This window comes from Engystomops pustulosus, chromosome 11, assembly GCF_040894005.1.
Source record: "Engystomops pustulosus chromosome 11, aEngPut4.maternal, whole genome shotgun sequence".
Taxonomy (NCBI): Eukaryota; Metazoa; Chordata; class Amphibia; order Anura; family Leptodactylidae; genus Engystomops; species Engystomops pustulosus.
In genome coordinates, this window is record NC_092421.1 from 11,657,881 (window position 1) to 11,802,059 (window position 144,179).

At 43.5% G+C, this 144,179-nt stretch overlaps 1 protein-coding gene across 1 annotated transcript; it reads right to left on the bottom strand.

Annotated features, from left to right (window-relative positions):
- Positions 1-55,686: 55,686 nt before the first annotated feature.
- Positions 55,687-95,077, bottom strand: CLCF1 (cardiotrophin like cytokine factor 1). The gene is made up of 3 exons (XM_072130413.1): positions 94,938-95,077; positions 91,613-91,776; positions 55,687-60,519 (listed from the first exon to the last, which is right to left on the bottom strand). Exons 1-3 carry the CDS (start codon positions 94,951-94,953, stop codon positions 60,028-60,030), a joined length of 672 nt encoding a protein of 223 aa, XP_071986514.1. The 5' UTR covers positions 94,954-95,077; the 3' UTR covers positions 55,687-60,027.
- Positions 95,078-144,179: the final 49,102 nt, after the last annotated feature.

The window sequence follows — 144,179 nt, forward strand, 5'->3', positions numbered from 1 at the left end:
CCCTCTCATATAGTGGCCTCCTGTCCTCCATCGCTCTCATATAGTGGCCTCCTGTCCTCCATCCCTCTCATATAGTGGCCTCCTGTCCTCCATCCCTCTCATATAGTGGCCTCCTGTCCTCCATCGCTCTCATATAGTGGCCTCATGTCCTCCATCCCTCTCATATAGTGGCCTCCTGTCCTCCATCCCTCTCATATAGTGGCCTCCTGTCCTCCATCCCTCTCATATAGTGGCCTCCTGTCCTCCATCGCTCTCATATAGTGGCCTCCTGTCCTCCATCCCTCTCATATAGTGGCCTCCTGTCCTCCTCCATCCCTTTCATATGGTGCCCCCCTGTCCTCTATCCCTCTCATATTGTGGCCTCCTATCCTCCATCCCTCTCATATAGTATCCTCCTATCCTCCATCCTCTCATATAGTGGCCTCCTGTCCTCCATCCCTCTCATATAGTGGCCTCCTGTCCTCCATCCCTCTCATATAGTGGCCTCATGTCCTCCATCCCTCTCATATAGTGGCCTCCTGTCCTCCATCCCTCTCATATAGTGGCCTCCTGTCCTCCATCCCTCTCATATAGTGGCCTCCTGTCCTCTATCCCTCTCATATAGTGTCCTCCTGTCCTCCATCCCTCTCATATAGTGGCCTCCTGTCCTCCATCCCTCTCATATAGTGGCCTCCTGTCCTCCATCCCTCTCATATAGTGACCCCTCCCCTCATATTGTGGCCCCCTGTCCTCGTGCTTCCTCCTCTCTCCTATCAATCTGAGATGATGGAGGAGGGGGCGTGGTCAGTCAGGGGAGGAGTTACCTCCCCACATATCTCTGCTGTAAAGGCAGTGAATGTGTGAAGGCAGTAGGAGCTGATCCGCCTCCTTGTCTCGGCTCTGCACCTCTAGTGCGTCGGGGGGACCAGGAGGCGGGAAAATGCGGGACTCCACGGGCCATTCTCCCAACCGCCTGGGATGGGGGGAAAACGCCCAGAAACCGTGACTTTCCCACCAAATCCAGGACAGTTGGGATCTATGTATTAGTAAGTAATCTTAGTTCTGGCATCTCCATACATCCCTAACCAGTGGCGTACCGACCGCGGTCGCAGCGGTCGCCATTGAGACCGGGCCCATCGGACGGGGGGGCCCGGACGACCATCTCAATGGCGACCGCGGTCGACACGCCACTGGCAGTCGGGCAGGGGCCTCCGTCCGTCCGGACAGGAAGCTCCTGCCCGTCACTGAATAGTGCTCGATGCGGCAGTAAGCGGCCGCTCGAGCACTATTACTGGAGCGATGTGGCCGGAAGACAACCCCGGCGCACATCGCTCCATGAACTGGGATGCGCGGCTGCGTGATGACGTCATCACGCTGCCGCGCACCCCTTCCTGCCCGCCCGCGGCAAGAAGATAGAAGACGTGGGACCCGCTGCCAGAGGTGAGTATAGGTTATTTTTTTAATGGGGCTTATTTTATAAAATCATTAATTTGATCTGATAACTCATTGGGGGGGGGGGGGGGGTTGCGCAAGAATATGTGGTAATTAATTGTGGGGGGGGGATATGTAATAATTAATTGTGGGGGGCAGAATATGTGGTAATTAATTGTGGGGGGGAAATATTTAATAATTAATTGTGGGGGGGCAGAATATGTAATAATTAATTGTGGGGGGGGGCAGAATATGTAATAATTAATTGTGTGGGGGGAGAGATTGTAATAATTAATTGTGGGGGGCAGAATATGTAATAATTCATGGGGGGGCAGAATATGTAATAATTCATTGTGTGGGGGGGAGAGATTGTAATAATTAATTTTTTTTGGGGGGGAGAGATTGTAATAATTAATTGTGGCGGAGGAGAATATGTAATAATTAATTGTGGGGGGGGATATGTAATAATTAATTGTGTGGGGGGGGGGGAGAATATGTAATAATTAATTGTGGGGGGGGGAGAATATGTAATAATTCATTGTGGGGGGTTATACTATTTAATAATTCATTTTGAGGGGTAGAATATGTAATAATTCATTGTGGGGGGGGCAGAATATGTAATAATTAATTGTAGGGGGGGAGAGAATATGTAATAATTAATTGTGGGGGGGGGCAGAATATTTAATAATTCATTGTGGGGGGGTTATAATATTTAATAATTCATTGTGGGGGGCAGAATATGTAATAATTCATTGTGTGGGGGGGAGAATATGTAATAATTGTAGGGGGGAAAGAATATGTAATTAATTGTGGGGGGGGAGAATATTTAATAATTCATTGTGGGGGGTAGAATATGTAATAAGTAATTGTGGGGGGGGATTGTAATAATTAATTGTGGGGGGGCAGAATATGTAATAATTCATTGTGTGGGGGCAGAATATGTAATAATTCATTGTGGGGGGGGGCAGAATATGTAATAATTAATTGTGTGGGGGGAGAGATTGTAATAATTAATTGTGGGGGGGGGGGCAGAATATGTAATAATTAATTGTGGGGGGGCAGAATATGTAATAAATAATTGTGGGGGGAGAGAATATGTAATAATTCATTGTGGGGGGGGGGGGGGACATGTAATAATTAATTGTGGGGGGGGGAGATTGTAATAATTCATTGTGTGGGGGGAGAGATTGTAATAATTAATTGTGGGGGGGGGGCAGAATATGTAATAATTCATTGTGGGGGGAGAGAATATGTAATAATTAATTGTGGGGGGGGGGCAGAATATGTAATTATTCATTGTGGGGGGGGGCAGAATATGTAATTATTCATTGTGGGGGGGGCAGAATATGTAATAATTAATTGTGGGGGGCAGAATATGTAATAATCACTGAAATATCGGTTAGCAGAAAGGGTTTTGAGGTTTTTTTTATTTAGGTATAGTTGGGGAGGGGCGGGGGGGCCCCATTAGGAATTTTGTTCCGGGGCCCAGTGGACTCTAGTTACGCCACTGTCCCTAACCACACCATGGCATATGGTTACATCATTGTGCTGCAAAGGTTAAGGCCATTAATGCTCTGCTAAGAATTCTAGGAACATGTAAGTTTTCCAGGAAGGTAAAAAAGAAAACTATGCGTCAAGTGCTCCCTAGAGAGAATTCCTAACTTTACTGTCAACTCTTTACTTTCATGTGGTACTTGTAGAGGCCACTGGGTGGTGATATTGTTTAAATAATCCCTGAGCTGTCAATGGAGTCTCATATTTATGTCTGTGTATCTGGATTTTAGTGCTGTGATGGAAAAGGGACGATCATATTGTAGTTTACAAAATCAGTTGTTATTGGGATATTTCACAGCTGAATGGTCTTAGATCGCTTTGCTGGTGATGCAGCCTGGTCTTCTGGCTTTGCCTCTTCTTCAGACTCTGAGCTCCACCAGCCACAATATCCTGGAATCTCTGCTAAGATTAAAGCTGTGCAGACCCACTATCTCAGTGATGGCAAACCTTTTAGACGCCGAGTGCCCAAAGTACAAACTAAACCCACATATTGTTCGCAAAGTGCCGACAAATTCGACAATCTAAGCAGTAACTTATTACTCCCTGCTCTGTTACATGTTTAAATTGTATAGGCACCTGAGGACACCAATACAGTAGAAATAAGGAGACGAAGTTTGGATTATCATGGTAGCTTCCTTCTAGGGTTCTGGGATGCCTGGGACTGCAGGAGGCCTTGAGTCCTGTCTGACGAACTCTGCGCTGGGGTGATGGTGCGGGTGCCCATAGGTGCACATAGAACCTGTGCCATAGGTTCGCCACCACTGCACTGGATAACCAAACTACAGCCTAGGGACCCCCTGTCCCTCTGGCCAAGGGGGGGCGGGGGTCTTCAATTTTCGCCTCAGGCAGCAAATAGGCTAGAATCGGCCCTGTCTGTACAATGTGCAGTGTAATGTGTGGTATGCAGGGGGCACCAGATTCCGGATTTTTTGGCGCCCGTTATGCATGAATCTGTCGCCCCCTGCAATGCTCCAACCTTTTTTTTTGTGCAGCCGTGCCACAAGACGTTCTCGTGCGACACAATAGTGCCATGTACACTTCTTAAATCCCTGTGCAAGCAGTTTGCACGGAAAAAAGTGTTCAAAGTCCGAAAGAAAACTGGTGCAAGGTCCTTAGTAAATGTGGGCCATTGTGTTCATTGTTGAGTGTAAAAAGAACATAGTAAAAAACTGGACTGGGAGCAGATTACAGCAGTTAACTTTATTACCCAATTGATGCCAATGGACTGCATTTTCCATTTCAGTTTTTTGTGATGGCCCGATTAAAGATAAAAGCTTCTATGGAGCGCTGTCACCTGAGGTTTCATCACTTACGATTGGTGCATAATGCAGCTGCAACACCCTCGCCGATGCAATGGCGAAGGAGTGCTTGCGAATAAGCCCCACAGCATGTCACCACATCACACAGGGGACATTTCAGTGGTTAATCCTGCCTGGCAAGGCAGAAGTTAATCTGTGTATGATGTAAGAGTCCATTATCCAATGATCTGTGTTACATCCTGTCCTCTGTAAGCTGATATGTAATTGGAGGAGCAGCCACCACCTGACCAGGGGAGTTACAAGACCCTGTCAGGAACCTTCCAGAAAGGGGCAGTCTCTCCCAGGAGGGAGAAGAGACCAGTTCCAGTCAGACCCTCTGGGTCTGCAGGGCACAAGATCAGAACAGCTAGAGACTAGTTTAGCCTAGCTCAGATGAGAAGAGAAGCAGACTGGGTTACCCCAGTCCAGACTCTATTCAGCCAGCATACCAGACCAGAGCAGGAAGAGCCTAGCCCCTGCCTCTGAAGAGTGGAGCTAATAGATTAGAGTTAGTGAGGAAAGGGGTATCATCCTACCTTCAAGGGTGATACCTGAAGCAATCCAGGATAAAGCTGAAGCTTCCTATTAGGACACAGCTACCTCCCAGCCTGCCCTCTGCATCCAGGCTGGCGATCTACCTCCTGAGGCTCCCTCCAAAAGCATCTCAGTACTCCACCATCTTGTTAAAGGCACGTTGCTGATGTTCCTGTCGGTTCCAATAAAGAACTGTAAGTGTTTCTGTTCAACCTCTGCCTCCGTCTGGTCCCTGCTACTCCGGCTGTCACCATCACGGGCACCCTGTCCACCACACAGAGACTCATACTCTAGACACCAAAGGGTTGCCCCAGGGAGATCCGCTATAGCAGCCTCTCCCTCATCATTTCTTGCCAACACCACCCTGCTGGAGACCTGCCAGGCTGTAGGACAGCCCTCCGGTTCCCCATACCAAGCACCGTGACACTAGCGTGCCTAGGCCGCAACCGCCAGCCACTCAGGTACTGCGGGCCCAGGCTGTCTCCAGGCCCCGAGAAAAGGCTAGGCCCCGGTGGTGGATGTTGCAAGTGGCGTCACGAACAGGATTGATACTTCTGTGCCTTATCACGGCATTAAAGACTTTCCTTTATTAAAGACTGTGCTGCCTAACCCTGCTACCATTTGGGTTTAGGCCCAAGTGATTGTGTGTTTCTGGATTACTGCTGCCACGTGCTGTCGAGCTCCGCTCCAGCACTCAAGAGGTTAAACCCTGCAAAGAACTTTGTCAGCTCTGCTACAACCGGCGCTGCCGCGCCTGAAGCATTTACCTCACGAAACTGTGGCGCAGCAAGTAATTCCAGCCCGCCAAAACCTTCACTGGCGGGAAACCCAGAGACATCGCTAAGCTCCGCCCCCTGCGCGTATGGCACGAATCCTGCCTCCGTGCGCTGTGGCGCAGCAGAAAATTCAGCCCGCCACAACTCCTGGCGGGAAAGACTCAAGCTCCGCCCTCTGGCGCGAAACTCTCTCGCGCTGCAACGCCAGTGAGAGCCCACGAGGTACCTCAGAGTCAGCGCAGCCGCCATCCAGCATCAGAGAGGTTAATCGGCCATCTTGGATTTCTCCATGTGCTGTCTCCAGTCCTGCCGACATGCCGCACAGCCTCCGAAATGAAGAACCAAGTGTTGCATGGCCTGCCCACGAGCCTTGGGCACCTTCCTTTGCTGCACCGCTTACTGCTGTCTCCCGTACGCAGTCTCCAATGGCAGATTCTCCACAGCGGCTGCCTCCTCCGATTCCGGACCTCCTGAGGACCACCGCGGATGTGAGTACCATGGCCCCCAGGGCCTATATTACAGTGACTGTCACTATATCTCCCTTAGCCCCGGCTGGGGGACAGCCCGGCCTCCCTGCAGAGGGTCAACATCTCCCCATAAGAGGCCCGGCTACAAAAGGGACTCTCTTAAAGGGGCCTGACCCCTTATCTAATGCTGCTGATCACCCTGCGGAGTATCCAGGACCACCTGCTAAGAGGCCCAGGCTGTCCGGTGAGAACGCCCTGCCAGCTACAGAGGTTAGCACCGCCAGTGCAACAGCGCCCCCAAGAGCTACAGGTCAGTCGAGGAACAACAAGCCTTCAACTGTCAGCAATGAAGAAGTTACAGCTCATGCGGTCATCATCATGCGCTCCACAGCGCCCCCAGCTACAGAAGGTCAGCCAGAGAAGTGCCTGCTTTCTTCCTTTGCTGAGATGCCTGCCGCCGCAGATGACCTCCCTGCTGTTCCAGCTCCAGCTTCTGGGTGCCCCATGTCAGCAGTTCCAGTTTCTACCACCAGATGTCTTCAGGTGACAGATCTCAACACTGCTTTCTTCACCCAGGCTGATGATGTCCATGCTGCAGTTCCTGCTCCCATGCCTGCAGCCATTGCTCTTGAGCAACAAGAAGATTAACCCTGAAGGGCTGAAAGCCTTCTTCAGGTAATGTGTACATATTGTATATTTATTTCCATTATACCCTATAGAGCCAGAAACTGTCCTGAGACTCTTACCCTTATTTATCTCAGTGAAGAGATTTTCCACTATTATGTGCTATGATAGCACCCTTTCCTCTGCCACAGCAGAGATTCCTACCAAAGGACTCTGTCCCTCTACACATAGAGGAGACCCTTTGCATCCTTTATTGCACTTTTCCCCACATCAAGGGCTGTGCCCAGAAGATGGACTTTGCCATTAAAGACCTTCTGTGAGACTTTTGCCAACTCTAGGGAAAAGTTGCTACTTTACTGACTTATTTTTATATTGCACTTAATGCCTTCCTTTTAGGTACGGACATTCTGCATGCACTTTTATGCCTTTTCCTTTTCAGGTAAAGTGACATTTTATCCTGCTACCCTGAGTAGCCTACCTCCTGTAACGTTTGTAACGTTCAAGATGTGTACCCATTGGGCTCCTAAGCCAATGTGAGTTAACCTGTTTGCACACTGTCAAGATATATGCCAGTAGTCTGCATTAACCCTTTCATAGGCTTTACAGGTTGTAGTGTGGCTGTGTCGGACCGTCTTTTTGTAAAACACTGACCGCTACCTTATCCCCCAAACCGAGGTTTGCACATGGGGGTAGTCCGTAAACTGCGGGTCCTTCGGGGACCAGGGGTGTTACAGAGCTAGCACCTGGATGCCACTCATACTATGGGTAAGGATGTCAGTCAGGAGGTACTCGTGTCGCATATGCTAATGCAATGCAGATATACACATTATAGATTTGTCGCCAGGGAAGAAGTGTTTACATAACAAATATACAGGCCTTGGTGCAAGGAGTGGATTACAGGACATGACACCACACCTTTCCTACTGTACAGTTCGGTTTAATGGCGTTAGCGACCAACTGTCTTACTTCGCATTTACATATATGTGTCTTAGTCCGACACCAACCCAGGTGCCTGTCTCCAGGACCATGGGCGGTTTGTCCCTACACCTCACATAGCCTGCACTTCCCCGAAGTGCCCGTATCCACCTCTGCGCCCCCAAACCATCTGTAGTCGAGCCGAGGGCGGCTCTTTCAATTGCCCCGGGGGTATGCAACACCCTCGCCGATGCACTGGCGAAGGAGTGCTTGCGAATAAGCCCCACAGCATGTCACCACATCACACAGGGGACATTTCAGTGGTTAATCCTGCCTGGCAAGGCAGAAGTTAAACTGTGTATGATGTAAGAGTCCATTATCCAATGATCTGTGTTACATCCTGTCCTCTGTAAGCTGAGATGTAATTGGAGGAGCAGCCACCACCTGACCAGGGGAGTTACAAGACCCTGTCAGGAACCTTCCAGAAAGGGGCAGTCTCTCCCAGGAGGGAGAAGAGACCAGTTCCAGTCAGACCCTCTGGGTCTGCAGGGCACAAGATCAGAACAGCTAGAGACTAGTTTAGCCTAGCTCAGATGAGAAGAGAAGCAGACTGGGTTACCCCAGTCCAGACTCTATTCAGCCAGCATACCAGACCAGAGCAGGAAGAGCCTAGCCCCTGCCTCTGAAGAGTGGAGCTAATAGATTAGAGTTAGTGAGGAAAGGGGTATCATCCTACCTTCAAGGGTGATACCTGAAGCACTCCAGGACAAGCTGAAGCTTCCTATTAGGACACAGCTACCTCCCAGCCTGCCCTCTGCATCCAGGCTGGCGATCTACCTCCTGGGGCTCCCTCCAAAAGCATCTCAGTACTCCACCATCTTGTTAAAGGCACGTTGCTGATGTTCCTGTCGGTTCCAATAAAGAACTGTAAGTGTTTCTGTTCAACCTCTGCCTCCGTCTGGTCCCTGCTACTCCGGCTGTCACCATCACGGGCACCCTGTCCACCACACAGAGACTCATACTCTAGACACCAAAGGGTTGCCCCAGGGAGATCCGCTATAGCAGCCTCTCCCTCATCATTTCTTGCCAACACCACCCTGCTGGAGACCTGCCAGGTTGTAGGACAGCCCTCCGGTTCCCCATACCAAGCACCGTGACACTAGCGTGCCTAGGCCGCAACCGCCTGCCACTCAGGTACTGCGGGCCCAGGCTGTCTCCAGGCCCCGAGAAAAGGCTAGGCCCCGGTGGTGGATGTTGCAAGTGGCGTCACGAACAGGATTGATACTTCTGTGCCTTATCACGGCATTAAAGACTTTCCTTTATTAAAGACTGTGCTGCCTAACCCTGCTGCCATTCGGGTTTAGGCCCAAGTGATTGTGTGTTTCTGGATTACTGCTGCCACGTGCTGTCGAGCTCCGCTCCAGCACTCAAGAGGTTAAACCCTGCAAAGAACTTTGTCAGCTCTGCTACAACCGGCGCTGCCGCGCCTTAAGCATTTACCTCACGAAACTGTGGCGCAGCAAGTAATTCCAGCCCGCCAAAACCTTCACTGGCGGGAAACCCAGAGACATCGCTAAGCTCCGCCCCCTGCGCGTATGGCACGAATCCTGCCTCCGCGCGCTGTGGCACAGCAGAAAATTCAGCCCGCCACAACTCCTGGCGGGAAAGACTCAAGCTCCGCCCTCTGGCGCGAAACTCTCCCGCGCTGCAACGCCAGTGAGAGCCCACGAGGTACCTCAGAGTCAGCGCAGCCGCCATCCAGCATCAGAGAGGTTAATCGGCCATCTGGATTTCTCCACGTGCTGTCTCCAGTCCTGCCGACATGCCGCACAGCCTCCGAAATGAAGAACCAAGTGTTGCATGGCCTGCCCACGAGCCTTGGGCACCTTCCTTTGCTGCACCGCTTACTGCTGTCTCCCGTACGCAGTCTCCAATGGCAGATTCTCCACAGCGGCTGCCTCCTCCGATTCCGGACCTCCTGAGGACCACCGCGGATGTGAGTACCATGGCCCCCAGGGCCTATATTACAGTGACTGTCACTATATCTCCCTTAGCCCCGGCTGGGGGACAGCCCGGCCTCCCTGCAGAGGGTCAACATCTCCCCATAAGAGGCCCGGCTACAAAAGGGACTCTCTTAAAGGGGCCTGACCCCTTATCTAATGCTGCTGATCGTCCTGCGGAGTATCCAGGACCACCTGCTAAGAGGCCCAGGCTGTCCGGTGAGAACGCCCTGCCAGCTACAGAGGTTACCACCGCCAGCGCAACAGCGCCCCCAAGAGCTACAGGTCAGTCGAGGAACAACAAGCCTTCAGCTGTCAGCAATGAAGAAGTTACAGCTCCTGCGGTCATCATCATGCGCTCCACAGCGCCCCCAGCTACAGAAGGTCAGCCAGAGAAGTGCCTGCTTTCTTCCTTTGCTGAGATGCCTGCCGCCGCAGATGACCTCCCAGCTGTTCCAGCTACAGCTTCTGGGTGCCCCATGTCAGCAGTTCCAGTTTCTACCACCAGATGTCTTCAGGTGACAGATCTCAACACTGCTTTCTTCACCCAGGCTGATGATGTCCATGCTGCAGTTCCTGCTCCCATGCCTGCAGCCATTGCTCTTGAGCAACAAGAAGATTAACCCTGAAGGGCTGAAAGCCTTCTTCAGGTAATGTGTACATATTGTATATTTATTTCCATTATACCCTATAGAGCCAGAAACTGTCCTGAGACTCTTACCCTTATTTATCTCAGTGAAGAGATTTTCCACTATTATGTGCTATGATAGCACCCTTTCCTCTGCCACAGCAGAGATTCCTACCAAAGGACTCTGTCCCTCTACACATAGAGGAGACCCTTTGCATCCTTTATTGCACTTTTCCCCACATCAAGGGCTGTGCCCAGAAGATGGACTTTGCCATTAAAGACCTTCTGTGAGACTTTTGCCAACTCTCGGGAAAAGTTGCTACTTTACTGACTTATTTTTATATTGCACTTAATGCCTTCCTTTTAGGTACGGACATTCTGCATGCACTTTTATGCCTTTTCCTTTTCAGGTAAAGAGACATTTTATCCTGCTACCCTGAGTAGCCTACCTCCTGTAACGTTTGTAACGTTCAAGATGTGTACCCATTGGGCTCCTAAGCCAATGTGAGTTAACCTGTTTGCACACTGTCAAGATATATGCCAGTAGTCTGCATTAACCCTTTCATAGGCTTTACAGGTTGTAGTGTGGCTGTGTCGGACCGTCTTTTTGTAAAACACTGACCGCTACCTTATCCCCCAAACCGAGGTTTGCACATGGGGGTAGTCCGTAAACTGCGGGTCCTTCGGGGACCGGGGGTGTTACAGAGCTAGCACCTGGATGCCACTCATACTATGGGTAAGGATGTCAGTCAGGAGGTACTCGTGTCGCATATGCTAATGCAATGCAGATATACACATTATATATTTGTCGCCAGGGAAGAAGTGTTTACATAACAAATATACAGGCCTTGGTGCAAGGAGTGGATTACAGGACATGACACCACACCTTTCCTACTGTACAGTTCGGTTTAATGGCGTTAGCGACCAACTGTCTTACTTCGCATTTACATATATGTGTCTTAGTCCGACACCAACCCAGGTGCCTGTCTCCAGGACCATGGGCGGTTTGTCCCTACACCTCACATAGCCTGCACTTCCCCGAAGTGCCCGTATCCACCTCTGCGCCCCCAAACCATCTGTAGTCGAGCCGAGGGCGGCTCTTTCAATTGCCCCGGGGGTATGCAACACCCTCGCCGATGCACTGGCGAAGGAGTGCTTGCGAATAAGCCCCACAGCATGTCACCACATCACACAGGGGACATTTCAGTGGTTAATCCTGCCTGGCAAGGCAGAAGTTAAACTGTGTATGATGTAAGAGTCCATTATCCAATGATCTGTGTTACATCCTGTCCTCTGTAAGCTGAGATGTAATTGGAGGAGCAGCCACCACCTGACCAGGGGAGTTACAAGACCCTGTCAGGAACCTTCCAGAAAGGGGCAGTCTCTCCCAGGAGGGAGAAGAGACCAGTTCCAGTCAGACCCTCTGGGTCTGCAGGGCACAAGATCAGAACAGCTAGAGACTAGTTTAGCCTAGCTCAGATGAGAAGAGAAGCAGACTGGGTTACCCCAGTCCAGACTCTATTCAGCCAGCATACCAGACCAGAGCAGGAAGAGCCTAGCCCCTGCCTCTGAAGAGTGGAGCTAATAGATTAGAGTTAGTGAGGAAAGGGGTATCATCCTACCTTCAAGGGTGATACCTGAAGCACTCCAGGACAAGCTGAAGCTTCCTATTAGGACACAGCTACCTCCCAGCCTGCCCTCTGCATCCAGGCTGGCGATCTACCTCCTGAGGCTCCCTCCAAAAGCATCTCAGTACTCCACCATCTTGTTAAAGGCACGTTGCTGATGTTCCTGTCGGTTCCAATAAAGAACTGTAAGTGTTTCTGTTCAACCTCTGCCTCCGTCTGGTCCCTGCTACTCCGGCTGTCACCATCACGGGCACCCTGTCCACCACACAGAGACTCATACTCTAGACACCAAAGGGTTGCCCCAGGGAGATCCGCTATAGCAGCCTCTCCCTCATCATTTCTTGCCAACACCACCCTGCTGGAGACCTGCCAGGCTGTAGGACAGCCCTCCGGTTCCCCATACCAAGCACCGTGACACTAGCGTGCCTAGGCCGCAACCGCCAGCCACTCAGGTACTGCGGGCCCAGGCTGTCTCCAGGCCCCGAGAAAAGGCTAGGCCCCGGTGGTGGATGTTGCAAGTGGCGTCACGAACAGGATTGATACTTCTGTGCCTTATCACGGTATTAAAGACTTTCCTTTATTAAAGACTGTGCTGCCTAACCCTGCTGCCATTCGGGTTTAGGCCCAAGTGATTGTGTGTTTCTGGATTACTGCTGCCACGTGCTGTCGAGCTCCGCTCCAGCACTCAAGAGGTTAAACCCTGCAAAGAACTTTGTCAGCTCTGCTACAACCGGCGCTGCCGCGCCTGAAGCATTTACCTCACGAAACTGTGGCGCAGCAAGTAATTCCAGCCCGCCAAAACCTTCACTGGCGGGAAACCCAGAGACATCGCTAAGCTCCGCCCCCTGCGCGTATGGCACGAATCCTGCCTCCGCGCGCTGTGGCGCAGCAGAAAATTCAGCCCGCCACAACTCCTGGCGGGAAAGACTCAAGCTCCGCCCTCTGGCGCGAAACTCTCCCGCGCTGCAACGCCAGTGAGAGCCCACGAGGTACCTCAGAGTCAGCGCAGCCGCCATCCAGCATCAGAGAGGTTAATCGGCCATCTTGGATTTCTCCACGCGCTGTCTCCAGTCCTGCCGACATGCCGCACAGCCTCCGAAATGAAGAACTAAGTGTTGCATGGCCTGCCCACGAGCCTTGGGCACCTTCCTTTGCTGCACCGCTTACTGCTGTCTCCCGTACGCAGTCTCCAATGGCAGATTCTCCACAGCGGCTGCCTCCTCCGATTCCGGACCTCCTGAGGACCACCGCGGATGTGAGTACCATGGCCCCCAGGGCCTATATTACAGTGACTGTCACTATATCTCCCTTAGCCCCGGCTGGGGGACAGCCCGGCCTCCCTGCAGAGGGTCAACATCTCCCCATAAGAGGCCCGGCTACAAAAGGGACTCTCTTAAAGGGGCCTGACCCCTTATCTAATGCTGCTGATCGTCCTGCGGAGTATCCAGGACCACCTGCTAAGAGGCCCAGGCTGTCCGGTGAGAACGCCCTGCCAGCTACAGAGGTTACCACCGCCAGCGCAACAGCGCCCCCAAGAGCTACAGGTCAGTCGAGGAACAACAATCCTTCAACTGTCAGCAATGAAGAAGTTACAGCTCATGCGGTCATCATCATGCGCTCCACAGCGCCCCCAGCTACAGAAGGTCAGCCAGAGAAGTGCCTGCTTTCTTCCTTTGCTGAGATGCCTGCCGCCGCAGATGACCTCCCTGCTGTTCCAGCTCCAGCTTCTGGGTGCCCCATGTCAGCAGTTCCAGTTTCTACCACCAGATGTCTTCAGGTGACAGATCTCAACACTGCTTTCTTCACCCAGGCTGATGATGTCCATGCTGCAGTTCCTGCTCCCATGCCTGCAGCCATTGCTCTTGAGCAACAAGAAGATTAACCCTGAAGGGCTGAAAGCCTTCTTCAGGTAATGTGTACATATTGTATATTTATTTCCATTATACCCTATAGAGCCAGAAACTGTCCTGAGACTCTTACCCTTATTTATCTCAGTGAAGAGATTTTCCACTATTATGTGCTATGATAGCACCCTTTCCTCTGCCACAGCAGAGATTCCTACCAAAGGACTCTGTCCCTCTACACATAGAGGAGACCCTTTGCATCCTTTATTGCACTTTTCCCCACATCAAGGGCTGTGCCCAGAAGATGGACTTTGCCATTAAAGACCTTCTGTGAGACTTTTGCCAACTCTAGGGAAAAGTTGCTACTTTACTGACTTATTTTTATATTGCACTTAATGCCTTCCTTTTAGGTACGGACATTCTGCATGCACTTTTATGCCTTTTCCTTTTCAGGTAAAGAGACATTTTATCCTGCTACCCTGAGTAGCCTACCTCCTGTAACGTTTGTAACGTTCAAGATGTGTACCCATTGGGCTCCTAAGCCAATGTGAGTTAACCTGTTTGCACACTGTCAAGATATATGCCAGTAGTCTGCATTAACCCTTTCATAGGCTTTACAGGTTGTAGTGTGGCTGTGTCGGACCGTCTTTTTGTAAAACACTGACCGCTACCTTATCCCCCAAACCGAGGTTTGCACATGGGGGTAGTCCGTAAACTGCGGGTCCTTCGGGGACCGGGGGTGTTACAGAGCTAGCACCTGGATGCCACTCATACTATGGGTAAGGATGTCAGTCAGGAGGTACTCGTGTCGCATATGCTAATGCAATGCAGATATACACATTATATATTTGTCGCCAGGGAAGAAGTGTTTACATAACAAATATACAGGCCTTGGTGCAAGGAGTGGATTACAGGACATGACACCACACCTTTCCTACTGTACAGTTCGGTTTAATGGCGTTAGCGACCAACTGTCTTACTTCGCATTTACATATATGTGTCCGACACCAACCCAGGTGCCTGTCTCCAGGACCATGGGCGGTTTGTCCCTACACCTCACATAGCCTGCACTTCCCCGAAGTGCCCGTATCCACCTCTGCGCCCCCAAACCATCTGTAGTCGAGCCGAGGGCGGCTCTTTCAATTGCCCCGGGGGTATGCAACACCCTCGCCGATGCACTGGCGAAGGAGTGCTTGCGAATAAGCCCCACAGCATGTCACCACATCACACAGGGGACATTTCAGTGGTTAATCCTGCCTGGCAAGGCAGAAGTTAATCTGTGTATGATGTAAGAGTCCATTATCCAATGATCTGTGTTACATCCTGTCCTCTGTAAGCTGAGATGTAATTGGAGGAGCAGCCACCACCTGACCAGGGGAGTTACAAGACCCTGTCAGGAACCTTCCAGAAAAGGGCAGTCTCTCCAAGGAGGGAGGAGAGACCAGTTCCAGTCAGACCCTCTGGGTCTGCAGGGCACAAGATCAGAACAGCTAGAGACTAGTTTAGCCTAGCTCAGATGAGAAGAGAAGCAGACTGGGTTACCCCAGTCCAGACTCTATTCAGCCAGCATACCAGACCAGAGCAGGAAGAGCCTAGCCCCTGCCTCTGAAGAGTGGAGCTAATAGATTAGAGTTAGTGAGGAAAGGGGTATCATCCTACCTTCAACGGTGATACCTGAAGCACTCCAGGACAAGCTGAAGCTTCCTATTAGGACACAGCTACCTCCCAGCCTGCCCTCTGCATCCAGGCTGGCGATCTACCTCCTGAGGCTCCCTCCAAAAGCATCTCAGTACTCCACCATCTTGTTAAAGGCACGTTGCTGATGTTCCTGTCGGTTCCAATAAAGAACTGTAAGTGTTTCTGTTCAACCTCTGCCTCCGTCTGGTCCCTGCTACTCCGGCTGTCACCATCACGGGCACCCTGTCCACCACACAGAGACTCATACTCTAGACACCAAAGGGTTGCCCCAGGGAGATCCGCTATAGCAGCCTCTCCCTCATCATTTCTTGCCAACACCACCCTGCTGGAGACCTGCCAGGCTGTAGGACAGCCCTCCGGTTCCCCATACCAAGCACCGTGACACTAGCGTGCCTAGGCCGCAACCGCCAGCCACTCAGGTACTGCGGGCCCAGGCTGTCTCCAGGCCCCGAGAAAAGGCTAGGCCCCGGTGGGGGATGTTGCACAGCTAACACCCGCTGTGCATGGAGCACACGTGGAGTACAGGTATGTCACATGTAGTTAAGGTGTTAAGGGAATGTGTGGTCTAGAATATGCAACGTTCACCCACTGTGGCCTGACTGCAGCATGGGGGGACCTGGATTCCCTGGTACTTCAGTGGCTGTCTTGTAGTGTGGTCTCATGTCAGGTTATTAAACTACTGTGAATATTAAGAAGATTAATGTATGTTTATGAATTTTGAAGTAAAGTGAAAAATTTTCTCTAAAGAGTTTCCTATGGTCTATGTTGTTGGATACTGTTCATGGATGCATTTTTGTGGGGAAGTGGAGATCCCCTATTCCTGGACCAACTTTTCATTTAATACCTCTACTTACCCTTATCCTTTTTTGTGCTCATGTCAGGTGATGTCACAGGTGGCTTGGTCCTGGAGAACAGGCAAGAAGAAGGGGAGGCCCCAATACCCTCCGAGTGTGTGTGTGGCAATAGACCCCAGGGCAAATGGAGACAAATCTTGAACAACATCAAGGTTGTAAACAATTATCCCTGCAGACACACACAAGTCGGGGGATTAGTTGGGCTGTGATTCCATTTTTGTGGAGGTCTTGAAATAGGAGCCAAGTTGGCTCTGCTGCCAGGACAGCAAGCAGTGAGCTCACTTATCAAAGATCATAGAGAAAAAGACCTGGTAATCCAGACAGAGAGACCCAACAAATCCAACTTTTGTATGGACCCATCTTGCAGAACATTTCAAATACAATGACAGCTTCTTAAACTTGGGGTTATTCATTTTAGATAAAAGACGACTTAGCAGATATCAAATTACAATGTACAAATACCTGAGCGGGCACTACAAGGCTTGGCCTGTGGCTAAAACGAGGGGGCATCCTTTACACCCATAAATAAGGAAAACACACCATTACAGGCGCATTGGCCCAGTGTAGGGGGGGGGGGAGGGGTGCAGGGGGGTGCCTCGACCCTGGACATTGGTCACAGGAGCAGTCGTGACAATATGCTGTATGTGTGTGTGTATGTTGTATATACTGGATGTGTGTGTGTATATATGCTGTATATATGTGTGTATCTTGTATATACTGGATGTGTGTGTACATATGCTGTATATCAGTATGTATGGTGTGTATATACTGGATGTGTGTGTATATATGCTGTATATATGTGTGTATCTTGTATATACTGGATGTATGTGTATATATGCTGTATATCAGTGTGTAATTTGAGTATATACTGGATGTGTGTATATATGCTGTATATATGTGTGTATGTTGTATATACTGGATGTGTGTGTTTATATGCTGTATATCAGTATGTATGGTGTGTATATACTGGATGTGTGTGTATATATGCTGTATATATGCGTGTATCTTGTATATACTGGATGTGTGTGTATATATGCTGTATATCAGTGTGTATGGTGAGTATATACTGGATGTGTGTATATATGCTGTATATATGTGTGTATGTTGTATATACTGGCTGTGTGTGTATATATGTTGTATATCAGTGTGTATGGTGAGTATATACTGGATGTGTGTATATATGCTGTATATATGTGTGTATGTTGTATATACTGGCTGTGTGTGTATATATGTTGTATATCTGTATGTATGTTGTGTATACTGGTTGTGTGTGAGTATATTATGTATATACTGGATGTGTGTGTATATATGTTGTATATCTGTATGTATGTTGTATATACTGGTTGTGTGTGAGTATATTATGTATATACTGGATGTGTGTATATATATGTTGTATATGTGTGTGTATGTTGTAAATACTGGATGTGTGTGTATATATGCTGTATATACGTGTGTATATATGCTGTATATGTGTGTGTATGTTGTACATTTGATGTGTATATACTATTCTCTGTACAGATGTATGAATGTGTATACACGTGTATGAGTGTAAAAATGATTGTGATTGTGTAAATGTGTGTGTATAAATATGTATGTATTTTTTAAGGGGAAAAAATTCAAAGTTCTGCTAGGGGGCCCAGCTTCTGCTGGTTACGCCCCTGACCTGGATCCTCTGTGACGGGTTCAAAGGAAGAGCCTAAACAGGATGAAGTAGCGGAGGGAAGGGGATTTTATCGTTAAAGTAGGTGCCGGATCTTCAGCCCAAGGTCTGTGACAGGTGGCTGCACATTTGGTGTTAGTAAGGAGTGAAGAGTATGGAAGAGCGTTTTAGGATTGTTAGAGGGAGAGGATATTAGATTAGTGACCTGTTTGGCGAGATGGAGGGCGATGTTGTAGGTTCTAAGCATAAGCTTGAAGTGCAGAAAGTCTGCAGATATAACGGCTGATCCGGTCCCATAGGAATGACTCTCCTCCTTTCTCTTTTGTACATTGTACATAGTATAGAAGTATGACATTGAGTGAAGTTAGTATATATAGCTTTATATCATGTTACTGATTAACCATCCATGATGTTTAATGCTTCCTACCAGCGTGTCAGAAAATCTTTAGATATCTCTTTCCGACGTTCCTGACAAATACATTTGCAAAATGCATGGGCACTTTAGGAATTTGAAGACAATTAGGACTTATCCTGCGGGCCTAGCTGGTCTAAATTAGAGACCAGGCTGTCTGGGTCAGAGGTTAATGAGGAAAATGCCAAATTTTAGCATTGGAGAACACCAGTGATTACATGTTTGTGAAATGCAGGTTGGAAGTTTAAGTCCATTGCTTACACAACGCTGAACAGGATGACAGCATGGAGGAGATCTTAGTGGAACCAGATGTCAGCTCGGAGAAGTTGACCTCAAGGAGCCAGAATGGTCCAGTGCCTCAGCTCACGAAGAACATCTTGTCTTCTACAAATTACATTGCAGCGCACTTTCTGGGTGATTGCAGATGTCTAAATTCATTTTGTCCTATTATTTACTATGAATATCCTCCTGAAATTGAAAATTTGCCTTCTATCTCTTCTTGATTTTGCTTAGGTCAGTGATGGCGAACCTTTTAGAGACCAAGTGCCCAAACTACAACCAAAACCAATAACTTACTTAGCAAAAAGCGCCGGCACGGCAATACCTGAAATTGTATTGGCATCCTTAGGTGTCAGTAGCAATGAAACAAGGAGGAGAAATTCGGATTATCATTGTAGAATCACTTGGCTGGTGGCAGGATTGGTACATTTTTAGTGAAGAATTGGAGCATCTGTCTGTTTACCTGGACCTGTGGCTCAGGCACATAGATGATATACTGATATCATGGACAGGCACATAGATGATATACTGATATTATGGACAGGCACATAGATGATATACTGATATTATGGACAGGCACATAGATGATATACTGATATCATGGGCAGGCACATAGATGATATACTGGTATCATGGGCAGGCACATAGATGATATACTGATATCATGGACAGGTACACAGATCATATACTGATATTATGGACAGGCACATAGATGATATACTGATATCATGGACAGGTACACAGATCATATACTGATATCATGGACAGGCACATAGGTGATATACTGATATCATGGACAGGCACATAGATGATATACTGGTATCATGGACAGGCACATAGATGATATACTGATATCATGGGCAGGCACATAGATGATATACTGGTATCATGGACAGGCACATAGATGATATACTGATATCATGGGCAGGCACATAGATGATATACTGATATCATGGGCAGGCACATAGATGATATACTGATATCATGGACACGCACATAGATGATATACTGATATCATGGGCAGGCACATAGATGATATACTGATATCATGGGCAGGCACATAGATGATATACTGATATCATGGACAGGCACATAGATGATATACTGGTATCATGGACAGGCACATAGATGATATACTGGTATCATGGACACGCACATAGATGATATACTTATATCATGGACAGGCACATAGATGATATACTGATATCATGGGCAGGCACATAGATGATATACTGATATCATGGACAGGCACATAGATGATATACTGATATCATGGACAGGTACATAGGTGATATACTGATATCATGGACAGGCACATAGGTGATATACTGATATCATGGGCAGGCACATAGATGATATACTGGTATCATGGACAGGCACATAGATGATATACTGATATCATGGGCAGGCACATAGATGATATACTGATATCATGGACAGGCACATAGATGATATACTGATATTATGGACAGGCACATAGATGATATACTGATATCATGGACAGGCACATAGATGATATACTGGTATCATGGACAGGCACATAGATGATATACTGGTATCATGGACAGGCACATAGATGATATACTGATATCATGGACAGGCACATAGATGATATACTGGTATCATGGACAGGCACATAGATGATATACTGGTATCATGGACAGGCACATAGGTGATATACTGATATCATGGACAGGCACATAGATGATATACTGGTATCATGGACACGCACATAGATGATATACTTATATCATGGACAGGCACATAGATGATATACTGATATCATGGACAGGCACATAGGTGATATACTGATATCATGGACAGGCACATAGATGATATACTGGTATCATGGACAGGCACATAGATGATATACTGATATCATGGACAGGCACATAGATGATATACTGGTATCATGGACACGCACATAGATGATATACTTATATCATGGACAGGCACATAGATGATATACTGATATCATGGACAGGCACATAGATGATATACTGGTATCATGGACAGGCACATAGATGATATACTGATATCATGGACAGGCACACAGATGATATACTGATATCATGGACAGGCACATAGATGATATACTGGTATCATGGACAGGCACACAGATGATATACTGATATCATGGACAGGCACATAGATGATATACTGATATCATGGACAGGCACATAGATGATATACTGATATCATGGACAGGCACATAGATGATATACTGATATCATGGACAGGCACATAGATGATATACTGATATCATGGACAGGCACATAGATGATATACTGGTATCATGGACACGCACATAGATGATATACTTATATCATGGACAGGCACATAGATGATATACTGATATCATGGACAGGCACATAGATGATATACTGGTATCATGGACACGCACATAGATGATATACTGGTATCATGGACAGGCACACAGATGATATACTGATATTATGGACAGGCACATAGATGATATACTGATATTATGGACAGGCACATAGATGATATACTGATATCATGGACAGGCACATAGATGATATACTGGTATCATGGACAGGCACATAGATGATATACTGGTATCATGGGCAGGCACATAGATGATATACTGGTATCATGGACAGGCACATAGATGATATACTGATATTATGGACAGGCACATAGATGATATACTGGTATCATGGACAGGCACACAGATGATATACTGGTATCATGGACAGGCACACAGATGATATACTGATATTATGGACAGGCACATAGATGATATACTGGTATCATGGACACGCACATAGATGATATACTGATATCATGGACAGGTACACAGATGATATACTGATATCATGGACAGGCACATAGATGATATACTGATATCATGGACAGGCACATAGATGATATACTGATATCATGGACAGGCACATAGATGATATACTGATATCATGGACAGGTACACAGATCATATACTGGTATCATGGACAGGCACATAGATGATATACTGGTATCATGGACAGGCACATAGATGATATACTGGTATCATGGACAGGCACACAGATGATATACTGGTATCATGGACAGGCACACAGATGATATACTGATATTATGGACAGGCACATAGATGATATACTGGTATCATGGACACGCACATAGATGATATACTGATATCATGGACAGGTACACAGATGATATACTGATATCATGGACAGGCACATAGATGATATACTGATATCATGGACAGGCACATAGATGATATACTGATATCATGGACAGGTACACAGATCATATACTGGTATCATGGACAGGCACATAGATGATATACTGGTATCATGGACAGGCACATAGATGATATACTGGTATCATGGACAGGCACATAGATGATATACTGATATTATGGACAGGCACATAGATGATATACTGATATCATGGACAGGCACATAGATGATATACTGATATCATGGACAGGCACACAGATGATATACTGATATCATGGACAGGCACATAGATGATATACTGATATCATGGACAGGCACATAGATGATATACTGATATCATGGACAGGCACACAGATGATATACTGATATCATGGACAGGCACATAGATGATATACTTATATCATGGACAGGCACATAGATGATATACTGATATCATGGACAGGCACATAGATGATATACTGATATCATGGAGAGGCACATAGATGATATACTGATATCATGGACAGGTACACAGATCATATACTGGTATCATGGACAGGCACATAGATGATATACTGGTATCATGGACAGGCACATAGATGATATACTGATATTATGGACAGGCACATAGATCATATACTGATATCATGGACAGGTACACAGATCATATACTGATATCATGGACAGGCACATAGGTGATATACTGATATCATGGACAGGCACACAGATGATATACTGGTATTATGGACAGGCACATAGATGATATACTGATATTATGGACAGGCACATAGATGATATACTGATATCATGGACAGGCACATAGGTGATATACTGGTATTATGGACAGGCACATAGATGATATACTGGTATTATGGACAGGCACATAGGTGATATACTGATATCATGGACAGGCACATAGGTGATATACTGATATCATGGACAGGCACATAGATGATATACTGATATCATGGACAGGCACATAGATGATATACTGATATCATGGACAGGCACATAGATGATATACTGGTATTATGGACAGGCACATAGATGATATACTGGTATCATGGACAGGCACACAGATGATATACTGGTATTATGGACAGGCACATAGGTGATATACTGATATCATGGACAGGCACATAGGTGATATACTGATATCATGGACAGGCACATAGATGATATACTGATATCATGGACATGATCAGCTACTTGAATTTGTGTCAAAACTGAACGATAATGATTTAGGACTCAAACTTACCATGCAGAGTAGCAACACACATCTTGCATTTTTGGATTTGGAAATCTGTATCAAAAGTATCATCACCACCACAGCAAATAGGAAGCCGACTGCAACCAATAGTCTGTTATCCTGGAACAGCCACCATCCTTCCTCCTTCAAGAAAGGTATCCCCAAAGGTCAATTTCTGCGCATGCGCAGAAACTGCTTGTCAGATGCTGACTTCTCCCAACATCCAAAGGAATTAGAAGGAAGATTCAAATGATGGGGATATCCAAATAGAGTCATTCAGAACCGACATTGGGAGAGAAAAGAACTGGACCGCACATCCACACATCATACATTGATCTATTGCCGATCGGCTACATTTACAAAATGAACTCGAGGTTCTTAGTTACATTTTGTTCAAATTGTATAAGCCACTAACCACTTCACGTTGACCTCGTTGTAGTGGGTCCCTATTGTGTGCGGCATCACATGGCATCCACCGCTGCTTCAGCACAGCACCGGCAAGGACCAAGACCCAGTTGCCCCCCGGCACACATACTGGCAGGCAAAGCTGTGTGTGGATGTGCGGTCCAGTTCTTTTCTCTCCCAATGTTGGTTTCGAGTCATTCAAAAGCTCGAGTTTGCAAAAGACTCGGTTAGATAAAATTCACTGACACCTAAGGAGAAGGACGAATCTGTAGGTTTAGTGGGGCACATTTACTCACCCGGTCCCTGCGCGATTCCCGATCCGGAGTGTCCGACGAGGATGAACTCTGCCGCGATTCATGAAGATTGTGCGCCCGATATCCTGCATGTGTCGCTACCCCGATCAGGTCCGCTGGAGTTCACCTTCTTCTTCCTGGTGTGTGTAAGTGCATGGCTTGCGACACAATTTTTAAGTTAAATCCTGCGGTTTGTCCGAATCCGTTGGATCTGATCACATGCGCCAAAAACCCCATTTAAATCCCTGTCCCAGCGGTGCAAAATGGTAGTTGCCAGGATGTCCGACGAAAGGGCGGTCCGCGGGGCCCTTAGTAAATGAGCCCCAATATGCGTTATTGGAACCTATGATAACAAAGAGGCCACAGTCAAAAAAATCATAACCAGATACTGGCATATACTTACATGGGATCTGAACATCCACCACACCCTTCAATTTGGAAGGGGAGAAATTTGAGAGATAGACTAGTTCATAGTCATCTATCTCCCCCTCTAGGAGTACATGATTGGACTCACATCGCCACATGTGGAACTTGTATGGCTTGTAAATACATACATGGATCGAGAAGTGTGTCAACCGGATGTACATACACCAACAAGGAATCCATGCTGGGGTAGTCTATCTGGCCACCTGTCCCTGCCCTAATAACTATGTAGGTAAGACCTTTAGAGAATTCCAAGGTATATTTAGGTTCCAAGGTATTGAATGGGTCCAACCATCACCAAGACGAGGTGACCGGGACAAACGGATCCTCCAAATAGAAGCTAAGTGGACATATCGCATTAATACAGTCAAGCCGAATGGATTGAATGGCTTTATTTCTTATCCAGGACATAGCAGAATATATATCTGGGTACAGTGATCAAACAGTACCTCCAGATACCCAACTCTATATCCTATAAATCAAGCAATGACTGTGCCCTCTTAGGGATCAGAGTACCCTCTGTACGTTCAGCTGAACTTGTTCCCCCAAATTTCGACACACCCACTCATCACTACTGACCAATCACTTACAGCTGAGAGATGCCCCTTCTGTATACATTACATTACCTGGAAAGCCATTTGTAGAGATGTCCCTACATTAGTTTTCTTGATTTTTTTCAACTATCGGGCTGCTGTTAGCGCTCTCTCAAATTTGTAGATTTACATGTTTCACAATTTAGTAAGAATTAAACCTGGAAGATACCGTTTTGTTGAAATCACTAATGACACCTCGCTCCTTCCAAGACAAATGAAATCACAGGTAGAGCTATAGTAGGCCTTCATTGTTAACATCCCTTAACCCCTTACTGACACGTAACGTCACATGTCGAGCACAGGTACATGGAGAGGGCTCACGAGCTGGTAAGTCTTTGCTGCACATTGCAGCAAACACTTACTAGCAACACCAGCGATCGCTGTTGGCAAAGTTGCCGGTGGCTTCAAAAAGATGGCGGTGCATGGGGCGTTGCTCCCCGTGACATCATCTTTGGAAGACTTCTGAGGATGTCTGGATTTAACTCATTTGTTACAATGTGTGATTTGCACATTGTAATGAATGAGGAGGAAAATCCCCATATGCTGCCATACTGTAGTATGGCAGTATATGGTAGGTATGTGGTATATGGTAGGATCTATCAAACAACCTAGGGTTAAAGTACTCTAGGGGTCTGCAAAATAGTAAAACATTTTTTTTAAAAGTTAAAAAAAAAATGATATTAAAAAAAACCTAAAAATTCAAATCACCCCCCTTTCCCTATGTCAAATAAATATAAATAAACAGTAAAAATCATTAACACATTAGGTATCACCACCACGTCCAAAAATGTCTGATCTATCAAAATATAATAACAGTTTTTCACAACCTTTAACCCCATAACGGAAAATAGCGCCGAAAGACAAAAATGGCACTTTTTTGTTGTTTTGAAAAACATTAAAAATTCAATAAAAAGTGATCAAAAAGTCCTAAATATAGTAGAATTGAAAATGTCATCATTATTCACAAAACATGACACCACACACAGCTCCGTGCACCAAAGTATGAAGAAAGTTATTAGCGCCAGAAGTTGGCAAAATAAAAAAATAAAAATTGTACAGGAGGTTTTAATTCTTATAAATGTATGAAAACATTATAAAACCTATACAAATTTGGTATCCTCGTAATTATACTGACCCAAAGAATGAAGTAGACCTGTCATTTGTGGCGCACAGTGAAAGACGTAAAATCCAAGCCCACGAGAATACGGCGCAAATGCGTTTTTTCACCAATTTCACTGCATTTGGAATTTTTTTTCCCGCTTCCCAGTACACGGCATGGAATATTAAATAGTGCAATTTGTTACACAGGTCTGTACATGGAAAAATTAAAAAAAAAATTAAGGTGGGGAGTGGAAAATGAAAACGCAAAAACGAAAAAGGGCCTCGGCGTTAAGAGGTTAATCAATTTTTCACCCCAATAATAGTAACAAAGGGCTGAAATATGGGGGTTATTCCTTGAGCAATTTTGAGTTGACTTATTCATTGAAATGTGTGTAATGATTCTCAGCTGTAACATCTCTAGTACATTAGTTTGTAGCTGTCGAACGCTTTATGTTTGTTGTATTTATGAATCAACTTTTTGTGTTCGCTAAAATCTGTATCTTGAATAGAAAAGAGTAATTGTAACCATCCTAATTGTTTCCAGAAGAAACAAACAAAAGTGAAATTGCTTATGGGAAATGGTCGAGTAGTTTCGTGTTGCACCTGTATCTTGTAAAACATTTTTCATTGTGTATTATTAACACATTGCATAATCTCTTACACAAAAGTTTGGTTCGGCCGGTGACAATTGTGTTTATCCCATTCTCATTGATGAATATGTAAACTAATATGACTTGTGATACTTCCATCTTCCCAGGGGTAAAGGGTAAATAGCCTTTACAGAGATGTAACAGGGTAATTTGGGGGCACTTAACCAAATGTCCATCAGGACATAAGGACCTGTTGTTGGTTCAGTGTCACCCTTACAGGTTCCCTCTATTGTATGAAGATCTTGAATACCAATAGTTAATAATGACCTAATAAGAGAAAACCTACCATTTGATTTGATACATTATGAAACAAACATACCTTGAGACTGCTGTAGCTACACTGATGCAGGATCATATCTTGGTTGATCCCTGTGCTGAGTGGTTTTGCTGATAAAACAGATATAACATCATTATAATGAAGCTCTGTCCCTTCTATGGCTCCTTCAGTGCTTGGTTCTGCGCTTCTCCTAGCCTGTGAGTTTTTCTCTGCAGGAGATGATTCAATCACTTTTCTCCCTGCCAGACAGAATAATCGATTGCTGCACCAATGCTGCTGTGTATGAGTGATCCAGCTCCTCCTCTCCTTTCACCTGATTAGAAAAACCACTAATTGCACCAGACTCTGCTTGTGCTCCAATGTCCTTCTCCTCCTCCAGTTCAGCCCCCTCCGGACTCATGCGGCCATGAGATGTAGTCTCCACTTCTCCTGACCAGACAGATTTTGCAGCTTCTGTTCCAGGACATGAAGCAGTGAAATGACATTATTCATCCCAAAAGCCTGGAGACTGACAAATAATGGGGCCTTTTCGAGGGGCCTTTTCGAAGAGCCTGGGCAAATGGCAGGTGTCACGCATGAGCTGCCAGTGGCTGACATCAATGTTACACAGGGGAGTAGAATGAGTTGGTATAAATCCAGGTGGGCTGCAGCGTCCCCTGTGACCCGCAATGAAACACTAGCGGTGTGAAGATCAATGGAAGGAACAATGAAAAAACACAGGTGTACTGGTGCGCGCTGCCCCTAAGGCTAGAATGGAATAGTAAAGTCCAAATTGTATAATAAATTTATTTTTGTGGACAACGCGTTTCGAAGACGAATTGTCCTCTTCCTCAGGTCCAAAATGAACATACACTGGATGCAGTGCTGGAATCACAAGGTTAAGGACCTCAGTCCTGTGGGATTGGATAGAATACCTTAGGTAGTGTTTGAGGCGATGTAAAGGGCTGTGGCACTTAAGCCTAGGAAGGATGCCGATCACTGATCGATGTGGAGTGTGAGTCCCACTGCACGCCGGAGTACAACTTTATGTTGGGGGAAGACGTTCTGCCGCAGCTACTCAAGGAGGGTGTGCTTGGCTTTGTAAGAATGGATGAAGTGCATGCACAGTTTCCTGGCCATGTTTATCACATTTATTACTGACTGCTCCACATTTATTACAGACTGCGTCACATTTATTACTGACTGCTCCACATTTATTACCGACTGCATCACATTTATTACTGACTGCATCACATTTATTACTGACTGCACCACATTTATAACTGACTGCTCCACATTTATTACTGACTGCACCACATTTATTACTGACTGCATCACATTTATTACTGACTGCATCACATTTATTACTGACTGCTCCACATTTATTACTGACTGCATCACATTTATTACTGACTGCTCCACATTTATTACTGACTGCATCACATTTATTACTGACTGCATCACATTAATTACTGACTGCATCACATTTATAACTGACTGCATCACATTTATTACTGACTGCATCACATTTATAACTGACTGCATCACATTTATTACTGACTGCATCACATTTATTACTGACTGCTCCACATTTATTACCGACTGCGTCACATTTATTACCGACTGCTCCACATTTATTACTGACCGCTACACATTTATAACTGACTGCATCACATTTATAACTGACTGCATCACATTTATTACTGACTGCACCACATTTATTACCGACTGCATCACATTTATTACTGACTGCATCACATTTATTACTGACTGCTCCACATTTATTACTGACTGCATCACATTTATTACTGACTGCTCCACATTTATTACTGACTGCATCACATTTATTACTGACTGCATCACATTTATTACTGACTGCTCCACATTTATTACTGACTACATCACATTTATTACTGACTACATCACATTTATTACTGACTGCGTCACACTTCTTACTGACTGTTCCACATTTATTACTGACTGCGTCACATCTATTACTGACTGCACCACATTTATTACTGACTGCATCATATTTATTACCGACTGTGCCACATTTATTACTGACTGCTCCACATTTATTACTGACTGCTCCACATTTATTACTGACTGTGCCACATTTATTACTGACTGCTCCACATTTATTACTGACTGCGTCACATTTATTACTGACTGCATCACATTTATTACTGACTGCATCATATTTATTACCGACTGTGCCACATTTATTACTGACTGCTCCACATTTATTACTGACTGCACCACATTTATTACTGACTGCATCACATTTATTACTGACTGCATCACATTTATCACTGACTGCATCACATTTATTACTGACTGCATCACATTTATCACTGACTGCATCACATTTATTACTGACTTCTCCACATTTATTACTGACTGCATCACATTTATTACTGACTGCATCACATTTATTACTGACTGCACCACATTTATTACTGACTGTATCACATTTATTACTGACTGCATCACATTTATTACTGACTGCACCACATTTATTACTGACTGCATCATATTTATTACCGACTGTGCCACATTTATTACTGACTGCATCACATTTATCACTGACTGCATCACATTTATTACTGACTGCTCCACATTTATTACTGACTGCATCACATTTATTACTGACTGCACCACATTTATTACTGACTACATCACATTTATTACTGACTGCGTCACATTTATTACTGACTGCACCACATTTATTACTGACTGCACCACATTTATTACTGACTGCATCACATTTATTACTGACTGCATCATATTTATTACCGACTGTGCCACATTTATTACTGACTGCTCCACATTTATTACTGACTGCACCACATTTATTACTGACTGCATCACATTTATTACTGACTGCATCACATTTATCACTGACTGCATCACATTTATCACTGACTGCATCACATTTATCACTGACTGCATCACATTTATTACTTACTGCACCACATTTATTACTGACTGCACCACATTTATTACTTACTGCATCACATTTATTACTGACTGCACCACATTTATCACTGACTGCACCACATTTATTACTGACTGCGTCACATTTATTACTGACTGCATCACATTTATTACTGACTGCATCACATTTATCACTGACTGCATCACATTTATTACTGACTGCATCACATTTATCACTGACAGCATCACATTTATTACTGACTGCTCCACATTTATTACTGACTGCATCACATTTATTACTGACTGCATCACATTTATTACTGACTGCACCACATTTATTACTGACTGTATCACATTTATTACTGACTGCATCACATTTATTACTGACTGCACCACATTTATCTCTGACTGCACCACATTTATTACTGACTGCTCCACATTTATTACTGACTGCATCACATTTATTACTGACTGCATCATATTTATTACTGACTGCATCATATTTATTACCGACTGTGCCACATTTATTACTGACTGCATCACATTTATTACTGACTGCATCACATTTATTACTGACTGCGTCACATTTATTACTGACTGCACAACATTTATTACTGACTGTATCACATTTATTACTGACTGCATCACATTTATTACTGACTGCACCACATTTATCTCTGACTGCACCACATTTATTACTGACTGCTCCACATTTATTACTGACTGCATCACATTTATTACTGACTGCATCACATTTATTACTGACTGCATCATATTTATTACCGACTGTGCCACATTTATTACTGACTGCATCACATTTATCACTGACTGCATCACATTTATTACTGACTGCTCCACATTTATTACTGACTGCATCACATTTATTACTGACTGCACCACATTTATTACTGACTGTATCACATTTATTACTAACTGCATCACATTTATTACCGACTGTGCCACATTTATTACTGACTGCATCACATTTATTACTGACTGCATCACATTTATTACTGACTGCATCATATTTATTACCGACTGTGCCACATTTATTACTGACTGCTCCACATGTATTACTGACTGCTCCACATTTATTACTGACTGCACCACATTTATTACTGACTGCATCACATTTATTACTGACTGCATCACATTTATCACTGACTGCATCACATTTATCACTGACTGCATCACATTTATCACTGACTGCATCACATTTATCACTGACTGCATCACATTTATCACTGACTGCATCACATTTATCACTGACTGCATCACATTTATTACTGACTGCATCACATTTATCACTGACTGCATCACATTTATTACTGACTGCATCACATTTATCACTGACTGCATCACATTTATCACTGACTGCATCACATTTATTACTGACTGCTCCACATTTATTACTGACTGCATCACATTTATTACTGACTGCATCACATTTATTACTGACTGCACCACATTTATTACTGACTGTATCACATTTATTACTGACTGCATCACATTTATTACTGACTGCACCACATTTATTACTGACTGCATCATATTTATTACCGACTGTGCCACATTTATTACTGACTGCATCACATTTATCACTGACTGCATCACATTTATTACTGACTGCTCCACATTTATTACTGACTGCATCACATTTATTACTGACTGCACCACATTTATTACTGACTGTATCACATTTATTACTGACTGCATCACATTTATTACCGACTGTGCCACATTTATTACTGACTGCATCACATTTATCACTGACTGCATCACATTTATCACTGACTGCATCACATTTATTACTGACTGCATCACATTTATCACTGACTGCATCACATTTATTACTGACTGCTCCACATTTATTACTGACTGCATCACATTTATTACTGACTGCATCACATTTATTACTGACTGCACCACATTTATTACTGACTGTATCACATTTATTACTGACTGCATCACATTTATTACTGACTGCACCACATTTATTACTGACTGCATCATATTTATTACCGACTGTGCCACATTTATTACTGACTGCATCACATTTATCACTGACTGCATCACATTTATTACTGACTGCTCCACATTTATTACTGACTGCATCACATTTATCACTGACTGCATCACATTTATCACTGACTGCATCACATTTATTACTGACTGCATCACATTTATTACTGACTGCTCCACATTTATTACTGACTGCATCACATTTATTACTGACTGCATCACATTTATTACTGACTGCACCACATTTATTACTGACTGTATCACATTTATTACTGACTGCATCATATTTATTACCGACTGTGCCACATTTATTACTGACTGCGTCACATTTATTACTGACTGCTCCACATTTATTACTGACTGTACCACATTTATTACCGACTGCATCACATTTATTACTGACTGCTCCACATTTATTACTGACTGCTCCACATTTATTACTGACTACATCACATTTATTACTGACTGCACCACATTTATTACTGACTGCACCACATTTATTACTGACTGCATCACATTTATTACTGACTGCATCATATTTATTACCGACTGTGCCACATTTATTACTGACTGCTCCACATTTATTACTGACTGCTCCACATTTATTACTGACTGCACCACATTTATTACTTACTGCACCACATTTATTACTGACTGCACCACATTTATTACTTACTGCATCACATTTATTACTGACTGCACCACATTTATCACTGACTGCACCACATTTATTACTGACTGCGTCACATTTATTACTGACTGCACCACATTTATTGCTGACTGCTCCATATTTATCACTGACTGCATCACATTTATCACTGATTGCATCACATTTATTACTGACTGCATCACATTTATCACTGACTGCATCACATTTATTACTGACTGCTCCACATTTATTACTGACTGCATCACATTTATTACTGACTGCATCACATTTATTACTGACTGCACCACATTTATTACTGACTGTATCACATTTATTACTGACTGCATCACATTTATTACTGAATGCACTACATTTATTACTGACTGCATCATATTTATTACCGACTGTGCCACATTTATTACTGACTGCATCACATTTATCACTGACTGCATCACATTTATTACTGACTGCTCCACATTTATTACTGACTGCATCACATTTATTACTGACTGCACCACATTTATTACTGACTGTATCACATTTATTACTAACTGCATCACATTTATTACCGACTGTGCCACATTTATTACTGACTGCATCACATTTATTACTGACTGCATCACATTTATTACTGACTGCATCATATTTATTACCGACTGTGCCACATTTATTACTGACTGCTCCACATGTATTACTGACTGCTCCACATTTATTACTGACTGCACCACATTTATTACTGACTGCATCACATTTATTACTGACTGCATCACATTTATCACTGACTGCATCACATTTATCACTGACTGCATCACATTTATTAATGACTGCATCACATTTATCACTGACTGCATCACATTTATCACTGACTGCATCACATTTATTACTGACTGCATCACATTTATCACTGACTGCATCACATTTATCACTGACTGCATCACATTTATTACTGACTGCATCACATTTATCACTGACTGCATCACATTTATTACTGACTGCTCCACATTTATTACTGACTGCATCACATTTATTACTGACTGCATCACATTTATTACTGACTGCACCACATTTATTACTGACTGTATCACATTTATTACTGACTGCATCACATTTATTACTGACTGCACCACATTTATTACTGACTGCATCATATTTATTACCGACTGTGCCACATTTATTACTGACTGCATCACATTTATCACTGACTGCATCACATTTATTACTGACTGCTCCACATTTATTACTGACTGCATCACATTTATTACTGACTGCACCACATTTATTACTGACTGTATCACATTTATTACTGACTGCATCATATTTATTACCGACTGTGCCACATTTATCACTGATTGCATCACATTTATTACTGACTGCATCACATTTATCACTGACTGCATCACATTTATTACTGACTGCTCCACATTTATTACTGACTGCATCACATTTATTACTGACTGCATCACATTTATTACTGACTGCACCACATTTATTACTGACTGTATCACATTTATTACTGACTGCATCACATTTATTACTGACTGCATCACATTTATTACTGACTGCATCACATTTATTACTGACTGCATCACATTTATTACTGACTGCATCACATTTATTACTGAATGCACTACATTTATTACTGACTGCATCATATTTATTACCGACTGTGCCACATTTATTACTGACTGCATCACATTTATCACTGACTGCATCACATTTATTACTGACTGCTCCACATTTATTACTGACTGCATCACATTTATTACTGACTGCACCACATTTATTACTGACTGTATCACATTTATTACTAACTGCATCACATTTATTACCGACTGTGCCACATTTATTACTGACTGCATCACATTTATAACTGACTGCATCACATTTATTACTGACTGCATCATATTTATTACCGACTGTGCCACATTTATTACTGACTGCTCCACATGTATTACTGACTGCTCCACATTTATTACTGACTGCACCACATTTATTACTGACTGCATCACATTTATTACTGACTGCATCACATTTATCACTGACTGCATCACATTTATCACTGACTGCATCACATTTATTAATGACTGCATCACATTTATCACTGACTGCATCACATTTATCACTGACTGCATCACATTTATTACTGACTGCATCACATTTATCACTGACTGCATCACATTTATCACTGACTGCATCACATTTATTACTGACTGCATCACATTTATCACTGACTGCATCACATTTATTACTGACTGCTCCACATTTATTACTGACTGCATCACATTTATTACTGACTGCATCACATTTATTACTGACTGCACCACATTTATTACTGACTGTATCACATTTATTACTGACTGCATCACATTTATTACTGACTGCACCACATTTATTACTGACTGCATCATATTTATTACCGACTGTGCCACATTTATTACTGACTGCATCACATTTATCACTGACTGCATCACATTTATTACTGACTGCTCCACATTTATTACTGACTGCATCACATTTATTACTGACTGCACCACATTTATTACTGACTGTATCACATTTATTACTGACTGCATCATATTTATTACCGACTGTGCCACATTTATTACTGACTGCATCACATTTATCACTGACTGCATCACATTTATCACTGACTGCATCACATTTATCACTGACTGCATCACATTTATTACTGACTGCATCACATTTATCACTGACTGCATCACATTTATTACTGACTGCTCCACATTTATTACTGACTGCATCACATTTATTACTGACTGCATCACATTTATCACTGACTGCATCACATTTATTACTGACTGCACCACATTTATTACTGACTGCATCACATTTATCACTGACTGCATCACATTTATTACTGACTGCTCCACATTTATTACTGACTGCATCACATTTATTACTGACTGCTCCACATTTATTACTGACTGCATCACATTTATTACTGACTGCATCACATTTATTACTGACTGCACCACATTTATTACTGACTGTATCACATTTATTACTGACTGCATCATATTTATTACCGACTGTGCCACATTTATTACTGACTGCGTCACATTTATTACTGACTGCTCCACATTTATTACTGACTGTACCACATTTATTACCGACTGCATCACATTTATTACTGACTGCTCCACATTTATTACTGACTGCTCCACATTTATTACTGACTACATCACATTTATTACTGACTGCGTCACATTTATTACTGACTGCACCACATTTATTACTGACTGCACCACATTTATTACTGACTGCATCACATTTATTACTGACTGCATCATATTTATTACCGACTGTGCCACATTTATTACTGACTGCTCCACATTTATTACTGACTGCTCCACATTTATTACTGACTGCACCACATTTATTACTTACTGCACCACATTTATTACTGACTGCACCACATTTATTACTTACTGCATCACATTTATTACTGACTGCACCACATTTATCACTGACTGCACCACATTTATTACTGACTGCGTCACATTTATTACTGACTGCACCACATTTATTGCTGACTGCTCCATATTTATCACTGACTGCATCACATTTATCACTGATTGCATCACATTTATTACTGACTGCATCACATTTATCACTGACTGCATCACATTTATTACTGACTGCTCCACATTTATTACTGACTGCATCACATTTATTACTGACTGCATCACATTTATTACTGACTGCACCACATTTATTACTGACTGTATCACATTTATTACTGACTGCATCACATTTATTACTGACTGCACCACATTTATTACTGACTGCATCATATTTATTACCGACTGTGCCACATTTATTACTGACTGCATCACATTTATCACTGACTGCATCACATTTATTACTGACTGCTCCACATTTATTACTGACTGCATCACATTTATTACTGACTGCACCACATTTATTACTGACTGTATCACATTTATTACTGACTGCATCACATTTATTACCGACTGTGCCACATTTATTACTGACTGCATCACATTTATTACTGACTGCATCACATTTATTACTGACTGCATCATATTTATTACCAACTGTGCCACATTTATTACTGACTGCTCCACATTTATTACTGACTGCTCCACATTTATTACTGACTGCACCACATTTATTACTGACTGCATCACATTTATTACTGACTGCATCACATTTATCACTGACTGCATCACATTTGCAACACCCTCGCCGATGCAATGGCGAAGGAGTGCTTGCGAATGAGCCCCACAGCATGTCATCACATAACACAGGGGACATTGTAGTGGTTAATCCTGCCTGGCAAGGCAGAAGTTAATTGTTCTGTGTGATGTAAGAGTCTAGTAACCAATCACATATATTGCATCCTGTCTCTGTAAGCTGAGAGGTAATTGGAGGAGCAGCCACCACCTGACCAAGGGGAGATGATAAAACCCCTTGCCCAGAATGTTCTCGAGGTCTTTGGACTGAGGACTTAGGAATGTGAGGAGTTAGTAGTTAGCTGAGCTGTAGCTCATGGGGAGACTGGAGTCTCTCCAGTACAGGCTCTTAGGAGTCTGTACCCTTAGCACACCAGACCAGAGCAGGAAGAGCCTAGCCCCTGCCTCTGAAGAGTGGAACTAGGAGTTAGTGTAGTGAGGAAAGGGGTATCATCCTACCTTTAAGGGTGATACCTGAAGCCCCTGAGAACAAGCTGAAGCATCCTACTAGGACACAGCTACCGCCCAGCCTGCCATCTGCATCCAGGCTGGTGCTCTACTCCTGTGGCTCCCTCCAAGTACCTCTCCAGCACTCCATCACTTTGTTCATGGCATGTTGCTGAAGTTCCTGCGGTTCCAATAAAGAACTGTAAGTTGTTTTCTTCAACCTTTGCCTCCGTCTGGTCCCTGCTACTACAACTACCATCATCACCGGCACCCTGTCCACCACATAGAGACTTACACTCGGGACATTAAGGGGTTGCCCCAGGGAGATCCGCTATAGCAGCCTCTCCCTCATCATTTCTTGCCAACACCACCCTGCTGGAGACCTGCCAGGCTGTAGGACAGCCCTCCGGTTCCCCCCCGTACCAAGCACCGTGACAATAGCGTGCTTAGGCCGCAACCGCCAGCCACTCCGGTACCGCGGGCCCCGGCTGTCTCCAGGCCGCACCTCAAGGGCTAGGCCCCGGTGGGGGATGTTGCAAGTGGCGTCACGAACAGGATTGATACTTCTGTGCCTTATTACGGCATTAAAGACTTTCCTTTATTAAAAAGACTGTGCTGCCTAACCCTGCTGCCATCCGGGTATAGGCCCAAGAGACTTTGTGTGTTTCTGCATTGGACTGTGTTACTGCTGCCACGTGCTGTCGAGCGCCGCTCCAGCACACAAGAGGTTAATCCCTGCACGAACTGTACCAGCTCTGCTACATCGAGATTTTACCTCAGAGAATCTGTGGCGCAGCAAGTAATTCCAGCCCGCCAAAATCTTCACTGGCGGGAAACCCAGACGACACACCAAGCTCCACCCACGCGCGAAGGGCGCGAACCCCGCCTCCTGTGGCGCAGGAAAAATTAGAGCCCGCCACAGCTCTTGGCGGGAAGGACTTGGACTCCTCCCCCTGGTGCGACGCGGACTTCCTGCCCCGCCTCAGAGAAACGCCAGAACTCATGCGGATCTAGGACTGTGAGGTCGACACCATGTGGGGTCCTCCGCCATTTCCTTCTGTGGAGCGTCCAGACTTTTATGAGATCTTCGAGACCATGGTGCTGGTCTCTGCGCAGCCGGTCCGGAGGCCCTTTGCTGGGCACCGGTTGCATCGAGGACTGACCCGAGCCTTCGTCACCAGGAGGTATGTCCAAACGGTGACGGAGTACCAGCTACATCCCGGGCGGATCCTCATGCCTCTCCCGGTTGCCATACCGGTACCGCGGGCCCACGTGGAGGCGCCACGTGAGGAGGCCCTGACTCCTGTCGAGCCAGCGCCTGGGCCTACTGCTGCTGTACCACCTGCTACGAGGCCTGCTAGCCCTGCTGAGACGGTTCCAGATCCTCCGGCTGCTCCGGCTCCTGTTCCGGCCCCTGCCCGACCCACGAGGAGATCCGAGCCTGCACCGGAGCCACGAGCCCCAGCACCGGCACCTCCGAAGCCTCGAGGCCGAGGTGAGGCTGTCCGCCAGAGACTCCGGGACGCTGTATCCGAGCAGCGACGCCGGGAGAAGGAGGCCCAGCGGTATATGGCCGGCCGCTCTGCGGCTGGAGCCTGGGTGGAGAAGGACCGCACCACCGGCATGGTCCGGTACTTCGATAAGAAACGCGGCTACGGCTTCGCCACCCAAGACTACACCGGACGGGAGGTATTTATTCCCCGCCGGTCTGTTAAGAGGCCTGACTTGCCGGAGAACCAGCACAACCTAAAGCCAGGGGAGTGTATTGAGTTCTCCCTGCAGGAGGGCCCCCGAGGACCATGGGCGGCTGGTGTGATCCGGATCCCCGACTCTGATGAGGACCGCTACTTCCCGTACGAGGACGACGAGTGGCCGGAATCTCCAGACACTTCTTCTTCCTCGGCTGCGAGTCCCCAGGCGGTGACCCATGTGAACGCTCCGTCCACGGTGATTGTGAGTACGGGTCCCATTGCCATCCATGGGCCGGGCATGATCCAGGGTGCCACCCCCCCTGTCTCCCCTGCCGGGAGCCTTGCCAGGTCCCGTGGTTCTTCTGTGGGAGAAGACATCCAGGCTACCGAACCTTGTCCGGAGGTTCCGACGAGGCCTACTTCCCCACTTGCCGGTTACCAATGGGGTGATGACCTGGCCCCAGAAGAACCGGAGCTCGAGGGAGCCACGGCGCTGCCGCCGGCCCCTATTTATGTACTGCTGGACCCCTCTGTGGTCCCTGGCTCAGTTGAGCCCCCGGCTGGAACAGCCGACATCCCGGGCGACAGCGCTCCTCCCCCTGAAAGTCAGGAGGATGTTGCTGCACCTGCAGTACCCGCAACTGCCACCGGGTGTCCCCAGCCGGAACCTACTCCTGCTGAGGATGTACAGGATTCCCTGCTGGAGCCGGATCCTGTCTTTGCTGAACTCAGCGATGCCGAGTAACCCCTGATGGGCTGAAAGCCCTCTTCAGGTACTTTGTCCATTGTACATATTGTATATTTGCTTTCTCCTACCCTATAGAGCCAGAGACTTTCCTGAGACTCTTACCCTTATTTATCTCAGTCAAGAGATTTCCCACTATTATGTGCTATGATAGCATCCCTTCCTCTGCCACAGCAGAGATTTCTTCAAAGGACTCTGTCCCTCTCCAAATAGAGGAGACCCTTTGCAACTTTATTGCACTTTTCCCCACATCAAGGGCTGTGCCCAGAGGATGGACTTTCCTATTGGAGACCTTCTGAGAGACTGTTGCCAATCTTGAGGAAAAGTTGCCATGTAATTTATTACTATTTTGCACTTAATGCCTTCCCTCTTAGGTACGGACATTATGCTTGCACCTTTTTATGCCTTTCCTTTGCAGGAAAAGAGACATTTGATCCTGCTACCCTGAGTAGCCTAACTTCCTATGTAACGTTTGCAACGTTTAAGATGTGTACCCATTGAGCTCCTAAGCCAATGTGAGCTTACAATATGCTTGCACCCTGTCTATATGCCAGTAGTTTGCATTAACCCTGTCTTAGGCTTTCCAGGTTGTAGTGTGGCTGTGTCGGACCGTCTTTTTGTGTGAAACACTGACTGTTACCTTATCCCCAAACCGAGGTTTGCACATGGGGGTAGTCCGTAAACTGCGGGTCCTTCGGGGACCGGGGGTGTTACAAAGATAGCACCTGGATGCCACTCATACTATGGGTAAGGACGTCAGGAGGTACTCGTGTCGCATATGCTAATGCAATGCAGATATACACATTATATATTTGTCGCCAGGGAAGAAGTGTTTACATAACAAATATACAGGCCTTGGTGCAAGGAGTGGATTACAGGACATGACACCACACCTTTCCTACTGTACAGTTCGGTTTAATGGCGTTAGCGACCAACTGTCTTACTTCGCATCTACATATATGTGTCTTAGTCCGACACCAACCCAGGTGCTTGTCTCCAGGACCATGGGCGGTTTGTCCCTACACCTCACATAGCCTGCACTTCCCAGAAGTGCCCCTAGCCCCCTCTGTGCCCCAAAATATCTATAGTCGAGCCGAGGGCGGCTCTTTCAATTGCCCCCGGGGTATGCAACACCCTCGCCGATGCAATGGCGAAGGAGTGCTTGCGAATGAGCCCCACAGCATGTCATCACATAACACAGGGGACATTGCAGTGGTTAATCCTGCCTGGCAAGGCAGAAGTTAATTGTTCTGTGTGATGTAAGAGTCTAGTAACCAATCACATATATTGCATCCTGTCTCTGTAAGCTGAGAGGTAATTGGAGGAGCAGCCACCACCTGACCAAGGGGAGATGATAAAACCCCTTGCCCAGAATGTTCTCGAGGTCTTTGGACTGAGGACTTAGGAATGTGAGGAGTTAGTAGTTAGCTGAGCTGTAGCTCAGGGGGAGACTGGAGTCTCTCCAGTACAGGCTCTTAGGAGTCTGTACCCTTAGCACACCAGACCAGAGCAGGAAGAGCCTAGCCCCTGCCTCTGAAGAGTGGAACTAGGAGTTAGTGTAGTGAGGAAAGGGGTATCATCCTACCTTTAAGGGTGATACCTGAAGCCCCTGAGAACAAGCTGAAGCATCCTACTAGGACACAGCTACCGCCCAGCCTGCCATCTGCATCCAGGCTGGTGCTCTACTCCTGTGGCTCCCTCCAAGTACCTCTCCAGCACTCCATCACTTTGTTCATGGCATGTTGCTGAAGTTCCTGCGGTTCCAATAAAGAACTGTAAGTTGTTTTCTTCAACCTTTGCCTCCGTCTGGTCCCTGCTACTACAACTACCATCATCATCGGCACCCTGTCCACCACATAGAGACTTACACTCGGGACATTAAGGGGTTGCCCCAGGGAGATCCGCTATAGCAGCCTCTCCCTCATCATTTCTTGCCAACACCACCTGCTGGAGACCTGCCAGGCTGTAGGACAGCCCTCCGGTTCCCCCGTACCAAGCACCGTGACAATAGCGTGCTTAGGCCGCAACCGCCAGCCACTCCGGTACCGCGGGCCCCGGCTGTCTCCAGGCCGCACCTCAAGGGCTAGGCCCCGGTGGGGGATGTTGCACATTTATTACTGACTGCTCCACATTTATCACTGACTGCATCACATTTATTACTGACTGCTCCACATTTATTACTGACTGCATCACATTTATCACTTACTGCATCACATTTATCACTGACTGCATCACATTTATCACTGACTGCATCACATTTATTACTGACTGCATCACATTTATCACTGACTGCATCACATTTATTACTGACTGCTCCACATTTATTACTGACTGCATCACATTTATTACTGACTGCATCACATTTATTACTGACTGCACCACATTTATTACTGACTGTATCACATTTATTACTGACTGCATCATATTTATTACCGACTGTGCCACATTTATTACTGACTGCATCACATTTATTACTGACTGCTCCACATTTATTACTGACTGTACCACATTTATTACCGACTGCATCACATTTATTACTGACTGCTCCACATTTATTACTGACTGCTCCACATTTATTACTGACTACATCACATTTATTACTGACTGCGTCACATTTATTACTGACTGCACCACATTTATTACTGACTGCACCACATTTATTACTGACTGCATCACATTTATTACTGACTGCATCATATTTATTACTGACTGTGCCACATTTATTACTGACTGCTCCACATTTATTACTGACTGCTCCACATTTATTACTGACTGCACCACATTTATTACTTACTGCACCACATTTATTACTGACTGCACCACATTTATTACTTACTGCATCACATTTATTACTGACTGCACCACATTTATCACTGACTGCACCACATTTATTACTGACTGCGTCACATTTATTACTGACTGCACCACATTTATTACTGACTGCATCACATTTATTACTGACTGCGTCACATTTATTACTGACTGCACCACATTTATTACTGACTGCGTCACATTTATTACTGACTACATCACATTTATTACTGACTACATCACATTTATTACTGACTGCGTCACATTTATTACTGACTGCACCACATTTATTACTGACTGCTCCACATTTATTACTGACTGCTCCACATTTATTACTGACTGCATCACATTTATTACTGACTGCATCATATTTATTACCGACTGTGCCACATTTATTACTGACTGCATCACATTTATTACTGACTGCATCACATTTATTACTGACTGCTCCACATTTATCACTGACTGCTCCACATTTATTACTGACTGCATCACATTTATTACTGACTGCTCCACATTTATTACTGACTGCTCCACATTTATTACTGACTGCATCACATTTATTACTGACTGCACCACATTTATCACTGACTGCACCACATTTATTACTGACTGCATCACATTTATTACCGACTGTGCCACATTTATTACTGACTGCATCACATTTATTACCGACTGCATCACATTTATTACTGACTGCACCACATTTATTACTTACTGCACCACATTTATTACTGACTGCACCACATTTATTACTGACTGCTTCACATTTATTACTGGCTGCATCACATTTATTACTGACTGCATCACATTTATTACTGACTGCTCCACATTTATTACTGACTGCATCACATTTATTACTGACTGCTCCACATTTATTACTGACTGCTCCACATTTATTACTGACTGCATCACATTTATTACTGACTGCACCACATTTATCACTGACTGCACCACATTTATTACTGACTGCATCACATTTATTACCGACTGTGCCACATTTATTACTGACTGCATCACATTTATTACCGACTGCATCACATTTATTACTGACTGCACCACATTTATTACTGACTGCACCACATTTATTACTTACTGCACCACATTTATTACTGACTGCACCACATTTATTACTGACTGCATCACATTTATTACTGACTGCACCACATTTATTACTGACTGCATCACATTTAATACTGACTGCATCACATTTATTACTGACTGCATCACATTTAATACTGACTGCATCACATTTATTACTGACTGCTCCACATTTATTACTGACTGCATCACATTTATTACTGACTGCATCATATTTATTACCGACTGTGCCACATTTATTACTGACTGCTCCACATTTATTACTGACTGCTCCACATTTATTACTGACTGCACCACATTTATTACTTACTGCACCACATTTATTACTGACTGCACCACATTTATCACTGACTGCACCACATTTATTACTGACTGCGTCACATTTATTACTGACTGCACCACATTTATTACTGACTGCTCCATATTTATCACTGACTGCACCACATTTATTACTGACTGCATCACATTTATTACTGACTGCACCACATTTATCACTGACTGCATCACATTTATTACTGACTGCGTCACATTTATTACTGACTGCGCCACATTTATTACTGACTGCGTCACATTTATTACTGACTACGTCACATTTATTACTGACTACATCACATTTATTACTGACTGCGTCACATTTATTACTGACTGCACCACATTTATTACTGACTGCTCCACATTTATTACTGACTGCACCACATTTATTACTGACTGCTCCACATTTATTACTGACTGCTCCACATTTATTACTGACTGCATCACATTTATTACTGACTGCATCATATTTATTACCGACTGTGCCACATTTATTACTGACTGCATCACATTTATTACTGACTGCTCCACATTTATCACTGACTGCATCACATTTATTACTGACTGCACCACATTTATTACCGACTTCTCCGCATTTATTACTGACTGCACCACATTTATTACTGACTGCATCACATTTATTACTGACTGCTCCACATTTATTACTGACTGCTCCACATTTATTACTGACTGCATCACATTTATTACTGACTGCATCACATTTATTACTGACTGCTCCACATTTATCACTGACTGCATCACATTTATTACTGACTGCACCACATTTATCACTGACTGCACCACATTTATTACTGACTGCATCACATTTATTACCGACTATGCCACATTTATTACTGACTGCATCACATTTATTACCGACTGCATCACATTTATTACTGACTGCACCACATTTATTACTGACTGCTCCACATTTATTACTGACTGCACCACATTTATTACTCACTGCACCACATTTATTACTGACTGCACCACATTTATTACTTACTGCATCACATTTATTACTGACTGCACCACATTTATCACTGACTGCACCACATTTATCACTGACTGCACCACATTTATTACTGACTGCACCACATTTATTACTGACTGCAACACATTTATTACTGACTGCTCCACATTTATTACTGACTGCTCCACATTTATTACTGACTGCGTCACATTTATTAATGACTGCTCCACATTTATGATAAATGTGATGCAGTCAGTAATATTTCCCAACATTTCCGGAAGCGAAAGAGGGACAAAATGGCGCCACACTTAGCGTGCCGCGGTGATTCCCCCTTAGCCACACCCCTAATCACGCCCTGGCCACGCCCCAAATTTGTATTACTAATAATCATCTTCATAATAATAATAAAAAAAAATTTGCTCAGCTTGGGATTTGAACTCCAGACTCTACACTCTACTTGCAACAGAGATGGAGCCTCTAGTTACTGGGCAATTGGCCCAATGATTATAGATGAGAGGATTTTATGTGACTACGTCTTTTACCGTTACACAGTGACCCAGGCTCCATGCACTGGTGTATAAAGATACATCTTCTCAGAGATTACTAGTGTAATTATCGAGACGACTATTATTATTATTTTTATTATTATTATTATCATGAAGACTATCATTATTATTATTATAATTTTAATAATAATTATAATCTCAATAACAATAATAATAATGTCAATAGTAATAATCTCAATAATCACCTTAATAATATTAATAATAATCTCAATAATAATCTCAATAATAATCTCTGAGAAGATCCCTTTCTATATACCAGTGTGTCACACTATAACAATGAAACTCTTAGATACAAAAAATCCATTACTGACATCCCCAACGCTTGTAGCCTAGTGGGTAAAGGCACCTATTGCTAAAGCAGAGGTTCTGGAGTTTGATCCTGGGCTGGGTGTAAATGTATTTAATTAATTTAAATAAAAGCTTGTGTCTAGGGAAGCCCTAGGAGACCATATATGGACAGATGGTGATCTGAACCTGATTATGTGGTCTCTGCTCTCTGCTGACCCGACACTTCTCTCAAAAGGATTCCCTGCCCTATGACTGTAGAAGCCATTCTGTATCGCAGGTTCTGGCTATGAAAGTATTTACTATGCGGAACATGGAGGGACAATCTCAAAGCTGCCTGTGACACGGGGCAGAGGTATAAAAAGCGGGACTGTCCCAGCCAGACCGGGACAGTTGGGAGCTATGCATTTATTACTGACTGCGTCACATTTATTACTGACTGCATCACATTTATTACTGACTGCACCACATTTATTACTGACTGCACCACATTTATTACTGACTGCGTCACATTTATTACTGACTGCGTCACATTTATTACTGACTGCGTCACATTTATTACTGACTGCACCACATTTATTACTGACTGCGTCACATTTATTACTGACTGCTCCACATTTATTACTGACCGTGTCACATTTATTACTGATTGCACCACATTTATCACTGACTGCTCCACATTAATTACTGACTGCATCACATTTATTACTGACTGCATCACATTTATCACTGACTGCTCCACATTTATTACTGACTGCATCACATTTATTACTGACTGCATCACATTTATTACTGACTGCTCCACATTTATTACTGACTGCACCACATTTATTACTGACTGCGTCACATTTATTACTGACTGCACCACATTTATTACTGACTGCATCACATTTATCACTGACTGCATCACATTTATTACTGACTGCACCAAATTTATTACTGACTGCATCACATTTATTACTGACTGCACCACATTTACTGACTGCATCACATTTATTACTGACTGCACCACATTTATTACTGACTGCATCACATTTATTACTGACTGCATCACATTTATTACTGACTGCATCACATTTATTACCGACTGCTCCACATTTATTACTGACTGCACCACATTTATTACTGACTGCATCACATTTATTACCGACTGCTCCACATTTATCACTGGCTGCACCACATTTATTACTGACTGCTCCACATTTATTACTGACTGCACCACATTTATTACTGACTGCGTCACATTTATTACTGACTGCACCACATTTATCTTTGACTGCATCACATTTATTACTGATTGCACCACATTTATTACTGACTGCGCCACATTTATTACTGACTGCATCACATTTATTACTGACTGCACCACATTTATTACTGACTGCTCCACATTTATTACTGACTGCACCACATTTATTACTGACTGCATCACATTTATTACTGACTACTCCAAATTTATTACTGACTGCCTCACATTTATTACTGACTGCACCACATTTATTACTGACTGCTCCACATTTATTACTGACTGCACCACATTTATTACTGACTGCATCACATTTATTACTGACTACTCCAAATTTATTACTGACTGCCTCACATTTATCACTGACTGCATCACATTTATTACTGACTGCATCACATTTATTACTGACTGCACCACATTTATCACTGACTGCACCACATTTATCACTGACTGCATCACATTTATTACTGACTGCATCACATTTATTACTGACTGCACCACATTTATTACTGACTGCCTCACATTTATTACGGACTGCATCAAATTTATTACTGACTACTCCACATTTAATACTTACTGCCTCACATTTATTACTGACTGCCTCACATTTATTACTGACTGCATCACATTTATTACTGACTACTCCACATTTATTACTGACTGCATCACATTTATTACTGACTGCGTCGCATTTATTACTGACTACTCCACATTTATTACTGACTGCATCACATTTATTACTGACTGCATCATATTTATTACTGACTGCTCCACATTTATTACTGACTGCGTCGCATTTATTACTGACTACTCCACATTTATTACTGACTGCACCACATTTATTACTGACTGCCTCACATTTATTACTGACTGCTCCACATTTATTACTGACTGCACCACATTTATTACTGACTGCATCACATTTATTACTGACTGCTCCACATTTATTACTGACTGCATCACATTTATTACTGACTGCCTCACATTTATTTCTGACTACTCCACATTTATTACTGACTACTCCACATTTATTACTGACTGCATCACATTTATTATTGACTACATCACATTTATTACTGACTGCATCACATTTATTACTGACTGCTCCACATTTATTACTGACTGCATTGCATTTATTACCGACTACATCACATTTATTACTGACTGCGCCACATTTATTACTGACTGCATCACATTTATTACTGACTTCTCCATATTTATTACTGACTGCACCACATTTATTACTGACTGCTCCACATTTATTACTGACTGCATTGCATTTATTACCGACTACATCACATTTATTACTGACTGCGCCACATTTATTACTGACTGCATCACATTTATTACTGACTTCTCCATATTTATTACTGACTGCACCACATTTATTACTGACTGCTCCACATTTATTACTGACTGCAACACATTTATTACTGACTGCCTCACATTTATTACTGACTGCCCCACATTTATTACTGACTGCCTCACATTTATTACTGACTGCCCCACATTTATTACTGACTGCATCACATTTATTACTGGCTGCATCACATTTATTACTGACTGCATCACATTTATTACTGACTGCACCACATTTATTACTGACTGCCCCACATTTATTACTGACTGCCTCACATTTATTACTGACTGCCCCACATTTATTACTGACTGCACCACATTTATTACTGACTGCCCCACATTTATTACTGATTGCCTCACATTTATTACTGACTGCCCCACATTTATTACCGACTGCATCACATTTATTACTGACTGCATCACATTTATTACTGACTGCACCACATTTATTACTGACTGCCCCACATTTATTACTGACTGCCTCACATTTATTACTGACTGCCCCACATTTATTACTGACTGCACCACATTTATTACTGACTGCATCACATTTATTACTGACTGCTCCACATTTATTACTGACTGCATCGCATTTATTACCGACTACATCACATTTATTACTGACTGCGCCACATTTATTACTGACTGCATCACATTTATTACTGACTTCTCCATATTTATTACTGACTGCACCACATTTATTACTGACTGCTCCACATTTATTACTGACTGCTCCACATTTATTACTGACTGCCTCACATTTATTACTGACTGCACCACATTTATTACTGACTGCCCCACATTTATTACTGACTGCCTCACATTTATTACTGACTGCCCCACATTTATTACTGACTGCGTCACATTTATTACTGACTGCTCCACCTTTATTACTGACTGCATCGCATTTATTACCGACTACATCACATTTATTACTGACTGCATCACATTTATTACTGACTGCTCCACATTTATTACTGACTGCTCCACATTTATTACTGACTGCCTCACATTTATTACTGACTGCTCCACATTTATTACTGACTGCTCCACATTTATTACTGACTGCCTCACATTTACTGACTGCATCACATTTATTACTGACTGCACCACATTTATTACTGACTGCTCCACATTTATTACTGACTGCATCATATTTATTACTGACTACTCCACATTTATTACTGACTGCATCACATTTATTACTGACTACTCCACATTTATTACTGACTGCCTCACATTTATTACTGACTGCTCCACATTTATTACTGACTGCACCACATTTATTACTGACTGCATCACATTTATTACTGACTGCTCCACATTTATTACTGACTGCCTCACATTTATTACTGACTGCACCACATTTATCACTGACTGCTCCACATTTATTACTGACTGCACCACATTTATTACTGACTGCTCCACATTTATTACTGACTGCACCACATTTATTACTGACTGCTCCACATTTATCACTGACTGCCTCACATTTATTTCTGACTACTCCACATTTATTACTGACTACTCCACATTTATTACCGACTACATCACATTTATTACTGACTACTCCAAATTTATTACTGACCGCATCACATTTATTACTGACTGCACCACATTTATTACTGACTGCTCCACATTTATTACTGACCGCATCACATTTATTACTGACTGCACCACATTTATTACTGACTGCATAACATTTATTACTGACTGCTCCCCATTTATTACTGACTACATCACATTTATTACTGAATGCCCCACATTTATTACTGACTGCACCACATTTATTACTGACTGCATCGCATTTATTACCGACTACATCACATTTATTACTGACTGTATCACATTTATTACTGACTGCATCACATTTATTACTGACTGCACCACATTTATTACTGACTGTATCACATTTATTACTGACTGCATCACATTTATTACTGAATGCTCCACATTTATTACTGACTGCTCCACATTTATTACTGACTGCACCACATTTATTACTGACTGTATCACATTTATTACTGACTGCACCACATTTATTACTGACTGCAACACATGTGTGACAGTGGGGATGGTGCCCCCCACAATGTGTGACAGTGAGCAGGGGCATACCTACAGCCGTAGCAGACGTAGCAGTTGCTACGGGGCCAGCAGGGTCATGGGCTCCTCTTTCCCCCTGGCTTTAGTTACGCCCCTGTAATGGGCAGCACAATAGAACCGCAGAGATGCAGGGCTGGATTTAGGGGTGGGCACCATCCTTCCACTCCGTACACGGAGGATCCTGCTATCCGGAGGGAGAGAGGGGAGGAGCCTGCCTCCAGTCAATCCCTGCTCCGCCTGTCAGCAGCGCGGGAGACTCAACTTGAGAGAGAAGTCGGCACAAAAGCTTTTGTCTTCTTCTCTTTCAGTAGCCTCCACCAAACAGATAATCACCTGGAGAGATGTGTCATGGATCTTCCTTCCATACTTAGTGCTCGATCCTGCCTGATATTTCCCTTTCCCCTCCCCCTCCCTTCCCCCCCCCTTTTTCTGACCATTGCTCTTTGCATCATAAGTATTTTACTTAATATCACTGCATGTCACTTTTTTGGTTTATTTCACTTTTTTATTCAGATTTAAGATTTTATAACTTTTCTGGTACCCCTTTCAATATATATCTAAGGCTATATTCACACTGCCGTTGCCCGTACCGTACCGTAGCGGGCAACGGCAGTGTACGGGGAGAGGAGGAGGAGGTGAGCGCAGCTCACCCCCGCCCCTCTCCATAGCAACCTATGGCGCACGGCGCCGTATTACGGGAAAAGATAGGACAGGTCCTATCTTTTTCCCGGGTACGTACCGCTCCCGTAGGGTGCCGTGTGCCCATAGAAGTGTATGGGGGACGTATATCGGCCATATATACGTCGGCCGTATATACGTCCCCCATACGTCAGTGTGAATATAGCCTAAGATGTATACGTATTGTAATATCTATGGTGCCGTATATTCTACATGGTATTTAACTTTGTATACGGACACATCTATCAGATAGCTACATATACTTACCATTATGTATGTTTTTATTTCATGTAACCTCTGTTTGTATTATTATTAATAGCGCGATTTGCACGTATGTACAGTATATGCTATATATGCACTAATACTTTTCATGCATTGGTCACTTTAATTATTTGTATGTTGGTTGACTTCCATTGTCATTTCACGATGTAAAATATGTGACTACCAGTCAGTCCACTCTGCTACATATTTATATATATATATTTATTATTATGTATGCACTTGCCACTTTATTTATGAGGTTTTTGTCTTCATTATATTCCTAATGTGTCTCACACATAAGATACATATGTGAATTGTGTATATATACATACACTAGATTCTTGTTATCTTTCACACCTCTTATGGTATTAGGACATGTCGCTCTGATTCCCCCCCTTTATTCTAGCGGTAGTTTGCACATAATATATACCAGGTCCTTCTTTTTCTATTGGCCAGCGCTGCCCCACATTAAATGATATCTCTTCATATACTTACCTGTCAATCTTTCCCTCTTACTGCGGCTGCGCCTTAGTACTTTGTGTCCGACGCACGGCCGCGTTTCTGCGCATGCGCAACTCACTCTTGCGGCTTCGGCTGTAGTATCGCGAGATCCGAGATTTCGCGGCCGTGTCACAGGGTCTCGCGATCGCTAAGATCCAGCTCACCCTCCTATGCTCTCCTGCGCCTGTTGGACGCAGGAGCGCATAATCTGTAATTAAGGTCACGTTCTCTCTCATTGGTGGACTCTTATATATAAGCCTCACCCAGCACAATCTAAGACACTCCCCTTGATAAAGCTACTTGCGAAACACGTGTCGGGGTGTACAGCGTGTGCCTGCCCAACTGGTATAGGTAATTATACTTTAGTGCTAGCTCCATATGAGGTATTATGCATTCCGTTATTTGTTGGGACTTCTATGTATGGCTCTAAGTGGTACTTTGTCCTCTATACCGAATCTTATCCCTTTTATTGGCTTTTGATTATATATGTATTTTGGCACTCTCTGTTTTTATACTTCTATTGCTACCCTTTTGTTGCCGTGTATTTGTGTACTTAATAAAATTATTTGTCTGGCATCCATTTGACTTAGTCTTATATCTTAGAATATTCAACATTTCGGTTGTATTATGTAAAAAGACAATAAAGCAAAATCTACAATGGAAGGTTCCCAAATAAACATCTCCAGGTGATAGAACGGCCGAGTCCCATCCAGACCTGAATCCAATAGAGAATCTGTGGAAAGAGCTGAAAACTGCTGATCACAGACGCTTCATCCAACCTCCCGGAGCTCCCGCTCTTCTCCAAGGAAGAACGGGAAGAATTTCAGTCCCTCAATGTGTAAAATTGATGGAGACCTGATACCCCGAGCGCCTGCAGCTGTTATAGGTGGCGCTACAAAGTATTCACTTAAGGGGCCGAGTAATATTGCACCCCCCACTTTACAGTTTATTATTTTTTTTTACAAAAGTTTAAAATATCCAATAAATTTCGTTCAACTTCACAATTGTTTCCCACTTGTTGTTGATTCTTTACCAAAAAATTACAATGTTGTATCTTTATGTTTGAAGCCTGAAATGTGGCAAAAGATAGAAAAGTTCAAGGGGGCTAAATACTTTCACAAGGCGATGTAGGTACCTAAAATATGTCTCCCAATAAAATCACTATTTATGCAATGCTGATACATATCCAAAAATGTAAAAAAATATTTCTTAATCATTTCTAAAATTCAATAGTGGAGGACCCGAAGAGAGATTTGTTAATGTATGAGGCTCATTGGGTCTTCTGTTTAGGTACCTTGCACACTAAGGGATTACATTTTAAATCTATATACTTAAATTTATTTAGCATATATTTATTTAAATTGTCAATATGTTCCAATTCCATTGGACATATTTTTTATGTACAGGCGGTCCCCTACTTAAGGACACCCGACTTACAGACGACCCCTAGTTAAAGACGGACCCCTCTGCCCCCTTTGACCTCTGGTGACCTCTCTGGATGCTTTACTTAAAGGGAACCTCTCACCAGGAGACCCATTTTTAGCAATCCCCCAGTCCCCACAGAGCATAGTACATACACTGCCAAAGTGTTTTTATATAAAAAATAGGTTTTACAGAAAAAAAGATATGTTATATTGTACCTTTCATTAGCATCTGCTGTGTTCTGCGCATGCGCAGTAGCGACGGCCTCGGAGCTATGGCCGCACAACTGAAGGCCTGCGTTCTGCGAACGCCGGGTACACGGACGAGGGCTCGCAGCTACGAGGAGCTGTGCGCCGAAGATGAGATGGTAGGAGGAGAAAAGAGGCGGCGACTTGTAGCCTCATATCTGGCTACTCCACGCCCCAGTAGCCGCTTTAAAAAGTTTACATACCCGCTTATTAAAGTTTACTAAAAGATAGCCGGGACGTGAGGTTTAGCCCAAAAAAGTTCTATCCTCACATCCCATTCATCCACCTACCACCCGATCTACCTTTTATAGGTAGAATCGTGGTGGTAGGTTCCCTTTAAGTAGGGGACTGCCTGTATATATATTTATTTATATCTTTAAATAGCTTTTTCGTAGCAGTAATTTATATTCATGATGTGTCTCGACTTTCAAGGACTTTGTCCGAAATGCTTCGGCTAAGTCACTGGTTATTGCCTTCTTGTGCTGTCATGTGCTATATGATCCTAATGTATACAGAAGAAAGGATTGAGATATTAATCGGATGTGCCGCGCTATGTTTTCCGAGTTCCTGGAGTCCATGTCTGTCCATTTCCAGATGGGAGCGCTCCATGATTGCTGCACATACGATCATCTACGACGGGATGTGGAAACTTTCTTTCTCTACAAGTTTAACACCTGAACTGAGTTTGTGTATGGCCAACCATAGGAGCTCGCTAGAACTTCATACGCATCTTTTTTTTCCCTTCTAAACTGGTTTTCAACATGTGTAGACAACACATCCAGTGCCTTGACTACAGTCTCTATGGCGGAGTTGACAGAACCACCCTTGATTGCTGCTTTGTCATTGCCGCTCCGGGCTGTTGCCGTAACAGGTCAATCACCATACATCAAGAAAGATTTCCTCTATCAATTGCATCATGGACTCGATTTCATCTGCTTCAAGGAATCTTGGCTGAAAGTAGGAAATCTGACACTGGGTGGAGGTTCCGTTAAGGAATGAGAAGGGCAATGATTTCATTTTCTGCCTCAAAGAGTCGCACGGTTTAATCCACACAGGTGTATTACTTACATGCCAGAAATAAACAGGATTACACAAGCACAAAGGTAAAGAATAATCACTTTATTAAACACTCCGCCTGTATCCATACCACTAGAACTGCTCTATTGAGTACATTATCTATACATTCCGGGACATGTATAACTCTAGGACTAGTGTGTACATATACAGAGACCTACCTCTATGTTACCATGGGTCACACTAGTGATGGACGCCAATACAACGGATAGTAAGAATGAACCAATTTAGATATATACAGTCAGACCTCACCACAGGCATAGGGTAATACCATAGGAAAAGGCAATATATAAGCAGTCTTTGTATACCTGTAAGTGCAGTATCTCTGGGGATACCTCAATAAATACAAAAGAGAAAATAAATAACATCTCAAATGTAATAAATAAATATGTACATACATAGAAGAAAAACAGGGCTTGCACACAACATACAGATATACAATAACCAGCGGCATATGGATACCAAATGAGATATGACATAAAGGATCTTGGAGAAGATGCAGTGTGATCTGCCATCAGTCTGTAATAAGAAGAAATTCGGGAGATTAGCAATATTTGGGAGTCCAGTGTGTGTGGACACTTACAGCTGGACAGTTATCTGTGTGTACACACTAGAATAGTTCTGACATTGTGTGAGACCACCTACGGACTCTTAAAGAGTAACCATCATATCAGATGATTTCTGATATTGTGTCTGTGTGTGGGGGGGGGGGGGGGAGTGAACTTTTTTCTACTATACTTCATTAAGAATTTCTGAATTTCTCCTTAGTTTGTATAGAAACAGACTGCAATGTGCCCCTTAGTTACAATGTCACATCTCCGTTACTATGGCAAATCTTTCATATTGAAGACAGATCACTCTCTCCTTTTTTTGTCTGTTACACAGCTGTGAGTGTTAACCTTGCTTTATCCCTGGCTGTAGTATGCTATGAGCGCTATATTCAAATATCAAGCTGAAAGTGAAGGCGTTAATCCTCCCTTGACAGAGCTGTGTAACCAAACACAGGGAGATTAGATATGAGCACATGCAGCCTCCATAGACACACACTGTACAGGCAGAAAAACACATCTTTATTGGAAGGAGGAGCTTGAGGAGCTATATAAGTGAATGGGTTAACCCTCCATTATTAGAGCTGTGTAACCAAACACATGGAGATTAGATGTGAGCTCATGCAGCCTCCATAGACACACAGTGTACAGGCTGGAATACAGATCTCTATGGGAGGGGGGGGGCATAATTTTTTTTGGAAACTAAGGAGAATTTGCTAATGAAGTATATTAGAAAAATGTTCATCAACCCCCCCCCCCCCCACCCCCAGACAATATAAGAATTATCTCAAATGATGGTTTCACTTTAAGCATTGAAAAATAATGGATTCTAACCAAAAAGTTACAAGGTAAACTAAATCTTTTCACTGTGGGAAAAATCTGTCATTTCCGAAACCTTGGACTGTATTTTGAAAGTGGAGAGCAGGCCACAGAACCATCACAGAACCTTCACAGAACCATCACAGAACCATCCTTGTCTGGCTATCTATAATCAGATTGATGGGGTAAATTAAGCTTAACTTTGTTTTTGTTTCCATTCTAAAAATACACTAAACTGTAAAAGTGTAGGTTGTACATGGACACACATTCAATCGTGTATGGTCTATTATGAGCCCTAACTCCATTGGTTCCTAGGTTCGGCAGTGTTACATTTCACAAAAACGTTGTGAATCACCTTGAAATTCAGGGTTGGATTACAAATTCTTTTCCATAGTCATAAATTATCACTTATTCACAGGACATAGATAACCAGTGTTTGAATATTGAGGTCCTTCATGGTGAGACGCCCATCAATCATGAGAAAGGTTCCATGTCTGGAGTTGGACTAGAGCAGCCATGCACGATGCTGCCATTTTATTGCAACGCTATGCACTTGCCTATGTTTCAGTCCTATGAATGAAGTGGCAGGGAGTTGCATTCACATTATCGGTGAAATTCCTATGGATTATCACTACTGGAGAAGGACAAATTTATGGACAGTCAAGAGTTTTCCTAGATCCAGTTGGTCTGATGGGTCTGTTTTTTATGCCCAAAAAGTTGCATGTCACTAACTGGCACAAAAATGGCACAGTTACAAACATGCTACTGTTTGGCACAAAAACACTCACAGACACCCCCACCCCCAGTAAGTTGGAAAAGGCAAAATGATTGTTCAGGATCAGATATGAGCGGACCCGATGTTCAAGTTCGGGGACAGCGTTTGGCCACCTGATCCAGGCATATTGCCAGATTGGAAGATGAACAACCAATCCGGCCAATGGATGCTGCTAACAATTAGCCATGAATATGATTGGCCATGGTATCCTCCTTGACAATCATAGCCGTGATTGTTAGGGCCATCATTTGCTGCATTGGCTGTTCAGGTATGTCCATATGTCCAGGTCAGGTGACCAAACCCCAATGGCGAACTTGAACGTTGGGTCCGCTCATCTCTATTTAGGACACCTAACCAATTTTTATCAAATACAAGACTTATGTGTGATTGGTTGGATAAACCCTTAGCAACAAAACCAACATGAAACTCCTGCAGTAAGATGAAGTGGTAAATAGGATGGCTTAAAGTGCTTGGAATGATTTGGTTGAATATTGCACAAAATCCCACCAGATCACTAGAGAAACCAGAAGAGATGACCTGGTCCAAGTGCAACCAGATCCCATCAGATCACTAGAGAAACCAGAAGAGATGACCTGGTCCAAGTGCAACCAGATCCCACCAGATCACTAGAGAAACCAGAAGACATGACCTGGTCCAAGTGCAACCAGATCCCACCAGATCACTAGAGAAACCAGAAGACATGACCTGGTCCAAGTGCAACCAGATCCCACCAGATCACTAGTCAAACCAGAAGAGATGACCTGGTCCAAGTGCAACCAGATCCCACCAGATCACTAGAGAAACCAGAAGAGATGACCTGGTCCAAGTGCAACCAGATCCCACCAGATCACTAGAGAAACCAGAAGACATGACCTGGTCCAAGTGCAACCAGATCCCACCAGATCACTAGAGAAACCAGAAGATATGACCTGGTCCAAGTGCAACCAGATCCCACCAGATCACTAAAGAAACCAGAAGAGATGACTTGGTCTAAGCCTGGCTGTTTACATAATGTGGCCTAAAATTTTAGCTCTCAAAAATGATGAAGATTGACGTTGGCTTTGTGGTCCCTCATGAAGCTGCCCTAGTTTTGAGAGTGTTGAACAACAAAATGCAATGTAAAGCCCACAAAAATATTTATATATACAAGTATACAACTCTATACATGCGCAAATACTATACATTGGGGACATTTATCATTTGGCAGGCTCAGTGCAACAGTCATCGGAGCTTCGCTGCCTGCAGATTTATTAAGGTGGCTTTGCCACTTTGTCTGCAATATTCTTATACATTTTATTTTTAAAGTTGCAAGGCCATTTGCATACGCCAGAGAGGATATTCGGGTAACCTTACAGCTTTTTATACAGCTTTTTCTAAAGTCACAGTTCATAATTACGGTCTTACATGTCGGTGCATTGGTCAAAAGAATTACAATTCCTTTCTTACTATGTCACCATCTTCTTACCATTCTGCAAAATACTACTCTATGAGCGCTTTTTGGTCTCTCCCTGTCCGCCTTTTCTATACAATTCTTTAGTTTAGTGCTTCTATGTTCAATTGTCCCGAAACACCCCCTGCAACTTATTAACTGCAAAAAGTCCACAAAAAGCAGCAAATAACCCCACGATACATTCCCTTATTCTGTTTATGTGAACGGCATTTGTAAAAATATTAGACGTATGAGCAGTATTGCTGGTACTGTCTTCAAAAAATGAGGCAAATAGAAGCCCAAACCCACTTAAAGTGAGCCTGTCACCAGGAATGTAATTTTTAGGTGGTGACAGGTACCAATAATCTATTCTATGCTGATTTAAAAATGCCTTTGTCAGCATTCTGAACCTTTTCAGTACTTTATAAAAATGTATTTAACATTACCTGGCTCCCTGCCAGCAGCATGTGGTGAGTCCCTAGGAGAGGGGGCAACTGCAGCCTGTGTGTGTCTTTGTCAGTCTTCCCACCATCCAGCTCCCTCCCCCTCCCCACTCCTGGCAACAAGTTCGCTTTAACAGTTTTAACAAATTGTATTTTCACAAAATAGCTTTAAAAACGTATCTGACAGACAGGTGACTGACCGTAGCAGTTATAAAACTACAATGACTACATCACGGTGAAAATACTGCTGGAACATGCAACCAAAGAACCCCCATGACATTACAACACATGCAGAAGTGTAAGGTTGAAGGATGACTACACGACTACTGACATTTGATTTGGTGATTTGGACACATGGGGAGGGCATTCATTATATTTGGTGCTAGTAGTTTTTTTATTGGTGCCCGATTTTAGCAGTGATATGTGATATTTTGGTGCACGGCCATAATATAATTTGTGCACTGTAAGAACATATGAGCTTCAGAAATGTGAAACCACATTTGGAGGGGTTTAGAAGTTGTTTGCTATTGCTTATTGTTTGCTATTTATGCGCCAAAAAAATTTAGGGAGACTATAAGTGCAGGAAATGTTTTGGGAATGAAGTGCTGCACCCAAATTGAGCAACAAAAAATATTGTGATCTTCGGAAAATAAGCTAAACTGTGTTGCTGACGCATCATAAATACGGCGCACATGTTGCAAATAACAAAGAACAAACCGCCACAAAGCCAATAATGAATTCCCCCATTGGCCCCAATTACTTTGAATTAATTTCATAGCAAGGATTACACCCAAAAAATGTATAAACCACTGATAAATGACTATGAATTTAATGTTCGGATCTATTTCTATCGTTCAGATCTATGAATTCAATGTTCGGATCTATTTCTGCACAATGGTAAATCTCTGAAAAGATGGTAAAACATAATTGTGTTTCTGCCCAGCAGTAGTGGATTCTAACATAGGTGGTTTGGACAGCCGCCCAGGGCCCAAGGCTTCTAGGGGGCCTTTGACCACCTGAACCAATTGCCAAGTGTGATATTGCCCTGTAAATATAATAAAGAGAAGGACCTTCTGCCATGAAATCCTCAAGCTCTCCAACACATATGTATACAAGTGTCCTTCCAGGATCTTTGAAGGTCCTCCAAAAGTCCTAAAACTGCAGAACTAAAAGTGGACAAAAGGTTTACACCGTGACAATCTTTTGGTGTATGTTTTTTTTTTTTTTTTTTATAAAACATCGCCATAAACATTTTAAAAAAATAAGATTAGGGAACCCAAACCCCCAATATCTATCAAAATCATTAATCTATCCGATCCGAAGGCTGGTGGATAGAGCTCATACCATTACCAGAAACTGCACCCTCCGTCTTCTGTCTTAGTTAATCATGGCTTTGGCTGCTGCCATTTAGGTCAACGTCTTGTCCCTTAGCCTACATTATCCCGTTTTAGCTCTTTAAATGGATAGAGAGTAAAGTTTAAACATCCCATCCATCGTCTCATCGACAAGGACATTAAACACCATCTAAGGACCATATTTCCAAATGTATGAGAGAAGGCATAATGGTGGATGACACTTCCCTCCTGCATACAGATTAGGATATGCTTGTGCTCCATCAGTTCCCTATCTTTAAAAGCCACGGGATTCCATTCGGAAAGATACAACTGCCGGTACTTTTCGCTTTAGTCTATTAAAGTCCTTTGCTGACCTCCAAAGCCAAATCTGCAACTCTTTGAGAAGCCAAAAGTCTTCCATCTTGCGTAGAAAGTCATTACCCTTCCCAAATCCTAAACCTGAAGGACTAGAGGAAGTGACTAGTTCAGGTGGGGGATTGTAGCCCAGCGAAGACATTACCCCGGCTATGCTAACCACTAGGCCCTGTAAGCTGGTACAGAAGCGACCCAGGCTCCTTCGTAGTTCAGTTCGCGCCACTTCGCTATCGATGGAACGTAAGTAGCAAAGAAGAACGCTGTACGCCCGGTGGTTTTCTGCCAGTCGTAGGCTGTCATTCAGATTCCGCCACATATGGAGGTCCACTGAGGCACTAGGAATGGTTTCTGGTCCTACAGCTCGCGGAGGGTTGAAGTCGGGATCATTAAAAGGCGGCCCAAGATAGTTTAGCTGTAAGAAGAAATAAAACACAAGATAAAAAGTTAAAAGAACAGCCAGTCAATTGGTTTTCCATTAGATAGTCACTGACATAACACTGAAATGCGAAGATTAAGTCCGGCTTAAAGTGAAAACTTCATTTTTTTTCTCTTCTCCAGATCCTGAAATAATCATTTACCTTCAGTTCAAGCCCCATTGACTCTTGTCAGAAAGTCATCGAATTTAAAGGGAACCTGTCATCAGCAGTTGGCATAATAAACCACTACCAGAATATTGTCAAGTAGGGTAACACCATCTACTTTTTGTTTTTTTTTCATGGTCCAATGTGGTGACGTCATCCAGAAAATCCACTTTGAAGTAAGCAGTAAATTGGTTGTGTAAAGTCAAGGAGGAGGAGAGTTCAACGCTGAAGACAAGGGTGAGGAGCTCTGAACGCCTAATAGAAATCATCGAGATCTGGTTAGTGATGTCTCCGAATGCAGAACCATTAATTACAGTGAAGAGGCTTTCTGAGTGAGAGAGAGCTTGACTTCAGTGTCTAAATCTCCGCCTCCTTGACTATATACAACCAATTTACATTTCACTTCAAAGTAGTTTTTTCTAGATGATGCCGCCACACTGAGCCATGAAAGACAGATGATCCGGAAGATGTGCCAGCTGCTAGTAGTGGTTTATTAGGTAAATTTCTGCTGACGGGTTCCCTTTAAGGATCAGGTTCCATCCTACCTAAAGAAGGGTATGGAAGAGGAATAGGGGAAGTGCTAGAGGATGAGATTCTGGAGGACCAATAGTGATGTTGCTGGACTGTCTCACCTAGTGCTTGATTGATATGGTTCACTACTTCTCTAGAATGTACTCTATGCTGCTGCTGCTTCAGCAGGAACAACAAACATTGTTATACGCCATATGAGAAGAAGTATTCTTTATTCTCCAAGCCCAAGGATAACGAGGGTCCTATTAATATTCAGTAGGTTTGCAATCTTAACCCCTTAACCCCCCCTAAGGGCTTTCCATGATCACCCTCAAAAACCCATCATTTATAATTATTTTCCGTATACAGAGCTGTGAGCACGCCCAAGAGAAAATCCAATAGGAACTCCAGCATCCAAACATGAGGAAAAATTTCATAAAATTCACTTTTTATTGAATACAAAAAAAAATTAAAAACAAACAACAACGTGACATGAGGTCTGACGTATTTTGGACTGTAGAGTCCTTAGTAGGACTTTTAGTAGCCTAAAAGCATTGACGAGGTGTAGAAAATTTAAGGAGGAAACCATAATTTATAAGAGACACATCATCCCCATGCTTGTATATGATATATGATATAAACAAAAAACTCCTTCTCAAATAATAATTTACGCAAAATGAAAGAAAGTAAGAGAGAGAGAAATATATCTCAATAACCAATATTCAATAATATCCAAGCCTAGGGCCAATATCCAATATGTTTCCCGCATGTGCAATGCCTTTCTGTTATGGTGTTCACCTCCGGGAGTAAAGGTTTTTATATTTTGATACATAATGTGGCAACACAACTCATGTTTATGATTTTACTTATTTATTTTTAGCCCTACAATAAATTGAGTGAATGTAAGGAGCATAAATGTAGACCTTGAACACCCAATACTCATAAGCTCTGCCTCTGGGAGGACGGCCCTAAATGCCTCTAACTGCCTCAATCGGGAAGGAATGGGTGTTGTAATATCCAGGGGTCCATCCCAAATTTCCCAATACTTTTTAAATATTACCTGAAATTGAATATCGGTAAGGAAAGAAGGGGGCACTTAACCAAAAGTTAGGAACCAAGCCAGGGAAAAGATAAAATTACCTGGCCAGAGAACGACAGATCCAAGAACCCCGGCAATACCTGTCAGTTTTCAAATGCTATACCTACATACAAACGACACTCGGGCCTGAGCACATTATCCCTCAACAGACCCCTGAGGTGGGTGGACAAGCTCTCCGATATGGAAGGTCCCAAAAAGGGGTTTAGGTTAAAGGCTGCAGAAAACAATAATGTCTTGTATTCTGTGGAATAATAAAATAATACAAACTGCTGGGCAGTACCTAATCAACACAACAATTTTAAAGAGAATGGCCATTGGGTGCACCACAATCTTTCAAAGCTGATGCCGCTGGCAACAAACCTGGAGACCGAGCTGGACAAATTCAAGCCAAATTCATAGACACATTTGTTACGTGTTAGGCTCGTAAGGTGATGTTCAACTCCAAACGGTGAAGTGACACAACAGGGAAAGAGTCGGAAAGGAAGAAGTAGATCACAACATGTTAACAACAAAATACAACTCCCAGGTTATTAGTACAAAACAGATACTCTTATTGGCAAACAGTGGCCCCACAACTCAATTGCAACCACAAATACGAAGAAAAAGATCAGGTTCCAAATCAGGACGGAGTCAGATCACTCTTAGGGCCATGGCACACCGCTCGTCTCCAAATCCGTACCAAATCCATGACCACCAGACTCTGGCTGCCTGTCAGCATGTCATACCATTGTAAGGCAACAGAAATTATCACCAAATCTAAGGTCAATATGAAATGGACAAATGCTTTGAAACAAAACTCTCCCTGATGGTATAACCCTGTGAGCGTCTTGATGGGCATGACATTCCTAACTACACAAACACCATCTACAAAGTAATAATCCTGTTGGAGTATCCTTTGGCAAACAAAAACCATAGCCTCAATGCAGGGGCGTAACTTGAGGGGGTGCAGAGGTTGTGATCGCACCAGGGCCCAAGAGGTTTAGGGGGCCCTTATGGTGTCACTTTCCCATATGAGAAGACTATTACTATACACCATACATTATAGTCAGAGGGCCTGGCACAGACTTTGCACTGGGGCCCATCAGCTTCAAGTTACACCACTGTCTCAATGCCCAAAAAGGAGAGGACAGTGCATGGGCCTTCCGTCAGGGCCTTATCAGGTGAAAAATGTAAACAAATGAGCACAAACAGGCAAATCAGCAGGGCCTGCAAACAAAAATCATCCAAGTAGTGGGTCACTGGATATTAGGCAGCATTCACACGTTGCATTTGCATAGCGTTAACAACACATTGATTTAAAGTGCGTTTACTTTAAAAACAATTGCCCACATTTGTCAAGCAATCTGCGCCAGTATTCTGGAGATCATTGCACATAGATACATGTGCAAACTTCTTGCACGTGTATTTACGAAACCTGTGCACCAGTATTGTGTCGTGGCTGCACTGTGTACACTATGACACAATACTAAACTCACAAAGGGGGGTCCTGGTGCACATCCCCAACGTGCACCACCAGTATTGTGTTGTGGCTGCACTGTACACACTGTGACACAATACTGAACACACAAAGGGGGGTCCTGGTGCACATCCGCACTGTGCACCACCAGTATTGTGTTGTGGCTGCACTGTACACACTGTGACACAATACTGAACACACAAAGGGGGGTCTTGGTGCACATCCGCACTGTGCACCACCAGTATTGTGTTGTGGCTGTACTGTACACACTGTGACAGAATACTAAACTCACAAAGGGGGGTCCTGGTGCACATCCGCACTGTGCACCACCAGTATTGTGTTGTGGCTGCACTGTACACACTGTACACACTGTGACACAATACTGAACACACAAAGGGGGGTCCTGGTGCACATCCGCACCGTGCACCACATTTATGTTAATGCAACAGATTATTGAGGACCTCGCTCCAGTGCACTCTGAACGATAGTGTCTTCCTGCCTCACTAATAATAAAGGTGGCCCGATGTGAACGCAATGTTTACACCACATCTATGTAAACACTTGTATCCAAGGACAACTGTCTTGTTTCTAAGGGACGAAATGGCAACATTTATGGGAAATTATCTTCACACAGAGACAACTTTTTCAGTAACATGTAACATGTAAGAAATGTCTATGTATGGCAGATAAATAAAATGTGAATGGTGAGTTAAGAATTGTTTTTTTTTGTTTGTTTTTTTAAAGAAAGCCCTTTTTGATGTCCAAACCAGGAGTAGAGTAAAAATAAGAGGCGGAGCAGCATCTCCATTATATGTTCTCACTCATTAGGATCCGCAGCTGCTACAAAACTGCATCAGAAAAGCTCAATGTGGGAATGAAGCCACAGAGATGTGATGTGTGCGGAAATACAGGTTTCTCACTTATCTCACCAGAGCTGAATCCCCAATAAAATATAGAAAAAAATAAGTAATTATTGCGTATATCACAACTGATGGGAGTATAAAATGGCCTATGGAGGTATAAAGTATACCCGGGGTATAATCTGGCATAGTCAGGGTATAGTATTGACTGGGGGTGTACTCTGGCCTGATGACATCCGGCCAGTAGATGGCACTGTTGTAGCATTATTTTAATAAACTGTTAAGTCCAAGCCCATGTGATTGAGAATTAGGAGGGGTCAAGGGGAGTTACTATGTGCTGCACATGTAGCAGGGACACTAGTGATGGGAATTCCGGCTCTTCTTAGTGATCTGTCTCAATAGGCTCTAAGAAGAGCCGGCTCTTCTGGCTCCTGAACGGCTCCCAATTACATGTATAATAGGGAGCCTTAGTCCAGCCAGTCACCCCACTTTTAACCAGATTTAATCGGGTTAAAGGGGGCGTAGTGAGACGATTAGGGGCGGGATTAAGTGAGCCATCGGTTCACTTCCATCGTTCGCGTCAAAGAGATGGACCCATCACTAAGAGATACCTCTGCTTAGGGTGTAGAAAGTGAATAGACACCATTTAACCAAGGGAAATGCCAAAGAAGTCAAAGTGAGAGAAGGAAGCAAGTTTAATATTGAGTTTTAATATTTCAGTAAGTTAGGGTCATTAGAATCAGTACAGCCCTAACCATATGGATTCAAAATATATACTTCCCAATCATCCCAGGGGGAAAAGCCCCGGTGTATGGTCTTTGTCCCACCCGGCAGGAGGTATTTTGCGGGACATCCTCCAGATACTGACAGAGCTGATTACAGTGATAAGGGGCAGAGTAAAAGGAATGGTTTAGGGCAGTGGTGGCGAACCTATGGCATTGGTGCCAGAGGCGGCACTCGGAGCCCTCTGTGTGGGCACCTGGGCCATCGCCCCAGCATGAAGTTCACCAGACAGAACTCAAAGAATCTTCCTACAATGATAGGAGAATTTGCCCTCCTCCTTTCAACTGCGTTGGTGTCTTAAGGAGGCTGAAGGATTGAAAGTTGTCAAAGAACAAGGATAAAATAAATTACTGCTTAAATTGCTGTGCTGGCACTTTGCAATAAATAAGTGGCTTTTGGTTGAAGTTTGGGCACCCAGGCTCTAAAAGGTTTAGGGGAAAAACACTCATGGCGCGACAAATATTGGTCCTTCTTTTCCTACTAGGTCCAATAGGCGATGAGTCTATTCTTTTCTGTCCCATTCTAGGGGCGTTGTATAGAAATCAAGGATGTAAATAGAGGGTGTAAATAAATTAACCAGGAGCCACTCTATAACTGGTCATTGGGTGCTATGTATAAATTAATAAGGGGGGCACTATATAGCTGGGAGATGGGTGCTGTACATAAATTCAATGGACAGACAATGCTCTGCAGGGGGCACTGTATAAATGCATTAAGGGTGGCACTGCTTATTTTTGTTAGGCAGGAGGACGATGAATCCAGACTTGTTGCTATAGGCCCCATGATTTCTATGTATGGCCCTGACAAAAATTTACAGCAAGCAGAGAAAACCATTAGGAATTAATATGGACACTATATTAGGAAATTGCATCATTGTACAAACAATAACATTTGCTGTAACAAGAAGATGCAATTTTCTCTGCAGTTTAACCCAGTGTTTTAATATTTAATATCTAATTGCACATGTTGTTTCCTCATCCTAAATGCATAACCTTATATTAATCTACATTTAACATATTTTGCCATTTCTCCACCCAAGCCTCCAGCTTATACAAATCCCTCTGTAATATTATATTATCCTCCTCTGTGTTATTTTACAGAGCTTAGTATCATCTGCAAATATTGATATTCTCTTCTTTTGAGTGACACATTGAAAGCACTAGATAGACAAGAACTCCGCAAGAAAATAACTCTACTGTGAACAACATTCCAAGGGTCTTATACTACATGGACTTTAAAGGGAACCTGTCACATCATTAACCCCTATAAAATCCACTTACAGTACCTTATTTTAGACTTTGTATGTCTTTCTGACATGCTTTTATCGCATACCACAGCCGCTGCATGGTTTACAATAGGACTTTTATTCCTGGATAAGAGGCAGTGAAGGAGGTGGGGCATCTTAAACATGCAGTCAAGCTACCCCGCCTCCTGACTTCCATGTGCTCTGCCCACCCCACCTCCTGCTGGCATCCGACACTTCCCAGCCCCGCCCCCTCTCGCTGATGTCTCTCTTTGTCTCTATCATTCCCTGGCTGTGCATGTGCAGTTTGTAATTCCAGCCTCTAGATGTGCAAAGCTGGTAGTAATGGACTTGCTTCTGACATTGAGGCTAAAGGTGGTTTTACAAAGTATTGATTCATGGGGGTGGAAAACATATGTACACTACACCTATCAGAGTTTTAGGGCACGGCCAGCCGAGTGGAGGGCGCGACCATCCGCGAGTGAGTCGGCGCAGGGCGTTACTGTCGGCGCACTTGCTGCTGCTGGCGACTCTTCATATGTGACCCTGCCTGGTGTAGAATAAAAGCTGCGCAGCTTCCTGCCTCAGGCTGAAGCCTCTTGATGTATCCCGCTGTGAAAAAGCAGTAGCAGAGCAATCATACGTCGGCGCACGAGCAGCGCCATATTATAAATATGCCCCAATGTCTTTATCGAAGTCTTTAAAAACATTACATCTTGGTACACAGAGGGAATTACAAGCAGGTACAGACCTACACATTTTGTCTTCACGGCCTGAGAATCCGCTGTATTCCATCTGTGTACCACAATGTAAGGGGGAACATTTACTAAGTGCTTTGCGACAGTTTTCTGGCGGACTTTGTACGTTCTTTTAGGTGTAAACTGCTTGCACAGGTATTTAAGACGTGTCCGTGCCACCATTGTGTCGCACGCGACACTTTGCGGCGCAGGTGCACTAGCCACCGTGAGATCCAAATTAGGGGGCGTTCCGGCACTCGGTCCGACTGGCTTATTTAACATGCAAAGTCTGTCGACGTTAAAGGTGCAGCACAAAAACGTTGGTGAACTCTATTGGGCCAGTGCGGGGAAGTGACAGATTCATGATTTCTGGCGCACGTTCTTAATGAATCTGTCGCACCGAGCATTATACACCGGCAGAGCACTTTTAGTGAAGTTCCGACAACCTTAGTAAATGTGCCCCAATTTGTGAAAAAACCACAATAAAAGCGTTAATTGCATGACTATCAAGATGCTGGATACTTTTCTTGTCTTTATGTGCTGTTTGCCTGAGGTTTTCAGGGTATTTTCCGTGCACAGTTACGAGTCCATATTGAATGAGCCGGAATCCTTTTATTGACTGAATGGTGATACCTGTATTGTTGTAATATAAGATAATCGGTTATTACTCCCACAGTGTGGAAATCCACAGCGTTACAGCAGCAGAAAGAGCACAGTACAAGCCGTGACATAACAATAATAAATGAACAAAATGAAAAAGATAAAAAAGACAAAAAAGACAACAAGCAATGATCATCAGTTTGATATTCAGTCTGTAGATGGGACCTGCAGGGACTGGTTGGGTGGTGGGCACAGGTTTCTTCTATTGGGCCTTGTTTGTTCGGGAGGAATGACTTTCGATATCGCTCCCTTTCACACTTGGGGTGAAGCAGTCGGTCACTGAAGGTGCTCCCCAATGCCACCACAGTCTCATGTAAGGGATGGGAGCTATTCTCCAGAATAGACTTCAACTTACACTGTGTCCTCCTCTCAGCTACTACCTGCACAGTGTCCTCCTCTCAGCTACTACCTGCACAGTGTCCTCCTCTCAGCTACCACCTGCACTGTGTCCTCCTCTCAGCTACCACCTGCACAGTGTCCTCCTCTCAGCTACCACCTGCACTGTGTCCTCCTCTCAGCTACTACCTGCACAGTGTCCTCCTCTCAGCTACCACCTGCACAGTGTCCTCCTCTCAACTACCACCTGCACAGTGTCCTCCTCTCAGCTACCACCTGCACAGTGTCCTCCTCTCAGCTACCACCTGCACAGTGTCCTCCTCTCAGCTACCACCTGCACAGTGTCCTCCTCTCAGCTACCACCTGCACAGTGTCCTCCTCTCAGCTACCACCTGCACTGTGTCCTCCTCTCAGCTACCACCTGCACTGTGTCCTCCTCTCAGCTACCACCTGCACTGTGTCCTCCTCTCAGCTACCACCTGCACAGTGTCCTCCTCTCAGCTACCACCTGCACAGTGTCCTCCTCTCAGCTACCACCTGCACAGTGTCCTCCTCTCAGCTACCACCTGCACAGTGTCCTCCTCTCAGCTACCACCTGCACAGTGTCCTCCTCTCAGCTACCACCTGCACTGTGTCCTCCTCTCAGCTACCACCTGCACAGTGTCCTCCTCTCAGCTACCACCTGCACAGTGTCCTCCTCTCAGCTACCACCTGCACAGTGTCCTTCTCTCAGCTACCACCTGCACAGTGTCCTCCTCTCAGCTACCACCTGCACAGTGTCCTCCTCTCAACTACCACCTGCACAGTGTCCTCCTCTCAGCTACCACCTGCACAGTGTCCTCCTCTCAGCTACCACCTGCACAGTGTCCTCCTCTCAGCTACCACCTGCACAGTGTCAAGAGGACAGAACTGGCTTTCCTGATCAGTTTGTCCAGTCTGCTCCTCTCCCTCGCTGAGATGCTGCTTCCCCAACAGACTACACCAAAGAAGATGATGCCACTACAGAGTTGAAGAAGGTCTTAAGAAGACCCCCCCCCCCCCCGCACTCCGAATGCCCTCAGCCCTCCCAGTGGGTATAGCCGGCTCTGACCCCTCCTGTGATGTGCGTTTATGTTCTCTGCCCACTCCAGTTTATTGTTGAGGAGGACACCCAATTACTTATAGGACTTCACTGCCTCAATGTCAGTCCCCTGGGTGGCCATTTGTTGAGAGGGAGGACTGTGCTTGGTCCACCACCATCTCCTTCGTCCTACCACCATTTATCCTAAGGTGGTTTTGCTGGCATCAATCTACAAATCCCTGGGTCGATTCTCTGTGCTCCCTGTCGTTCTCATCGGTAATGAGGACTGTACCTTGAGGTGCACCTGTACTATAACACACAGGGGGTCATTTACTAAGGGGCCGATTCACGTTTTCCCGACGTGTTACCCGAATATTTCCGATTTGCGATCGGTATTTCCGATTTTGTGTCTGTAATGAAGCTTTATTGTTAATCCTGGTTCTTATGACAATCCAACATTTTTAAAATCCTATTGTCACAGAGACCAAAAAAATTTTTGGCTGGGGTTACAATTATAAAGTATACAGTTACGACTTACATACAAATTCAACTTAAGAACAAACCTGCAGAACCTATCCTGTACGTAACCCGGGGACTGCCTGTAATGATTTTGGCCTTTTTTTTTTAGCATACTATATACATTGACAGTATAAAGTAGACAGATCCACTCATTACACAATCAGACCCCAAGGATGTTGTGGCCAGTTCCCAGTAGTGTAAAGAGAGATGCAGAAAAACGAGAAGAAAATGAGTTGGAAAGCAGAAGGAGGAGCGACCTTGGAGAGATAATTATTGCTGAATGTGTGTATATACACCAGTGAGTGTTTATGTCAGCATAGTCATAGATACATGGATCCAATGACACCTTGCGCCTACCCTTTGTATACACAATGGCTGATTGTTGCCTCAGGGGAATGTGTAGTTGTGTAAGTGTATCTGTGTGTACACACAAAGTATATGGAGCTCTACACACTGAGCTTTCATGTTTATGCACGGACATTCCTGAAACAAATAAACACCAGGATCAGTCTCATTTTCGAGACCGCACTGTTGTGCCATGAGTACAAATAGGACTCTCGTGCTGGCAACCAGACTTGTGGTTTAAAGTACAAAATTAAGGCTCTGCTAGGCCTCAGGCATGGTACCATTTATGGGCTCAAAGTTTACTTTCCATTTCGGAGACTCATTTATAATCACTTCTAAGAAATTTACAGAAATGTTGACACCAGGTTCTTAAAATAGGTCCATGATCTGAAAAAACGATACCGATCGTAGTGCTCTTTTGTAGTCTCTTAAGTTTTTCACTTTTGAAGAGAGTTCAACGGACCCTTGTAGATTACAGAGGAGATGATTTATGATAAGGGGGGCAGATACTAAGATAGGTATGAGGAAGAGAAGGTGTACTATAAAAATGCTAAATTGGAAGATCTGTTACAACAGATGTCCTTTTTTATCTTCCTCTATGATTGTTGTTTTCTATAACAGAGCCCTTTGGAGTGGTTACAATTTTTTTGGAGAGTAAAATTTGTCATTGAAGACAACCACTATGAGGAGAGGTCCATGGCTGGAGTTGGTTACTATCATATTGATAATATAACATATTGGGGCACATTTACTTACCTGTCCCGTTGACGCCGCCAATCCGGAATGTCCGACGAGGATTTGGAGCTGCCGCAATTCACTAAGATCGTTCGTCCAATTTCCTGCATGTGTCGCTTCCCCGCTGAGGTCCGCCGGAGTTCACCTTCTTCTTCCCGGTGCATGTGAGTGCTGATCTTGCGACACAATTTCATTTTTAAATTCCAACGGTTTGTCCGAATCAGTCGGGTTGTCTGACGGCCACGCCCCCCCGATTTGTGTCACATGAAAACCGGAACCGATGCACCACAATCCGATCGCGTGGCCAAAAACCCAAGGCAATTCGGGACAAAAAGGAAAAATTCTGGAAACTCGATGAAAATTTGTAAATGTGCCCCATTATCACCGAACAAGACGAGTGCACAAAAGACAGCAACCCTTTAAACAGAATAAATATGTGTGTGTGTAAGACCCAAAGGGACAAAGGGTGAAGTCATTTAAATGAGGAAGCCATTACTACAAGTATAAGGAACTTTAAAGGGGTTGGCCATTTTTCATTAAATATCCTCTATTAGACATATCTCTGCATGTAGTTGCCTCCTTTGAAAGCTGCAGCATATCCCTGCTCTCACCATGCTGCCCTCTGCAGTCCATGGGGGGTCATTTATTTTAGTCAGGACATTTGTGCGCATCTTTTCTAGTTTATTTTTATGGTTTTTGGTCTTGTTTGATTATCTTAGAGGTTGATATATCAGGCAGCTGAGTCTATGGGGTTTTTGCAACTTTTTATTCAAAAGTCTCAAACTCTTCCGTAGTTTTTCCGTAAAGTTTTTAAAGAAATATCAGGTGCAACACTAAAATATTCTTGCGCTGCTAACTTTGCTGGGAGGGTGGAAAAGTCACAAATTTATGGATTTACTTGTGTCAGAAGCCTGATAGGGCCTGATGATAAAGCCGATGCTTTCGTATGAAGCAGAAACACAAAATGCACATTTTATTGAATAAAAATGATGTTCTCGGCGGTGCCATGGCCTTTCAAGTCTTTTCTTTACCTGCTGCTCTTCCACCAGCTACACAAAGAGAGCACTGTCACATGACCTCCCAAAACATTTTCATCAAATCCCTTCACAAAAAAATGTTCTAAAAAGGCATCATAAAAGGTTACAAAATGTGGCCACAAAAATAAGCCATCCTCCAGCTCTGACAACTGAATAAAACAAAAGTTGAGATTCTCCATTTTTTTTTCCATTAAATAAAATTGGGCGAACAAAACTGGATAAATGAGGCATCACTGTAATCGTAGTGATGTACAGAATACATATAATGTATTATTATCATGGTATGGTGAACGGCACCCCCAAATATGCTAAAAGTCCAAAACAAGAATCAATTTTTTTTCCGCCACCCAGAAACACTTAGTTAATTCTCATCAATAAGATACAGATGCCCCAAATTGAAGAATCTGTAAAGTGCTTCTCCTCCCACAAAAAATAAACCCTCATGTCCACACTGCAAAAAATATTTACATCGATTTATAGGTTGTACAATGTGATGAAACCAATTGGCTCCGAATATCAATCCTTCTCTTCAATGCCCTGCCGTGTCACAGAAGGTTACCACCACACATGGGGTACTGGCACACACTTTGAAGTGCATTTTGGCACTTTATCCTTTGAGAATTTCTACACTTTTTAGAAAATACATTCATTTAGTAAAAAATGTACAATTTTAAAATTGCATTTCCATTTTGTTTTAACCCAAGTGAAACACTTAAAGGGTTACACAACATTTGTAAAAGTTTGTCATGGGTTAATGCATGGGGTTTTACTATTTTTTAGGCCTCTAAAAGTCACTTGAAAGTCCAGCAGTTCCCTTAAAAATGTAAATCTTGGTGATTCTCAAGAAAACGTGAAAAAGTTCTAAGCGTCATAACCTTCTACAAATATGAAAGGACGCATAAAAAACCACGGAAACATAAAGCAGACATTCGGTAGATGTTAGTTATCAAGTTATTTGGGTGGTCTGACTATCTGCCTGGAAATCTGAAAATGTCAAACTTTGATGGAAAATTTTTTTTTTTTTTTTCAGAATGAAGCAAAAAAGTTATCACTCAAAATTTTCAACTAACCCATTTCCCTAATTACATTATTGACCTTAGTACCTGCCCCAGTTACACAACGTCCTTATACGCTGGTGCCCAAAATTGTACACAGTTATAGCATGTGTGTATCCTTATCATGAACATCTATGCCACTCTTCATACATCCCATAATTGTATTTATCTTGGCAGCAGTCATTGCATGCTGCTAATAGCCATGTAGACAATAGGTAAGTCGATGAAGCTTTGGTAGTTAAAACATAACCATCATTTCAGATGATTTTGGATATTTGTAGTTGAGTGTTGCAAAAACTTTTCTACTTTACTTCATTAAGAAATTCGTATTAGTTTGTAAGGAGACCAACTGCAATGTTCCCCTTAGTTACAATGTTACTTCTTTGTTAAGGGCCGGTGTTAGAGGGCGGCAAACTGGGCATTTGCCCAGGGACCCCTGTGGGGGCCCCCTGCTTGTGGACTTTTGTGGGCAGATTATGTATCCCAGGAGGTGACCTTCTCTCCCAGGCATATCCTTATACTGTATTTTTTGCATCTATGAATCTCTATCATCTTTATCTTCTATCATCAATTTTCACACATTGCCTTACCATACTACTATGTGTAACTACAAAGTGTTATTATTGTGCAGGGCTACAGGGAGAAATATTACTGAATGTGACTGTTCATAAAAATTTTATTTTGGGGCCCCACTGCCCAGGCCCCATTTTGTCTAAACCCGTCCCTGTCTACATTGCTATGCCTAACCTGCCTACAGGATGGGTGTTTCTCCTCTCTGTCTGTTACACAGCTGTGGTGTTAATCCTTCCAGCTATCTCACTGGTTGTAGTATGCTATGAGTTGAAAGTGAAGCGGTTAATCCTCCCTTCTCAGAGCTGTGTAACCACACACAGGGAGATTAGATGTGAGCTCATGCAGCCTCCATGTACACAATGTACATGCTAGATAGGTTACTGTGACTTTGGTTGCCAATATTTTTATTGGATCTAAAATAAAGATTTTGCGAAATTTTTAAAGACAAAGGGGTACATTTACTTACAGGGTCACCAGAGTTCACTGAAAGTGCATTCTTTGTCTGTAATTCACTAATACAATACAATACAACTTTATTGATCCCCTGGGGGGAAATTATTTAGATTGTGCACCTGAAATCCTGAATGTGTCGCTTCCCCGCTCAGTTCTGACGGAGTTCACCATCTTTTTTGACATAGGGCATACAACACAATTTAAAAGTTAAATACGGCGCTCAGCCGAATCAGTCGGACTGTCCGATGACATGCCCCCCAATTTGCGTCACATGGAAGCAGCCCAGCTGCACAACAAAAGGGTTTCCTGTAACACAATTGCAGCACACACACTTCTTAAAGGGAACCCGTCACCACATTTTCCCCAAAAACAGGTAGTGACAGTTTCCCATAGATCCCTAGTAACTACCTGACATCTTTCTTTTAGTTAAAAATTATTCCCCTGAGATTCCCATATATTCAACTTTATAGTTTTACCTGGTATCTAAGCATGGCTACAGCGAGTCAAGGTGGGCTTTGCCTCATTCGGCTGAATCCAGCAGCTCCTCCCCATCCTATATCTGCATGCAGCTATAATGTCATGTGACCAGGATGACATCATCACAGGTCCTTTATCATTAGAAAACTGTACACCAAGCATATATCTCATGAAATCACAGAAACCTGCAGGGAGAGGAGTAGAAGTCCATGCAGGCTGCTGTGATTGTTTTATGTGGTCAGATATATATATGGCGTAAGTAGCTTAACGAACTGTGATGATGTCACCCTGGTCACATGACATTAGGCCACGCCCTCTTGACTGGTTCCAAAGATGCATAGATACCAGGCAAGATTCTAACTCTGATTTTATGGGGATCTGAGGGAAACTATTTTTAGCTAAAAGCAGGGTGTCAGATAGTTACTAGGGCTCTAAAGAAACCTGCCACCAGTTGTATATGTGAAAAACGTGGTGAAAGGTTCCCTGACAGGTTCCCGTTTTAGCCATGAAGAACGGGGACAGTCTGATTAAAATGCACGGCGTGACCTTTAGTGAATGAGCCCCAAAATGCTGGCTTCCTATTTTCAGAATTTTATGTTGCTGTGAAAATATCAAACAGGCTTAATGCGAGCTATGAAGCCGGATGAATGGTGCACGCTCAGACGCAGGTGATGGAGTTCTGTATCTGCCAGAAGGCTGTTTGCAGACATCCATAATATTTATAAACATGCCTGATAGACATAACTACACCCCGACTGGTGCAATGTCATATCCAGCTCCTCACAACTCATCACATTCAATCTCTTTTCTGGATAGTTCTGGAGTCCTGCATGCCAGACTATTGAAGATGATACTAAAGAAAACGAAAGAGCTTGTCCCATCGGGACATCACCAAACCCATCACCATCTTATGAAATTAAATAGTCCAAAAAATTGGTTAAATTTGTGTAAGGAAATCTATGTTTTCCATTTTACACCTTGGAAAACATATTTGCATACTTCCCATAATTCCCTAGTGGAGCATCAATGGTTTTAAGTCTCCCTACACGCCTATATTGGCAAACTCTTACCTTCTGACTCATGATAAACCAGGGACACTTACGCATAGATCCAGGCACCGGAACTGTGGTAAACTTTTTATATTTGTTATTAATGGCCTTGTTCCTCAACTTAAATTATTCTAATGAGCCTTAGGGACTACCCTGTGATCCGGCTTTACTAACTGTTACACTTTATCACCCCCACATCCTCAGCACTTATGTAGTGAGCCACTTTCTCTGTTAGCATAATATTAACAGTTGATTTGAGAAGGAAGGAGAACATGGATAACAAATATAAGAAGATACTACAGTCCTGGTGCCTGGATCTATGAGATTATCATGCATGAAATTGATGGTAGATCTCCATGAACATTTTAGGTAGCCTTGCTATGTGTTTGATATCTGGTGGAATGTCAGCATAGAAAGACATGTCATGTGCTTGTTTCCGTAGACATTTAAAAGATTGTTTGATCCGTTTTTTGGCAAAATATCTGTAATTGCTAGCCCCACCCTATACTATTTTTGTGAATTTTTTTATTTACTTTTTAATTGCAAATCAAGAGGTACACATCCCAAACCAGGTGAACTTTAAAGACAAATAATTGTGCCAATCCTAGGTTTCCAGTTTCAGGTGAACAGTACACATGGAAAAGTAGTTGTGCCTAAAAAAACCCATAAAAACAATGCCACCGATAACTGGATTCTGCTACTGGCTTCTTCCTAGCCTTAGATACAGCCTGGTATATCCAACAGCCCTTCTTATAAATCATATTCAGCTATTCCTGAAGTGAGCGACACTTCCTGTTGTGACATCAGCTAAGGGCACTGAGGCCAGAGCACTGAGGACATTCATATGAATCAGGACAGCATGTTTGTAATTGGCCGACCTGAAGCATGTGAGGAGTCACCTGCTTGTGACATCACTCCAGGTCCTATTTTCTTACACTCCTTTACTACAGCCTCACTCGCTGATCCACTCCATGAATTAACACCTCATGTTCCACATTTATCAAGCTGTCTGAGACACTTTAATAAATCTGATTTGCAGAAGATATCTAAAGTGTTCTTAAGACACTCCAAAAAACTGGAGTAAGATTCTGCTTAAGGTTAAGATTCTGCTTTCCCAACAAACAAGTTAGGCCCTTGCTGATCACAAGAATGGGGTGTCCGATGGAGTCCGAGGCACCTCTGTCAGACCCCTCGTCACTCTCCGAGATGATTGGAGCAGCTGGCTGGGCATCTGAACTTTTCTGTCGAGTTTTCTGTAGTTCCCTGAGTTTATCACCTGATTCCAGATGTTGCGAATTTTGTTGCAATACCACACCTGCCCCTGACCAGGCATAGGAAATAGCTTTGATCTTTTTGAATCTTTTTTTGTGATTTTTCTTTGTAAAAAAAAGTTGCAAATTCACTAAAGACCTTTTAACGGAAATGTCCCATCAAAACCAAGCATGGACAAACCAGGGAAACTTGCCCAATGTCCCATATATAGCAGAGGCCTTATAGATAATGGGGACGGCAATGACTGGCACACAGGTGAGCAGGTGGATCCACCGGTGGGCCCCCAGACCCTGTATTAGTAGTGCTGGAGAGGATATCCTCAATTTACTTCATTCAGATATTCAGCATCTCAACCGTCCTAAGTATTTATATGGATAGACTATACAACAAAATGTGGCTCTGCAAAGGTGGGCCCCGAGATTGAATGTTACTGATGGGCCCCTGGCACTGTAGTGTTAACTTCATGGATCAAAATTGTACTTTACTGAAGTAGGGGCAATGGTGATTACTCCATTTTGAGCTATTGGAAAGAATGAAGACCCAAGATCAGCTACCCCCGTTTTCCTGAAAATAAGATTCCCCCCAAAAATTAGGCCTCCCCTAAAATGAAGACTTAGCGGCCGTCATTGCTACAGCTACCCCACGCTGTGCATGAAGAATTCATGGGATAAAATCACTGACTGCAAATGTGCTACAAGCAGCGACCTGGGCGAAATGATGGTTTACCGTTTAGTGTGTAAAGTGTTAAGTGTTAGCACCTGCTTTGGCCAGAATTTTTAAGAATTCAGCTGGAAGTAAATGTCTCACGGAGACTATGAACCAGGCAAATATTGTACTTAGCAAAAAGATGGATAAAGATCTATTAATGGTGGAGTCCTATCGACCAATCTCCCGGCTTAACCCCTTAACGACCAGGTGTTTTTATTGCTTTTGCATTTCTATTTTTCACCCCCCACCATCAAAAATCTAGAACTTTTTTTATTTTTACACATAAAGAGCTGTGTGACGGCTTGTTTTCTGTGTAGCAAATTCCCATTCATAGTGATGGTATTAGATATCCCATGCCGTGTACTGGGAAGCGGGAGAAAAAAAATCCAAATTCAGTGAAAATGGTGAAAAAAATGCATTTGCGCCATTTTCTTGTGGACTTGGACTTCACTGTGTGCTCCAAATGACATGTCTACTTTATTCTTTGGGTCGGTGCGATCACGGGGATCACAAATTTGTACAGGTTTTATAATGTTTTCATACATTTACAAAACTCAAAACCTCCTGTACAAAAATGTTTTTGTTTTTTGATTTTACCATCTTCTGGCGCTAATAACTTTTTCATACTTTGGTGTACGGAGCTGTGGGTGGTGTCATTTTTTGCAACTTTTGATGACATTTTCAATGCTGCCATTTCGAGGACTCTACAAAATTTTTTTTTACTTTGGGCGCTATTTTCCGTTAAAGGGTTAAACGCCGGGAAAAAACGTTATATTATATATTGATTAATCAGACATTTTGGGATGCGGGGATACATTACATATTTATGACTTTGAATGTTTATTTATGTTTATAGGACTTCTAGGGAAAGGGGGGTGATTTGAATATACATTTTTTTTAATTTCAATTTTTTTTTTTAATTTTTTTTTTTTTTTACTATTGTTCAGACCTTAACCCTAGGTTACCATATACTGTCATGCTACAGTATGGCAGCATATGGGGATTTTACACATCGCACATTGTAATACGCGGGTTATGGGCTGTCATAGTAACCGATCTCCCCTCCCCCCTGATGATTTCACAGGGGGCGGCAATCAAATCCCATATTGTGGATTTAAATGCTTATTTGAGGGATTTATTGAGTGCTGCCCCCCCTCCCCCCATGCTCTATGCAATGGCAAATGAGCCCTTGGCAATTAAAATTAGTGCTGACCCCAACATTGAGGGGTTTGGAGTTGGCAAGGAGAGAGGACAAAATTGCGTTATACGCAGATGATATGGTGTTATATCTAAGGGACCCGAATATAGTTTTGGATTATGTTATCGAAACAATACAGGAATTTGGAAGGGGTTCAAGTCTTCTGATAAATTGGGGAAAGTCAGTTTTAATGCCCTTAGAACAGTAATTGCGATCCTTTTAGAGACAGAGTGCCCAAACTACAACCAAAATTCACTTATTTACCGTTAAGTGCCAACATGGCAATTTAAGCAGCAACTTATCGCTACCTGTTCTTCCACATCTTTCAATTGTATCCGCCGCCTGAGGCCACAAATACAGTTGAAAGAAGGAGGGGAAATTCAGACTATCACAATAGCTTCTCTCTCAGTACAAGAAGAATGGTGGGTCCAGCAGGAGGACCTCCAAAGATAATGCTGTTCTGTTAACCCCTCACCTTCCCTGCAGTTCCAAACAGCCAATGAAGTGTCGCTTTAAAATAGCACTGAGAGCAGCATCTCTACCTGGGACTGCAGGAAGATTTGTTGGATTTGATCCCGTTTGGTGAATTCTTCGTGGGGTGATGGCCTAAGTGCCCACAGAAAGGGCTCCAAGTGCCACCTCTGGCTCCTGTGCCACAGGTTCGCCACCACTGCCTTAGAAGATTTGGATATAGGCAAGAAGTGGGGTATTAGAATTCTGGAGAAAAGAGAAAAGTTTAGATGTTTGGGGATTCAGATCTTGTCTGAGATTTCAGTAAATTAAATATCCAGTAGCCAATCACTTATCACTTAGAACAGAAAGTTTAGAATCCATTACCTGTGTCTAAAGCAGATGAAATATTGTTGATTAGGATGGTACTACTCCCAAAATTATTGTTTCTGTTCTTGGCAAATACCATATGGATAGAAGACTCTATTTTCAGGAAAATTAATTCACTATCTAACCCCTTAGTGACGCAGCCTGAAAAGGGGCCACGCCCCCTGATTTCTGTCGCATGCAAGCCGGCGGCGATGCGCCAAAATACGATCGCTTGCGCCAAAATCCCAGGGCAATTCGGCGCAAAACGGAAATATTTGGGAAACGCAACGAAAGTGCGACGTTCGGACCCTTAGTAAACGAGCCTCATAGAGCTAGCTAAAAAGGTAATAAAAGTTTAAACCTTTTTTTTTTCAGTTTTATTTGGGGATAAAAGTGGAAAAAAAGCTTTTTTTTATCATTTATAATCCTTTTTTTATTTTCGAATTAACTCAAAATGAACATTATTAACTAATTCCCTGTTTTGTTTCGGGCGGTTTGATATATAATATATGTAGTCTCTGGCAAACGGGGCGACTATGGCGGTGGTTTTTGTAGTGAAGCGGGGGATTTTTTTTAATTTTATGGGGAAATGTGATTGTATTTTTTTTAATATTTATGAATATTTTTTTGTGTGTGTGTGTTTTTACTTTATATGTCCCCCATGAGGTCATAAAAGATCCCTGGGGGATACTTTCACTTTTTTTTTTTTTTACTTTATTTTTTTCTTTTACAAGTTTTCCCCTGTAACTGGGGCATCTATAAGATAAATGACCACCTGTGACTGGGGAGTCTGATCAGAACTGGACTAGGTCTAATTAGACCCGTCAGCTCTGTTTAACCCCTTTAGACCCGACAGTCACGTGACCACCGAGTATATGGAACCAGCGGCAGTGCCGGCTCTGCTCCTCTGTGCATCGCACTAATTCAGGGTGATGCTGTGAGGACTGGAGAAGCAGTAATAAACCGCATCTCCCTTCTCCCTAGGGTCTCTGGGCAGCACTTCTTGCGCATGTGCAGTCAGTGAAGCACATTGCAGCTGTGCGAGATTCACTCACTGCACATGCGCGGGAAGTGCTGAGAGCCAAGTGACATCCGCGGCTCTCGGTCCAAGAGGGAGGAACACAACGAAGATGGGGCGTGTATAATTAAATATCGGAGGTGCGCGGAATTGCCAGGGTGACGTAAGTGAAGCGCCGAAGCCACATTTCTATAGATTATAGAATACTTTTTTTTGCCTAAACTATCGTTTTTTGTCCCTAAAGAAAATATGTCCTGGGGTCAGCGGTAAAGAGCCCAGAGGAGGTAATTTCGGCCGGGATCAAGTGGTAGGTTTCCTTTAAGTTGAATTTGTATGTAAATCAGAACTGTAGATTTTACAATTGTAACCCCAGCCACATTTTTTTTTTTGATCTCTTCTACAATTGGATTTTAAAAATGTCTCATTGTGCTGCTCCATTCACTGCTCTGTTTTCCTTAGAGGAATATATTTTTGTGCCATATCGCCAACTCTACAAGAAAAATCTTGTGGAAAATCCACACAAGGAGGAAGAACACGACGAAGATGGGGCGTGCATTATTAGATATCGGAGGTGCGCGGAATTGCCAAGGTGACGTAAGTGAAGCGCAGAAGACACATCTCTATAGATTATAGAATACTTTTTGTGCCGAAACTATCGGTTTTTGTCCCTAAACAAAAATGTCTCATTGTGCTGCTCCATATACTCCTTTGTTTTCATTAGAGGAATATATTTTTGTGCCATATCGCCAACTCTACAAGAAAAATCTTGAGGAAAATCCACACATTTTCCCTCTTACATCGATATCTACATGGTGAATATATAAGAGCTCCATATGACAATGTATTTTAGATGCGGAACCTGACTAAAAGCTACAGGAGAGCTTGTAGGTATATACTACACGACCATTTCTTCACGCCCTGCCCCCAGTAAGGAGAGTTAGATCCCCGTAATGCAGGATGTTCCTGTAATTTGTACCAAAGCCCAAGGCAGTGCAGATATAATGACAGGATAGAGAGAAACACTGCAATAGAACAAGGAAAACACAGAGGAAGGGACAGAAGGTATAAATGTGAGAAAAGATGAGGAGAGAACAACGGAGTAAAGACTAGAAGAAGCAGGCGGTGGGGGAGGATGGAAAGAGAAAAGAGATACCGAGCCAAGTTGGAGAGGTCTATGAAGAGAGACAGACAGGGAGCGCTGCCTTTAATCACACAAAGTTTACACAGTGTGTAGAAAGCGAGACCACTGCCATTTCTCATATTATAACCAGGCTCTCTTAAAAACCAAAACACAGCCCGCTTCTTTCTTCCGTCACGTCCTTTAAACTCTCGCTTCGATTTTTTTTTTCCCCCGATCGTGTTACTTTACCTTCGACGTGTTCGTTTCTAAACTGTGCAACCCCGTGCATCTCCTACTCTGTGACTCTCAATCCTCCTCTGTACATCTGTCTCTCTTTTTCGCGCCCTCCTTTGGCTCAGCGCAGCGGAAGCGGTCTCATTTTAGACCGTACCGAGCCAAACATCTTGAGAACTGGAGAGAGTGAAAAGCGTGGAGACGAGAGGGTCTTATAAAGCAATGTATACTGATCTGCACCTGTGTTTATGTGTACACACCACTAAGGACATGTAGGCTGCAGGGTTTATGTGCCTCTAGCTCCACCCATCCCTTTATATAACCGACTCACAGATTTCCTGGTATTTTCCAATAAAACTCTTCTACGTATATCTCTAATTCTCCAAATAGCTTTTCCATCTATAATCCCTGGTAGCGTTTAAAAAATGTAACAATATGTATTCTATCTGGATTAACAGGCTTGTTTTTTTAAAAATTTAAAAAAATTTTTTTTTTAGTGCATTACCACCCAAGTTACAAATCTGTTAAATGCATTGAAAACTTTTTCCACAAAGACCGTAAATAAGCCGCGTTTTTTCGTGCAGGTCAGGATATTAGCTTTATACCATATGTCCCGTCTCTCACTCACTACTATAACCTTTGTGAGCGTCAGGATTTGACCTTTCTCCCATCATATATATATAGAAGGAAATATCTAGATCTCAGTTTATATTGTCCTGTAAATGTGAGCCTTTCAGGCTTTTGTTAGATCTGTTCTGAAGGCTGCATATTTATATGTTTATTGTAAACAGAGGATAACATTGAACATATTTTTTAATTAAAAGTGTAACATAAAACCCAGCAGGAAAAAAGCCCAAGGGAATCGAAAGCAATTTCTCCATTTATAATTAACTCAACACTGCAATGGCTGCAAAGGCTGAGAATGTCGTCACATTGTCACGTCGGGTGAAACCATCAGGGTAGCCCCTATCCTTCTATTGTTATTTTTTTTTAGATAAGCAAGTTTGAGCAAGCCAAACTGCTAATGAGAATGTGACCAGGGGCGTAACTACAGCAGTAGCAGCTATAGCAGCCTCTATGGGGCCCACAGTGTCAGGGGGCCCCATCATCTGATCTGACACTAAAGAATGGAATATACATATTGGGGCAGATTTACTTACCCGGTCCTGTCGCAATCCAGTGGCGCGTTCTCCGTCGAGGATTCGGGTCTTCACCTTCACTAAGGTAGTGCGCCTGATGTCCACCAGGTGTTACTGCTGCGCTGAAGTCCACCGGAGTTCACCATCCTATCCTGGGTGCAGGTAAGTGCGTGTCAAGCAACAAATTTTTTAAAAAAATACCGCAGTTTTTTCGAATCCGTCGGGTTTTCCGACGGGCACGCCCCCCGATTTCCGTCGCATGCATGCCGCCGCCGCCGTTGCGCCACAATCCGATCGCGTGCACCAAAAACCCGGGGCAATTCAGCGCAAACCGGTAATATTTTTAAGTGGGAAGGAGGCCCCATTCAGGAGTTTGCTATGGGGCCCTGCCACTCATAGTTACCCCCCTGAATGTGACCATCCAAAAGGGATGTAAAGTACTAGCTTTATCGAACATGGAGCCCTGGAAACCGGCAAGAAACACCATTTTTTGTTATTTTTACAGTTCTTCAGCTTATTTCAGTCATATGCAGACTGAAATAAGCTGAACAACTGTAAAAAGAAATATGATAAATATGATACTGCCATGCAATGTATAAGGAATAACTCAAAACAGTCTCCAAATGTTACTTCTCATATATGTTACATATAAGGCCCCATGCACATGACCATCAGGGGGGCATATGTACGGCCGCAAGCAATAGCCGTATGGATTGCCATGGGTGCAGCCCACGTGCGGCACCGTACAGCTCCATAAACACGGAAAAGATGGGGCATGTCCTATCTTTCCCGTATTACGGTGCCATGGAGAGGGGAGGGGGTCACCACTCCTCCTCTCCATCGCGGCGCATACGTTTGAACCTAGATGATACCGCCATACAGTATACTCTGCAAACCACATAATAATGCCACATTATCATAGACCAGTTCAGGGCAGGAAACAGAGAGGGGCATTTATCAATTTGGGCGCAGGGTGGAGCTGGAAATGTGCTATATTTTTCAGCGGGATGTAAGTTTGTTGCGCAATAGAATAAATAATTTGGTGCATGAACCAAAAGGTTTAGAACTGTCTCCACATTCAAGAACTCCCTAGCTCTAATTTTGCGCCACAAAACAAGTCAGAAAATAGAAGCGCCAAAAAAGTGACATCGGAAAACCAAGACGTGAGTGTCGGAAAACCACCAATACTTTTACGCAGAACCTTCATTGCTGCTTAAGAGGCGCAGCAAGGGAAAAAGAAATCACACAGCTTTCCGTTTGATAATAAATGTCCCTCATGGAGTATTGTGCGACTGTGGTTCCACCTGGATGAAGGATTGTAAACCTAGCACACTTACATGCTGCTGTGTACCCCCTCTGACAGAATCTGCTCTTCTTTTTAGCTTCTAATGCCCTCATTTTTACAAAAAAGGCTTTAAAAATGATGCAAATGAGCCTAAGGGGCTCCGGGTTCACTTAACAGCTATTTAGCCTAGAGCCCTTAAGGCTCTTTTGAATAATTGAAAAAGAACAGATCCGACCAGAGGGGGCACACACCCAGTATGTTAGTGTGCTTGGTTTACTATCCTTCATCCTGGTGTTAGATGTCCTTTGTCATTTGTTGGGAACACCATTCAGCATTTATGAATGGACTGAAAACTACTAGAACTGAGAGTCGAGGAAGCATCTCCAATAAAAAATAAGTCGCCTTGGGAAGCTGCCTAGTTTGGCAGCTTTTAGAAACCAGGAATTGCAAAGCAGGTAATCAAAACCAGCGTACCCATGGAACAGAGTAATTGCTGGGGAGTTTGTATACATGAACTAAAATCTAGGGGTTTTTCAGTGCAGGATTTGACCCATCATCTTAAGTGTTTCTCAGCAGTAAATATAAGGTCAGATTGGGAAGTGCCTTCCAAGACAGCTGGTATCATAATCCCTATCCATGAGAAGAAATTTTCATTAAAACATAAAATGTGAAATGTAATTCCAGGCTGCTCTAAATTAAGAAAAAACTAAAACGACGGGATTTGAGAAAATTTGGTTAAAAAGAAAGCAAAAATAGCAACAGTATTTAATTAAAAGGAATAACCTGGGGGTCATGGGGTAGGGAGATAAGGAAAGGGACGATCGACTGAATGTCGCCTTCTCAACTAACTTTACCCAGGAAAGTCCCCTGGTGGAAAACACAATCAGGAATAATGTAGATCCACAATTGAATGTGAGTTGTTTAACCCAAAAAGGAAGCATAACGCTATCATAAAACCACTAAAACACACAAATTCCAGGGTCCAGATGGCATTCACCCGCGGGTATAGAAAATGAGGTGCCAATATTCATAAAAGGGAAAACAAGTGCTCCTGGAGACTACAGCCCAGTGAGTTTAACAGTTGCCTGGAAAAAAATAAGGGCTTTCCAAGAGATGCTATTCTGGAGTGGGGGGCAAGAGGTCAGTATTCATATTTTTATTAATGTCCTCATGGTAGCTTTAAACAATCAGTTTCAAAATATGTAGATGATACTTAGCCCTGTAAAGTAACTTATACAGAGACAGAAAGATTAATCCCTAAATTTCCCATTTTTTATTTTTGTGTTATCATTTTTTACTCCCCACCTTGAAAAATCTATAACTTTTTCATTTTTTCATATACAGAGCTGTGTGAGGGCTTGATTTCTGTAAATTGTATTTCATATTGATGGTATTTAATATTCCATGACATGGAAGTGGGAAAAAAAATTCAAATGAGGTGGAATTGTTGAAAAACATATTTTGCTCCTTATTCTTGTTGGCTTAGTTTTTATGGCTTTCACTGTACGCTCCAAACGACGCATCTCCTTTATTCTTTGGATTGGTAGTATTCAGTGGAGACCAAATTTATGTAGGTTTTATTGTGTTTTAAAAAGTTTAAAAAAATGTAAAACTTTCTGTACGAAAAAAAAACCAAAATTTTTTCATACTTTGGTGTAAACTGCTGTGTAAGATCTCATATTTTGCAAGATGAGATGACATTTTTATTACTACTATTTTGGGGTCTGTATGATGTTTTGATCACTTTTTATTTAATTGTTTATGTGTTGCAAAAATGGTAAAAAGTGTCATTTTGTATATTTGGGTGCTATTTTCTTTTATGGTGTTCAATGTTAGGAATAACTATTTTTTATATTTTGATAGATCAGCACTTTTGGTACAGGGGCGTAACTTGAGGGGGTGCAGAGCTTGCGGTCGCACCAGGGCCCAAGAGGTTTATGGGGCCCTTATGGTGTCACTTTCCCATATGAGAAGACTAGTACTATAAACCATCCATTATAGTCGGGGGCACAAACTTTGCACTGGGCCCATCAGCTTCTAGTTGCTGTGATACCTAACAGGGGGAGTGGAAATTTGATTTTTATTTAATGATTTATGTTTAAAAATGTTTTTCTTTTTTTTTTAGGCCCCTTAGGGTAATTTAACTGTCGGGAGTTTGATTACTCAGCTTTGCTGGCAGCAGTCAATGCCAGCACCAATCAGGGTTATTACTGCAGAGAGTTTTGCCTGTGAGCCCTGTCCATACTGTTGTACCGGACTTGTGATGTATTCGTTGTTGAGGGGTTTCAAGGATTTGTGGAAGCCGGAGGATTGGGCAGAGAAATGGCTTATGAGGTTGAATGTAGATAAATGTAAGGTAATGTACAGTAATGGGGTAAAGTAAATAAAAATTACAAATATTTTTTAAACAGTGAAATACTTGGTAAAAGTGCAGCAGAGAAAGACTTGGGGGTATTGGTGGATGGTAAACTTAATTTTGGTGACCAGAGCCAGGCAGTAAATTATAGGATGTATGAAAATGAGCATAGTAGTGAACATCCAGTAAAAGATGTGGACAATGGGAGTAGGAGGCAGAGCATAATTGTGCCCATATTCAGAAGCCACTTTATTCTGTCTCACATTACACATGCCTGGAAATCACCTTTATAGTAAATGGTTAGAAAGCTTAAACAGAATGGGGGAGGTGTACTGATGTGGGGACTAGTAGGACTAGACAGACCTCTGCTGCTCCAGATTAATCCCTGTGTAAGATACTAGAGGATGAATCTGGTGCAGGATACGACTGACAAGTCCAACTTTGCAACTCACATTAGTTGGTCTAGTTTTCTGGAGGGTTTAACCTGCCCTGCGCCAGCTCCGGCGCTCCTGGTGTCCTGCTCCACGGTCCATCATTGTCGTGGTCCTGTATGTTTACAGGGTCACAGAAGCTCTGCTCTAACAACTTCTGGGCAGCCTTAGACGCCCACCCGTCCCTATGTCGCGGCACTTTATCAGGCACTCGGACATGGTGGCGGTGGGCATGCCAGGTGACTGGAAGCTGTCGGAACGGAGCTAAACATACAGGACACCAGGAGCACCAGAGCAGGTGAGTACATTTTTATTTTTTTATAAAGTCCTCCCCAGCACAACACCTAATTTTTTTTATCACGGTTGGACAACCCCTTTAACTTTAATAACAAGAACAAATCCAATGAATACTATTAGAAAATTAAAGACTGACGTGCTTTCCTGAAAATCCAACAAAACAATAAAGTAATTTGCTTATTGTACAAGTACAGATGGTTCCTGACTTAAGGACACCTGACTTACAGACGACCCCTATTTACAGACGGACCCCTCTGCCCCTGTGACCTCTGGTGAACCCTCTGGATATATCACGTTAGCCCCAGGCTGAAATGATCTGCTGTATGGTGTCTGTAATGAAGCTTTATTGATAATCCGGGATCCCATTACAGCTAAAAATTTAGAAAATCCAATTGTCATAGTCACAAAAAAGAAATTTTTTGGCTGTAGTTACAATTATAAAATATGCAGTTTCGACTTACATACAAATTCAACTTAAGAACCGATCCTATACATAACCTGGGGATTACCTGTACATCATTACCGAAAAAATAATAGTGAGAACCTGGCTAAGTAGACTGTTTACTGCAATATTTTCCCCTATAGAAACATATATGGTTGTTCTCATTTCTTCAGCCAAGATCATTTCTGCACAGTTTAGGGGGTGTTTTTCCAAACTATTCCCTGTCCATTTTGCAAAATCATCCTGTAACACGAAAGGCAATGTACAACTGAGACGCTGTGAATCTACGGCTTATACACAGCGGTTATTATGTAATCCTATAAAGTGTTATTATGAGTCACAGTGCGGATTAGCGCACATGAAAGGTCGGTGGAGGGATATTAATATAACATAGCAAAGACATTGCCCAAAAGATATGGGGGTTGTTGTACAACCCTGATGTCTACACATGAACACCGTGATTTTATCCACCTAGTACAATACGTGTTGTGTGATTTGTAGGATCTCTGCCTCGGATCGCCTGGGGTTGTGTGATGTGCAGAGAAGGGTTTGACCACCAGGGTTGAAAAGATAAGTAATACTCATCTCTGTAATGCAGTCCTTGGGCACACTAGATAAAATAGTTCTGGAGGATGACGACCTTAGTAGCCAATGGCGTAACTAGAAGCTGATGGGCCCCATTGCAAAGTCTGTGCCAGGCCCCCGACTATAACGTATGGTTTATAGTACTAATCTTCTCATATGGGAAAGTGACAACATAAGGGCCCCCTAAAGTTACACCCCTGTTAGTAGCCTTCAAATTAGGTTATATTCTGGTCATCTGGTGTCTGGCATTGAGTCAGGGCCCACCTGAGGATCATCTGATGCTCTGGTGGGCCAGTCCGGCACTGCCACTGGCCATGTTCTCAGTCATCCATTAGTCTAAAAATGAGAGTAAACCGGCACTACCACAGTGGGACTACACCGCCCAAAGTGCAAGTTGTCACCCAAACCACGGGCTGCACACAACGGGTGCTCTGCACCCAATCCAAGCAGTGGCGTCAACGATAAAGTAAAACAGTGAAGCGGCACTCACCAAATATGTGGCATAGACTTTATTCAGCAGAGGGGCAATGCAGACAGATAGCAGACCGTGACAGACGACGGGCCGTTTCGCGCCAAACAGGCGCTTTCTCGAGCCTACCATCAGTCATCCAAAAGTCTTAAATTCCTGGTCCTACTCAGCAGATGACAAATCGGTTGCCATAATGATGACTCCCCTCAGTCGTTTCATGCTTGTCAAGAGGGACTAGGAAGTATGCAGGGGACCCAAAAAGCAGGGGTCCAAATTTTCCCATTTGGCAACACTTTTAAATTTTGGTGTAATACCAAAATGTTCAGTGACCCATCCAATGCTACACATTTACTGAGAATATTTATTCAAATATTTGTTTTATGCACCCGGTTGCAGATAACAGAAATATGATACAAACAATATCACAAAGTTTCATAGTTTATACGGTTAAAAAAAACACATGTCCATCAAGTTCAACCAAGGAAGGGATTGCATGAGGAAGGGATTTAGGGGAAACAATTCTATATAACATAACCATCAATGCTATTTAGGTGTAAAAAGGCATCTAGACCCTTCTTGAAGCTCTCTGCTGTCCCTGCTGTGACCAGCGCCTAAGCTCGGCTATTCCACAGATTGACAGTTATCATAGTAAAAAAGCCCTGTCGCCTCCGGTGATTAAACCTTGTTTTCTCCAGGCGGAGACAGTGCCCCCTCGTCTTTTGATTTGATTTAGTAAAACACAAGTTGATGTGGACATTATGCATCCACAAAAAATAATCCAGGCACAAGAGACATCAAACAACCATTGTACAGAACAATAGAGAGTCATGATTGATAGAACAACATGTTTACCGAATGTTTTCCGACACCCTCAATGCTGCTCAGAATTTTACATGGCTGACCATAGAGAAATAGTGGTAATAAAACTGTAACGGCAGAAGTATATAAAACTAGAAGAGCAAATGGAAAACAACTTGTCTCTACAGCAGCGCTATATAAGGATATGTGGTGGGTGTGAGGAACTGCGGCCTGATTCAAGGTTACAAAAAGTCCAAAATGAATAGAAGTTACAGCAACCCAGCAAAAAATCCAATGAAAACAACTGAAGGTTTATTGGCTCATATCAATGCAACATTTTTTCAAAATAAGATCCATGGTTGCAATGAAATTCTGCATTGTTATGGACAAGACTTCTTCTTATATGCAGTAGAAATTCTATATACACATGCTCATAATTACGGGAAGGGGGAAGTTCTGTGACTCCAGGCCCCTTTTTCTGTCTGGACCCTTGACTGAAGTCACAGTAACCCCCCCTCCCAATCCGGCCCGGTCATTATCACTTAATAGAAGAATCCTAAAGTTCCCTATACACCTCATATCTAACATTCCTTTTCCATTTTGTCCTCAGCCTTCTTCTATTAAACACATACCCAAAACACACTACAAGTCCCTGTATTGGAACCTTCGCTGCTGACATGTAATTGCTGCAGCCAATCACAGGCCGTAGTGATGGTTTAACCGCTACAGGTAGTGAGTGCCTGCAACAGTCACATGTCTGTATCTTCATGTTATCACTGACCAGGATATAGAGAACAGCAGGGAACTGGGAAATGTTTGGATACCAGCATCAAGAAATCTGTTAAAACCCCTTTAACAGTTATAGGGTAAACAAGGTCACATAGAATGGAAGAATTTTTTATAAATTTGTAATCGTACATTATATAATTTTGTCTGTGATCTTGTTTCAATGCATCAATTATTATCAAGCATTATTAATGAACAGGAGGAATCCAGATTATTGCCTTGAAACTTTTAAAGTGTAACTCTTATTTTAGAGGATTTTGATATTTTTCTAATATACTTCAGTAAGAAATTCTCCTTAGTTTGTAAAGAAACAGACTTCAGTGTTCCCCTTGGTTACAATGTTACTTCTGTATTGCTATGGCAACTCTGTCTACCGGATTGAAGACGGGTCTCTTTTTCCTCTACTGTCTGTTACACAGCTGTGAGCGTTAACCCTTTTTGCTCTCTACCCGGCTGTAGTATGCTATGAGCATTATATTCAAACATCAATCTGGAAGTGAAGGGATTAATCCTCCCTTCTCAGAGCTGTGTAACCAAACACAGGGAGATTAGATGCGAGCTCATGCAGCCTCCATAGACACACACTGTACAGAATGGATATACACATCTCTATGGGAGGTAAGAGCTTGATTTTTTTTTATAAACTAGGCAGAATTTGTTAATAAAGTATATTTGAAAAATGTTCACCACATCCCCCCACGCAATATAAAAATTAAGAATGCAATTTTGCAATAACAAAGCACCTTTATGCTATCCTGAAAAAATCCTTCTTAGTAGTTTATCCATACAGAACATATATTTAATTTGCTTTCTACCATTATCTATGAAAGACATATGGGTGGGTGGGTTTGGGTGGGGAAACTGGATTGGAGAAGAGTTTACACATATTTGGCCACTTTTGTATGTTACTAAAGTTATGCAAGACTACAAACAAACTACAAGAAGTGCAAAAAAAACTAGGAAAAGAAGATGCTACTCACATATGGGCCGGCCAGAGAGCGCAGTTGGTGCTCCAGGTATTTTGTGAGGTCGTAACTTTTTTGAATTGACGTTCGAGCGAGAGGGTCTGTAATGTTTAGAGCATCAATCGAGACTGCATGCAAGAGGGACACCAGCATAGCACATAGGACTCTTTGGGAGCCCTCTTAAAATTCAGATAGTTACAAGAGCCACCAGGAGATTAGTTTTTTTAGAATGACAGGTGCAGGTAATGGAAGAAAGTAAGAATAAAACACACAAAGAAATGACAGTAAAGGGAACAAAAAAAAAAAAAAAAGAAAAACAAATTAAATTAAAATCAATATTAAAATAGGTCTGAAATGTAACATATGGCACAATATATCTTCTATATGACTGTTACAATCAAAATCAACGTCTTCTGAAATGTCTAACTTTTTTTTTTTACAGTAACTATTAATCTCCTAGGTAGAATTTCCACCAGCATGACTTTTCATTTCCGCTTCTTAGTGATTAATTTTTAAAATATGTATCTGCGATTATTATTTTATTTTTTTCCCAATTTTTATTTCCAGGGATGGAAAGTCACATCGTAATAGAAATTCTCGTGACTGCCAAGTATGGACCTATTATTTCGTAATTATCGATTCAGACGTTTCGTTTATTCAGAATAGAAGGTCACGCAGGTTTCTCATTTATTAACCCTCAAATACTGGCTCGTTTTTTCCAGGCAACGTTTAGAACTTGAAAATTGTGGAAACCTTTTTTCTTACAAAATAAGTGAAACGTAAAAAACTAAATTTTGTTGCTCCTGATTTGTCACGGAACAACAGAATTGTATCTTGTTATATGGAATTGATGTGAAAATTAAGAGTTTTTATTTCACCACAATTGAAAGACAAACATCTAGCACAGGCTCTAGAAAAAAATTTCTATAAAATAATAAATTGATCATAATGAATATGCACGAGAAGATACTCTTGTTTCTTGTTCTCTTAATTCAAACACATTGGGGATCATTTATCTTATCTCTGTTTTGGCTGCTTTTTGCTTGTCGTTTTTCCGTCTGCTTCTTTGGTAATTTATCAATCTCACTTTTTCCTTGTGTTAAATGGGGGATTTTTTTTATAAGATCCCTTTTTGAGACATTTTTTTACGAATGTCTCAAAAATGTCAGAAGTAATTTCTTTCCATTTTCTAAGTTTAGTCTGGAGTTTTTTGCGGCCAAAAATTTTTTTAGACAATTTAAAATTATAAATGTCATTTGCGACGTTTAGCACATCTGGAATAGAAGATAAATGTCTTACTGACTTATTGATTACTGACGGACATTTCAAAATGTCTCCAAAAAGGCGCAAAATTTGCAATGCGCCAAAAAATGTCTAAAAAAGACAGAAAAAACTGGAAGAAAAATAAAGATAAATGACCCCCATAGTATTTAATTCTATTTTTATGTAGATCAGTTACTTGAAGAACCAAGTGATATATTTGCCTAGATACAATCCCAAGTGTCCTGTTGATCCCTGGTGCCACATTACACATCTACTCTGTGTATCCAACATGTCAGGCTAAAAGTGTAAATTCAGTATCAAAACATCGGAAATGATGTGTGAAGTCGCCGAGCTGGAATTCTGAAAATAATTCAAAATAAACAAATACATTGACCTGTTTTCTCATTACGTATTCCGGCTTTTGACACTTGTATCTCTCAATTTTGGTTCCCTTCTCTTTTTTCTACTTGTAATAGGAAGCACATGTGCGCTTTTTTAGAAATAAGGAAAAACAGGCTAAAATAAGGACATGTTAAAAATATAGAAAACATTTGACCAATGGCAAAAATGACAACATAGGAGAAAAACTCTGAGAGGTTTCTAGGCCAGTATAAAAAAAAGAACCAGATAAAGTAGCAACGTTATAACCAACTAAACAAGTTCACTCCCAAACATTGTATCTTTGGTTATAGAAGAATTAGAATAAACTTTGTCCAAGTTACCAAAAAGTTCCAGAAAACTTCTAAGAAAAGTTCAAGAAAAGTTCACGACAAATACACAGCCTAAAATTCATGAATGATCTTTTCATGTAAAGTACAGATTATTGTATTATTTCTAGGTTTATTTTTTTATTTTTTTGGGAGTTTTGTGAAAAAATGAAGACGTGAAGACATGTCAAGTGTGTTTCCCTCAACATTTGTGTTCACACGGTTCCCCTCTGGAAGATCTCCAGAGCTTTTTTTTTACACATTGAAACACATAAGAAAACCATTCAGCTTAAGGTTACAAAAAGCAAAACGAAAACATAATGATGTAAAGTGACATAAGAAACCAAGGATGGGCTGAGAAAAACTGAGATAAAGACTGGAAGGTGGGGGGGGGGGGGATGTAACACATACTTATATGGTGTTGAATGAAAAAAAAATTCCAAATGAAAATGGAGATTAAAACATAAAAGATAAAGCAAACTGCAAAAGTTGAAGCACCTCAGTGAGAGGCGAGAGGGCTAATTCATAGAGAGATGAGACGATAGTTGACATTAGTGGACAAAGATGAGAAGAAGAACGTTGAAGGACAAAAGATAGAGGAGTAAATACAAGAAGGACGTCAGCTGAGCTGAACCAGGGCAGGAGGCATGAGGCATACAGTCAGGATCACACAGGGGGAGCCGAGCCCAGCTAGTTAGACAAGCTGCGTGTTACTGTGTTGTCTGTCAATGCTCAGGGTGGGGAACTTTGAGAGATGTCACAATCTGTCTTTGATATTGACACTTTTCTACAAGTGTCTGTCTCTAGGGCCCCTCTCATGTTTCACCCTGAAATGGCACGGATGCAGTCGTCACCTATTTCTTGTGCACACCTTTTCTCTCTTATTACATTAGGTACGTTTTATTACTATGTGTATCATTATTATCATCAATACTAATGTGTATCCAAAAAGAAATAATAATACATCTAAATATATTGCTATAGGTCACTGACGCAGAAGGATAATGCCATCCTAAATAAGGTGAGATGTGGGCAAGGGTCTAGCAGAATTTTATCGCATGGCATATTGAGGGATATGTTGTCACTCAGTAAATAAAAGGTGACATGAAGAATCGAGTCTTAAAAGTCTGTGAACCAAAGAAGAACACACACCAAAAGCCTGGAATACAATGAGCAGGACAAAACGTGTAAAGTAACAAATTCTCAGAAGACTGGTGAGGGAGGAAGAGATGGTGCAAAGACAGTGTCCAAGAGAGGAAGGAGAAGGAATGAGTGAGAAAGCAATGAGATGGAGCTACAGATAGAGACGGCCCGGCCAGATGCACAGCAGAGAAGAGAGATGTGCAGGAAAGTTTGGGGAAGTTGGGTACCTGTGATAAGCCGCATGTCGAGGCCCAGGAAAGTTATTGGCTGCCGGTTGCTGGTAGCCCAGCTCTCTGTTTTCTAGCCAGGACAGAGAGTGCCATTTCTTGCTCCTACCTTCCTTTAAAGCCAGACTGGGTGATCTGTGGGAGGGGGAGGGAGAGGAGGAGAGAGCGAATGGAAGAGAAAGGAGGGGGAAGCAGGAATTTTTGGGAGGGAGAGAGAATTGGAGCCTCTCCCCTGACGTCATATAAGTAACCACAGAGAAATAGAGAGAGAGAGGAAGTGAAAAGGGAGAAAGGGAGGGAGAGACAGAGGAAAAGTTATCTATAGGAGGCTGAGAGGGAAGGATAAGCTGAGACAGGCATCAACGTCTTCTCTTATGTCTACCAGTCCCAGAAACAAGCTGTCCCTTGTGGCAGTGCCAAAGATGTAGACTAAAGACTATGAGGGGGTAGGCGCCCAAACATGGACCTCCTTCACCTCTCAGTGACACAGGTAGTATGCAGAATGAATGCCAACCTTAAGATGACAGGTTGGCCTATTATAACGTGTAATCCTTGAGTCATGTTCTTCGGGAATACCAATAAGAACATGTACCTGTGCCCTTGTTCTAGTAGGTTCAAACTTTAAGATATCACGTGAGCTTCTAAGGCTTCATTCATATGTGTGTTTGAAGCTTTGTCAGATGCCTTCACAGTAGATTCCATTTCAATAATAATCTTTATTAATATAATGCCGTTTCAATGTGTTTTACGGGTTGTGGGGGACGTATACAAATATAGACATTACAGAGTAAAAACATAGTCACATGGGGGAATAGGAGTGATGGCCCTGCTCTCAAGAGCTTACAATCTATGAGATTGTAGTCTGTGTTTAAGAAAACAGGAGACTCGCTGCCGGAAAAGCCCAATGGACCCTACCACAATTAGCGGGATACGTTGGTTGACGTTTTTATCTTTTGACGGAGATGGTGCTTCTATATTTTTGCCATTCTGCTCCTGTAACAGAGAGGACACAGAAATATTTCCTGCAGATGTGAACACGGCCAATACATTTGCATGCGTAGAAATGGACTGGAGCGTTTCGCTTTCTGCGGAGCTTCTGAAGATCTTGCTAGAAGTGTCTTTCCTTCATTTAAATAAGAAGCAAAAACATTCATTCATGGAAACAGGGGGAGAATTGTTTTTCTACCCATAGCAATCCACCAAATCAGTTACAGGTAACACCTCTGCTCATCTTCATAATTTATGCCAAAAGTAGAAAAAAAAGTGTTTGCGTTGCCCATCACGCGCGTCACATTATTCTATTCTCCTCCCTGCAAAGTTATAAATTAAATTAGTTTTTCCATTTGTGTTAAGGGACATGACAAGGATCCAGTTGCTTCCCTTGACCCTATAGTTCTAGTCACCCCATTTTTAGATCCCCAGCTGTAAGTAAAAATGGCACCCTGGGGCGGTGGGTGATCCGTCTTCGAAGATGTAAAATAACAAGAAAGGTACAGGTTTTCGGAAAACATATAAAAGAGAAAGATGACGTTGTGTTAGAGGCAATGGCACAAAGAATGAATACCCAAAAGTAAAAAGTAACGAAAAATAGGTTAAATCAAATCAATAAAACTAGAATTCTAAAAACTGGGAAATTGTTTTTCTACTTAAAATTCTATTTTTTATTCCCTGTTCTTTTAAAGTTTTTTTTTTACCTATCTTTTATGTATTTTATTTTTCCTTTTTTTGTACATCCTGCTCTTCTTCGTTTTGTTTCCTTTTCTCTTTCACTATCTGTCTTCTGTGTTTTCCTTTTGATCAGGTAACACATGGCTGCTCTATAGGTGTTATTATAGAGAGAGAAGAGAAAGGAATGAGTTATACACATGTCAGAGGCACAAGCAGCCAGACGCTATAAATCAGCCATACAAGCCTTGTGATACACAGGAGGGCGACCAGTTGACAGATGATCATAGATGGAGACAATGGCTGGCTAATGACTAACAAGGCAATAATTAGAGTGACCTCTGTGTACATGCTGAGAAAGGTCGTGCTTCCTGGACTCTCATTCAGCCTTTGGCCGGCTAACCTGTTAGTCATGGGACCTGGAGGGTGGCTATGGCGGCAGCGGGTGTGAGAGCCATTCATAAATATCTGGCCGGTCGTCCTGACTCAGAGAAGAGACGGGAACTGGCAGACGCTCCATGTGGTCATGCTGTTACATTGTGTCACTCACCAGAGTGACACAAGTTATGGATTCATAGACAAGTGACCTTCCTGAATTGTTTGATACGTTTATTTGGGAAGTCATAAAGTGAGTGTTAAAAGCTATAACTCCCTTTTTTTGTGAAGGAGATGTGGTACATTTTCTTGACATATTAAAGAAGGAAATAAGCTACAATTCCCGTACCAGAATCTTCCTACTTTAACTACGAGAACAATTTAATGACCCAACCAGGGATGTAAGTTTACTGGAAATCCTGTTACGAAACTGTAGGGAATCCTTCAGTTTTCTCCCACACTCCAAAACATACTGGTTGGATGATTAGATTTAGAGATGAGCGAGCACTAAAATGCTCGGGTACTCGTTATTCGAGACGAACTTTTCCCGATGCTCGAGTGCTCGTCTCGAATAACGAGCCCCATTGAAGTCAATGGGAGACTCGAGCATTTTTCAAGGGGACCAAGGCTCTGCACAGGGAAGCTTGCCAAACACCTGGGAACCTCAGAAAAGGATGGAAACACCACGGAAATGGACAGGAAACAGCAGGGGCAGCATGCATGGATGCCTCTGAGGCTGCTTAAACGCACCATTATGCCAAAATTATGGGCAACAACATGGCCATGACAGAGTGACAGAATGAAGCTAGATAGCATCTAAAACATCCAATAATTGACCCTGACACTATAGGGGACGGCATGCAGAGGCAGCGGCAGCAGCGGCAGGCTAGAGAGTGGCATGGCGACATACCCTAAATGGACTCAGGCTTCAAACCAATGGGTGGCAGAGAGGAACCAAAGGAGGTGAGCAAGAAGCGCTCAAATAATATCGGTACATGATAAAAATTTGCCAGTATATTTTGGGGATTACACAGCAGGGTGGCGACAAAGTTAACATGGAAGCCATGAAAACAACCCCAAAAAGTGAACTAGTAGTAGATTAAAGGTGCTGCAGTTAAAACTATGTTAGTTGGATCTTGGCATGGAGCTGGCGCTCCGCTGCCAGGCGAGCTTTCGCCAATCCAAGCCCCTGTCTCTAGGCTACTCCCCAAACAGCACTTCTAAGAACCTTTTGTATAAGATCAAGTGTAGTAGCGTTCTTATAAGTTTAGGATATGGCGGGTGAGGGGAATGTAAACAGATGCGCAAGAAGCGCTGAAATAATATCGGTAAATGATAAAAGTTTGCCAGTATTTTTTGTGGATTACACAGCAGGGTGGCGACAAAGTTAACAAGTTTGTTGTGGAAGCCATGAAAACAACCCAAAATTCTGCCTGACACAGCTCGTTTGATAAGGGGACCATGTATGCTTACAGTTCATGCCAGTCGCTGCACTGGCTGCCAGTCTCCTTTCGAATACAGTTTAAAATAATAACCCTCATCCATAAAGCTCTGTATAATGCTGCACCCCCCTACCTCTCCTCTCTTATCTCAGTCTATCGCCCAACCCGTGCTCTTAGATCCGCCAGTGATCTTAGATTAACCTCTACCCTAGTGCGGACCTCCCACTCGCGTCTCCAAGACTTCTCTAGAGCTGCACCAATTCTATGGAATGCTCTGCCCCGGACTATCAGACTAATACCTAACCTCCAAAGTTTCAAACGTGCTCTTAAAACCCATTTCTTTAGGCAAGCCTATAACACTCATTAACTGCATGAAGTTTTAACTCTTCTACTAACCCGTCCTGTGTCGTCCTCCCATCTGTTATCCAGCAACCAACAGGCACCAGACTTCTCTGCAGTCCCATTCACCCTGGACCTGGTATATAAGATGACGGCTGAGTGGTTCAAGCGACAGCAATTCCATTTATTATATTTTGTTCTATTCCCTAAGAAGAATGGCTTGACCATTAAATATTCTTTTACCTCGTGTTACCCCATCATCTTCATAAACCGTAAGCTCTGGCGAGCAGGGACCTCACTCCTGTTGTTCCATACAAATGTTGTGCTCTGTTACATTACATTTGTATTTGTTTCCTATGATTTGTAAAGCGCTACGGAATATGATGGCGCTATATAAATAAAGATTATTATTATTATTATTATGGAGGCAGTGAACTAGTAGTAGATTAAAGGTGCTGCAGTTAAAACTATGTTAGTTGGATCTTGGGATGGAGCTGGCGCTCCGCAGCCAGGCGAGCTTTCGCCAATCCAAGCCCCTGTCTCTAGGCTACTCCCCAAACAGCACTTCTAAGAACCTTTTGTATAAGATCAAGTGTAGTAGCGTTCTTATAAGTTTGGGATATGGCGGGTGAGGGGAATGTAAACAGATGCACAAGAAGCGCTGAAATAATATCCCTAAATGGTAAAAGTTTGCCAGTATATTTTGTGGATAACACAGCAGGGTGGCGACAAAGTTAACAACTTTGATGTGGAATCCATGAAAACAACCCAAATTTCTGCCTGACACACCTCGTTTGATAAAGGGACGATGTATGGAGGCAGCTATATGGACGACTTTTGGAGGTAGCAATGGAGACAACGTGTGGAGGCTGCTATGGAGACAATTTAATTTGGATAGTGCCTGTATGTGGCAGTCCCAAAAAGTTTTCAAACCAGAGGAGCAGGTAGGTGGCCCTCCAGAAAAATGAAATAGATGTGGCTGTATGTGGCAGTCCCAAAATTTTTTCAAACCAGAGGAGCAGGTAGGTGGCCCTCCAGAAAAATGGAATAGATTGAGTGCCTGTATGTGGCAGTCCCAAAAATTGATTAAAACAGAGGACCGGGTCGGTGGCCCTCCAGAAAAATTAAATGCATAAAGTACTATAGCTAGAGCCAGTGGACCCTGTCAAAAAATAGCCAGTTTCCTCTGCTTTACTGTACAAAGAGGAGGAGAAGGAGGAAAATGAGGAGGAGGAGGAGTGGATAAATTATTCAGGTTGAGCTTCCTTCACCTGGTGGAGATTGGAAATTATGAGAAATCCAGGCTTTATTCATCTTAATAAGCGTCAGCCTGTCAGCGCTGTCAGTCGACAGGCGTGTACGCTTATCGGTGATGATGCCACCAGCTGCACTGAAAACCCGCTCGGACAAGACGCTAGCGGCAGGGCAGGCAAGAACCTCCAAGGCGTACAGCGCCAGTTCCTCCCACATGTCCAGCTTTGAAACCCAGTAGTTGTAGGGAGCTGTGTGATCATTTAGGACGATGGTATGGTCAGCTACGTACTCCCTCACCATCTTTCTGTAAAGATCAGCCCTACTCTGCCGAGACTGGGGACAGGTGACAGTGTCTTGCTGGGGTGACATAAAGCTGGCAAAAGCCTTGTAAAGCGTACCCTTGCCAGTGCTGGACAAGCTGCCTGCTCGCCTACTCTCCCTCGCTACTTGTCCCGCAGAACTACGCACTCTGCCGCTAGCGCTGTCAGAAGGGAAATACTGTTTCAGCTTGTGCACCAGGGCCTGCTGGTATTCATGCATTCTCACACTCCTTTCCTCTGCAGGGATGAGAGTGGGAAGATTTTGCTTGTACCGTGGGTCCAGGAGAGTGAACACCCAGTAATCGGTGCTGGAATAAATTCTTTGAACGCGAGGGTCACGGGATAGGCAGCCTAGCATGAAATCTGCCATATGCGCCAGAGTACCAACGCGTAAGAATTCACTCCCCTCACTGGCCTGACTGTCCATTTCCTCCTCCTCCAACTCCTCCAACTCCTCTTCTTCTGCCCATACACGCTGAACAGTGAAGGACTCAACAATGGTCCCCTCTTGTGTCTCGCCAACATTCTCCTCCTCTTCCTCCTCATCCTCCTCCACCTCCTCCAATATGCGCTGAGAAACAGACCTAAGGGTGCTTTGGCTATCAACAAGGGAATCTTCTTCCCCCGTCTCTTGTGACGAGCGCAAAGCTTCCGACTTCATGCTGATCAGAGAGTTTTTCAACAGGCCAAGCAGCGGGATGGTGAGGCTGATGATGGCGGCATCGCCACTGACCATCTGTGTTGACTCCTCAAAGTTACTCAGCACCTGACAGATATCAGACATCCACGTCCACTCCTCATTGTAGACTTGAGGAAGCTGACTGACCTGACTACCAGTTCTGGTGGAAGTTGACATCTGGCAGTCTACAATCGCTCGGCGCTGCTGGTAAACTCTGGATAACATGGTCAGTGTTGAATTCCACCTCGTGGGCACGTCGCACAACAGTCGGTGAGCGGGCAGTTGGAGGCGGCGCTGCGCTGCCCTGAGAGTGGCAGCATCTGTGCTGGACTTCCTGAAATGCGCACAGATGCGGCGCACCTTCGTGAGCAAATCTGACAGATTGGGGTATGTCTTGAGGAAACGCTGAACTATCAGATTTAACACATGGGCCAGGCATGGCTCATGTGTCAGTCTGCCGAGTTGCAGAGCCGCCACCAGGTTACGGCCGTTGTCACACACAACCATGCCTGGCTTCAGGTTCAGCGGTGCCAGCCACAGATCAGTCTGCGCCGTGATGCCCTGTAATAGCTCTTGGGCGGTGTGCCTTTTATCGCCTAGGCTCAGCAGTTTGAGCACCGCCTGCTGTCGCTTAGCGACGGCACTGCTGCTGTGCCTAGAGCTACCGACTGATGGCGCCATGCCCACGGATGGTAATTCGGAGGAGGTGGAGGAGGGGTGGGAGGAGGAGGAGGCATAGTAGGCCTGAAACACCTGGACCGAGGTAGGCCCCGCAATCCTCGGCGTCGGCAGTATATGACCAGCCGCAGGGTCAGACTCGGGCCCAGCCTCCACCAAGTTAACCCAATGTGCCGTCAGCGATATATAGTGGCCCTGCCCGGCAGCACTCGTCCACGTGTCCATGGTCAGGTGGACCTTGTCAGAAACGGCGTTGGTCAGGGCACGGATGATGTTGTCTGACACGTGCTGGTGCAGGGCTGGGACGGCACATCGGGAAAAGTAGTGGCGGCTGGGGACCGAATACCGAGGGGCGGCCGCCGCCATGAGGTTGCGAAAGGCCTCGGTCTCTACTAGCCTATAGGGCAGCATCTCCAGGCTAAGCAATCTGGAGATGGGGACATTAAGGGCTTGGGCGTGCGGGTGGGTTGCACTATATTTGCGTTTCCGCTCCAGCGTCTGGGGTATGGAGAGCTGAACGCTGGTGGATGCTGTGGAGGATCGTGGAGGCGACGATGGGGTTTTTGTGGCAGGGTCCTGGGCAGGGGGCTGACTATCAGCTGACACAGGGGAAGGAGCAGTGGTGTGCACGGCCGGAGGTGAACGGGCTTGTTGCCACTGAGTGGGGTGTTTAGCATTCATATGCCTGCGCATACTGGTGGTAGTTAAGCTAGTAGTGGTGGAACCCCTGCTGATCCTGGTTTGGCAAATGTTGCACACCACAGTCCGTCGGTCATCCGGTGTTTCCTTAAAGAACCTCCAGACTTCTGAAAATCTAGCCCTCGCCGCAAGAGCCCTCGCCACGGGAGCTTCACTAGTTGACACATTTGGCGCTGATGCACCAGCTCTGGCCCTGCCTCTCCGTCTGGCCCCACCACTGCCTCTTCCAACCTGTTCTGGTCGAGGACTCTCCTCCGTCTCAGAAGCACTGTGTTCACCCGGCCTCTCAACCCAGCTTGGGTCTGTCACCTCATCATCCTCCGATCCCTCAGTCTGCTCCCCCCTCGGACTTCCTGCCCTGACAACAACTTCCCCACTGTCTGACAACCGTGTCTCCTCATCGTCGGACACCTCTTTACACACTTCTTCCACTACGTCAAGAAGGTCATCATCACCCACAGACTGTGACTGGTGGAAAACCTGGGCATCGGAAAATTGCTCAGCAGCAACCGGACAAGTGGTTTGTGAGTGTGGGAAGGGTCCAGAAAACAGTTCCTCAGAGTATGCCGGTTCAAATGCCAAATTTTCCTGGGAGGGGGCAGACTGGGGGGGAGGAGGCTGAGGTGCAGAAGCTGGAGGAGTGGCGATTTCTGTGACATGGGTGGACTGCGTGGAAGACTGACTGGTGGACAAATTGCTCGAAGCATTGTCGGCAATCCACGACATCACCTGTTCGCACTGTTCTGGCCTCAACAGTGCTCTACCACGAGTCCCAGTAACTTCAGACATGAACCTAGGGAGTGTAGCTCTGCGGCGTTCTCCTGCTCCCTCATAAGCAGGTGGTGTCTCACCCCGCCCAGGACCACGGCCTCTGACCCCTGCAGTAGTTGGACGCCCACGTCCCCGCCCTCGTCCTCTACCCCTAGCCCTCGGGTTAAACATTTTTAAAATGAGAGTTATAACTTTAATTTTTTTTTAACTTTTTTTTGTGTTTTTTGTTTTTTTTTGTGTTTTTGAGTTTTTAAAACCAAACGATGCTATCCTATTGCTATGGCTATTTTCTAGCCAAGTATGAAAGCACACTACTATGCTAGATGAGATGACGCTGAGTTATTAAACAAAATAAACGTAAAATAAAAAAGGAAATGGCAGACTGTGCCTAATTGAAATCCAACCCCTAATAAATTTTCCCACTTCAGCCTTTGCTATGGATATGTGCGTCACTAAGCGCAAAACACAGCGGTCGCAAGTCTCACTACAAATTGCTCACAATTTGCTAGTAGATGCACTGCAGCAAGTACAGCCACCAGCAGATCAACCAGAAATCAAATATATATAACGCTACTGTAGGCGTAAGTAAGCCGTTTGGATTCTCCTATGGCTATTTTCTAGCCAAGTATGAAAGCACACTACTATGCAAGATGAGATGACACTGAGTTATTAAAAAAATAAACGTAAAATAAAAAGTAAATGGCAGACTGTGCCTAATTGAAATCAAACCCCTAATAAATTTTCCCACTTTGGTGTTTGAGGTGGATATGTGTGTCACTAAGAGCTAAACACAACGGTAGCAAGTCCCCCTGCAAATTCCTCACAATATGGTACTAGCTGCAAATAAAAATAAAAAAGTATAACGTTATTGTAGCCCTAAGAAGGGCTGTTGGGTTCTTGGAGAATCACTCCTGCCTAACAGTAAGCTAATAGAACACCCTAACGCTTTCCCTGACCAGCAGCAGCTCTCTCCCTAGCGGCATCCAGACACAGAATGATCCGAGCAGCGCGGGCAGCGGCTAGTCTATCCCAGGGTCACCTGATCTGGCCAGCCAACCACTGCTATCGACGTGTAAGGGTACCACGTCATGCTGGGTGGAGTGCAGAGTCTCCTGGCTTGTGATTGGCTCTGTTTCTGGCCGCCAAAAAGCAAAACGGCGGGAGCTGCCATTTTCTCGAGCGGGCGAAGTATTCGTCCGAGCAACGAGCAGTTTCGAGTACGCTAATGCTCGACTGAGCATCAAGCTCGGACGAGCATGTTCGCTCATCTCTAATTAGATTGTGAGCCCCATTGGGGATAGATAACGATTTGACAAGATCTGTGCAGCGCTGCGTAATCTGTGTGCGCTATATAAAAAAATTATTACTATTATTTATTATTATTAGACCATTACATCACAGGTCACAGAACAATCTGCAAGGACAGAAATCTAAATGTGCGGCAGGGAGACAGGAGCCACTGTCCAAGGATTACTCCGATGCCTGCTGTTACTCACGAGTCCCTATTGATTTATACTAAATTCCTATGAACAAAGTATCATACACATATGATATAATATATTTCCTAGTGTCCAAGACAGGGAAGCAGCACTCCAAGGAGTGCTGCTTCCCTGTCTTGGATTCTTGATTAATGGGACCTTGAGCCAGATCCCTTGAAGCCTGCACCCACATCGGATTACAATCCTGATTACCACAGTGCTACTCCACAAACTTCTGTTTTTTGCAATTTATATATTTCCTAGTGTATACAGGCGGTTCCCAACTTACAGACGACCCCTAGTTACAGACGGACCTCTGCCCCCTGTGACCTCTGGTGAAGCTCTCTGAATGAGTTACGTTAGTCCCAGGCTGCAATGATCAGCTGTAAGGATTTTTGAAAATCCAATTGTCACAGGAACAAATAAAACATTTTGTCTTGAGCTACAGTTATAAAATATACAGTTCCGACTTACATACAAATTCAACTTAAGAACAAACCTAAAGAACCCATCCATCGTAAACTGGGGATCTACCTGTTCTGCGTCAATTTGCTCCTCAAGAGTTGATCTTAGGTTACAGAACCTGTTGACATAACGAGTGATAAGGAGAAATGTATCCACAAAAAATTCTTCACATTCGATCACTTTACATTTCAAACAGTGTTTTGTATCAAATAGTTTTCCTTAAATTGGTGAAAGATCTATCAGTCAATCCCCCATTTGTCAAAAAAGTAACAAGCAGAAAGCTAATTATTCTCAAAGTGTTTCCTATCCAAGTTGATGGCAAAAGATCCATGAATTTTCCATGTGAAAATGTTGTAGAAATCCCATTTATTTCATTACATTTGGATTTTACATGGATTTTTACATTGAAGCTCTTTAAAATCTGTAACAAATCCAAAACGTGTGAACATCTCCTAAGACATGTACATGATCTCTGACCATTTGTGACATATTTCTAGCATATTTCAAGGATCCGATTTTTCCAAACTCATAAAAAAATTTTAAGATCAAATAACTATTGTAAAATTAATTTTTAGTGGGATATTTTAACAACTGTAGTAGATTGAAACAACAACCTACATTCTTAAAATCGCAAAACATATCAATACATTGTAGTAGCAGCAGCTAATTGCATTTTAATTTCTATCTTTACCCTCAATCGTATATATGGAATTTCACTTTAAAGGAAATCAACCATCAGAATCAAACATGGATAAACCAGGGACACTTACTCATAGATCCAGGCACAGTGACTGTGATAATCTTCTTATATTTCTTATCCATGGCCTCCTTCCTTCTAAAATCAACTTTTAAAATTATTCTAATGAGCCTGAATGGCTACCCTAACCCCTCTGTGATCTGGCTTTACAGACTGCTACACTGTCTCACTCTTCCTCTGAGATTCCAGCAGGAAGTGCCCACTGCACGAGTGGTGAGGAACCGAGGGGGGGGGGGGGGAGTAGACACAAGGGAAGCCAGATCACAGAGGGGCTACAGTAGCTCTTCAGACTCATTAGCATAATTGTAAAAGTTGATTTTAGAAGGACAAGGCCATGGATAACAATTATAAGAAGATTACCACAGTCCTGGTGCCTGGGTCTGCAGTATAATTAATGTCCCTGGTTTATCAGGATGGATGTTTATGGTAGATCATCACTAGATGATGTCTGGAGTATTTGGTCATTCAGCTCCTATGAAGTCTCCCTTGATAATTGACTTTTGCTTGTTTATCTGGTGGTTTTAAAAAATAAAATGCTAAAATAAAGTTTTTATCAGTACAGCAAGCGAAAAAATAAAGAAGGTGTAAAAGCGTCTATAAGGCAGATGTCAATGGACCCACAGAAGGGAAAACTATTTACTTTCGGAGTCACATTTAAGGCATTTTGGTAACCTAGACCTTCCCTCTGTAAAATAGTAGCAACAACTTGTCATAGTCAGGGATTATTCAAAGGGGGAAAAATGAAATGGCTCCGTCCCCCATTAAATAAAAAGAGGCCAACTGCAGGGTTAATCTACAATTAGGCTTATCAGTAGTAAAAACAGTGCAAATAGAATAATATGTCCCATAATACTACACATGCAGGTAAAAATGGATGGAAAAAAATACCAGCATCATTCCCCCCCCCTTTAATTTTAGTGATGTCACTTTTTTAACATGTAACAAATAAAGTTTTGGAGAAGAATTTTTTTGCCCTTTAACAGCTGCTTGTCCAGATCTTTTTTTTATTTTTTTCCATCCATTTTTTTCCTGCATATTTTGACCAAGCGGTTTTGCATCCAGCACAGCCTGAATATTTGACGTACGAATGGAATGGTGAGCACACACTTTTTTCTTTTTTCAAAATACTACACACCTAATATATAAAGCTGAGAGTATGTGTGTATAAGTGTGCGTATGTATGTGTGTATGTATGTATGTCGGCTAAAGGAATCTGCACCGTCACCAAATTTTGTACAGCTGCTCTGTGTGACTCATTCTGAGCCGAAATTCCCCCCCCCCCCCGTGCTTTCCAAAATCCACTTATTAACCACCATATACAGGAGCCATTGTCTGTTTTAGCAGTTATTGAGCAATCACAGCTAAGCTTCCATTTTGCCACAGGTCATTAGTATGAGCTCTGAGCTTTGATTGGTCACTATAGGACCTAGCACAACCCCCAGCATATATGTAGCCCAGCACATTCCCCCAATATATCAGTAGTCCAGCTGTGTTTAATTAAACATATGAAAGTTGCATACAGTGTGCAAAAACACATGAAGGATCCCAGACTATGAGAAATAGGATTCTCTGCTCTAATAAGACAAAGCTTGAACTTTTTGGTGTTAATTCTAAGTGGTGGAGAAAACCAGGCGCCGCTCATCACCTGCCAAATACAATCCCAGCAGTGACACATGGTGCGGGCAGCATGAGGCTATGGGGGTACCGGACCACTGGGTGTAATGGAAGGAAAGATGAATGGGGCCAAGTACAGAAATATCCTGGATGAGAACCTCTTCCAGAGTGCTCTGGACCTCAGATTGGGTGGAACCTTCCATCAGGACAATGACCCTAAGCACACCGCTAAAATAACAAAGCAGAGGCTTCAGAACAACTCTGTGACCATTCCTGACCTTCCCAGACAGAGCCAGGACCTAAACCCAATGGAGCATCTCTGGAGAGACATGAAACTGGCCTCCACCAACGTTTACCATCCAACCTGAGGAACTAGAGAGGATCCACAAGGAAGAGGCAGAAGATCCCCAAATCCAGGGGTGAGAAACTTGTAGCATCTTCCCAAGAAGATTCCCGGCTGCACCAGCTCCAAAGCAGCTTCTACTCATCACTGACCATAGGGGCCGAATATTTATCCCCAGGGACCAAATACTTATCACGAGGGGAGATTTAAATTTTTCTTGCTTAATAAATTAGCAAAAATATCTTCATTTCAGTTTTTTTCTGTCAAGATGGGGGCAGAGTGTATGTTAATGAGCAAAAAAAGAAACTTTTTTGATGGTGCCAATTGGATGCAATGAAACAAAGAGTGGCTGGATACTTTCCTAACCCACTGTTTGTGTGTATATATATAAATATATATATATATATATATATATATATATATATATATATATATATAGACAAAGGAAAAAAAGGCAGCACACCAGATTGTAGTGAAAAAAATACCTTAGTGGATTTATTCCATGTGAAAGAGCAACGTTTCGGCTCCAAACAGTGAGCCTTTGTCAAGCCTTTCTCAACTGTTTGGAGCCAAAACGTTGCTCTTTCACATGGAATAAATCCACTAAGGTATTTTTCACTACAATCTGGTGTGTTGCCTTTTTTTCCCTTTGTCTATATAATTGAAGGACCTGATGCCCGGCCCTCTGAGGCGTGCACCCGCTTTTTATTTTTATTTACTCATTTTCTGTTTTGATGCTGCTTGGATCTTTTCTTACTGTATATATATATATATATATATAGCCCAGCAAATGCACCCGGCATAAATGTACAGAGAACAATCCCCTGTATAGATTTAGCCCAGTAAACTCCCCCCAGTATATATGTAGACAAGGACATGCCCACCACTATATAAGTAGCAGAACACATGCCATGAGCATATAGGTAGCCCAGCATATTCCCTCTGTATATATGTAAGCTAGCAAATGCCTCCAGTATATATGTAGCCCAGAACATGCCCCAAGTATAAAGTTAGCACAGCACAAGCCACCAGTATATAGAAAACCCTGCACACTATCCCCAGTATAGAGGTAGCCCATCAGACTGTCCCAACATGCCCCCAGTATATAGATAGCCCAGCACATGTCCGTGTATATATGTAGCCGAGCACCTGCCCCCAGTATATATGTAGCCCAGCACATACCCCAAGTATATATGTAGCCTAGCACATACCCCAGTATATATGTAGCCTAGCATATACCCCCAGTATATATGTAGCCTAGCACATGCCCCCAGTATTTATGTAGCCTAGAACATGCCCCTAGTATATATGTGAACCACAATTGCCAACAGGCATAATTAACCCATTTTTCAGGGAATAAAATGTACCTTTTATTTGTATATATTAAAAAGGTGTAAACGGTGCACCATCAGCAAGCAACAATGTGCATACAAACAAACAAAGTGAATTAAAAACACAATTGGATGGGGTAATCAGTTGTAATATTTGAATGTAACTAAATTATTGCTCTGATCACTATGGGGTATAACTCTCTGTGTGGGTCAGTCTGTAAGCCTCTGTTAGTCTTCACAGTGGGAGAGTTTTCTACACGATGGTATAGACTGTACCAGCTAAAGATGAAATAGTGTTTGTTTGTTACTGAATCTATTTTCCAGGATAGTGTATTGCTAACCTGTCGCTTTAGTGGCAGTCATTTAGCACTTTTGTGTGACTATATACCGCATTTCTGATTAGTGTATTCAGACCCAGCACATGCCCCCAGTATATGAATATAAAAACAGAAATTGTACACTCACCTACCCACGCTCTCTGCAGCCTCCTCCTTACATCCATGCTTCTTCTCACACAAGATGCCAGCAGCTTCCTCTCTAGCACCATTGCTTAGTGTCCAGCACCACCCGGGCGTCAGAGAGGGTACAGGAAGCGCCAACATCACTCTGACAGTAATCAGCAATATGTAAATCATAAAGCTACACATACCGATAATTTCTATTGAGGGTAGCACCCTTCAAGTTTGTACATGAGGGTGTTGCCCTAGGCGATTACTGCCCTTGCCCATCCCTTCTCCCTGCACTGACCCACAGCTTCCCCCAAGTTCAGTCTAGAACTTACCATCTCATTGAAGTTAATCAACCGATTCCCCATAGATCCTCAAATATTATCCCCACAACTAAAGTGATCCTTTTTATATATTGGCACCAAATTTGCTATGTGCCAATCTTGTAGAACAGAACCTGTCCTTAAAGGACATCTACCAATGGATGAAGAACTGTATGCAAATGAGCCTGCCGCAAAGCATGTTGGACTTGTTGCGGCGTGGTACCACCAGGTTGTTCCACAGGCGCGACTTCATCCAGGATCAGAGTCAGGGACATAGCGAAAGGTCAGGACGGGCAGCACAGGAGCGAGGTCAGGAACAGAATCACAGCAGAGAATCAGGATAATCGCACAGTGCATCAGACAAGCTTTCTCTAAGGCTATGAGGCACAAAGATCTGTCAGGGTGTACAGGGAGAGACAGGTCTATATAGAATTCTGTTAAATGGCCAGTGCCAATTAACGATGTGCTGGGCCTTTAAATTTTCTGAAGCTGGTGCGTGCGCACCCTTGGAGACGGGGACACGCTTGCATGGCCGTAGGACTGGGAACAGGAGCGGGGACAGGTAAGAAGCGCGGGAGTCGCGCAAGCGAAAGTGGAGCCAGCTTGTTCACGAACAACACATCACAAGACGGCACCTCACTAGCGCAGCAGCTTCTGTGTGCAGCAAATTCTCCCTATATATAATCTGGAGGGGGGTACACTTCAGAGGGCTGTATCTTTGGCTCTGTGAGATCCTCTTTTATATGAATCTATATTTGTGTTTCCAGGAGATATTAATTGTTAAAGTGCCATCGGGAGTGATTTTTATATATAAAAATCGCACCTGAAATTCTCACTTTAAATGTGAATATCTTGGGATCCATTGCACCTAGAAACACAATTTTAGATTCATTTGAAAGAAGAGATTCTCCAAATGCCCATTTTGTCACCCCCTGGGTGGATAGGACAATCGTATAGTCTTTCTGTTTTGCTTCTATACATGTCTCTGCTCAATCCTCGCTTGTCCGACTACAGTAACAGCCTGTCTGTTATTCCACGCACAGGAGGGGTGTCGGCTCAGCAGACGAACAATTAACCTCTTTAATGGGAGGACACACAGATCACACAGGCCACATAATTTTAGTAATAAAACAGCTGTTCTGACTGATGCAGAGAAGGTGTGGAGAGCTTGGGGGAGGTAAGAGTGGGGGGCGCTTGTGCCTTCTGACCTCTCCTCATCCTGCTGCACACATTCTCCATAGTTCAGAGAAGTCAGTGATGGTGACGGGCAGCACAATCATAATATACTGATTACTAAGAGGAAGTATGAGTGAGTTAGAAACCTGCGCCCCACCTGTCCTAAGCAAAGGTGGCGCCCCAGGCGACTGCCTATGTCTGCCTACCCCTCGTCCTACCCTGGTCCTTCTTATACACCAGTGCCTAAAATAGTTTAAAGTATTCCACGTGAGGTCTTATCAGTGATAAAAAATATATATTCTGTGGTTTTATTTGCCTTGACAGCAACTTTCTGGCTCTGATCTCTAAAAGAGAGGTTTTTTTTTAAATCAAATCAATTTTATTAAATTCCTCCAATACATTTTCAAATACAGAAAAAGCCAAACCCAATCCCCTAAAATGAGTTTATTGCCCACTTGTGCGCCCCCCTGTAATTTTCGTTTGCAATTTAATTGGGTAATTTATGGGGTTTTTTTGTTTTATTAAATTTCATATTTTATTTCTCATATTCACATTTCTCCACTGTGGATGAGGCCTACCTTTTGTAGGAAACGCCTTTAAGACTCCAGATTCCACTGTAATGTTATACAACCCTTGAGGGTGATAACTTTACAGTGCTACATATCATCTGCAAATAATGAAATTCTACTCTGTAAACCCTCTATAAGGTCATTATTAAAAAATTTTTTAAAAAGAGGTACTATTAGCTACAAATGGGCACATTTACTTACCCGATCCCTCGGAGTTCCTGAAAGTGCATTGTCCATGTATAATGCGCTATGCCGTGATTCACGAAGTTCGTGCGCCTGATATACTGCATGTGTCACTTCCCCGCTCAGGTCTGCTGGAGTTCACCATCTTCTTCCCGGTGTATGTAAGTGCATTGTCTTGCGACACAATTTGAATGTAAAATCCCGCAATCAGTCCGAATCAGTCGGAACATCCGCTGGCCCGCCCCTTGATTTCTGTCGCATGAAAGCTGGCGCCGCTGCAGCAAAAAACGATTGCGTCTGACACAATCCCCTGCTAAATCCCTGTCACTGTGGCGCAAATACCGAAAATTCAGGAAGTCCGACGGCAATGCGATACGCGCACCCTTAGTAAATAAGCCCCAATGTGTGTGAGTAGCATCACTTCATTACAGGAACAGCGGAGCAATGGATGATGTAACAGGTGGATAGAGAAGGAAATTAACCAGATGAGTTATTTCATATTCAAGACAAACATGTTTTCTTTTTTCAATCCATGTTTTTGCAATTCTGAATCATTTTTTAAAACACTGCCTTGGTTAACAATAATCGTATATTTTAAAATATATATCTTCCATGACACAGTCCTGAATGAAATCATTGGTAACAGTGATAGCACATTTTCATGTGTTAATATTCCACCATCTACTTGTGAAAAATTCCAGTTTTACAGCAGTCTGTAAAAGGAGATTCTGCAATTTGCCAATCAGGAACTTAGCCTGACACCTGGTGGCTAAAATGGAAACTGTACAAAAATCTTAATATTATCTTCTGAAACCAAGTGACTCATCGGATGGGTCCTCGGGATAGATTGTTCTATATTGGAATAATGATGTCACTAGTCAGATAACTATTTTGTTGCCTCATACATATTCACACTCATTTCCTAAAACAATTACATTTTGAATTGTCGTCCATCTTAGACATTTATTTTTTATTACTTCTGTAACAGGTGATTCATCCAGTAAATTGTTGAATTGCACAAAAAAGTTTTAAGCAAGTTAATGACAGATCTAGTATTATAATAGGGACAGTATTATCATTAGTGAAACCAAGTGAAATGTATTCATATAGATATATAAAATATACTCTTTTGACCTGCTTGGTTACCATTCTGTATTTTGGCTAAATATTTAAGAAATTAAATGTAATTTTTTTTATTTCTGAGTTTTCATGAATTTCTTGTAATATGTGTTACCCCAGTGGGAGCAGACTGCAGGGATCGGAGTGGCTGGCCTAGCACCAGACTGTGTCACGGTGGCTTGATCCACAGGAACAGACCTCATCCATGCTGACGAGGGCCAGCAGGGAGAATCAAGAAGAGGGGGAGGCTGAAATGTTGAGAATGGGTCCCCCTGGGCACTTCCAGTGTGCGTGGTAATAGATCCCCAGGCAGTTGTTAAAGGGGAGGCCTGTGATGTTATCAGCAGCCAGGGATCACACTGGACAATGGGATACTGGGACCGGACCTTACTGCAGGCATGCAAGACTAGTGAATTAGTTGGCTGTGGTGATAATTTAGTTGTAGAGTAGGAATTTGGGAGTATTTGGGATGAAGCCAGGTTGGCTCTGCTGCTAGGGCAGCAATCTAAGAGCAGAAATGTCTCAATGCTGATTCTGCAGGAAAGATAAAAATTGTTTCAACATAACAAAAATAGATATCACATTAACACCTCAGTGGCAGGCTTGGTATACTACAGGTGTCAACACTACTTTTGGGAAGTGCAGGAAATGTTCACTATAGCAAAGATTACTTGTCCCCATGTCCCGGGTCACAGGCACACCCGTGTGCCTTCCTGTGTCCTTGGTGCACGGCTGCAGCGTGGCTCACCGCTTCTTGCTCCAGCAGCAGTCCCCACGCACTGGCGTGTGATTCCCGTTGTGACCTCCTGCTACATTACTGACTCTGATCCTTTGCTGCCTGTCCTAACCTTCTGCTACATCCCTGATCCCGTGCTGCCTGTCCTGATCTCCTGCCTGTCCACGACCACTTCCTGCTTTACAATTCTGTACTTCGCCTTGGCCACCACCGCGAGTAAAGTCTGTGGAGTGACCTGGTGGTATCAAGAAGCAGCAAGTCCAACCCGTTTTGCGGCAGGCACTGGTGAAAACCTGGTTGAACTTATACTACACTCCAAGGTGTCGGCTTATGTCATCGCTCACGGTGGTACAGTGGGTCCACTACCCCTGATCCTGACACCAGCAATGGGAATTCCAGCCTTCAAGGTGTTAGCAGTGGCATTAGAGTTGGCCAGATCCTCTACAGCTGAGCAGAAAACTAACCAGAGCTAAATTTAGTGATGACCTGTCCTGCGGGACCTTACAAGTATAAAGCTTTCTTCTGCTTTCGAAGATATTATATGCCAAGTTGACACATTAGGGGAGATAAAGAAAATCTAAATAGTTAAAAAGTGCAGTTTGACTAGACAGATTTTCTAATACTGAATATAAAATCTTGTATACATAAAGTTAAGACTGTCTAACTTTGGACCTTCTATTAGTTGACTTAATTTTATGCAACATGTGGCACAATTTTGGCACACAGCATTGTCACTTAGTCCACATCTCCCTCACAGTGCGCAAAAGATTTTTTAGAATTTATTATTATTTATTTTTTTAAAAAATGTGCCGCTTGACACGCGCTTACCTGCCCCCGGCCTGGCTTGGTGAACTTCAGTGAACTCCGACGGAATTCAGCGCAGCAGAGACACCTGGTGGACATCGGGTGCACTACCATCGCAAATGGACCGGGTAAGTAAATCTGCCCCATTATATGGTTTCACATAATGGGGCACATTTACTTACCCTGTCCGAGGAGTTCCCTGAAAGTGCATTGTCCGCTATTCTCTCGACCGTGCGCCCGATATCCTGCATGTGTCACTTCCCCGCTCAGGTCCGACAGAGTTCACCTTCTTCTTCCCAGTGCATGTAAGTGCTTGGTCTTGCGACACAATTTGAAAGTTAAAGGAAACCTACCATTTCAGATCGTCGGTGTAAGCTGTAAACACCGAGCAGAGCTGGTGCCGGTGCTTAGTTTCGTTAGTGTTAAAACCGCGGTATCGCGGTTTTAACACTTTTGAAACTTTATAGCAGAAGCTGCTTCGGCGCTGCGCGCTCGATCGTGTGCACGCAGCGCCGAAGCAGCTTCTGCTATAAAGTTTAAAAAGTGTTAAAACCACGATACCGCAGTTTTAACACTAACGAAACTAAGCACCGGCACCAGCTCACCCTGAGCTGGTGCTCGCTGTTTACAGCTTACACCTACCATTTGAAATGGTAGGTTTCCTTTAAATCCCGTACTCAGTCCGAATGAGTCGGATTGTCCAACGGCCCGCCCCCACAATTTCTGTTTCATGAAAGTCAGCGCAGCTGCGCCTAAATCTGTTCACGTGCGACACAATCCCAGCGCAGACCCCTGTTAAATGACTGAAAGCCGCACAAATCCTAAAAATGCTGCAAAGTCTAACGAAAGTGCATCCTGCGGCCCTTAGAAATAAGCCCCATTGTGTGTGAGTGCAGTTGTGACACTGTGGGACAAAAAATGTAGCACAATTATTGTGTTCTTTTTCATGTTAATTCATACCAACAAAAAGAAGTTTTACTATTTACTGCCATTTACAGATTTACTATTCTGCATTTTTACAGTATACTACTTAGACTTTGCACTGTGTCAATTTTATTAAATTTGAGTTTTTCTCCCACATTGTTTTTCCAATTTGGTGTAATTGTTATATAAATGGTTTACCCGGTAGTTGGGAGAAGGGATGGATTGCAAGTAATGTCATCCAGATTGGAGTTACAGTTTGAAAAATATCATCCTAGGGGCTGGATTATTGATAAGAGTCTGATCAGTGAAGGTCTGATAGCTTGAGCTGTAAAGAATAATTGTAAAACCATTTTCCTTCTAGGTCTAATAGTTCATTAGAAAGATCTCTGTACTTTCCATCCAAGTGTTTGTAGATTGTAAGTAAATATATTTATTCCAAACTGAATAATCTATCTTTGTACTTTACACCCATTTAGACCAAAGTTGCCTTGGTTGGTCTCTTATAATATGACAATTATATTTTATTAGGCTTCCTGAAAGTCATGCTTGATTTTAAGGGAGCTGCCTTACAAGGTAGCTAAAGAGGCAATGTTTTCCTTATCCCATTCTGGAAAACTTATTTGCATATTTTCCAGAATCCCCTAGTGATGCATCAATGGCTATAAGTCTCCACCAGCCTGCAAGGCGGCCTCAATTGGCAAAGTTCCCGTAAGGAGAACTCTTACTGATCGAGCCTAGTCAAAAGCCTCTCACTCAGCTAAACCAGATCCCTACTTTGCACTGAAGAGATGCAAAGACAGGGAAATAGAGCTGTCTAGAGTTGCGAATCTGCTCCTTCTGGAATATACTGGTTTGGCTTTAATCCCACATAATGTCATTAGGCTTCCTGAAAGTCATGCTTGATGTTTAGGGAACTGCCTTACAAAGTAGCTGAAGAGGCAAAATTTTCCTTATCCTATCCTGTAAAATGTATTTGTACATTTGCCTATTATATATTCAGAGCACATGTGTAGTGTGCTTGTAGTGATTCAGTTAGTGTTTTTGGTTCTGAAACGGGCACAGTGAAATTGGGTGTACTGCAATTTCAACAGAAGTGTTCTTCTAGTGGGCCAGTAGTTCCCGATGCATGCATTATATAGAGAAAAGGTGTTGTTGAAGAAATGTCTCATCCACAATCAGGCTTCTCAGGCTGCAGGCTCCCTCATACATTCTGCCAAAAATGTAAAATCAACTGTTCAAATTTTCTAGATTCAAAATCTGCTACTATTTGTGTACATACCTCTGGTCTAGGCCTACTCCATGGTTGCAGACTGCAAAGAAATACTGTGTGTCATTTGATCCTGCAGACATCTATTCTCTCCATCTGCTCCCTGTTTATTCTAACCTACTCCTGAGTTTAGTAGACTGTGGATGGCAGGTCAGTATTACACAGAGCAGGTTCAACATCTTTGATGAAACTACAGAACTTACATGTTTATAGAAGTCACAGTCTGTACAACCATTTCAGTCTGACAGACCGTGGAAATGCAGTCACACTGATGGAAAGGTGTTGTGAGATAAGATGTTTCACAGGGACCGCCCACTGAGCTCTGAACTTGCAGTTCCACTTGTCAGTAAATCATAATATCATAGTAGACAAGGTTAATGAGATGCAAAGACATTAAAACAGCGCCGTCTACAGGTGGGAATGTTTTCCTTTAGGGATAGATATTCTTCCATCCTTAATAAGCTTGTATGTTCTCCCCTGCGCCGGTTCCAGTTCAGCGGTTTATTCAGCGGATTATTACCATACATTTATCTAAACAGTCACAACAATAACAAAAGGCGCTGCAGGATTATCACACAAAATATAACCAGCAAACTTAGTATTTAGTATTACTAAAACTTAACTTGTACTCGTCATTATCAAAATGTGCACAAAAAATACCCCCAGGTTACAAACAGACAAATAGGGACTATAAGCGATAGAAGACAGCATTGGCAGTATGTTACATGCATCTTTCTTAAGTGCAGCTATTTACCCTATAAATGTGAGTATCAGCCGACCCAAGTATAAGCCGAGGCCCCTAATTTTACCACCAAAAACTGGGTAAACCTATTGACTCGAGTATAAGCCAAGGGGGGAAAATGCATTGGTCACAGCCTTCCCACTATATAGCCAGCCAGCCCCCAGTAGTATATAGAAAGCTAGTATATAGCCTGCCAGCCTCTCTAGTATATAACCTGCCAGCCCCAAGCAGCATATAGCCAGCCCCCTGTAGTATATAGGCAGCCAGCCCCCTGTAGTGTATAGCGTGCCAGCCTCCTCTAGTCTACAGCCAGCCCCCTTTAGTGTATAGCCTGCCAGCCCTCTATAGTGTATAGCCTGCCAGCTCCCCTATAGTTTATAGCCAGCCAGCCCCCTATAGTATATAGCCAACCCCCTTTAGTATATAGCCAACCTCCTTCAGTATAAAGCCAGCCAGCCCCCTTTAGTATATAGCCTGCCAGCCCCTTTTAGTATATAGCCAGCCCCCTTTAGTATATTGCCAGCCCAGTGTAGTATATAGCCAGCCCAGTGGAGTATATAGCCAGCCAGCCCCCAGTTTGCCCAGCTCATAAAAACATAAACGTACATACTCACCTTCCGGTGGCATCAATGCTCAGCACAGCTCCCCACGGCTCCTCTTCTTTCTTCTTTTTATTAGCTGGAAGAGGCGGGTCCATGCACTCTACTAGCCGGCGCACACTATGACGTAATCAGAGCCGCATCATAGTGTGAGCTGGCCGGCAGAGTGCATGGCCGTGTCTTGCCAGCTAATACAGCATAGAGTAGACAAAAGTGTAGCCGCGGGGACGGGAGCATCAGTGGCGCTGGAAGGTGAGTATGTAAGTTTATTTTTTTATTGACTCATGTATAAGCCGAGGTGGGGTTTTTCAGCATTTTTTTATGCTGAAAAACTATGCTTATACACAAGTATATACTGTAAGTGCACAACAGAAATATATCAGAATGTAGCATTATAGAATAGGGCCTTGTATTCCATCATCGTCTTCAATTCTTGCCATAACTTATTTCTCTCATCCACAGGGACGTCTGCTTAGTTCGGCACCAACGTACCAGCATCTCTTGTAGTATTGTTTTTCTCTGATTATTGATTTGTGTGAATACATATTTGTTTCCGTGTTTTTTTGGGAGACTTGCTGACTCCATTCTCTATCTCTTCAGCCCTCTTAACACCTGGTAGTTTTAATTAATTTGTCCTGATATATAAATTGCAGCCTACAGGTCATACCTGACTGTGGTCTTACCAGTGCATCTTTCTTAAGTGCAGCTATTTAAGTGCACAGCAGAATTATTCCAGAATTGAACCAGTAGGGAACAAAGGGACTTAGGCTACATTCGCACAATGTATGCCTGCCGAACCGTAGTACGACGGGCATACATATCGCCGGGGAGAGGAGCAGTCTACGGAATGGTATGGTGCCGTGCAGAAAACAAGCCCTCACAGAGCTTTTTACAGACTGGTGGCGAATACAAAAGTCATGTCCGTGATAAGTCAGAATGAAGTCCTCTCCCTGAAGGAGCAGAGTGTATCCTGTAAGGTGCTTGATGTCACTAATGTCTGTGTCACTGACTGATACCAAGGTGTGAGGCAGCCCTCAGCATGTGTATTGTCAGACACAGAGCATCAGCGAGCCAGTGGCACTGTGTGGGTATATTATCAGCATGTTCTGATCAGTCTGTAGATGCTTTTTTGTCTGTAAATTTAATGGGCCAAATATAGTGGTAGATCGGGGGAAGGGGGGGTGGTTGGCATTACATTTTTGGCAAAAAGGCTACAACTGGCCCTGGACACAGGAATAATACATGGAGCTGCCGCCTCTCTCCATTATCACTGTAATCAGCTCTGTCTATGTCCAGAGGATGTACCTCTCACTGGCGGGACAGCAGGACACAGCCCAAAAGCAGCAGGACAATACTGCTGGATCCAGGATGGTTTAGAATATCTCCCAGTACAGTCCTGGTTTCGGGCTGTGTCCTGCTGTCCCACCAGTGGGTGGTATGGGGTGGGACATTCGTTTAAAAAGTAAGTCATTTTCTGGTTACACTTTCCCCTATAATTGCTGTGTAATATAATAACAACAACAATAACAACAGTAATATAATATAATAACAAGTAATGAAAGGTAAAACTACTTTAAGCTCCTTCTAAAACTATAAACTGGGAAAGTGCTGTTTTAATTGGGCACCTAACAGCTTTGGAGAAGTATTTCCATATTTACCTGTGACCATGCTTTCCATCTGTACACTGACTTCCGGGTATCCCCACTAGATGGAGCAGCGCCTCTGATATCTATTCTAACAAATATGTAAACTTCTGATGCTGAAATCATAGCTGCCTGAAGAAAAAATCATCGAAAAACAAACCAGATAACATTTCCTTCTGCAGAGTAAAATTAAGATCAAAATTTGCCATCAGCCCGCATCTAATACTAGATACAGGTGGTCCCCTACTTAAGAACACCCGACTTACAGACGACCCCTAGTTACAAACGGACCTCTGGATGTTGGTAATTTACTGTACTTTAGCCCTAGGCTACAATAAGCAGCTATAATCAGCGTCGGACAGGCCCACCAGAGTACCAGAGGATCCTCTGGTGGGTCCCCGGCTCAACCCAATACTGAACACCAGAGGTCCATCAGAAAACAACACTAATTGGAGGCTGCTAGAGTATATTTCCTGGGGGATAATGAAGAGTGTGCTCCCAAATGGATTTTCTCTGGTGGGCCTAAGGAAACCCAGTTCGACACTGACTATAACAGTTATCACAGGCGGCTGCCACAAAGCTTTATTGTTAATCCTACATTTTAACATTTTACAATCCAACATTTTAAAAATATACAGTTCCGACTTACATACAAATTCAACTTCAGATCAAACCTCCACAACCTACCCTTATGTAATCTGGGGACTGCTTGTACCTGAATAAGCACTTAAGAAACTTTCTTCACCCATCAACAAAATGCATTGCACATAAAAGTGCAACGTGTGAGAAACACAAATTTTCCGGAAGTTTAAGCCTTGCCCCTGCTCTGATCTGATCTATCTTAACTGTTATAATTTTTCTATCTATGTTCATTGCTTGAAACTCCCATGATGCTAAAGTTTAGCATCACATGGGAAGCAAGAACTAGTAGCAATAGGAGTCTGTTTAATCATCTTCAAGAATTTTATAGGAGTTTCTTCTCCCACCTGTAGAGAGCCTTTGCAGTAATTGAAGTTTTAATTATCATTTAAAGGGGTTTTCCCATAAAGCAAGATATGCCCTATCCACAGAATCAGGCCTAACTTACTGAACGTGGAGGTCTTTGATGATGGGACCCCCCCCCAGATCACTAGAACGGGGGTCTTATGGGGTTTAATGTACCCCGTCGCACCCCTCATAGCACCATCGAGATGGCCAGGTTGCCATGTTCATCTCTATTAAGCTGAGATTGCTGAATATGGTGCTCAGCAATCTCTGTCAGCTCCATAGAGATGAATGGGACACCCCAAGCATGCACAACCAGCTGCTCTGGCCATCTCGGTGGTGCTTCGAGGGGTGAGATAGGGGTACCTCAGACCCCCATTCTTGTGATTCATGAGGGTCCCATCATTGAGACCCCCACCGGTCTGCAAGTTAGGCCGTTTAGTATAAACAAAAAATTCACTACGGATTTAGGAAGAAAAAGTGAGAGAGAAGAAGAGATGGGAACAGAAAAGGGGGAAAATTAGGTAGATATGGATGAAGCCAAAGAGGATCATGGAGGATCATTAGTGTTTACCAACGGTTACCAAATTTACAGAAATTCCCAATCTCATAGAGTGCGGCACCCAGGAGACCTCAAAAACATCTGCCAATGAAGCCAAAGGTTAGAGTAATGAGTATGGTCAGTGGAGGATTGTGCAATCCCCTCGATCCATCCGCTAATCGTGGGTAGGAAATCAAATGTACATTTCATTGGAATGACCGTTTTGGCCTCCTGCAGGAGATGCCTGATCAGGGATTTCTGGCTACCCCCAGCTTGTCGGGAATCACTCGAAGTACTGAGGACGAAAAACCGTGGATGCATTCCACTAGATATGGGACATAGTGCCACCCAAGGAACCCACAACACTAGCATACACAGGGGTAGTTGAAGGGCCGCAGGTTACCATCAGCTTGTTTGTTACTGAAAGGGCAGGGCTGTGGGTGGCAGCCATACAGAGCCGTTCAAAGCTTGTCCGGGGGCGGAAGAGTTGGGAGTGTTGCTTCAGTGGGTCATGGAAATGTTTCAGTTGGTTGTACGGAAAATGGTGAGTGTGGTACCAGAAAGGAGCGGCGATTACCAGACATCACATGGGTAAATCTAAGGGGTTTAGTCGTCATTCCCGAAAGAAAGGACCTCTTTGAGACTCTTGGAGGAAAAGAGGGGTTGTCCATAATAGGGATTAGGGGGCCCTGAGTGTCAACTAGGGAGTGACGTGGTCTCACTCCCTTCAAGGCAAGCAATGTGTGGTTAGTAGTAAAGGAGAGGAGAACTGAAGTTTTATCATGCACAAAGCCTGGAACCTTCAGACAACGGAACCCAAAATAATTCTAAGAGAACAACCAGAATATCACCAAGAGAAGGAAGACTTACAGCAACCATATCATGTATATTTAAGAAAAAGGTACAAAACGACAGCACCTATGGCCATTCACTAAAAGGTTAAGTATTAGAATGTTTGAGGTTTCTATCCCTGTAAGTTTATAAGTACTAAGAGAACCTATTTAAACCCCCCCCCATAATTGTTTTACCTGGGAGCTTGTCTACTTCTTGGTTTTACCATGTAGAATAGGGTGAAGGTCAGTGATTTTTCATAGCTGCTCTGTGCATGTTGCGCACATGTCTGCTTTCCACAAGTGTTTATATCATTCTCCCGAGCTGCCACATAAAACAATAAAGCTGAAGTCATCCGAGTTATTGCAGCTTTTATCACGAATGGTGTCAGAATGCGGCATCCGGGAGAAGAAACGTGCTACCCTGAGCTCCTTGCGTCCATTTTGTGGCGGTACAATCCGATATCTACACGGAGAGGCAGAATATGGCCGCGCTCGGAAATGGCTTCACAATTGTGTTGGCTTTGCCCGTAATAGCGTGCTTCCAAAATATTCATTGCCATAAAACATTTGCAAAATGTGTTGATATATTCTACAAAAGCAGAATAGTAACGGTTTCAATTTTGTTCTTGATTTTATGAGAATTTCAAGCTTGGCCCTTACGTCTGGCTCTATATTGGTCTGGATAGGAAATCCAGATGTTCCAGCTGCCTCCACGACTGAAGGAGGGGGGGAACACAAAACAAATACAGTTTCAGGCTTCTACTTTATTGTTAAATCTCCATTAGTTTTTTCAGCAGTTGTGTTATAGCCTGTGTACAAAGGTGCCAGGCGCGGTATTTCGCCCAATAAAGAACATGTTGAGCTGATTAACCAGCAAAGTAATATAGTCATTTTCAATCCTCATGTGCCTCCAACAGTATAGCTTGTACGGATATTGCTGTCAGAGTACAAGTGAATTTATGTAATTAACTCAACTAGTAATTGTCCCATTTGTTCTCACACAGGAATACCCTTAGAACTCACCGCATTTGCCGCAATAAATTCTGTCATAAATTCCTTAGAGACCGTCAGGAGACGCAGTGTTAAAGAAAGGTTATGAGCGTTGCATTATTCATTTTCCAATACTTGTCCTCTTGCCATAAGACCTATGTTATTTGGTGTAATCACTAGATGAACATTTTGGAATCGAATACAGAGTGAAATGCTAATATATAGGGGTCCCGTTGACGGCGCCGATCCGGAATGTCCGACGAGGATTCGGAGCTGCCGCGATTCACTAAGATCGTGCGTCCAATTTCCTGCATGTGTCGCTTCCCCGCTCAGGTCCGCCGGAGTTCACCTTCTTCTTCCTGGTGCATGTAAGTGCTGATCTTGCAACACAATTTGGTTTTTAAATTCCACGGTTTGTCTGAATCAGTTGGGTTGTCCGACGTCCATGCTCCCCCGATTTGTGTCGCATGCAAGCCGACGCCGATGTGCCACAATCTGATCGCGTGCGCCAAAATCCCGGGGCAATTCAGGTCAAATGTTTAAAAAAATCGCGAAACCGGATGGAAATGCGTCCGATGGACCCTTAGTAAATGTGCCCCATAGTGTTAGAAGGAAGCGGTGTATACGCCTTTCAAGATATTTTACCAAAGACTGTTTATACTTAAAAAATATCACGCATCGGGGAGCAGCGCAGAGGCATCGGGGAGCAACGCAGAGGCATCGGGGAGACTTCAGTGGAAGAAGAGGAGCGATCACGGGACAGCGTATCTCCCGACAAGTAAGCAGATGTGCAGAACATCTGCAATCTATTCTTCACTGTGTTTTTCACTTAAATGATCCTGTGTTCACTGTTTTTATTCTATTCTTCACTGTTCTTCACATCTGCTAACTTGTCGGGAGATAATATACGCGCGGAACAGTGAAGAATAGATTGCAGATGTTTGCATACATCTGATCACTTATCAGAAGACATTCTTTTTCAATTAAATAACACATTTTATTCCCGAACCATGGTCCCTTGGAAAAATGCTCGAGTCTCCCATTGACTTCAATGGGGTTCGTTTTTCGAGACGAGCACTCGAGCATCAGGAAAAGTTTGTCTCGAATAACGAGCACTCGAGCATTTTAGTGCTCGCTCATCTCTAATCAGGAACCGTGAAGTCTAGTTTGGGTGCCTGTTTGGTAACGCCGCTTTCTGGTGTTGAACCAGCAACCCAAATAGGATGGTAGCTGGATCATCAATGATCGTAGATAACGCAAGTTTTATCAAAAGCAATAGATCAGATGGTGAGTAAATGTTGTAACATACTATACTAAAAAAAGATGTTATTTTCACCAGCCTTTTTTTCTGCTGTTAGCAGTTTGTGTAAATCAGTTTTCCCTCCTGACCCGGACGGTAATACTAATTTATTATTATGTGTTATTGAAAGTAGATTTGTTCTCCCTAGGGTGCTATTCTGACCTCCAGTAGCTATTTGTCATTGTTGCAGGCCGGACTGGTAGCTGGAGGGATGAGGTGCTTGCAACACCCCTGCAGATGCAAAGGGTTAAATAGGTGTTGCGAAAGTGTCCCCCTCCCTGTCAGAAGCAGTGACAAGAGAGACTTAGTAATTACATCCCGTGAATGCAACAGTTAACTATGTGTAAGTTATTAACCATTGAGTTTGGCTGTATTGTAACCTGGAGTGTGATTGGACACAGCTACATCCCAGCCTGCATACACTACCATTCCTGAGGACCACTCTCCATGACCACTCCAGTAATCCGGAATCTGTACCAACATCGTTTAGACCGTTGCCTGCAGTTGTTCCAATAAAGAACAAAAGTTATTTTGAACAACGTTGCCTCCGTCAGTACCCTGCATAAGGCTGTATCACCAAGGGCTCCCCATCCATCACCCAGGGGCATATGTTACAGACACTCAGGGGTTGCCCCAGGGAGAACCAGTACATCAGCCTCTCCCTCCATATTTCTTGCACACACCACCTGCTGGAGACCTGCCAGGCTGTAGGACAGCCCTCCGGTCCCCATACCAAGCACCGTGACATCAGCGTGCCTAGGCCGCAACCGCCAGCCACTCCGGTATTCTGGGCCCCAGCTTCCTCCAGACCCCAAGAAAAGCCTCAGCATCAATTCAATGACCAGATGAAGTACATTGAGGTCCAAGAACATCTTAACGCTGCATAACAGACCTTCTGCTTGTAATTCCTGGAGAGGCCTCCCACCAGTAGGCCTGTGTTGCAGGACTTTTCCATCATTAAAGGAAACCAACCACATGGATTTAGTAGTTTGAAACTAAGCAAACTTACACTCTGGCAGGGGCTCCCTAAAATGGGATCTGTTAATTATTTAGCTGTTAATGGTTTATTTTTGATGAAAAGGGACTTTTGAAAATATGCAAATGAGCCTCAGGGCGTCCTTTCTGACTGTCAATTGTCATTGGGGGGGGGGGGAGGGATGGAGGAGACGGGCCTAAACACATGAGGAAGACGTGAATAATTGGCAGATGTTGGAGCCAGAAGGGGCTTCTGTGATGTACGCAAGAGCCCCTGAGGTCCATTTGCATATTTTTAAAGTGCTTTTTCATGAATAATAAGCCATTCAGGATTTAGAAAAACACAATCTGTGATATAACTTCTAGATAAGAGGTCTTCTTGAGACCAGAACAGGTGCATATAATATATCCTGCAAGCTAATCCACCAATTTATACCCAACATTTCTGGTTTCTATACCTGAAAAATCTAAAGGGCCCACCCAGCCTTCATGACAGCAAGATCAGATGGGCTACCGATAGATATTATAAAGGAGGGTGTTATGGAGGTGGCAGGAAAATTATGCAAACTTTTACTTATAGACTTTGCAATTCAGATCTTTGCAGATATCGGGGCTTTTTTTTACCAAGGGTCCGTGGATCGCACTTTCGTGCGATTTTAGAAATTTTCGGGACTTGCGACAGAAATCGGGGGGGGGGACGATCCGACTGATTCGGACTGAGCGCAGGATTTAATATTCAAATTGTGTCGCAACCAATGCACTTACATGCACCAGGAAGAAGATGGTGAACTTCGGCGGACCTTAGCAGAGAAGTCACACATGAAGGATAAAGAGGAGCCAACTTAGGTTATGGTTTTGTGGTAGTTTGCGGAACTATTAGTTAATGCAAGTTTTTGCTTTCTGTTGGGAGTGAGAGGTCTTATGATGTACATGGATGATTAGAGACATTGGGGGAGACAGGGGGCATCCTCTACACCTAGAGGAGAGCAAGTTTTACTATCACGATAGACAGGGGACATCCTCTACACCTAGAGGAGAGGAGGGTCTACCATCACCATAGACAGGGGACACCCTCTACACCTAGAGGAGAGGAGGTTCTACCATCACCATAGACAGGGGGCATCCTCTACACCTAGAGGAGAGGAGGTTCTACCATCACCATAGACAGGGGGCATCCTCTACACCTAGAGGAGAGGAGGTTCTACCATCACCATAGACAGGGAGCATCCTCTACACCTCGAGGAGAGGAGGTTATACCATCACCATAGACAGGAGGCATCCTCTACACCTAGAGGAGAGGAGGTTCTACCATCACCATAGACAGGGGACATCCTCTACACCTAGAGGAGAGGAGATTCTAGCATCTTCATAGACAGGGGGCATCCTCTACACCTAGAGGAGAGGAGGTTCTACCATCAGTATAGACAGGGGGCATCCTCTACACCTAGAGGAGAGGCGGTTCTATCATCACCATGGACAGGGGACATCCTCTACACCTAGAGGAGAGGAGGTTCTACCATCACCACAGACAGGGGGCATCCTCTACACCTAGAGGAGAGAAGGTTCTACCATCACCATAGACAGGGGGCATCCTCTACACCTAGAGGAGAGGAGGTTCTATCATCACCATAGACAGGGGGCATCCTCTACACCTAGAGGAGGGGCTGTTCTATCATCACCATAGACAGGGGGCATCCTCTACACCTAGAGGAGAGGCGGTTCTACCATCACCATAGACAGGGGGCATCCTCTACACCTAGAGGAGAGGAGGTTCTACCATCACCATAGACAGGGGTCATCCTCTACACCTAGAGGAGAGGAGGTTCTACCATCACCATAGACAGGGAACATCCTCTACACCTAGAGGAGAGGCAGTTCTACCATCACCATAGACAGGGGGCATCCTCTACACCTAGAGGAGAGGAGGTTCTACCATCACCATAGACAGGGGACATCCTCTACACCTAGAGGAGAGAAGGTTCTACCATCACCATAGACAGGGGGCATCCTCTACACCTAGAGGAGAGGCGGTTCTATCATCACCATGGACAGGGGGCATCCTCTACACCTAGAGGAGAGGAGGTTCTACCATCACCATAGACAGGGGGCATCCTCTACACCTAGAGGAGAGGAGGTTCTACCATCACCATAGACAGGGGGCATCCTCTATACCTAGAGGAGAGGAGGTTCTACCATCACGATAGACAGGGGACATCCTCTACACCTAGAGGAGAGGCAGTTCTACCATCACCATAGACAGGGGGCATCCTCTACACCTAGAGGAGAGGTGATTCTACCATCTCTGTAGACAGGGGGCATCCTCTACACCTAGAGGAGAGGCGGTTCTACCATCACCATAGACAGGGGACATCCTCTACACCTAGAGGAGAGGTGATTCTACCATCTCTGTAGACAGGGGGCATCCTCTACACCTAGAGGAGAGGCGGTTCTACCATCACCATAGACACCTAGAGGAGAGGAGGTTCTACCATCACCATAGACAGGGAGCATCCTCTACACCTAGAGGAGAGGAGGTTCTACCATCATCATAGACAGGGGGCATCCTCTACACCTAGAGGAGAGGAGATTCTATCATCACCATAGACAGGGGGCATCCGCTACACCTAGAGGAGAGGCTGTTCTACCAGGTCGTTATGGCAGATACTTTTTACATGAGAAGAGGCCTCAAAACATTTCTTGAGAGAAAAAATATCATGGGTTATGGGAAAAACATTTGGTTAAATTCGGTCTGTTTCAATTAGGTATATATTGCACACAGTATATGTTAAAAAATCTATCGTGTACTTTTATTTTTGAGGACATTGACCCAGTTTATGCAGTTTGGGTCCTCCGAACAAGAAAAATTGGCCTTATTTGAGTTTTTACACCAAACACTCACCAATAACACAAGTGCCTAGGGTTCAAATACCATAGGGGGGTCTAAAAGTTTTAATTAAAAAAAATAGGTAAAAGTAAAAATCAGCAAATGAAAATATATACATGTTAGGTTTCATCAGGTCCCAAAATGACAGGGTATAGAAAGTTAATCCACGAGGTAAAGCCCCAACTGAAAATAGCCCCCAAATGTCCGAATCAACTCTTTTGCCATTTTGCAGCATAAAAATTTGAATAAAAAAGTGATCAAAAGGTCATACAGTTCCCAAAATGCTAGAAATGAAAACATCATCTCATCCAGCAAAACAACTTCCACAACTCCATGAAAAAGTAAATTTTTTAGATTTAAATTGTTTAAAATCTACTAAAACATAATAAACTCTGCTTAAATTTGGTATGCCCATTATCATATAGACCCAAAAGAATAAAGGGGAGGTGTCATGGCCCAAAAGAAAATGGCATACGTGGTTTTTATGTCCATTACATGTCATTTGGAATTTTTTTCCAACTCTCCAGTGCATGGGATGGAATAATAAATACCATCACTGGCAATTACAATTTGTTACACAGAAAACAAGCACGTACACAGTTCTGTGCACAGAAATATTAAAAAGTTGTGGAATTTTTTAAGTTGGGAGTGAAAAATGGAAACACAAAGACAAAAAAGGGCTGTGTCCTTAAAGGGTTAAAGATTCTTATACATACTGATCAGCAGAGTTTAAGACAGGTAAAGCCATAGCCAATTATATTTGTAGACTGAATATTCAAAGTATTCAGATAATTTTGCCCAGTGATTACGCCAGGAGAGAGCAGAACTTTCACACAGTTAAATCATTTCATGTACCAAGCTTTGCAAACTAGACTAGGACTAGACAAGGCTGTCTGTTATCACCTGGGCTGTTCGCTGTACTTATGGAGCCTCTCACAGACATTATTAGACATCATAAAAATATAGTGGGATTTGATATGATTCCATGGGGTCAGGGGCCTAACTACAGGGGGAAGAAGCCATAGCAGCTGCTATGGGGCCCACAGTGTCAGGGGGCCCGAGCATCTTTGTTACTGGGTGTGTATATGCTGGATTTTTGTGTGTATATGCTGTATGTCTGTATATGGTACTGTATGTATGTGTGTACATGTTGTATGTATAAATCGTGTCTATATACTATGGGGCACATTTACTTACCTGATCCTGCGGAGTTCACAAAAGTGCATTGTCCAACAATAATGCACTGTGCCACGAACCTTAAAGTGAACCTGTCAGAAGGATTGTCATTTTTAACTGGTGACAGGTTCCAATAGCCTATGCTATGTTGATTGGTGATCAAAAATGCCTTTGAGTATTCCGAATCATTTCAGTTCACTATGTAAGTTTCATTCACATTACCTGGCTCCCTGCCAGCAGCAAGTGGTTAGTTTCGGGAGAGGGGCAGCTGCAGCCTGTGTGTGCCTGTGTCTCATCTAATCTTCCTCTACTGCACACCATGGGGGGCTGGATGAGTGTAGAGAAGAGGAGATGGACACAGGCACACACAGGCTGCAGTCACCCCTCCACCAGGACTTACCACACGCTGCTGGCAGGGAGCAAAGTGAGTTAAACTAGGTAAACATATAGGGGCTCATTTACTAAGGGCTCCGCGGCCGCACTTTCGCTGCGTTTCCCGAATTTTTTCGTTTTGCGCAGAATTCTGCCGGGATTTTGGTGCACGTGATTTGATTTTGCCGCAATTGCGCCGGCTTTCACTCAGAAATCAGGGGGGGTTTGGTCTTCGGACAACCCGACGGATTCGGAAAGACCGCGATATTTAAAAAACTAAATGTGTCGCAAGATCAAGCACTTACATGCACCGGGAACAAGCAGGTGAACTCCGGCAGACCTCGGCGCAGCAGCGACACCTACTGGATAACGGGCGCACGGACCTTAGTGAATCCCGGAAGAACCCAAATTCACGTCGGACAACATGCCGCGGGATCGCGACAGGACCGGGTAAGTAAATCAGCCCCATAAAGTAATGAAATGATTCAGAATGCTGAATTTTTTAAAATCAGTACAGAACAGGCTATTGGAACCTGTCACCAGCTAAAAATCACAATGGTGACAGGTTCCCTTTAATAGTTGGCAGATATTCTTTGCTCTATCCATAGGATCTCATAAATAGTTAAAAGGGGCATGTCCTGCCTCTGGGAACCACACCTATCTGGATGAGGGGTTACTGAACCTGGTCTTGTGGTCAGCCATATGTAGAGTTAGTGCGCATGCGCGGTCAGTTTCTATTGACATCTATGAGATTGAAGCTTCTTGCCACTTCCATAAACCAAAATTGAAAGTTTTTGCGCAATTCCTGTTAAGGTCCCCGAGTGGCATCCCCTGCTGCACCTACATGGTTCATTATCATAATTTTCTTAATATTTCCACTAAATTGATTCCAGAAACTGTATTGGATATACGTGGTTCGAGGCTCTGCTAGTAAGGCTTCAGCTTTTAGACTATGTTTCTTCCATGAAGATTTCTGAGCATAAAACTTTTACTCCAATACAGAGTGAAATGCAAATTTCCATTTACATGAAAGCAAAGCTTACTCCGCTTGAGGCCAAATATAATTATCCCAAATCTTTAATATAGATTCATTTTAAAGGGTGAATGCACCGGAATTAAAAGTAGAACCATATGCTTTATTGCTTTCAGGTTGCTATGTGGAGCCTGTAGGATTTTCACTCTCTTGTTTTAGTTAAGCTCTTCTATTGGGTGCCAAACATTTTCTTTTCATTTAAAGGCGTTAAAAGAAAATTAAGGCTAATCTACAGCTTGAAGAAAGAACCCAGTGACATTCACAAACATATAAGCAATCTTTCAACACCCTTTTAGCAGTATAAGGAATGTACACAATGGGGGGGGGGGGGGGGGGGGGTCGGGGCGTAAGTTATTCTAGTTTATTACAAAGGGAGCCAGGAAGAAAGAAAAACTAAACATGACCCAGAATTTCCCAGGGGATTGGGATTGTAAAGAGGAATGTAAAGGGAAAATGCTGCAACTTCCCATAGCAACTAGATTATTTCTATTAAAGGGGTATTCCTCCCACAAAGACACAATTCTTAAATATACTCAGAAAAACAAAATAACACATTATCTAATTCACTCTTATGAACAAAAATACAGCATTTCACAGATATAAGTCCAACCTGTCTCTGTCAGTCCTGGTGTATACAGTTTTGGTTACCCCTGGATCCTACTGTAAATCTTCTGACTATGGTCAGGCAGGGCAGATTTTTATGAATAGCTTCTCCTGTCTGCACGATGCAGTGTGATCTTTGCCCCTTCGTCACGAGATGAGCTCAGACACAGGCACTGCATGTATGCAAGCAGCATCGTCCAGAGTTTACTCTACAAGCTACAGACAAGATAAGATCTTTATCCAGGGGAGGGAGGCCCTCTGTGTGTGTTATAACTGAGATGTAGAAGAGCTGAAGCGTGTTATATCAATGTAATGGATCTCTCCTCTCTGATCTGTCTCATCTCTCTTTTTCTATGTGTCAGATAATAGCAGAATCAGAAGCTAAATAAAAGTGTAGATAAACCCTGTACCCTGATAATCTAAGCACATTGTCAGCACACAGCATCTCATAGTACAGAGGAATCATGAAGTGTCTGCTCAGAGAGTCCCCGCTCACACTCTGGAATCTTACAATGATCATCACTAAGTGATATGAGCTAAAACAGCAATAAAACTGAGTAAAATTGCAAAGCAAGGGGATAAAATGATCTTTATTGTGTAAACATAGAGGATAAAAATGGGGGATTATAATGTGAAAACTTAATGAAATGGAAGAAGGGGGATAATGCAGATGTAAACTTAGTCTTCATTCCATAATAACCTGACTATTTCGTTTTTGCGTTTGGTATTTTCATTACAGGAGTTTTATTGAAAAGAAAATGAATTCAACATTTTAGTAGAGTTGCCAATGGAGTATGTATACAATCACTAAAAGAGTATCCCAGCATACACGCCAAAATACAACAGTCAAATAGGTATTACAAAATAGGCAACCAATAAGGCAAAGGCACTGTAGAAGACTGTCCACCAAATAGGAGGTAGTTACCTTCGCTTGAGGAAGCTCAGTAATAGTAAGAGCGAAGAATAAAGCACCTAAAGGCTAGTATATAGCAGGGATGGGATATGCCGGGGCGGGGGGGGGGGGGGGTTGTCGGAACGTAAGAAACTAAAGAAAATAGATGAAAGTAAGATGAAAGAAAAGAGGGGGGAGGGAAAAAACAGGAGGAGGAAAACAACTGTGCCCAACTGAACTTCAATAAAGCGTTGTCAGGATTCAGGGGTAGTATCACCCGGTTGTCACCAGAGCCCGCCACAAAGCAGGTTGGTCTTGCTGCGGCGGGATACCACCAGGTCGCTACACAGGCGACCTTGCTTGTGGTGGTGGCTAAGGCGGGGTACAGAGTCGTAGAGCAGAATCGTAGTCAGGGACTAGCAGGAGGTCAGGACAGGCAGCACAGAATCATAGTGAGGAACGGAATCGGGGTTACAACAGGAATTCAAAATACAAGCGCAGGACATAAAGAACAAGCTTTCTTTAGGGCACAAGGAACAAAGATCCGGCAGGGGACACAGGAAGGGGTCGGGTATTTAACTGAGAAGGCGGGCGGTCAGCGGCAATCATTGGCGTGCTGGCCCTTTAAATCTTAGAAAGCCGGCACGCACAGGCACTATGCACATGTCGGAGCGAGGGAAGCTGGAGCCAGGGAAGGTAAGCAGTGAGATGCCTTGTTGTTGTGATATTGTACAGAGGTGCTGGTTGGATAATCCACTTGAGCTGGACACTCACAAAGGTATATATATCTTTGAAACAATTATATTTCAGATACCTGCGCCAAATATAAACATATATATATAGAATATCTATACGGTAACGCTAAAAATAGTTAAATGCACTTAATTGGTGCTGTAGTTGCTTAATCATATTACGCTATTAAATAGAATAACACACACGTGTTGCTCTACAGTGGAGATTAGTAGCGGTATGAGGGTTACCTGGTTCCTGTGACTACTTATCAATTTGTGATGTACTCGGTATTTCTCCGATGGAACAGTGGTCCGATATTCTGAATATAAATGTTGGATTTTCAATCGTTCACTGGTGTCCGCGTTATTTCGGACCTGTGGAGGAAAGCCCCGGCCGGTGGCTATGCCTCAACACTTGGTTCCGGCAGTTCTTCGTATGGTGACGTCACCAGAAGCTACGGTAAGTCCAGGAGGACACAATTTCCTACGCGTTTCGGAGGATACTTCCTCCTTCGTCAGGGAATCCCGTTATTCCGGGTTAGTCGTAGTTTTATAGCTCGGAACCAGGTTCGTGAACTTTATATGATTGGGTACCATAATAGTGATGTATGATACAATGATTATATTATGCTTTCATAAATAAATAATGGTAGCTGTGAGCAAAACAATTTTTTTATGAATATTAAAAACTTTGTTACTTTTTATTGTGTATGCTAAAATTAAAATTCATAACATAATAAAAAACATCAGAATTTATTTAAAAAATGTTTTTCAAAATTAAAATTCAGTGCATCCAGGTTATCATTAGCTAATATAATGATTGACCGTAAATATATTTATTTATATTTACGTGAACCCAAAAAGTTCTATTTCTTGATTTAACCCCGTTGGGGCCAGTGTATCCAGTAAAAATATCCATTTGCTCTCTGCACGTGACATTTGTGCAATGTAATTTCCACCTCTCCAATTACGGTGGATTATTATCATGCCGATGTTGCGGGCTTTTTTAAAAACATTAAAGGGGTATTCTCGTCTGGGCACTCACATTCAGTTTGATAAATCTGCCATGTATAAACATTTCTTCAATTAGATGTTATTAAAAAAAATGTTCCTGTGTGAAGATAATTTCTCATACATGTAGTCATATGGTCCCTTAGAAACGAGATGGCTTCCTCGGATACGGCCACGTCTGCTGGAGAGATTGCACAAAGAAACTAAAGGTTTTTGTATATTAAATGTCTGGGAGTTACTACATGTCGCACAGCCACCCTGTGGTAATGATCGCTGAATCCTGGAGGTCAGACAGGACTCAATAGCTCATGTTTGGCCACCACTGCCAGAGTGTGACGTGGTCGTAACCAAGGAAGCCATCTCGTTTCTAAGGGACAGAATTACTACATTTATGAGGAATTATCTTCACACAGGAACATTTTTTTCAATAACATTCAATTGAAGAAATATTTATAAATGGAAGATTAGTGAAACTGAATGTGAATGCCCAGACGAGAATACCCCTTTAAGGTTTAGGTTTTTTTGTCAAGTATGGTCCAATTATTTTGTCCTGTGTCAGGATATTCCAATGACGATGAATTATGCGTTTTAAAACTGAGCTATCCTGTGTATATTGAGTAACAATTGGTACTTCTATTTTTGTTGCTTCTCTTTTTGTTTCTATTTGTGTAGGTCTTGTATTTTCTTCATTATTGGAGGTTTCCCTAGTGTGTTTCTTTTCCAATAGAATGTCTGTTCTTTGTAGTTTACTAATGGCATTTTCTGTATTTTTCAAGGGGGTTGCATCATATCTAGAGATGAGCGAACACTAAAATGCTCGGGTACTCGTTATTCGAGACGAACTTTTCCCGATGCTCGAGTGCTCGTCTCGAATAACGAACCCCATTGAAGTCAATGGGAGACTCGAGCATTTTTCAAGGGGACCAAGGCTCTGCACAGGGAAGCTTGGCCAAACACCTGGAAACCTCAGAAAAGGATGGAAACACCACGGAAATGGACAGGAAACAGCAGGGGCAGCATGCATGGATGCCTCTGAGGCTGCTTAAACGCACCATTATGCCAAAATTATGGGCAACAGCATGGCCATGACAGAGTGACAGAATGAAGCTAGATAGTATCTAAAACATGCAATAATTGACCCTGACACTATAGGGGACGGCATGCAGAGGCAGCGGCAGCAGGCTAGAGAGTGTCATGGCGACATACCCTAAATGGACTCAGGCTTCAAACCAATGGGTGGCAGAGAGGAACCAAAGGAGGTGAGCAAGAAGTGCTCAAATAATATCGGTACATGATAAAAGTTTGCCAGTATATTTTGTGGATTACACAGCAGGGTGGCGACAAAGTTAACATGGAAGCCATGAAAACAACCCAAAATTCTGCCTGACACAGCTCGTTTGATAAGGGGACCATGTATGGAGGCAGTGAACTAGTAGTAGATTAAAGGTGCTGCAGTTAAAACTATGTTAGTTGGATCTTGGCATGGAGCTGGCGCTCCGCTGCCAGGCGAGCTTTCGCCAATCCAAGCCCCTGTCTCTAGGCTACTCCCCAAACAGCACTTTTGTATAAGATCAAGTGTAGTAGCGTTCTTATAAGTTTAGGATATGCCGGGTGAGGGGAATGTAAACAGATGCGCAAGAAGCGCATGATGCGCATGGAGCTGGCGCTCCGCTGCCAGGCGAGCTTTCGCAAATCCAAGCCCCTGTCTCTAGGCTACTCCCCAAACAGCACTTTTGTATAAGATCAAGTGTAGTAGCGTTCTTATAAGTTTAGGATATGGCGGGTGAGGGGAATGTAAACAGATGCGCAAGAAGCGCTGAAATAATATCCCTAAATGGTAAAAGTTTGCAAGTATATTTTGTGGATTACACAGCAGGGTGGCGACAAAGTTAACAACTTTGATGTGGAATGCCCTGTAATAGCTCTTGGGCGGTGTGCCTTTTATCGCCTAGGCTCAGCAGTTTCAGCACCGCCTGCTGTCGCTTAGCGACGGCACTGCTGCTGTGCCTAGAGCTACCGACTGATGGCGCCATGCCCACGGATGGTAATTCGGAGGAGGAGGAGGTGGAGGAGGGGTGGGAGGAGGTATAGTAGGCCTTTGAGACCTGGACCGAGGTAGGCCCCGCAATTCTCTGCGTCGGCAGTATATGACCAGCCCCAGGGTCAGACTCGGTCCCAGCCTGCACCAAGTTAAGTGTAGTAGCGTTCTTATAAGTTTGGGATATGGCGGGTTAGGGGAATGTAAACAGATGCGCAAGAAGCGCATGATGCGCATGGAGCTGGCGTTCCGCTGCCAGGCGAGCTTTCGCCAATCCAAGCCCCTGTCTCTAGGCTACTCCCCAAACAGCACTTCTAAGAACCTTTTGTATAAGATCAAGTGTAGTAGCGTTCTTATAAGTTTAGGATATGCCGGGTGAGGGGAATGTAAACAGATGCGCAAGAAGCGCTGAAATAATATCCCTAAATGGTAAAAGTTTGCCAGTATATTTTGTGGATAACACAGCAGGGTGGCGACAAAGTTAACAACTTTGATGTGGAATCCATGAAAACAACCCAAATTTCTGCCTGACACACCTCGTTTGATAAAGGGACGATGTATGGAGGCAGCTATATGGACGACTTTTGGAGGTAGCAATGGAGACAACGTGTGGAGGCTGCTATGGAGACAATTTAATTTGGATAGTGCCTGTATGTGGCAGTCCCAAACATTTTTTAAACCAGAGGAGCAGGTAGGTGGCCCTCCAGTAAAATGGAATAGATTGAGTGCCTGTATGTGGCAGTCCCAAAAATTGTTCAAACCAGAGGAGCAGGTAGGTGGCCCTCCAGTAAAATGGAATAGATTGAGTGCCTGTATGTGGCAGTCCCAAAAATTGTTCAAACCAGAGGAGCAGGTAGGTGGCCCTCCAGTAAAATGGAATAGATTGAGTGCCTGTATGTGGCAGTCCCAAAAATTGTTCAAACCAGAGGAGCAGGTAGGTGGCCCTCCAGTAAAATGGAATAGATTGAGTGCCTGTATGTGGCAGTCCCAAAAATTGTTCAAACCAGAGGAGCAGGTAGGTGGCCCTCCAGTAAAATGGAATAGATTGAGTGCCTGTATGTGGCAGTCCCAAAAATTCTTCAAACCAGAGGAGCAGGTAGGTGGCCCTCCAGTAAAATGGAATAGATTGAGTGCCTGTATGTGGCAGTCCCAAAAATTCTTCAAACCAGAGGAGCAGGTAGGTGGCCCTCCAGTAAAATGGAATAGATTGAGTGCCTGTATGTGGCAGTCCCAAAAATTGTTCAAACCAGAGGACCGGGTAGGTGGCCCTCCAGAAAAATGGAATAGATTGAGTGCCTGTATGTGGCACTCACAAAAATTGTTTCAAACAGAGGACCGGGTAGGTGGCCCTCCAGAAAAATTAAATGCATGAAGTATAGCAAGAGCCAGTGGGCCCTGTCAAAAAATAGCCATTTTCCTCTGCTTTACTGTACAAAGAGGAGGAGAAGGAGGAAAATGAGGAGGAGGAGGAGGAGTGGATCAATTATTCAGGTTGAGCTTCCTTCACCTGGTGGAGATTGGAAATTCTGAGAAATCCAGCCTTTATTCATTTTAATAAGCGTCAGCCTGTCAGCGCTGTCAGTCGACAGGCGTGTACGCTTATCGGTGATGATGCCACCAGCTGCACTGAAAACCCGCTCGGACAAGACGCTAGCGGCAGGGCAGGCAAGAACCTCCAAGGCGTACAGCGCCAGTTCGTGCCACATGTCCAGCTTTGAAACCCAGTAGTTGTAGGGAGCTGTGTGATCATTTAGGACGATGGTATGGTCAGCTACGTACTCCCTCACCATCTTTCTGTAAAGATCAGCCCTACTCTGCCGAGACTGGGGACAGGTGACAGTGTCTTGCTGGGGTGACATAAAGCTGGCAAAAGCCTTGTAAAGCGTACCCTTGCCAGTGCTGGACAAGCTGCCTGCTCGCCTACTCTCCCTCGCTACTTGTCCCGCAGAACTACGCACTCTGCCGCTAGCGCTGTCAGAAGGGAAATACTGTTTCAGCTTGTGCACCAGGGCCTGCTGGTATTCATGCATTCTCACACTCCTTTCCTCTGCAGGGATGAGAGTGGAAAGATTTTGCTTGTACCGTGGGTCCAGGAGAGTGAACACCCAGTAATCGGTGCTGGAATAAATTCTTTGAACGCGAGGGTCACGGGATAGGCAGCCTAGCATGAAATCTGCCATATGCGCCAGAGTACCAACGCGTAAGAATTCACTCCCCTCACTGGCCTGACTGTCCATTTCCTCCTCCTCCAACTCCTCCAACTCCTCTTCTTCTGCCCATACACGCTGAACAGTGAAGGACTCAACAATGGTCCCCTCTTGTGTCTCGCCAACATTCTCCTCCTCTTCCTCCTCCACCTCCACCTCCTCCGATATGCGCTGAGAAACAGACCTCAGGGTGCTTTGGCTATCAACAAGGGAATATTCTTCCCCCGTCTCTTGTGACGAGCGCAAAGCTTCCGACTTCATGCTGACCAGAGAGTTTTTCAACAGGCCAAGCAGCGGGATGGTGAGGCTGATGATGGCGGCATCGCCACTGACCATCTGTGTTGACTCCTCAAAGTTACTCAGCACCTGACAGATATCAGACATCCACGTCCACTCCTCATTGTAGACTTGAGGAAGCTGACTGACCTGACTACCAGTTCTGGTGGAAGTTGACATCTGGCAGTCTACAATCGCTCTGCGCTGCTGGTAAACTCTGGATAACATGGTCAGTGTTGAATTCCACCTCGTGGGCACGTCGCACAACAGTCGGTGAGCGGGCAGTTGGAGGCGGCGCTGCGCTGCCCTGAGAGTGGCAGCATCTGGGCTGGACTTCCTGAAATGCGCACAGATGCGGCGCACCTTCGTGAGCAAATCAGACAGATTGGGGTATGTCTTGAGGAAACGCTGCACTATCAGATTTAACACATGGGCCAGGCATGGCACATGTGTCAGTCTGCCGAGTTGCAGAGCCGCCACCAGGTTACGGCCGTTGTCACACACAACCATTCCCGGCTTGAGGTTCAGCGGTGCCAGCCACAGATCAGTCTGCGCCGTGATGCCCTGTAATAGCTCTTGGGCGGTGTGCCTTTTGTCGCCTAGGCTCAGCAGTTTGAGCACCGCCTGCTGTCGCTTAGCGACGGCACTGCTGCTGTGCCTAGAGCTACCGACTGATGGCGCCGTGCCCACGGATGGTAGTTCGGAGGAGGAGGTGGAGGAGGGGTGGGAGGAGGAGGAGGCATAGTAGGCCTGAAACACCTGGACCGAGGTAGGCCCCGCAATCCTCGGCGTCGGCAGTATATGAGCAGCCCCAGGGTCAGTCTCGGTCCCAGCCTCCACCAAGTTAACCCAATGTGCCGTCAGCGATATATAGTGGCCCTGCCCGGCAGCACTCGTCCACGTGTCCGTGGTCAGGTGGACCTTGTCAGAAACGGCGTTGGTCAGGGCACGGATGATGTTGTCTGACACGTGCTGGTGCAGGGCTGGGACGGCACATCGGGAAAAGTAGTGGCGGCTGGGGACCGAATACCGAGGGGCGGCCGCCGCCATGAGGTTGCGAAAGGCCTCGGTCTCTACTAGCCTATAGGGCAGCATCTCCAGGCTAAGCAATCTGGAGATGTGCACATTAAGGGCTTGGGCGTGCGGGTGGGTTGCACTATATTTGCGTTTCCGCTCCAGCGTCTGGGGTATGGAGAGCTGAACGCTGGTGGATGCTGTGGAGGATCGTGGAGGCGACGATGGGGTTTTTGTGGCAGGGTCCTGGGCAGGGGGCTGACTAGCAGCTGACACAGGGGAAGGAGCAGTGGTGTGCACGGCCGGAGGTGAACGGGCTTGTTGCCACTGAGTGGGGTGCTTAGCATTCATATGCCTGCGCATACTGGTGGTAGTTAAGCTAGTAGTGGTGGAACCCCTGCTGAGCCTGGTTTGGCAAATGTTGCACACCACAGTCCGTCGGTCATCCGGTGTTTCCTTAAAGAACCTCCACACTTCTGAAGATCTAGCCCTCGCCGCAAGAGCCCTCACCACGGGAGCTTCACTAGTTGACAGTGGCGCTGATGCACCAGCTCTGGCCCTGCCTCTCCGTCTGGCCCCACCACTGCCTCTTCCAACCTGTTCAGGTCGAGGACTCTCCTCCGTCTCAGAAGCACTGTGTTCACCCGGCCTCTCAACCCAGCTTGGGTCTGTCACCTCATCATCCTCCGATCCCTCAGTCTGCTCCCCCCTCGGACTTCCTGCCCTGACAACAACTTCCCCACTGTCTGACAACCGTGTCTCCTCATCGTCGGACACCTCTTTACACACTTCCACTACGTCAAGAAGGTCATCATCACCCACAGACTGTGACTGGTGGAAAACCTGGGCATCGGAAAATTGCTCAGCAGCAACCGGACAAGTGGTTTGTGACTGTGGGAAGGGTCCAGAAAACAGTTCCTCAGAGTATGCCGGTTCAAATGGCAAATTTTCCTGGGAGGGGGCAGACTGGGGGGGGAGGAGGCTGAGGTGCAGGAGCTGGAGGAGTGGGGATTTCGGTGACATGGGTGGACTGCGTGGAAGACTGACTGGTGGTGGACAAATTGCTCGAAGCATTGTCAGCAATCCACGACATCACCTGTTCGCACTGTTCTGGCCTCAACAGTGCTCTACCACGAGTCCCAGTAACTTCAGACATGAACCTAGGGAGTGTAGCTCTGCGGCGTTCCCCTGCTCCCTCATCAGCAGGTGGTGTCTCACCCCGCCCAGGACCACGGCCTCTGACCCCTGCAGTAGTTGGACGCCCACGTCCCCGCCCTCGTCCTCTACCCCTAGCCCTGGGGTTAAACATTTTTAAAATGAGAGTTATAACTTTTTTTTTTTTTTTTTTGTGTTTTTTTGTGTTTTTTGTTTTTTTTTGTGTTTTTTGTTTTTTTTTGAGTTTTTAGAACCAAACAATCCTATCCTATTGCTATGGCTATTTTCTAGCCAAGTATCAAAGGAAGCACACTACTATGCCAGATGAGATGACACTGAGTTATTGCCTAATAGAAATCCAACCCCTACTGAATTTTGCCACTTCAGCCTTTGCTATGGATATGTGCGCCACTAAGCGCAGAACACAGCGGTCGCAAGTCTCACTACAAATTGCTCAGAATTGGCAAGTACATGCACTGCAGAAACTACAGCCACCAGCAGATCAACCAGAAATCAAATATATAGAACGCTACTGTAGGCTTCAAGAAGCTATTTGTATTCTCCTATGGCTATTTTCTAGCCAAGTATCAAAGGAAGCACACTACTATGCCAGATGAGATGACACTGAGTTAGTGCCTAATAGAAATCCAACCCCTACTGAATTTTCCCACTTCAGCCTTTGCTATGGATATGTGCGCCACTAAGCGCAGAACACAGCGGTCGCAAGTCTCACTACAAATTGCTCAGAATTGGCAAGTACATGCACTGCAGAAACTAAAGCCACCAGCAGATCAACCAGAAATCAAATATATAGAACGCTACTGTAGGCTTCAAGAAGCTGTTTGTATTCTCCTATGGCTATTTTCTAGCCAAGTATCAAAGGAAGCACACTACTATGCCAGATGAGATGACACTGAGTTATTGCCTAATAGAAATCCAACCCCTACTGAATTTTGCCACTTCGGTCTTTGCTATGGATATGTGTGCCACTAAGAGCTAAACACAACGGTAGCAAGTCCCCCTGCTAATTCCTCACAAAATGGTAAAAGATGCAAATTAAAATAAAAAAAGTAGAACGTTATTGTAGCCCTAAGAAGGGCTGTTGGGTTCTTTGAGAATCACTCCTGCCTAACAGTAAGCTAATAGAACACCCTAACGCTTTCCCTGACCAGCAGCAGCTCTCTCCCTAGCGGCATCCAGACACAGAATGATCCGAGCAGCGCGGGCAGCGGCTAGTCTATCCCAGGGTCACCTGATCTGGCCAGCCAACCACTGCTATCGACGTGTAAGGGTACCACGTCATGCTGGGTGGAGTGCAGAGTCTCCTGGCTTGTGATTGGCTCTGTTTCTGGCCGCCAAAAAGCAAAACGGCGGGAGCTGCCATTTTCTCGAGCGGGCAAAGTATTCGTCCGAGCAACGAGCAGTTTCGAGTACCCTAATGCTCGACCGAGCATCAAGCTCGGACGAGCATGTTCGCTCATCTCTAATCATATCCCTTTTGTAGGAACTTTTGATGTACTATTCGAGCTTCTTCCTTATACATGGCTAGGTCTGTACAGTTCCTTCGATGGCGTAGGAATTGACTTTTGGGTATGTTTTCTAGCCAAATTGGTAAATGACAGCTCGTCTTTAAAATTAAGCTATTGCTGTCAGTAGGTTTAGAGAAGGTTTTTGTTTTAATGATTTGATCTTCAATGTAAATTGTTAGATCTAAGAAATTGATGCTCTCCTGACTAAACGTGGGAGTAAATTCTAGATGGTATTCGTTCTGATTTATCTCTGTAAAGAATTTTTGAAGGGATTGTTCATCACCGGACCATATGAATACCACATCATCAATGAATCTATGCCAGAGGACCAGGTTCGCAGCAAGCACCCCATCATGGAAGATATAGGAATCCTCCCATTTTCCCACATAAAGGTTGGCGTAGCTTGGTGCGAACCTGGTCCCCATGGCAGTACCCCATGTTTGTAGATAGAAATCATTTTCGTATTGGAAATAGTTATGATTTAAAATAAATGTGATGCATTCACCGATGTATTTTATCTGTTCCTCCATCAACAAATTAGGTTGTTTGAGAAAATGATCCACTGCGTCTTTTCCTCGATTGTGCTCAATAATCGTATAAAGAGAGGTGACATCGAGTGTTCCCAAGATGTAATGGGGTTGCCATTTGATGGTACTTAGGATGCGTAAAACATGTGCAGTGTCTTTTAGGTACGCTGGTAAATTCTGTACATATGGTTGCAACATTTTAAAACGCATAATTCATCGTCATTGGAATATCCTGACACAGGACAAAATAATTGGACCATACTTGACAAAAAAACCTAAATTTGTTTTTAAAAAAGCCCGCAACATCGGCATGATAGTAGCTCCAACTATAAAAAAGAATAGAACCATCATACCCCGTCAAAATAATTTTTAAAAATTAGATGGCTTCTATCCGTGCACTCGTTGGGCTTCATGTAAAATCACGCATATAAAACAGGCCACTAAAACATTTGGTCCACAAACCTGCATGGAGAAATATAAAATTACAAACTATATAAACTGTCACACGAAAGGAGTGATATATTGCATTAAATGTCCATGCAATAAACTCTATGTTGGCCGTACCAAAAGAGCCTTAAAAGATCGAATTAGTGAACACAGACGGAACATCAAACATTATAAAATATTCCACCGTGAATGTTTCTCCGGATCGCAGTTTTTTGCAATAGAAAAAATCCACCGTAATTGGAGAGGTGGAAATTACATTGCACAAATGTCACGTGCAGAGAGCAAATGGATATTTTTACTGGACACACTGGCCCCAACGGGGTTAAATCAAGAAATAGAACTTTTTGGGTTCACGTAAATATAAATAAATATATTTACGGTCAATCATTATATTAGCTAATGATAACCTGGATGCACTGAATTTTAATTTTGAAAAACATTTTTTAAATAAATTCTGATGTTTTTTATGCCTTTTTTATTATGTTATGAATTTTAATTTTAGGATACACAATAAAAAGTAACAAAGTTTTTAATATTCATAAAAAAATTGTTTTGCTCACAGCTATTATGAAAGCATAATATAATCATTGTATCATACATCACTATTATGGTACCCAATCATATAAAGTTCACGAACCTGGTTCCGAGCTATAAAACTACGACTAACCCGGAATAACGTGATTCCCTGACGAAGGAGGAAGTATCCTCCGAAACGCGTAGGAAATTGTGTCCTCCTGGACTTACCGTAGCTTCTGGTGACGTCACCATACGAAGAACTGCCGGAACCAAGTGTTGAGGCATAGCCACCGGCCGGGGCTTTCCTCCACAGGTCCGAAATAACGCGGACACCAGTGAACGATTGAAAATCCAACATTTATATTCAGAATATCGGACCACTGTTCCATCGGAGAAATACCGAGTACATCACAAATTGATAAGTAGTCACAGGAACCAGGTAACCCTCATACCGCTACTAATCTCCA

What these genes read in the sequence shown, in the direction of transcription:
- CLCF1 (XM_072130413.1), bottom strand. An exon ending in GCTCTCTGGCCGGCCCATAT is followed by an intron (nt 60,520 to 91,612) that starts GTGAGTAGCATC and finishes TTCTTCTTACAG; the next exon opens with CTAAACTATCTTGGGCCGCC.